At 39.7% G+C, this 121,228-nt stretch overlaps 3 protein-coding genes across 6 annotated transcripts; 2 read left to right on the top strand and 1 right to left on the bottom strand.

Annotated features, from left to right (window-relative positions):
- Positions 1-7,152: 7,152 nt before the first annotated feature.
- On the top strand, positions 7,153-45,511 carry IRAG2 (inositol 1,4,5-triphosphate receptor associated 2; the record flags this gene model as incomplete). Of its 2 annotated transcripts, XM_080344194.1 has the most annotated exons (39): positions 7,153-7,747; positions 8,635-8,745; positions 9,492-9,672; positions 9,893-9,969; positions 10,050-10,128; positions 11,104-11,262; positions 12,394-12,511; positions 14,150-14,200; positions 15,302-15,379; positions 15,913-15,969; positions 18,029-18,088; positions 18,199-18,263; positions 18,352-18,451; positions 20,039-20,152; positions 20,480-20,581; positions 23,854-24,017; positions 25,604-25,718; positions 26,155-26,317; positions 27,496-27,557; positions 28,415-28,480; positions 29,670-29,778; positions 30,950-31,097; positions 31,877-31,958; positions 35,397-35,443; positions 35,532-35,596; positions 35,726-35,842; positions 37,984-38,066; positions 38,209-38,278; positions 39,072-39,126; positions 39,213-39,240; positions 39,805-39,945; positions 40,376-40,510; positions 41,277-41,424; positions 42,142-42,185; positions 42,846-42,923; positions 43,029-43,093; positions 43,525-43,626; positions 43,797-43,901; positions 44,899-45,511. In XM_080344194.1, the coding sequence occupies 39 exons, from the start codon at positions 7,153-7,155 to the stop codon at positions 45,140-45,142; spliced, it is 4,383 nt and encodes a 1,460-aa protein (XP_080200320.1). In that variant the 3' UTR covers positions 45,143-45,511. The 2 variants fall into 2 exon arrangements, with proteins under 2 accessions (XP_080200320.1, XP_080200321.1); XM_080344195.1 differs by lacking the exons at positions 7,153-7,747; positions 8,635-8,745; positions 9,492-9,672; ... (13 more) ...; positions 25,604-25,718; positions 27,496-27,557 and having other exon boundaries at positions 26,279-26,317; positions 38,206-38,278.
- Positions 45,512-45,604: 93 nt separating this feature from the next.
- On the bottom strand, positions 45,605-98,855 carry DNAI7 (dynein axonemal intermediate chain 7). Of its 2 annotated transcripts, XM_080356064.1 has the most exons (18): positions 98,092-98,855; positions 97,724-97,846; positions 91,392-91,570; positions 89,173-89,332; positions 66,141-66,222; positions 64,812-64,903; positions 63,459-63,560; positions 60,176-60,313; positions 58,160-58,306; positions 56,083-56,186; positions 54,404-54,683; positions 52,744-52,849; positions 50,203-50,405; positions 49,121-49,265; positions 48,087-48,301; positions 47,209-47,376; positions 46,798-46,911; positions 45,605-45,885 (listed from the first exon to the last, which is right to left on the bottom strand). In XM_080356064.1, exons 2-18 carry the CDS (start codon positions 97,832-97,834, stop codon positions 45,610-45,612), a joined length of 2,622 nt encoding a protein of 873 aa, XP_080212190.1. In that variant the 5' UTR covers positions 97,835-97,846; positions 98,092-98,855; the 3' UTR covers positions 45,605-45,609. The 2 variants fall into 2 exon arrangements, with proteins under 2 accessions (XP_080212190.1, XP_080212189.1); XM_080356063.1 differs by having other exon boundaries at positions 97,724-98,855.
- On the top strand, positions 69,649-76,570 carry ETFRF1 (electron transfer flavoprotein regulatory factor 1). Of its 2 annotated transcripts, XR_013923032.1 has the most exons (4): positions 69,649-69,709; positions 71,060-71,155; positions 71,269-71,567; positions 76,406-76,570. XR_013923032.1 is itself a non-coding variant. In XM_080356088.1 (3 exons), exons 2-3 carry the CDS (start codon positions 71,111-71,113, stop codon positions 71,482-71,484), a joined length of 261 nt encoding a protein of 86 aa, XP_080212214.1. In that variant the 5' UTR covers positions 69,649-69,709; positions 71,060-71,110; the 3' UTR covers positions 71,485-76,570. The 2 variants fall into 2 exon arrangements, 1 of the variants encoding a protein (XP_080212214.1); XM_080356088.1 differs by having other exon boundaries at positions 71,269-76,570.
- Positions 98,856-121,228: the final 22,373 nt, after the last annotated feature.

The raw sequence follows: 121,228 nt of genomic DNA, 5'->3' as shown, positions 1-121,228 counted from the left end.
CAAAGAACTCCAGGTTTGTCAATTCCACTTTACTAATTTAAATTTAAAGTCTTTTCTTCTCCCCTCATAGGTCTTTTTTGTAATGACCCTATGAGAAGGTGGTCATCTCACTCTTCCCAGAAATCTAATCACTTCCAAGATGTCATATGGGACATGATTTATTTGCAAACAGCAACAGGAGGCAATACTTTGGGAAGGAAATGCATGTACTGAAAGTGTTTGCATTCACAACCTGCCCCCCCATGTAAATGTACATGGCCACATGTAAGCTTGTACTCTTGAAAAATGAAGTAGCCTATAATTGGGTTATGGATCATAACACACTAAAAAACTATAGCACTTCAGGATGATGAGTTGTAGGTGAAACAGTCATCGTCAATCCTGCCATTTCTCAGCTGATTCACATAAATGAGGAAGTGGCTTTGGCATCTAATCAATACCCCAAATGAGGGAAGTACAGTGAAGCCTGCTGTAGCAGCAGGACCCCTTATTAGAAAGAACATAACCTATTCTTATCCTTAACGATGATCTAAAGGGCAGAGGCTGCTTATCCTGACACTGTAAATGATAACAAGCCAATTCCTGGGCTTGAAGTTCAGTGCTGAGGTGGGTGAAAAAGTTTCTTGTGTGGTAGAGTTTTATTAATAACTAGTAGGGACAAACATACATCACTGACTTGCGTCACAATCATGTACTTTCCCAAATATTGCCCTAAAAATATAGGCTATGGTATTGTGCCTGTCTATTTTTAAAGTTATGGTAAGGACATCAGTGGTCCATTCCTTGCTCCGGAGAAAAAGGTGTAGGTGTTGTGTGTACGTGGCCAGTAGGTACATCAGCAAATATGGTATTCTGATAGTGTCAGGTTATAAATCTCCCAAGATGTATGACCTTTGTCTCTTGTGCTTATTCTTATTTCCTTTTTGCTGCCCTGCTTGTTTGTTAACTATTTGAGAAATACATCTCACTTCTGTCTGGCATCTGAACAGCCCCTAGCACAGTCTAGTTCTGACTCATACATGCTAACCACAGCATCTTAAAAGGCTGTGAACTATCATGGCAGACTCTCCAAAGTAGGAAATTTCAAACAAAGAATTTTGTGTTTAATTTGCAGTAAGGGGATTTGAGTTAGATAATTAGGTAAGCTTTTTAACAGTAGCACAGTAAAATACAAATAGATTGCTTGGGAGGTTGTGGATATATTATCACTCAGAAGGTAATAGAATAGCCAGCACCTTCTTAGAACTCATTGGTAAACTGATCCTGCCCAGAAACATAGTGATGAACTCTATGACCTCTTAACATCTCCTTTTGGGCCTGTTTTTTGTGTTTCTGTGATCTTTCAAACATGACTCTGGACTTTAACCCCATAGATGCCACTTGAACTAGGGGCAACTATGTGTTCAAGTTCCGTATTCACCTTGTAAAACCTACTGCCTGAGCAAACCTTATCTGCAATCCCTCAATACATTTTATGTCACACAAACATGTCTTTCAGTATTATTTTTTCAGAATAGGCCTTAATTTACAGAATCATAGAATAGTTTGGGTTATAAAGTCATCTAGTTAAAAGTCATCTAGTCCAACTCAATCTGCAATGAGCAGGGACATCTCCAACTTCTCTTGGAAGCTGTGTTTTCATGGTGCAGCTCTGAAGGGAAGAGATATTCTCTGACATAAACCAGGTGCATGATTACAGAGGCCATTAGTTGCTGGCCCCAAATTTATCTAACTGTTGCACATTCAGCACCATCATGTCTGGTGACCCGATTCCAGTGGTACTACAGAGTTCCTAGAGTTGCTTTTCTTCTTTTCTCTAGACTGTATGAGAAGAACTGTACTAAAAACTACTGGAGGTACAGAACATGCTGTAGAAAATCATGTAAATGCCTCATACAACAGAGGTAACAGAGCCTTTGTTGAGCAAAGTGTGATCAATACTGCATCCGGGTTCAGGCACTACTGTTCTCAGAAGTGTATTGGTGAAAGAGAAGAAACTTCAAGGGATAATTATGAGTAAAAGTAAAAGTTAAATATGTTAGGTGGATCAAGGCATGTTTAATAGTATCAGGAAAGAGTGGACATCCATAAATATTTGAAAGGTGTAAACATCACAGAAAGAGGTATTACTTTTGAAGTTCACTGAGCCGTAGGATGGCACAATATGTTTTTCAGTAATGGACAAGTCTGTGGCAAACACCAGGGAAAAACAAAAAACAACAACAACAACAAAAAACCCACCAACAAACAACAAAAAAACCCAACCAAACCAACAAAAAAATGCACAACCAACCAACCAAAAAAACCCCAAAGAAACAAAAAAAACAACCAAACAGAACAGAAAAGCAGTTTTCTCCAGTTTGCAAACTGGAAAAGAGACCTGACCATTTAAGCATAGGCATTTACAAAGTACATCAGCAGAACCTGTACAGCTCTTCAGACAGGCAGATACTACTAAAGGCATCTTGCAGAACATACCTTTCTGTAATGACAGGAGTACCAAAGGCCAAGGAGTCATATGACCTTTTCTTCCACCCCCATGAACATGGCAAAGAGGATTTTTGTCTTTGTCAAGAAGCTACCTAGCAAGATACAAACTATGCTGAGTCTTAGGCATGCAGTCCTCTCCTCTTGGCTGAGTGGTATATTTGTCACAGAGTCTTACCCGCGGAGCTGGGCAAGAAATACGTGCTGCTTCTCCTGAGCCAATATTTTGTTGTCAACAGTGGACAGAATGGAGGAAACAGGGGACAGAGAGAGGAAAAAAGGCACGTTACACTGAGAGACAGCATGATAACCAGACAGTCAGGTGTCAGAGACTGGAACAGCCTGCTCCATGCTCCTGACAAAGCACCCAACTTCTGCAAGCACAGTCCATAAAATGTGTGGCCTTTAGGTTGGTTTTCCTTGCTCATGCATACCGTAAGTGATGGGGAGAGGTTGATACATTTATCTAGAACTACACATATTTATATGCAAAATACATAAAGTAAAGGAAAATGTCGTTAAATGCTGAACAGGAAACCCCAGGCAGTATTCTCAAGACAAACCAAGTAACTTAGCAACTCTGCTGTGTTAATGTTTGATAAACTTTGAAAACATTTGTCCTCAATATTTGCCCTTGCATACATAAGAAACTTCTTCTGAATGAGAGTAACAGAGCACTGGAACAGGCTGCCCAGGGGGGTTGTGGAGTCTCCTTCTCTGGAGACATTCAAACCTGCCTGGACACATTCCTGTGTAGCCTCATCTAAGTGTTCCTGCTCCAGCAGGGTGATTGGACTAGATGATCTGATTGCATCAACTCCATGGTTTTTGGTAATACTGCTGGATGACAGTGCCAAGTTTTCACTTTTATTTAACAGTTTTCCAACAAAACAGGGAACAATGATGTCAGCTCACTTCCACATTTTGGGTTTTAATCACAAAGTACCTGTGAGAGCACTTCTGTTTTGTGTGTTTGGGTTTTTTTGTTGTTTGTTCGCCCCCCTCTATGAGTGCTGAAATAGCCTGTGGTAATGTTTGGAGAAATCTGATGGGCTGTGCAGCTAGTAGGTACAGGACAGGCACTAGTATCCCCTCAACAACATTATTCTATTTTCAGTTATTTGTACAGCATATACCTAAAGATCAGCAATGTTAAAATGCAAATCTTGTTTAAGAATTTAACAATAAAAAGAGGATTTTGTTAACAGTCTCAAAGGCAAAACTCTTTTTTTTTGGCTCACAGAACCAAGTGCAGAGCAGAGAGTAACATGGGCACTCTTTAGTATACCATCAGACCAAGACATTTCACCTTTTGCTTTCCTTTAAAAGGTGGGAACAGCTATGAAATTTATACAGTTTCTGGATTCTCTGCTCAAACTGTCACAGCAGAAGCTAGGGGAGATCTGCTCCTGCCTGAAAGTTTGCAGTAGGTGGGAAAAATGACAGTTCTTCTGCTACTGGAAGCAAGAAATATCCCAGGCACCTGAGTTCAAACACGGTAGTGAGCTATACCATTATTTTCCTCATAAGGGTAGGATAGCAGGGAGACTTCAGGATGCCTTGAAATTCCAGGCAATTCATTCCACAGCTGCAGGAGCGACATGGGAAAAACTAATAGAAGGGCTAGAAAGCTGGAGACTGATGACTGATCTGCACCTCATTGCAGCTCGTTGCCCCTGGAGTGATGGGCAGAAACAGGTGCACCTTGTAAAAGTGATTTTCCAGCAAATGAGTCCTCTGCTAGTTTGAGTGTTAAAGTTCAGTCAAACACTCCTCCTTAGAGGAACAGCTAAAACAGCTCTGGTCACCCTGTGCCATCCCTACTGGAAAGGAATAGAAGTCATTTTTCTGCATGCTCTTGTATGTATAAGGTCTCGGGCTGTTGTTTTTTGGTTTTGTTTGTTTGTGGATTTTGGTTGGTTTTTGTTGTTGCTCTTGTGTGCTTAGAGAACATACTTAAATCTAACTGCAATTTTTTAAGCTTTTCTTTTAAAAGACATCCTGTATCTCTAATATAGGAGACTGTTTCAACTTCCTAGCATATAGTTTTGAGGAATAAATCTTTTAAATCGACTATGGTAATAAGAAGCAGTGTCTTCTCTAAAATGATTCTGAGATTCTTGCTGTTGCTATTTAAGTACTCTTGTGGCTAAGGACATGTTCATTAAGGTAAACGTTAGTACTTACAGAGACAATGGTAGAAAAATGAACATGGAGATCTTGACTATGCATATATAAAGCCAAGCTGCTGGCATGCAGGAAGTTTGTAACAAACCAATTGAAGTAAAATGTTGGCTATTTATGTCTGATGCAATCTAGATTAATAATACTTTACAAGATTATACAGGGGGCAACTCTTGTGTTAAATGCTAGTGAAGCAAGTTGTTTTTGAGGAAAGAACTGGATTTTATGTCCTAAAAGAAAAGCTGGGAGCTAACTTCTTGAGGAGGGGAAGGTTGCTTCATTTTGCTTCTTGATGCACAGCTTAAGGAAAAAGACACAGTTCAGTGAAGTCTACATCCTTCTGAGGGCAAGCTGGTATTTGTACTATGCAGGGGAAATCCCTTCAGGTTCAAGGAGCTTGGTGTTCTGTCCCTGTGGGCAACCATGTCAGTCCCTCTCGCATACACACACCACCTTGTGGGCTCTAGTTATAAAGCTGGTTGATTTGGATGGGGGTTTTGGGGAGTTTTTTTTGTTTGATTTGTTTGGTTTTGTTTGTTTCTTGTTTGGTTGTTAGTGCTGGTTGTTGTTGTTGTTTTTTCTTTTTATTCCTTGGCCCCTAACACAAGTCTGGTCTGTGATTGTACTATTCTGATGGATATTACTCACAGCCAGCCTAATCTTGGAGGATCTGAGGACTGTTGTTTCTGATTGTACATGTTATGTAGGTAACCTACACTGGACTCTTGACTGCTTCCCTGCTTCTTAATTCAAAGCAAGTATTGGGTTTTTTGTGTGTTTTGTTTGGTGTTTTTTTGTTTTGGTTTGTTGTGGTGTGTGAGTTGTTTTTGTTGTTGTTTCATTTTTTAAGACTGCATACAGTCTTCTGGAGAGAAGAAATACCATGTAGTTTTAGAGCTGAGGGGTTGAAAGTGATAAAGTGGTGGAAGGCATGTATACAGCTGCAATATTGGGTGCAAAATTTCACTTAAAATCTGATTCTTGGGAGGTTCAGCTAGCTTTATCTGGTGATTTCACTTATTTAAAGAATATGTCTCTTACAGTGATCTAAATGCCACAGCTAACTTCCAGTACTATTGCTTGTTACCCTCTTTTTTTTTTTTTTTCCCAATGACAAAGATTCAGTCAAGCTGCTCATGGCTGTCACAGCTCGGTTCAATTCTGATCCCATTCATTGGGTTACACTGGCTGGTGGATCTTGTTTCTCAGTGCTGATGTTCCAGCAGATGCTCTTTTTCGGGGTGAGGAGCTGTGAGCAGAGTCCACAGTGGGGTGGAGTCAGATGAAAGCTCCCAGCTACTCAGTTGAGAGGAGAAGGCTGCAAGTTGCAAGGTAGAGACAGATATCCCATTTGAAATATGGCTTTGTGCCTCCAAAATGCGTCTTCTATGCCTTGGCCACATGCATGCTTGTCTTTTCGGAAATAACTTCTAAAATATTGTCTGTGAGAATAGATGATAAAAATAAAAATAGAACTTGAAGTGCCTCTATTGGTGATGTTTCTTGGGTAATTCCATGTGTGGAGGTGTGACAGCTGCAGCTGTGGCTAATTGGCATGAGAAACAACTGCAGTTTTGGTTTTTGTTCTTGTAGGCTCCCTGAAATGCTGAAACTCTTGTTGCACTCACTTTTCTCACCTCCCCACAAAGAAAAAGATGGCCTAATAATTTCCTGAAAGTAAACTTCATTTAAATCTTGGCTTCTGAAACCTGTCATGAGATGGTTTCAAGAAAGATGCAGGCTCAGAATAGTTCAACCAACTTATGTAGCTGTGGCTGTGGGGTTTGACTGGGAGGTCACAGAAAAAGATCAGAAACTGATAATGTCTGTAGCTGTAGGAAATACTTACAGTAAATATCTGGATAGTTGTTGCTGTTAGACCTGAGCAAAAAGCTGTGGAACCAGAGAAGGAAGTACATGCCACAAATGTAATTGGAAATGGTAATTACAAAATTACAAAAGTTATGTGAGATTTGTTCCTCTTTAATGAACACTTACACACACACACACACACACACACACACACAAAAACCAACCAAAAACAAACAAAAAAAACCCCAACAATTTGGGATAAATTGGTCTGAGTAGTATTGTTTAGCGCTTCCTTTAATCTGAAAAGATAGTCAGCTGCTAGGTTGCAGGGAGTTCTTCAGTTCTTGTTTTTGTCCCTTCTCCACCCCCTGACATGGTTATTGCATTTAAGAATAAGCAGTGAGATTTCAGAAAGTACTTCTTTCTTTCTTCCCTACCTTTTCTAAATCCATGTCACTTCTAGTTCCCCAGAGAACTGAACATCATGACTGGAGGTTTCTATCACAGCTGGTACGTGGACCAAGGATTTTCAAAACACTTGACACCAAAGCTCCAAGTTCTCAACTGAATGGAAAAACTAGCACAAAGAATATGTGTATGCTGATCATCCTGACTCTCCTGTCTTGTCTCTATTCTTTCCAGATACTTTGCAAGAGAGGGGAATTCATAATGTCTTCAGAACATGGAGCTATCAAGCGACATCATAACCCAGTAGACAGTATATGCAGAAAGATCAAATCTATCCAAATGATGGACCAGGTCTCTAACCCTACTTTGCAGATACCAAAACTTCAGTCCCGGAACTTTGACAGCCCACAGTGCAATACCAAAAAAAATCTAGAAGAGATACTGAAGAAAAGAACTGTTAGAAGTCATTATAGTACTGGTCCACACTTGACCAGTCCCAGCAGTGACAGTGGTTCTTCTGCAGACTTGCAGTTGCTGTCACCTTGTCTCGGGCGTATCTCTGAGTCCTGTTCTGCAAATGCTACCTATACAACCATTAAAAGTGAAGAGAGATCCAGCAACTCATGGATGCTAGTATGCCCCATGGAGACCTGTTCTTCATCCTACTTCAGAACTGGAGAGGCTACTACCCAGAACAAGCTGTGTGCCTTATCAAGTATTGAATCTAAAGATGTACCTCATGAACAGAATTATCTTACGTCAAGTCCAAATTTGTATTTCTTCACATCTGATAAAAAGTCAGAAAGTGCTGTGATCCAATCTCCTGTGCTAAAGAGAGTGCCTTTGAGTGAAAGAGGTAAAAATCCTGGAAAAAACACTCCCAGCCTAAAATCCTAGACATCTGAACATTCAGCCTACACAGATGACACTTATCCACTACTTAAACTGGAAACAATAGATTTTTAGAATCACTCAAATCTAATAAGACTGTAACAAGAGCTGAATAAAATGTAAAGTCTTTTTTTTTTTTCCTAGAAAATATTAATGTGAATGTAAAAAAGTAAGGAAATAATGAGTCAAGTCAAACTTTCAAATTTATTAGTTCCTTTTTGTGGACAGGAGATTTGGCTATTCATTTAGTCTGCCTTTAATACAGAAAGATATTTAATTTTGGGTGTGTGGGGTTTTTGTTGTTGTTGTTGTTTTTCCTGGGAGGTGTGTGTGGTTTTTGTTTGGTTTTGGGTGGGGGTTTTGTTTTGGTGGGTTTTTGTGTGTGTGTTGTGGGCTTTGTTGGTGGTTTGTTTGTTTGGGGGTAGGGGGGATTGTTTTCCTGACTTAATCTGCCCATGATGATTACTCTACAATATGTAACTGGGGGAGGGTGAGGAAAGAAACAACTGGCCTCTAAAAATGTTGTTTTGTGTACTTACTACTTGCAAAAGAATAGCCAGAGTTGCCAAACATGTATGGGTAGAAATAGATGCATAAACCAGTTCCCAACTCAAAGGCTCCAGCTATGATAGTTCTTGCTGTTATTTGGTGGTAAAAGCTCTGCTTTTATTTGGGTGGGGGGAAGGGAGGTTTGGTTAGGTTTAAGTTTTTTAATCACCTTTAAAAAAATATATCAATCAAGCTGGGGTATGCTATGTGTGCTTGTGCTATTGCAAACATGCTATTGCAGTTAGCTGTGGTGCATGAAAGTTACTATGAGCAAATAAAGATGGGCAAAAACATTCTTCCTAGGGTGGAAGCAGTCACTGGGCTGCAAAGTTGGCAACATGTATGATGGGAGCTTGATCCATGAAGAAGACTTACTGACCTCCATCTTCTTTGCATGTGATTTGGAGCGCACAGGTTTGCCAGTGGCTTTTCATTGCTCTGCTTTATTCTCCTCTCAACACATTTTCTAGGCTGAGGTTGTGTTATGATTCCCGAGACACAGCAATCTGTGATGATGTGTGGACTGAATGGCTACCTTAGCTAGGTGGCTCTGTGTGGCAGATGCAAATAAATGTCTGTGCCTCTTGCACGGTGCCTGTTTCTTACCTTCCACCTTTGCCCACCAGCTGTATTAGTGCAGACAAAGTAGAGGATAAACATGCTTCTAGCAATCAACCTTACTGGAAATGCCTGTTTATTTCCTTTAGGTTTTTTTTTTCCCTGTTTAGAAAAGAGAACTTTGGGGAAACTTCAGAGGAAGAGAGAATTCCTCTGAGTTCCACCTCAAATATGACTAAAAGTGGTAGAGAAAGGAGTTGTGTAGCAGAGTAAGATAATGTCAGTCAGAGGGTTTGGCTGACTTGATAAGAGACATGAAAGTAGTAGCATAGCGAATGTGTCAAGCTTGTTCTTTCTTAAACTGAAGTCTATGAAACTAGTAAACCAGGCTTTCACGCTTCTGTATTAGAAAAGCCAAGCAAAAGCTCTAAACCCTTTCTTTCCAGGTCACACTAGAACTCCAGGATCAGTTATTTGCCTACAGCTCTCAAGGCCAATTGAATACAAACTAGTACAGATCAGTAGCCTGCCTCTCCACAGCTTTTTACAACAGCCTACTGGACTTTGGAGTCTGGTGCATGGAAACCTTTTATCTCTTTTAGGAAAAGTCGCAGTTTCCCAGATAGTTGATTATTTGAGACATACAACTAGTCGGGGATCAGAAGACAGTGGTCTTGAAGAGCTGTGCAACATGCTTGACCCAGATCACAAAGACATCTCCATTGACCTGGAAACATATCATGCCATCATGAAAGAGTGGATTGAAGACTGTAAGAGAAAATGGTAATAGATTTTTATCAACTGATCTAGTAAAAGCTTCTGTGAAAATAGGAGAGTAGAAAGTTCTTCTGTGACTTTTGCCTCCCATACTCTGAAACAGAGATAGTATAAGGACACCATGAACACAGTGTGGGTTTTGGCTAAAAGATTTTAAATGTAACCAAGTTGGTAAGCAACACAACGTCAAACTGATTTTGTGACTCTTGATATTTCCTTGTTTCAGGGAAGATGGTGCCACCGAGGAACCAACAGCAAGCATGGAAGACCTGGAATTTAAAGTGCATAAAAACACCTCAGAAGGTGCATACAGTTTTATTTTATTTTGATTCAAGAAAACTCCACTTCCTTACTCTATAACCAAAATTTCCCACCTCTTTCAGCAAAAAAGATGCATTTCCGGATGAATGTTACATCAGGAAGCTTGGAGGCCTTTGGAGGCGATGTGTCTAAAGGAGACATGTAAGTCCGTTTAAGCAATTCTTTTTGAAATTTAGTACTACTGCTTTGAGTTACTTGAGAGCAGTTCTCAGAACCACTGTTTCAGAAAACTAGCTTGACAGAGTTTCTAATGCTGACCTCAGTCCGCACCAGCTCTTGATGCTATCGTGTTCTTCCTCACAGCTGCTGCTCAGACTTAAACACACTAATAACTTTTCCTACTGATATCTTGGTCCTTCTGTGTCAATTTGCCTTTTTAACTCCCTGTGGTCAGTTTTACCATGTGTTTCTCTTCCTATTTAAACTGGTTCCTTCCTTTCCCCCAAGTTTTCAGGTGTATGACAATAGAACATGAATGTTATCTCCTGAAAAATCTGGTCCTTGTGTTTCTGGGTGGTGTGTTTGTGGTTTTGTGGTGTGGTGGGCTTGGTTTTCTTGTAGTCGTGAGTCTGGTTTGGATTCTGTTAATAGCAAAGCACTTAACAATGCCGGAAATTTCAAAGATAATGTTTGCATTTTATGTACAGTCAAAAATCTTAAGATCTTCCTTCTGACGCTGCCCTATTGTTTCTCAAAATCTCAAAAGGGTGATTCTTGTTCTAAGTTTCAGTTGAAAGCATAAGTGGGGGATGGCTTAGGGAAAAGAAAGCATCTAGAAATTGTGGGGTTAATGCTAAAGTATTACTGGTGGCTGAAGAGGTGATTAAAAAAGGCTTAAGATACTTTCATGGTGATATAGTTTAATTGCAGGGAGCATTTAAAAAAAAGTGCTTAAAGACAAAGCAGTTTACAGTGTCCACAGAATTAGAGAACTGATGTGAAGATGATCTGATATATCTTTGCAGAGCAAGTAACTGTACGATTCAGTGCCTCAAGTGCTCTTTGGACTCTTCTTTCACCTCTCTTACCAGTGCAGCACAGCATCAGGATTTTCAAAAAGTCTGAATTAGATCAAATCACCTTTCTCAATCTTTTCTGCTTTTCTCACTGGAACAGGGAGACTTCTGACTTGATAACCTGTGTTGCGGATCTGCAGTACAACAACCAGAAGCTTCAGGAAGAGAACAACAAGCTGAAGCTCACACTGGAAGCTGTGGATGAGACCAACAATAAGCTATTGGCAGATAACGAGGATTTGCAGCAACAAATAAAAAGGTCAGAGACCGTCATGGCACATGGTCTACAGTGTAATGGCCATGGGCAGATGTGTCTTCCAAGTGGTCCAGATTTCTTTATGCTTTTAGCCTCACTGGTGCTTCATGATGGCAAATTTCTTGACTTAATGTAGTATCTGTAATGTTTAACCCTCCTGCCTGATTGTTCTGCTTTGTACCTTCTGGTTCTTATAAAAATCAGTCATTCATCTCATAACCTGGCTTTTGCAGTGTGAGGTGCTGAATGTGCACACAGCCAAAATCTTGGAGTAAAGCACAAGCAAAACGAAATTTTAAAAATAATAATAATTTTAAGAAAGCTTAATATTAACAGAACAGCCAGGCCCTGAAAGTCTTCCAGTCCCAGACCACGCACTTGTTCCCAAGCAGGACAGAGATGAGCACATTGAGTTATTTTGCTCCTTGAGGAGCTAAAGAGGGTTGTCTTGCCAGCTTAACAGTGCTGCAGCTGGGGGACCCATCAATGCCAAGAGTATAAACCTAGTGAGTTCACAATGCTCATCTGACCCAATTGACTCCAATGTGATACAGTTATGCCAACCATTCCTCATATCTTCCGGAGAGATTAAGGCAGGAGCCCTGGAGCACAGCTGGCATGAGATGTGTGTCCTCAGCTTGGACTGTGTGCCCTGCAGCCTAGAGCTAGCCAAGGAAAGGGCCTTGGCCTGTTGGTTAAATATATGATATTTGTGATATCATATCGGGATAAGAAAATGATACAGAGCTTACCCTTGAAATTGTTTCTGTAACTTCTAACAACGAAGTATTGTAAAGATGAGTTTATCTGCTTAGATAACCTGATATATTTGACGGTAACAAGCTAGATTGTTAGGTGGATGGAAACAAACGCATGCTGTCTTAGATGCTATGTCTGCCTGGGGTTTCATCCCTTATTGTGAGAGTAGGAGAGGGTGATAAATAGAGCATAAGTCCATGAGCCTTTACTTACTGGACAAAAACGATGGGCTTAAACTTCATTGTGGCTCTTCTGTTAAGTATCTGTGCCAAAGAATAGGTGGCTTCTAAAAATCCTATTCCTGGTATTTCAAGCTTATCTAATGACCAGCAGTAACTCACTAAAGTTTCTCTGGATTTACTTCCTCCCATGCAGCATCCAGCATTCTGTTCTGAAAGCCAAAGCACTGGAAGAAGAACTAGAAGAAGCAAAAAACAACTTGAATCTGTTAGAAGAGAAGAGGCAGCAGATTCTCTGCCAGAATAAACAGCTAGTAGGTGTCTTATTTCTTAGCTTATATTGTACAGTATCTCATACCTTACTGTAACAATGATGTGACAGCTCAGCCTGTAAAAATCAGCAGTATGGTCTTCTCTGAGCTACTGAGGCTCTTTAGAGATGTTTGAAATGTAATTTCTTAGTGCTACAAAAACACTGAAGTTTTTTGCATGGAAGTTTCTTTAACCTATTGTCAGTTACAATGAAGAAAACAATATAAAGGGCTAGTGTTGCATATAATTACACTTAAAGACAACAGCTCTCATGCTTACATCATTGAGCCCTGCATGTTTTGAAGTTAGTGATGTTTTACCAGAAATTCACATAGCTTTTCTAGAAGCAGTGGGGACAGTAGACTGTTCAGATATTGACATGAGTCATTTTCTAAAACATCCCTAGGTCGCTGTCAATGTCCACGTGGGCTGGCAGATATGACAAGGGCTTCTCAGAAACCTGTCCATTCTGGACTTCATAAGATGGGAGTAAACGGCCTCAAGTTACAGCAGGGAAGGTTCAGATTGGATATTAGGAAACATTTATTCACGGAAAGGGTTGTGAAACACTGGAACAGGCTGCCAAGGGAAGTGGTGGAGTCACCATCCCTGGAGGTATTAGAAGGCATATAGATGAGATTCTTAGGGACATGGTTTAGTGCTAGATTTAAGTTATGGTTCGACTTGATGATCTAAATGGTGTCTTTCCACCAAAATAATTCTATGACTGACAGCTGGAAGCCAAGCTGTACACTTTGGTGTGCCTCAGAGGGCATGAGGTCCCTACATGACAGCATCTGAATGGTATGTGAGTAGCGAAGCCTGCGTGGCTGTTGTAGGAGGTGTTCAGCAGCCTGATAATGATGCTGATGTGGCTACAGCTTTAGCAGGTGTTACCAGACACCAGAGCGTAGGCTCTCTGGAGAACATATGTTTGCGTTGTTGCCATGCGTGTTGTTCACGCTACAGTGGCATCTCTGTGTCTTGCTGTGTGGGCATAGCTGTGAATTGGTGCTCCATAGCTGTGTGTGCTGCTGATGGTGGGTATTTAGAAATCAAAAAAAGTCTACTATGCACTTTTTTTTTTTGGTACTGTCCTGCTGCAGTGTGCGTATGTTTTTGTTTTGCTTTAAGTTGAGATTCCATGCATAATTTACCTTGTGAGAAGGAGGTAGGGTGGGAGAGAGAAATATTACTGGAAGTTTTGTAGCAGTGCTTGTTCCTTAATTGCTGTTGCCTGTGCAGTGGATGCATTGAGTGGGGTACTAAACCTTTCTTCATGTCTGATAAGAAAATAGTGCAGTATGGCACCTAGGCTTCCCAGATTTATCTTAAGTATGAGAACAACTAGCCTGGCTCACTCTGGCCTTGAATATCTCCTTCCTATTATTGAGTGGTCTGAGTTTTACACTGATTTGAAATACCTGTCTCAAACCCGCAGTGAGTCCTCATGAGGCACTGCTTTCTGCAGCAAAGGAATGGACCACAGCTTCACATTGGGCTCTGGATGCGTTTGTGATCTGTTGCTTTTTGGCTTAGTTTGGCTTTGAATGTTGAACTTGACATGCTAAAAGCAATTATTTTGGCTTTTTTCTCTCCTGGTACGCCTTTCATTTTGTTTTGTTTTTTAATCTGCTCAGGAAAAAGAAAACCAGTCTCTCATCATCAAAATTACTTCTCTTCAGGAAGAGGTAAAATAAATCATGACTCTGCAAGTGCATGTTCTTGTCTAGCTGAAAGCTCACCATTAAGAAATAAAATGCTTGTCAGACTTTGGAGCCTGACTTGCTAATTGAGTTATTGAAATATCTTGTATTTTACAAGGATGACTTATCATAAAACTTTATCTTGAAGCTGTACTGTGCTTCGGACTTTCTGTTTGCTGGGTAAGTCAGTCTATGAAGTTGGGGAAGTATGAGCAACAGGGATGGACAGCTTTTCCTCCCTCTTTTTCAGAGTCTTATAGACAAATTCAAAGTATTTCTAGTTAATACAGCTATAAATATACTAACTCTATGTTGAAACAATCTCTATCTAACTTTTTATTTCATATTCACTTCTGTTTCCCTCCTTCAAGATCCAAAAGATGAGCCCTGTATAGATCTGTAACTCAAAAAAAATGCAGTAGCAGGAAGTTCCACTCACAGAGGAATCCACAGACTGCTAATCAAGCCATATCTCTAGGCTCACTTTTCTTTCTGTTTTGTTCAGAGGAGAGCTACCCGTTCTTAATTTATTTTATTTCATTAAAATAAAGTTTTTGTCAGGTGATAAAACATTTTACTACTTGCTTACAGCCTGTATTTTAGACTATCTAGGATTAAATGGAGAAATGGGTTAAATCATAAATCATAATGAGAAGGAGCACTTAATGATTCAGGAATATATTCTCTATTGTAACAACATGGTAGTCGTTGTTCTGTGCATGTTAATCTTTGCTCAAGATCAGTCTTTCCAAAGAGGTTGTAAGTGCAAATAGCTATTAAACTGCATCTTCCCAAAAATACTTCCCATGCTGCAGGTCTGAAAGCTTTTCTCTAGCTTTCTGTGTCTGGTAGTCCTTATAAAACATGTTCTGAGTTTTTTCTCTTTTGAGAGTGCTCTGGAAAAATGGGGGAAATTTAGTGGAAATAGTCTCAGTGGGGCAAGCAAATACAATATATGTGCACAAATACTGGTGGTGCTTCAGAGTAGGCAGTAGCTTGGGGGTGGAAATGTCATTTTGCCTAGTTTCTTTAAGGAGAAGCTGTCAATACATTCAGCTCTGCCTAAACACTCTGTGTCTTGTTCAGAATATTAGGAATAGCGTGGACACTGACGAACTTCGAAAGAAGATTTTGGAGCTGTCTAAAAATGCAGCAGAGCTTCAAGTAAGGATTTAAACTCTAGGAGGAACAAAACAACAGCCTGTAGTTTGCTGAGGTCTAGTGGGGGGAATTTCTGCCTCTGAACCTGTCTCTATTAAAGAGCTGTGTTGCAATCACAACTTGGACAGTACAACAGCTTTGACTAAGGAAGCTGCTGTCTGGAGGCCAAACATGGGACTAATAGAAACAATCCACAGTTTTATTCTTTCATCTCAGTTAAACTTCTAGGAATTCTTTCCCCTCTTTAAGCAAAGTATGCCTTTCTAATGTATTTTATCAATGTTGCTGAAGCTATTAGCCTGAACAGACAAGTGGAAACAAAGGTGGCTACAAAAGCTGAGAATGCTTTTGCGTTTAATTGGGTGCAAGATTTGAGCTTTGAAATACATCATACAAGGTATTCAAAGAAGCATTTGATTTTGTTGTAAGCAAGGAATTTTGATACCATTTTCCCCTTACAAGTAGAAGATAGGAACAGAGTCATATTATAGTGTGTACTGATGATTGGAACTATTTTTGATCTTTTCACTCTTTAGATCCAAGCACATATCTATGAGAGCACTGTGGTGAATAAAGAGGCAAGCTTGATCCAGGTTGGTTGCTTTTACTTCATTATGTCTTTGACTGAAAACGCTGACTCTGGGATGATTTGTAAAAAGGCAAGGCAATAATCTTCACTGTGGCACTTTCATTTCTACTGTTCCCACACTACAGAACCTGATCCTATAAATGGCTTCAAAGTAGGCGAGATCTGCTGTAGGACCTGATTATGAGTCAGCATAATTAAAGGTTTTGGGATTTTGCTTTTATTAAAAATCTCAACCTATTAAAACAAAACAAACTTCAGAAAAATGTACAGAAGCTTCTAAAGGCCACTTCTTTCAACAGCTGTTAGAAGAACATACCTGCAGAAGATCCTTCCCTTCATGTCATTTACATAATTTTTGTGTAAAACTAGAAATAGTGATTCAGAGCCCAATGGAAAAGCAAATTTGTCCTTTCTTATTACAGAGATGTGATTGTCTAGGTTTGGCTGAAGAGTGAACGTTTCTGATGTTGTCTTTAAACTTGTATTTTGTGTTAGAAAACAAAGGTGTAAGACTACATAAGGGTGTTGGCATTCTCTGGATTAATGAATGATGCAAATAGCCTTCTAGGCTAATGGAGTTTTGTTTAGCAGAACATGTTCTAAATCAGCTGATGAAATATTTGACTAATAGGTGATCTACAAAAGTGAGTGTAGCTGAAGTTAAATAGTCACTAGAGAGAACCTAGCTTCAATGTGATCCAGCTGATGATTTTGTAGCTAAATGTTTAACAGCTTTTTGTTTTCTTTTTCAAGAAGCAGCTTAAGAACGCAAGTGAATTAGCTTCTTTAAAAATAGTTTTCACTTCGTCCTCCTTGAATGACTCTAAGTTTTTTGTGGCTTCTGTAGTAACCTTTCATTTTTAAAAGGCTTTTTTAGTCCAATGACTAAATGGAAGTTTTGAAAGCAGACTGCTAGATTGCATGTTCTTGTAGATAAAGGTGACTGGTTTGTTTAAGCTTGAAGAAGTTGGTGTGGAAAACTGATGCTGCTTGTTGGTATTAGGATCTGTGGGATAAGGTTGTCACTGTAAACTAAAAACAAACAAAAAAACACAACCAAACAAAAAAAAGCCTGTCATAGCTCTTTGTCCAAAGGTAGATTGGATAGGATTGACAGTTACTGAAAATTACTATGGCAACCTTTCTTTTCCAGACCTGTTTCCAACCTGTGAAGGTTGAAAACACGTTATTTTTTCTTTAATATTTTTTTAGCCTTCAGGACCACACATCAGTTGTCTCTGCCAAGAGACCTTGCTCTATAACCTTTTCCTGTTTAGCTTACTGTGTTTTTCATGTCTGTCAAAAACCTCAACTATTTTTAAAGAGGAAGATTAGGAAGAAATCATTAAAGGGGTGAGAGGACCAGACCTCCTACTGGAAGTTCATTTATTCTCTAAGAAATGCTCTGCTTGTCTGTGTGATGTCTTCTGTTGTAATACCAGAACATGACTGAGGCCCATTGCTTGTTTGTGACACTAAGAAAGCTACTACTTCTGCTAACTCTTCAGTCATACCATGAGGGTTGATACATTCCCTATCAGCCCTTCCATTAGGTGGTGTTTAATGTACAGAGCCCTACGCTCCATGCATTTAATCATGAAAACCGATGAGAGTAAACGTTACAACTTGTTTTAAGGCTCAGCTGGGATGAAAACTCATGCCAGGTATAATATAGGCCAGGTTTTCAGCTAAAACTAGAGTGCTTCTGTCTAGTTAATCTGCTACTGCTGGTACAGAAACCAAGTAAGTAATAAATGAAAACACAGCATCTGGAAATAAGTTTTTCAGTCTCCTTAATTTCAGGAGTTACATAGAAAAGGTTTTCAGACTGCTTTCTGTTAGCAAATATGCAAGGTATTCTTCTAAATTTGCACCTATTTTTATGTTACATAATTAGGCTGCTGCTCAAACCTAAATTGTATAGCTTACTGCTGTTATGTAGAATTGAGTAAAGTGTCATTTTGGTTACAAGCCATCATAGCTATAAGTATTACAAATGCACTTCAATGTCCTAGTCGTCAGGCTGTGTGCTTTAAAGGGTCTTTTCTCCACAATCTCTGCAGAAGGAGCAGAACATCAAAGAACTGAAGTTAACCATTGTGGAGTATTCCTCAATAATAGAGGTATGGGACTGACTTTTAGTTTTTGACTGTGTCAGGGGAAAACATGCAGATCCTATGCTTATTCTGCACGACAAACTAACATTCTAACCAGGTCTCATGTATGTTTCTAGACTTTGCGGGCAGAAAAAAGTAAGCTACTGGAAGACATGCAACTCATGCAGCAAGACCTGATCTCGTGAGTATAGTGAACTCCTCCCAGGAAACACAGTTCATCAGAAGTTTAAAAGGGCTGAGACTTATTTTTTTTTTTCGGCTTCTTCTAGAAATGGCTTGAGTTTCCCATTGCTGTGTAAATTTAACAGCGATATTCCTGAAGGGATGAATTCACTGCACTGTGAACTGGAACTTGCTCAGTCTTCTGAGGTATGAATCAAATCTTTATTGTGTCTCATCCCAGTTGTCTTGCATCAATAAAGGAAGAACAAAGCTCATTCCCTGTAGATTGTTAGATAACCCTGGAATTTTAAGCCATTAATCCTAGCACACAAGCACAGAATGTGAAGTTTATAGTATCGCCCCAAGTACATTGGAGAAAGTCCAAAGAAAATGCTTGACATTCTAAAAAAATGAGACCTACAAAGTAAATCTGGAAGAGCTAGGGTCATTCTTTTAGTTGGCAGAAGAACAGACTGTTAAGAGAAGATATGAGTGTTCAAATAAATAAAAGCTATTATGCTGAAGAAAGTAGGTCTGTTTCTTCTTGTACTGCCTACACTAGACACAATGATTTCCAGTTGGAGAAGGTGAGACTTCTTTTTCCTTGAAGTCTAATGTAGTGAAAAATAAAAGCATTAGAGTAAGCATCTTAACAAGGCTGTAGAGTCTTCATGTAACTTATTCTATAGAAACTCTGATAAGCATATGTCTGTAGGTACCATTTTCTTGCTCCTCAGCAGGTAAGATGGCGACTGACCTTTACAAGTCCTGTCTGGCTCTTTTTTCTGAGGTCTTTGGGCAGTGATTTGGGGAAGAACAGGACAGGCATCCTTCTTATGAATCTGGAACAGGCTGACAAAATCTTAGTACTGCAGTTGAGCCTGTCTGTTTGAAGTTGTAGTGTCCTCTGTATAAGACCCAGCAGGTGGCTTGGTGATTTTTTTGGGAACTACTGTTTAGATCAGACACACTTCACAAATGCTGGAAGTTTGGTCTCTAATTTACTGTTAAAATAGGTTTCCAGCACTCCAGTGAAGAACTACCTGGCAGGGGGATGGGAGGGTGGAATATGGTTTTGGTTCAGATTTTTATCTAAGCCTGTTTCCCTAAAGACATTCTATGGAGTCCCATCCTTCCTTACAGTGCTGTCTTCCCTTCAGGTGCTATCTGTGTGGCAGATCTGATAAATCACTGCAAATAGTATATGCCTGTTTTCTTGTAAGATTTTGCTGTGCTTCTACTCACTTTTGTATGTGGTGCATTTGCAAAGAGTTAGCACTTGCAACAGAAAGTCTGCTAGTGGACTAAACCTGTAGGCCTAGAAATGAGAGGGATACTTGGCTGGGCATCCCAGTTTCAAAAGTAATGTATTGTCCCCAGTTGCAGCTCCCCATGGCCACAGTGAATCACTATGTTCACCTCTCAAATGCTGTAATGAGACACACTTCCACCAACTCACCTGTAAAGCAAGTAAGGGCCCTGCTTATTCATCACTTGCTGAAGCCTCTTCTGAATAAAAATAACTAATTGTTGGCTTCCTCTTGTGCCTACTCCTGATGTGAATATTTACATTGGATCACTCAGAAGCTTGACTGGCCTGCTGCTTGCTTTTTTTTTTTTAATCCCCATGATGTGATGGTTTTGAAAAGCTTTTACAGGCTTCAAGTTTCGGTAGCTTTGACCTTCTGATAAATACAATGCAGGGATACTTCAGAAAACTCTAAATGTCACTGATGCTAGTTTGTAATAAGGAGATGTCAAAATAAGCCAGCTGGCTCTTCCCTCTCTTCAAAGATTACCAAGACTGAATGGACATGCCTGGATGAAACGCTGGACCGTGAAGTGCTGTTTTTACTTCAAGGACCTGAATATGTGGGAGAAAAATTTAAGACTGTCATGCAGAACCTGGTCAGTGGCAGAGCTTAATGTGAATGAGGATGTGGTCTGCTATCAGCCTTTTAATTAGGATTTCTCCAAACACTGACAATCAGTATTTACTCCTATTGTAAAAATAAGAATAGCTTCTTTGGGGGTGAAGGTGGGTTCATACTTGCTCTAACGATATCACTTGGCACCTACTATAACTTATAAGGCCAAGGTGGGGTTTTTCTGGTTGTTTTTGGCATTTTTGTTGTTTTGTGTTTGTGTGGGGTATTTTTTTTGTTTTTTTGTTTTTTTTTTAATGTTTTGTTTGTTGTGTGTTTTGTTTGGGGTTGCTGTTGTTTTTTTTCCCAGCAAGAGGAAGTCTCTGAAGCAGAGGAGCTTGTAATGAATTCTTTACAATGGGTAAATGATCCTGAAGAGAATGTGCAACAGTCTTGGGAAAGAAAACTTGTGGTAAGTAACTTTCTTAGAAGATATTTTATGAAATAGTGGGGCTGTGTGAAAACTTAAGGTAGGTATCTTATTCCTGCATACTATATATGTTAATGACTTGAGATTGTAGCAGCCCATTTGGGGGTCAGAAATGGCTGTATAGAGAGAAATATCTTTAACTTTTTTTTTTTGAGGATGAGGGGATCATTGTTTTTCACTTAAATGCTGTGCTTTTCCTTATATGTCTTGTGCAAGGTCTCATTTGTTAAGAGTAGATGAAGCAACTCTATTTGAAGATGAAAATGAGGTCAGATGACAACTCTGTCTGAGCTATGAAGCTTTTCTGCCCGCTGTACGTTTGTGTGCACTGAGCACCCATTTTCCCCTGTGCTCTGAATCTGACTATGGTAATGGATGGTTTCACCATCAAGAGGAGGAGGAAGAGGTGGCTTTATAACCAGGTTTCCAAATAAAAACTTTCATAGAGTTTGCTTTCTTTTGAAAGGCATAGTGTTGTTGTTTTGCTGGATACAGTCCACAGAAAAAGTTTTTAGAAAAACATATTTTACAACTTAATCTTGCATAATGTGTTTTTACCACTCTTTGTACCCCTTGCGAGGCCTGAAAGTAAAGACTTTTGTGCAAGGTAACTGCCGCTGCCACACGGGGAAGTTATTTTAGCCAGTCTGTGGACACAGCTCAACTCTCTTGCTCTTGTTCCCTCTTCCCATGTAACAGTACAGTTTCTAAAATTTTCATCTTGCTGAGTATAGCTTTTTGCTAACCTGCTCCTTCCCGCTAATCTATTGTTAGGAGCATTGCTGCAGAAAACTCCACTGAACTGTATGCTAATACTGTCTTTCTGCTCCTTAATAGATGCAAAAGCCTCAATTTGTCCCACTTGAGTAGTAGCAGGGGACATGACAGTGCATGGTGCTTTAACCTGTTTGTTTTTAAGCAGAAAGCTACTGTTCTCCTCTAGTGTTGCAAAATGTTGTATCTGGTCCTCTTCACCTTTCCTGGGAGGATTGGGGCAATCGTTGGAGCCAACTAGTTCTGCAGCCAGCCTTTTAAAGTTTTTTCTTTTTTATGTAAATCCTGAAAACTTTCCCTTGGAGAAGGTGCAAGTGTCTCAGTGTCTTGACCCCAGTGTGACTCTGGGTAGACTCTAGGAAACTGCTGGCTCATGCATGGCTGTAACTTCTTGATCTTGACCAAAAACTTCCTCCTTCAAAGCTGCCACAGCTGAGAAATGCTTGTTAACTTACTATTCTTGTTGGGATCGTATACATGTGAAGCTAAAAGCTTTTGGTGTGGGTGTTGAAGTTGACTGTGGTAAATAAATCCAAAGCTGGCTGCTAGAGAACAATACACTTTGGAAACTAAACTAACAGAGGGTCAAGCAAGAATGAGATTTTTAAAATATGAAAGGTCCTGTCCTTCTGGGACCCAGGGGTTCAGGAAGTGACTTCATGTCAAACATATTGTCTTCACCTAGCTAGAATAATACAGGTGTGTAGGAAAAAAAGATTCCAAGTAGCTTCCTCGACCCTTAGAGAAAGCTTTCGTGAAAAATCAATTAAATTTTGGACTATACAGGACCACTTGAAGCCTGAACACTTCCCCACCATTTCCTGTGAAATATATTATGGATGTGTTTTGCTGGGTTCTAACATTTTAAAATATGTTTTATAAGTATATTATACATAAAGTAAATTATAAGTGTGCCGATGTTTTTGTGTGTACATGTGTGTTTTTACTGTCACCATCTATATATGTTTAACTATGTTTTTCACCCCTCTGCTTCAAGATAAGACTGTGGCACATGTGCCATGATAAGCCTGTATCACTTGTGTCAAACCCATACTGTTTCCAAGAGGAAATGCTGCCTGTTCCTTGGCTAAAAAACTGATCTTCAGGATGTGGGCATTTGCCTGTGGTCACATCCCATGTCATCCCAGTAACCCTATCTAGCAAAACTGCTCAGGCTCCTTTTATTATTTTGGTTTTTAGTATGATCCTTGATGTGCTACACTTCTTTTTGTTTGAAGCTCATGAACATTAGACTCTTACAGTGGGTAACGTGGCCCATATTTGTAGGATTGGTGTTTTCCCCTTGGAACTACTGTAAAACCCCAGAAATACGGACCTTATTCTCACCTGACCTCTGTTTGACTCTCATTAAGCTTTCTTTAAAAGCTAAGGACTTTTTTTGTTATGTTCATTTGAAAAAAGGTCAGGGAAAAAGGACTGGATTCTTCTTTCTCAGTGCTTTATACTGCAAGTCACTGTGCAGAGAAATACAGAGGATACAATGTTAACATGTAATTCTTCTCTCTTCCCATTATTCTTCCTACAAATCTGAGGTAAAATGGAAAGCCTTTCTACAGGAGTCATTCCTTGGATGGACTTCATCTGCTAGGCATGTATGACAAACTGAAATACAGACTTATTAGTCCAGCTTTTTTTTACATTTCTGTAATAACAAACTCAACCTGGTGCCAATGGACTTGGTTGTACTTTGGGGAAAGCATCACAGAAGTCTAAGTTATCAATTTTACGACTTCCTAAATGCATGGGGGTTTGTTGCTCTGTCTGGGCATTTTGTGATGAAGGCTTTCTGGGGTAAATTGTAGAGATTCCCTCATGTACCATGTAATCTCTTGCCACACCATAAATGCTTTCTAACATTATATTTGTTTTACAAGGAATGAAGAGGAAGAGGACTACCTGTATACCCTAGATCTGCACACAAATAAAGGCTGAGAGTGGCTTTTGACTTAGAAGTAACCTTTTGAAGAAGCTGGAGCCATCTGTCAAATTGTATTAGCATACGAAAGGCTTATGTTTTCTTGTACAAACTTATGTGTTGCTTCGTCTTAAAGTACTAACACTTGGCCGGAGTGCAGCCTGTCTGTCTCCACATCCTATCAGATTCAGGAGTTAGAGGCACAGGTCTGAAGTTTACGTAGCTTTGTTAACCTGTTAGATGGCACAAAACAGTGTTTTGTAGAAAACAAATAACCCATTTATCCTTTATGATCTCTTCCTTATTAATTTATTTTTTTCTCTCTCTCCCCCTTCTTTCCCAACTAGATGTTGTATAAGTACATTACAGAATATTGTCAATCATCCATCATCTTTATTACTGATAGTGTCATGTAGATGACAATTTCCCTGCTCTATCATTTAGTATCAGTTCTCATCATGTATAATAAATCTGGGGCTGTCACTTACCCTCTGGCTCTGCTCTTCATTGAACCACATGGCAACTCAGTTTCAAACTGCCACAGGTTCTCAAGCAAGAACTAGAAGAAAAAAGACACCTTTGGGTCCAGAAGCTTTGCCTCTTAGAAAAATACAAGGAATCCATCGATAATGATTTTATTCAAATGGCGAGCAACCTGAGAAGAAGCAAGACAGAGCAACTTCACCTAAGGAGAGAGCTCTCTGCCAGGTACCCCTTCAAACCATGTGTCACTTTTTTTTTTGCTTTTGTGGGTGATGATGTTGTTGTTTGTAGTGGTTTTGTTTTGGTGTTGTGTTTTTATTGTGCTGTTTTTGCTTTAGGTGTTTGGTTTTTGTTTGGGTTTTTTTGATTGCTTAGCTGTTTGGTAGGGGGGTTGTTTTGGGTTGTGTTTTTTGTCTTGTGGAACAAAGTTTACTGGATTCTGAAGGCTTTTTTCACAGGGGAATTTATGTGCTGTTTTGGAGAGTGGAACTGGTTTTAGCATAACATCACACTATGTGGGAGTTAAAGTTCATGTATGAAGTAACATATGATCCTGGAGATGTCTTTGAAAACACCAGGAAGACCACAGACTGAGCAGTTAAAGCAAGAGGGCACTGCCTATATAGCAGGTGCAACCATTAAATAAACTGCTAGTTTTGAGTGAAGCAGATGATCTGTAAAATATATGCCTGTGGGTATTATTGCTTTGGAAGACAATTTCTAGCCCCAGACAATACAATGTTTTAATGTGTCAAGCGTCAATGAGTTATCTCATTAAATATGAAAACATAACATTAAATTATTGTTTATTGGCATTTTTTTTCTCCTCTGCTAGAACAATTAATCTGAATTTGTTGTCTTTGTGGAATCCAGGCTTACTCACAGTGTCAGCCTTCTGCTATCATATACTAAACATAAATTTTGCATGCATGTCTTTGCTTGCATTTGGGATATAAGCTGCTTTGCATCCCTGAGAGCTAATGTGGAGCAGTCATATTGCACTTTTGCCTGACTTATCTTCCACTTAACATTGTTAATGTAGACCTCCCACATGCTCTCCCTTAACTTGGAAAATAACTGATTAAAATACTGGTGCCTTGGTTTCTTAAAGCTGGCTCTCTGTATCAAAATTGTTTGTGATGGCAGCAACAAGAAAAAAATGTACGAAGGTGAGTTAGAGAAGAAATAGGCAAAGGGTTTCTGCAGTGGAAAATAAAGCATTCCTTGAAAGCCGTCATCTTTAGCACTGGTTCTGATGGCATCTGCTTGCTGCCAAGTGAATACCCTCTAAAACACTGGGAAATTAACCTGATGAAGCTGTGTATCTGCAGTAGTAGCTCCAGGGTATCTTTACCAGGATGATTGACTCTATATCTGGTTGCCATTTCTTCCAAACTATGAAACAATGTGTTGTATTTTGTTTCATTCTGTTTTTTAATAAAAATGCAGAAGTTTGCCCTGCTAAGCTCTTGATCTTTCGGTTCTCTGGATGTTCTACAAGCTTCCACCATGGTACCCGGCTGGCTAGGGCTGGCACAGCTCTTGGTCTGTTCAGCTGGGGAGAAACCAGGGTAAAACCTCAATTTCTTTTCTAATTCTGGGCCTGCTATAGAAAATCCTTGTCTGCCTGCAGGGCTGAATTTTTCTTAGCAAGAATGAAGTCCCTGGTGCTGGATCCTGGGGAACTGCAGAATGTAACAGTTGAACGTGGTTCTTGATGCACATCTCAACAACCAGAGCGTGTCATCTCCCAGGCATGCCCGTTCTGAAATGTCATAACGGATTGTGGTTTGTGCTCTCTCGCCCCACAGGCAACGTGAGATAGAAACTGTCAAACAGTCACAAGAAGAAATGGCTGGCCGGGCAGAAGCCCTTGGTTTAGAGCTGCAAAAAGCCACAAAGCAGCTTGAGGATGCCAGCAAACAGGTAAGGGACAGTCGTAGCTCCTCCTTCTGTGCAGAAAACAAGTGAGCAGATGCAAAAGGCTGTGTATGATGCATTACTGCTCTTAGGAAAGGAAATCGCATGTTCAGCATGGAGCGTCTCCATTGCAAAAGTGGAACTAGCAGAGGAAGTAAAAGTTGAGGGGGTGGTGACAACAGTTTGCTGATGAAAGAGGCAGCATTGCATATTTGTGGTGGCTTTAAAGAAAAAAAAAAAGAGAAAAAAACCCAAAAATAGCTCCCAAACACAGTCCACCCCAATGTAAAAATGCAGAAGTTCAGAGGGAGCTTTATCACTTCCTGAGAAAGAACAGATGCAGTTTGGTTTCACTTACATGAACTGTAGAGGCTCCTTGTGTTAGCCCGGCTGCTTTATTTTTCTTTTCCTTCTTTTTTCTTCAATACTGTTTTGTGCTTAGGCAGAAGATAAAGTTGAAGCCTTTCACTCTGCTTGTGAGGAAGCTGCATCCTTGAAATGCAAGCTGGAGGAAGCCATTTCTGAGCAGCAAAAACTCAAGGATGTGAATGCAGCTTTAACAAGCACTTGCCAGTTGCTTCAGGAGAAGGTGGAAGACCAGAAAAGTGAGTAACTACTGGTACTGTGCCAGCATTTACTCTTGCATGGGCAAATGCTTTATGGCAAGGGGGAATAGGACTGATGTGCAGGTGATCCGGTAAAATGCTCTGTGGGGGCTTTTTCTTTCTTTCTATTTTTCCTCGTCCTTTAAGAGATCTGCAAACTTGACATCTGGGCTGAGGATCAGGTGGGATCCTAATGAGTGGGTGTTGAGCTGGACCAAACCTGCAGAACTCCCTAACAAAATCTGCAGTCCTAGAAGGAAGGGCTAGTAACTCCATGGTTGGCATGGGTGCTCCTTTACCAGAGGTGATGTTCCTGTATCTGGATAGCCCACCTTATACCTAAGAAAGCCATCCTGTACCAATGAGACCTATTCTTTATATTTTGCATTCTACTAGCTGCTTGTATTTTCTTTGTGGGTGTTTTGATTGTTTATTTAATAGCTGTGTGGTAGTAGGCTTTCTCTTTAGTAGAAAGTGATTGTGTCATTGCATTGTACACATGCAACTTTTGCTACAGAGCCATGGAAACTTTGTGCTAGCTCTTGCTCACTTGCTAATATCAAGACCTAAAAGCTTGGGCAATTAAAGAGTGAATTGGTTTGATTCCAACATTCCAGCACATGTGGCTTTTTCTTTCCGGATTCTGGAGTGTGAATCACTCTTACAGGAAAAAAAAAAATAATTTAAATTACTTAAGCCCACTGAATGTTTGGCCTTAAGCATGCACTTCCCTGGGGCAATGTGACTGATGGTCAACATACATGTGTGTTGTAGACAACTTTATGTGACATTACATTTTTTTTTTTTTTTATTGTAGGCAAAATTACATGAGACCCTATGTCTTAACTGTTAGGCACAACTGTTATGCACTGATATGTCAGAAACAGCCCCAGACTGGGCTTGCTGACTTCTGATCACTATTTTGGCATTGCTCATGCATTTGCGCTCGTGTTGCTTTCATGCTTGCTACTTCCTTCAAACTTTGATGTTAAATTTTTACCAAGAGATGTAAGGATGGAAATAGTTTGTCATTTTCCAGCTCTGAATAGACAAACCTCTTCTGCAAAGTGAACTAGAGTAAATGAAAAGAGAGAGAACCCCAGATATGTATGATTCCAGGTAGTTTGCAGAAACCTCTTTCTCTCTGTGGATAAATAGAAGTAAATGTCTCTTTGTAGCAACTGTTAACACACTAAGATGGGAACTGCTTCAAAGGCGATTCTGTGAATTGCTGTGTCAGGTATGATGCTTGTGTGGTGGGAGAAGGAAAGGTAGGCTTGCACAGGAGGTGCTCTGGTGGAAGGACACCTACAGCTGAGATGAACTTGCAAGTAACCTGGCAGCATCTGATTTTTTTGTTTGTTTGTTTTTTCTAATATGTACATAACTGTGGAGGCACTCAACTCTGTGTACTGATCTGTAGGTTATTTTCCTTTTTCAGCCTGCTTGGAAAAAATAGGCTAGAACTTACAGGTGTGGTGATGGTCTTCACTGCAAACAACTATTGGTGATCAGCCCTCTCTTCTGCAGACAGTCTTGAAAACAAATGTTTAAAATCTTGTAATAAAATATTTCTCAGCATGCAGGCACTGGAATAGTCAGTGAAATATGTGGAAATATGTTAGAAATTATATAATTCTGGAGTACTTTGCCTTGAATAAAAATACTTTCTTCAAGTTTGGAAGGGGGTGGAGGGGGAGACAATTGTGGGAGGACGTTTTTCCTCAAGCAGCTCTAGGAAGAATGCTGTAGCTCAGGGTCTGAACGGCCTGGATTTAACATAGAATAACACAGTATTTATGAAGTCATACAGAAGGTCCTAAAATGTATCCCAGGCTGTACAAGGGGCATCAGAGGTGCAGAATCAAAACTGTGGACTAGCTGCATGTGAATAAAACTTGTGTTTGTGAAGAAAGGTCTGCAGAATGAAGGGCTGAAAGTAGCAAGGGGAAACAACTGCACAGTTTTCTTGATAGCTGAAAATTCAATTAGAGTTCCATTTTGTTCATAATCAGTAGTAGTGTTCCATCTGTTTTTTGACTTTTAAAAAATTTCTTCTATGTCTGTTTACCTTAAACTATTTCTCTGTTGTAACAGTGCTGTGCAGAGTTAGAATCTGACTACAGCCTGCTGCCCACATCAGCTGAGCTGGTAGAAGGGAAGGTAAGTGTGTTTGCTATGATCATTGCTGAGCCTATTAGAATGTGATGCTACTTTTGTCCCTATTTTTTTTTTTTTGTTCATGAACTGAAGAAAATAAATAACTTTCCTTGTGAGAAACTTTGCCAAGATAAACATATACCTCAAATTATTTTTATCAAATGTTTATGTCTATTTGTACACATACAAAAGTATATTCAGAACCTAATTGCAAAACCAGTCTCCTATTGCTTCTGAACAGTTACTGTTTTTGATAAATTGGATTTTGAGAAGGATAAGAGACTGAACATGAGGCTATATCTTCCTATTTCTTTTCAATTTTTTTGTCGCTTAAGCAACGTTAAGTCAAATGCAGCTGCGTAAGTGTTGTTTCAGATGTTTCCCCTACCCATCTTCAGATGGAACCTCTTCAGCAGTAACAGCAAGAAGAGGTGGTGGGTTTTTTTGTGGTTTTGTGAACTGTGGACAATTCTCCTGTCCAGCTCATCTTGCCTGGTTTGGTAGTATCTAGTTCCAGGCCTAGCTTGAATCAACATGTCTGTTGCAAATGTATAGCTGAATTATTCTACCTCTTCATATATCTGTTCTGCCCATTAAGGATGAGAGCTTTTCTAGGCAAAAAAAAAGCAACAGATACGATGTATTAGTATAACTGTTAGTATTAAATTATGCAGATGCAACTGTATATATGTGGGAGGAGTTGGTAGCATTAATAGGGCTATGAGGTTGGTGAAGGGTTTAGAGGGGAAGCTGTATGAGACAGCTAAAGTCACTTGGTTTATTCATTCTGGAGGAGACTGAGGGGAGACCTCATGGTGGCTGCAGCATCCTCACAAGGGGAGGAGGAGGTGCTGATCTCTTCTCTCTGGTGACCAGTGACAGAACTGAGGGAATGTCAGGAAGATGTGCCGGGGAGGTTTAGGTTGGACATTAGGAAAAGGTTCTTCACACAGAGGGTGTTGGAGCACTGGAACAGGCTCCCCAGGGAGGTGTCACGGCCCCAAGCCTGACAGTGTTCAAGAAGAGACTGGACAAGGCCCTCAGACACATGGTGTGAACTGTGGGGTTGTCCTGTGCAGGGACAGGAGTTGGACTCCATGATCCTTGTGGGTCCCTTCCAACTAGGCTCATTCTATGATTCTATGTATTCAGCGTGACTGAACAACAACAGTGCTTTCTGTTTTTCAATTAGCAGTTCCATTGCTCTAAACGACTGTGGAGTGAAGGACTGACCTTGTGCACTGAACTTCCCAGGACTCTGCCCTCGGATATTTTGTACTGGCATAGCACGCCTCTGCTGGGTAAGAGCTGGTTGTGTTGCCTGGTTTTCTGTCTCTTTCCTGAAATATGGGAAGAGTTGATTAATGGTATTAATCATAATTATCAACTGTATTAATGGTGTTAAACGTGTTGGTAGAGTGTGGAAAATCTATTGCTAGCTTTAGCCTATTTCTGCATGTAATTTAAGAGGCTGAACCATGTTTGCAATGAAAGCCCTGAAAAGGGAGCTGTCAGCCTAACAGGACTCTCCAAAACTATTGGTATACATCATAATTCCGAGTATATTCCTGACAAGATGCTTGCCAGTCTGGATCAAGAGGGGCTTTAGTTGCGTTCTTCCCATTTGTCCTATTAACTGGCACACACTGAGACAGCACAGCAATGTCCTGCTACTTTGCTACTTGAGCTGAGGTTAGTCCTGGTTTGAAAGCTCGAACAAGTAAGATAGCTACTGAGAATCAGATAATTTTATTTGTTGATTTCTCCTGCATTAATAAGATATATGTACTTCCTTGCGACTCTTAAGCCTCACAAGCGTTAAAAGCAACTACTGGCACATATACATTGCAGGGCCACAGAACTGCAGGGTGCATTTGGGATTTTATAGACAAAGTGTTTCTTCCAGCAGTAAGCTGGTACAAGGCAGAGTCTCTTCTTATACAAACTACTGAATGTTCAAATCTAATTCTACATCATACTGGGGGAAATGGAAGAAGATATTGCTTGACTGCACAATACTCCTTATAAGAGCACTCTGCTGCTCTGAAAGGGCTGTTTCAACAGGCTAACTCAGTGTTCTTGCAACTTGCTGTAATATCAAGATCCAGCCACAAATAAGGCAGGTATTCTCAGCTTGCACCAATCAAGTATTGATACAAAAAAGATTATCTATTTCCCAGCCCTCACTGCCACACAAAACAATTCACTACAACAAAACTGACCTACGTGGAAGCTTCTATAACCTGGCTGATGAAAGATACCCATCCCCAGGTGCTGCAAACTCTCCATCTACAAAGTATGTTAAGGCCACATAACCAAACTCTTTCATACCAGGGTGGAAGCTGCATTATTATAAGTCTGTATTTGGTTGGTCTGCTGCTTTGTTACTTTAGACTTAAGTAAAAAATTGATGTGTGACTAAATCCAACTTTGCTAAGGAACACCATGTTTCATACATCTCTCTCTTAACAGATGCTCTGACCTTGGAAACCTCATGCCTAAATAACTTTCCTGTGCACAGCTGGCCCTGGCACAGTAGACAGAGCTCCTACAGCTGCATGTTTGAAAGCTGCAATCTGGGACATGCATCTGCTTCAGATGTGACGTCCGTGGGGTACAAGTAAGCTGGCAAAATAACCTCTCAGGGGTGAAGGGTGGAAAACTCTGTGGCATCTAGCAGGTTCCAAGGGAAATCTGTATCCCCAGCACATGCAGAGTTCAATAGCAGAGTAACTCTCATAGGAAATACTGGACCCTCAGTAGATAGCTAATGTTTTTATGGGGTAACACTTTGTTCACAAAAGCAGTATTAAAGGTTTTTACTGAAACTCTTGGTTGACAGTGGTGATGCTTCCATTTTGTGCTGGAGAACTGAGGCATGATGTAGGTGTTCTTGTGTGTATTTTCAGTATTTAACTCAGAACTAACATCATTTTGTCTCTGAGGAGTCACTTTTTATTTTGCAGAGTTTAGTGCATGAGTTCTGAGGTCTTTGCTTATTAAGCTGCCTCCCTAGATCTTTAAAATAGAGATTGAACTGTCTAAGATTATGGAAGCTAGCTAACTGTTGTCAGTGAATATTTTACAAGATAAGGATGTTCCTGAAGAGGCAGAGGCAGGCAGTCTGCAGAAAAAGACTCAGCCACTTTCAAAGCTTTTGCCACTGGTTTTCTGCAGAGCTGTGCAGTGTGGAGGAGGTTGGGAGAAGGACTGGTGGTGGTTCTTGCTGTTCGGGGGAGGAGGGAGGGATTTATGTTGGTGATGAATTTGTCTTTCTCTGAGAGACCAGCTGTCTGACTATACAGATAGTGGTGACTTCAGTTGTTATGTGCTTAAGGAAAATGGGCAATGTATCTCACTGTTGTTTGGGCAACATGCAAATAAAATGTGTATTGCCAGATGGAAAATATGCTCTGCTGGTAGCTATACTGATGCAGACCTTCCTGTTTCCATTACAATGATGGACTCTTCACTTACTGAGGTGAGTGCTGTTTCTGATGCCTGAGATGTGGTTTTGAATGGGCTCAAGCATTTAGTGGCTTACTTAAAGCCAGAGAGCCAGGCTGAGCAGCTATAAATCAGTGCTGCTGCAAGGTGGACAGAGCTGGCACCAGTCAGAAGGACGCTGTGACATCTTGTTCTGTGTGGGGTAGTCCCTTCAATTTGGCTACACTTCTGGAATGCTATAGTTATAGACCCAAATGTCTTGATGTTCACGTGCATCTGAGTCATGCTTTTAGCTAGGGAGCATTTTTAAATGTGGTTTTGAGGCTTGAGACAGTGCTGTTTCTGCAGTAATACTCAGTTCTGCCAGTGAGGTCAGAGTGATTTGGCTCTTTTTATCCACCTGCAATAAGCCACATGATGCTTTAGTAGTGAATGCTGCCTTTCTCTGTGCTTTCTCCCATGGCTACCATGTAACAGCTGCAAAATGACATCTTCATTGTATGGAAACTTCCCTTCAGCTGATGTGCTCAGATGTGCCTCACTGCTGTATTGAATCCTGCATGTACAGCTTGAGCTGTCAGTCAGCTTTCTCATGGTAACAGCAAGACGAGCTGCACTCAGCACACTTGCCTGTGCTCCAATAGTCACTATGAAATCTAGACCTCAGCCCTGCCACGCGAGGCTTCTTAACTTTACTAATTGGTGTTGGTGGTGACAATGAGTGAATATTGGTCAGTGTTTTTCATGAACCTGAATATAACCTTTGCAAGACTAATAAGCAGGCAACCTCAGGCGTGCCCTGGCTGGTGTGCAGTACCTGCAAGTGCAGCAGGGGTCTGCTTGTAGCGGCAAATCGGGGCAGAAAGTGCACTGAGGCTAAAAAAAGTAAGAGTGATGGGCACTGCCTATGGTTTGAGCACGCTGCTTGAGGTAGCGCAGGTGAGGAACTCCCTGCTTGTGCTGCTACTACTTAAGCCACCTTCAAGAGGATAATCTCAAGGGGTCTTGCTTTATCCAGTCCTTCTGAAAAGTCACAGCCCTGCAAAGTCTTTTGAAATGCCCATGCTTTGTTGCTCCGAAGCTCTCTGTAAGTATAGCTGGGCTCAGAAATGCCATTTTCCACTTTTGCCTTTATAGATAAACATCCCATGTGAATATTCTAGAGGGGTGAAATTAAAATGTCAAAGCTTGCCCCAGAGAAAAAGCAAATGGGCTGTGTCCAGTTCTAAAAACTGTGATGTGCAGCAAAATTTGAATATCCTTGTTTAACAGAAAAAGTCTCCCTAGATGTGTGGAGTTTTTTTTATTATTATTATTACACTGTGGTTGCAGATGTGTTTGAGCAGATTGAGACCTTCAGCATATAACTCACTCAAATTATTTTGTCAAATCATTGTCACTGTAGGAGTTGAGAGGCTAATGAAGAAGCTCTTGTGAGAGCTGGATGAAACTTGGGCATTTTATACCTGTTTTGATTTATAAATGTGAAAGTCTTATCATAGTCTAAAAACCAGATGATAGGCCCTCCACATATTAGTGCTTGTTTGGGAATTTATATAAGACTGTGGCCAGAACTTGTCTGCTGTGATAGAACCTTGGATGATTATGCTAATCAAAGGGATGAAGGGCAGAAAAAGTATGATTGGAGTTGTGCTACAGGATCTTCTTTAACACAATCCTTTTATTAGGAAGAATGACTCTCTAATGCCCTGTACAAATATATTATGTTAAGAAATCTAGAATGTGTGGGTTTCTTGTTGTTGCTTTTTTTTTTCCTAAGTGTACCCTGTGCAATCCATTTGAACTCATAATCCTAACAGTCAGTATGTGGTTTAAAAAACTGAATTGAGGGGTTTCCTTCATTGCAAACAGAAACCATTGACCCTGTGATTACCTGGGGAGGGAGAGCACACATAGAATAATGAAATGCTTTATTCAGTTCCAGGTGATGCAAGGGTGGGTTGGTTGGTTTAGGTGGGGGGTGTGTGTGTGTATTTGTTTTGAAAGCTCTTTCAATTTCTTTTGTTTCCACTTAAACATGCTGCTCATTTTCACCTTCTCCATCCCAAATACTCCTGTAGACCTGTGCAGTGCTGTACTTCCTTCAGCTTAATAGAGAATTCAAATAAGAATAAAAATAGCCTCGATTTGCATTAGGGGAAACATCCAGCTGGCTGAGGCCGGGCTCTGTGAATGCAGTAATGCAACTGTGGAGGATGGAGAGGACAGAGAGGCACTTGCTGATGGTGGGACCAGTCAGTTGCTGTCACAAGTGACCAGGGGCACCTTGGTCACCTATTTTTCAACTTCACTAGGTTTTCTTGGTCCTCTGAGGATGTTTGAGTGGGAAGGGGAGACACCAGAACATAGATAATCACTTGCTGATATGGTTTTTCTGTTGCATGTCACCACCACCAGCCCCAGCCTGCCCCCAGCCCTGACTTCAATAGTGCTCTTGGACACTTGATATGTAAGGAGCTGCCCAAAGCTGGCTGGCCTCGCGTCTTTTCTGCCTGGGGAGAGTTTTAGGGTTGTCTGTGTCTGTTTTTCTCCCTGTTCAGCACTTCTCTTCAGTGGTGGTGGAGTTCATCACAAGTCATTACTGCCCTAACTCCTTAAACCCTTGTTTCACCCTGGATTTTCACCCATAAATAGAGACCTATCTATAAATTGGATAAGCAAGCTGGAGTTTTCCAGGGTGAAAGGAGGAAGAGGGTCATTTCCCATTCAGTATCTCCCTTACCATACTAGAAGGCTTAAGAGGATGTTGTTTTTGTGTGTGATGTTGATAAGAGTTGGGTCCAGAACCACACTATAGTGGTTAAAGGAACATGAGCAAAACTACGTAGTAGCCCTTAACTGCTCAATTCCTCTCTGCTGTTTGCATACAAAGGAGGAGGCCTGAAGCTTTCTGAGGCAGCTAGGCAAATGTTACATGTAATATTGAAAACTGACATCATTCAAAGCCAGACACTACAATATGCAACACTACAAGTTTTTTGCATTCTGAATCATCTGCTCGGTTGAGCTGTTAATAGTAACGTTTTTATTTACCTAAACGACTCTACCATCTATAGCTGGGTGAAGCTCTGTGCACCTCACTTGTGGGGTCTGAAAATGGATATATTTTGATGCACAGCACTAAGATAGAACAGTGGTGTGGTAACACGTATGTCGGTCATTTGAAAACATGAGTTAGAAGCAAAACATGAAGTTGGAAACCAAAATAAATCTCTAAGTATGATATTCCTGAGAAGATTTCTGTGGAAACATAGTTATTGCTCCTTATGATGATAATATACTGTATGTGGCTTTAGACTAGCAGATCAATTTGCATACTTACCATCTAGTTCTTCACTGCTGAAATAATTTAGGTACAGTTGGGTGAATTATTAAAACTTTTGACATACAAATTTACTACTTGCATGGCAACCCTTTCCCTGACACTTAACTCTTCTCTCTTTCCATTAAGATTGGCTGCGCAGAGACAACACTACCAGACAGTCTGATCCCATCCAGGTCAGGTTTTGTGCAAGCTTTTAAAAGCCCTTATCAAAATAGTATACTATGGATGAATGAGTATCTGAAAGAATTGTTGTTTTGGCAGTGATCACTTAACTTCACCCCAAGAAGGCCTTCAATCCTCTTTGGAAAGCACTGCGCCACTAACGGGTAAGCCTTTAATTTGGGGCACAGATGGGTGAATCTTTTTTGTGCTGAAAGCCTTGCGAATAGGTATGATCTAATCAGTTGCATTTACTGAACAGTAAGAGCTCTGTCTTTTGTTGCCTGACATTATAGGCTGCCTTGTTATGGAGGAAAAATCACCCAAGTGCCCACGTGAAAAAGAGGAAGATGTGGCCACTTCTGTAACAATGGAGAAAAACAATGATAAGGATCCGGCTGGTCCTGTGTCAGGTACAGTAACCGCTGCAGCACTCTGGCACTCACGCAGCGAGGAAACGGCTTGTTTCCAGCACAGCTTTGAAGTGAGGAAGCTGAGTAAGAAAAATAACTTGTGAATTTATGTTTTTGCAAATATTTTCACCTGCAAGTGCTCATAGCCCTCCCTGAAGCTGGGAGCAGGAATAAGGCTTTATCTGCTTACAGGTGGCCAGTGACTTACAGCACTCCAAGAAGTAAACATGAAGTGACTTAGTGAAATCTTGACACTTGCTCAGCTGGCAGAACATTGTGTGGGCACTAAATCCCAGGCAATTGTGGGAGGAGAGAGAATGTTTTCACGTTTTTTAAAAAGTTTGGGGACACATGGTTAGACTAAATAACGCTTGCTTCTCTTTCAAAACTGATGGCTGGTACACAAGATGCTGGAATGGGTCAAAAAGAGATGAGGATAGAGGCCTTTGTGCATGGTTCTGTCTTTCACTATGGTCATTAACATCCAGAAGAATTATTCTTACCAGATCTGATGGTGTACTTTCGCTTAAAAAACTAAAAGCAAAACAAAACGGGAGTACATGTGCCCAGTGTATTTAAGCTATTAAAAAAAAGTTATCTGAATAAGCAGCACAGGATGTGGTGCTTCTTTGTAACTGTTTTTAACCTTTACCTAAACATAAGACTTTGTCGTCACTTCTTGATTGGTTTTGTTTCTTTCTTTAGCACGATCTTCCTGACACCTAATTCAGTCCCCTCGCTTAAATATATTTTCTTTCTACTAATTTGCCTCAGTTAGTTTTCATATGTGGTCTAGGTGCCTTTGGCAAGGAGGAAACAGACATGCAAAACAGATATGCAAAACAGATGAAGTCCAAACAGCTTTAAAATCTGAGATCCTCCTGCCTGTTGTACATCTCTGAATAGAAAGTGCTTCTAGTATTAGAATGGAGACATTAATGAGTCTCCACTTCTGGTCTTTGCTAGTACCACACAATGGCCTCCAAGGGTGCTTGGGAGCCAGGTTAGATATGTAGCACCCCTGCAAAAATCAGCAGGGACAAAAGGGAGAGCTAAGCAGAAGTTGTTGTTAATGTGAAGGATGAAGAGAGAAGGCGCTTCAGTTCTGAAGCTCATTTTTCCGTTTCTTTGGTTTGCCTCTTTGTGGGGGTGTGTGACTGTATAAACAGCCAAAAAAAAAAAAGGTACCAGTTCTGAAAAGGTATAAATAGCTGCCAGAGTCATTGCTACACAAGAAACTAGTACGACGGACTTTCTTCAGTTTCTTAAATATTTTCCTTTCTAAATCTTTTTAATAGCTGTCTTTCTGGAGGTTATTTTTGTCAGCTTTAAAGCATTTCTAAATTGCAGCGTTTGGAAGTTTGCATGGCATTTGAGCTGGCATCATCAGTTCCCAAACTTACCAGTCCATTATCACTTATCTTGTGGTAAAGTGAGTTCTTTTGTTGGCTCTAGCACACCCTGGTAGTTTATTTCTTGGGTGCAAAGGACAGTCCAAGTGTCAGACTATGACTGAAGCTTGTGGATACCTGAAATACCACAACCGTATGCATTTCCACAACCTGGTTATGATCAAGCTCTTCTGTAAGAGCAGTTGAAGTAGCATCTATTCCTTCATCTTGTATTCTGTAACATGAAAGAAGATAATTATTAATGCTCACATCATTTCACCTGTTTGTGCCTGGTAGGTTTTTGGTTGGGTTGTTTTGTTGGTTTTTGGTTTTGTTTGTATCTAACATATTCCTATGCTTATAGAATTCCAAACAAAAAATAATTGTAAACTGTCTCCTTAAATAGCAAACAACCAATCCCATGGTGGTAGTAAAATAATGAAATTCATTTATTGAAGGGAATATTACTGCAACTCTTTCAGCTTTAACTAGAGCAACTACAATCACGAGTAATAATCTTGCTTGTTGACATGTAACACTTAGTGGTTTTTTTTTCAAGCCAAATGTAATCATCATACCACTTTTTACATCTTTGTTGTGTTGTTTGCTTCTGCCTCTCCTTCTTAGTGCCCTCTCCTGGCACTTATTGCAATTTCTTTTAACCCTGTTGGTCCATGGCTAATATGCTGGGTGTTGGAGGCTTCCTCTGTTTTTATACTTATATTTGTTTTCTGGAATGTTTCTCCCCAGAGGCAGATCCAGCTGAGAAGAAAGTCTGCCCCGGGATGGAAGAACACAAAACTGCATTTCAAAACATTTTAAAGCAAGACCTGGTAAGAGTCTTAATGACAGGGGAACAGAATTGGTTTGGCTGAGAAGCTACAAAGAAAAACTGCAGGAGGGAGGGGATGGGCCCTTCCAGTGGTGTTGTGGCTGCTCCTTTGCTATAACTACTCTCTGATATGCCTTTAGCAGGTGGGCCAGGAAAAGAAAAATAATAAAGAGCAGAGTGAGGAAGCACCAGCTGTTGTTCCCAGTAGGAAAGGTAAGAGGTTTTTGCTGAACACATACATGTAACTCACTGGAGCCTTGGTCATTTGTGTAAGAACTGTGTGAAGAGGTGCAGAGCTGCCTGCCCCACATCAAATTCTGAGGGCTTCTTGTTTTTAAGGAGTAGTAGCTCCATTTAGAGATCAAAATGGATTAGCACTGGAGAGAGGGAAGATGTTACCATGCAAAACCTGCTTCTCTGCTTTCTATAGATACTGAACTAACCAGCTCTACCTTCCTCTAGACAGGAGGTAAAATTTCTTGGGAGTTGCAAAGGAGCTGGTATATTTGAAACAAGTTCTGGCACGCCTGCCCACTCCAAAGATTTCTGAAGCAGCATCCTCTATGCTCGGGGGTTTGGGTAAACATGATATAGATAAGCAGGGTGATGTTTCTACTGAACTGTGCTGAGCCGTCTCGGATCTTCTAATCACCTCACCTTTTGCCTTTGGAGTTCACTAAAGTTAATGATGGGTAGTAACTCACGTAACATCCTGAACCTACAGGCTAGGAAGTTAAACCAAAAGCTATAATTAAGCATTGTTACATTAATTAAATGCCACTTGAAGCCAACTAAACAACTAAATTTTGGGGCTTTGTACAAGTGACAGTGCTGTGCTATCTCACCGACGCTAATACTCTGAGGCAGACAAATTGTTCTTATTGGCAAAAGCTTAACACTGGAAAGCTTTAATCGTGGCTTCTGTTGGTGCTTCAAAGACTTCCACAAGCTGTTTTTGGGAGGCTGTTTTTCACTTTTGTTTGAGAACGTTTTTCTCACTTCACAGGGAGTTCACCCACTGCAGGTGGCATTAAAGGAGATAAATCAAAGCCAAATGAACCGTAAGTGTGTTGACTTTCAATGATCACCTGCAGGTATGAATTTAAATCTGCAGTCTGTTACATGGTTGCTTCTTCTTGTCCTACAGTGACTCTCCAAGTGAGAAAGAAGTGGAGGTAAGCATTGACTGCTTGTGGTATCCTTAAGTATCTCAGACAACAGAAAGATCTTGTAGATAAGCCCTGATTGTTATCTAGTCCTATACAAAAGAATGATGCTGGGTAGCTTAAACTGGGTATATTTCTATAAGTTGCCTTCTGAAATCTGTCTTTCCTATCCCAGTGGAAATTTTTGAATGGATGGGATGGGGAAAGGTGGCGGTCTGTAAAACTGAACAGAAGATTTATCATTACTAAAACATTTGTTTGCAAGCATGAAAGAGCATAGCTGTGACCTCCTCCCAGGCAGAATGTGCTGCTTTAAGACGATCTTGTCAAAAGGCACAGATGGCACGCTGTGTGCTTCCAAGATAACACCTATTCTGGTTACAGATTATTTTCCTCATTGCTACAGATGGGAAAATTGGCTTTGAGGAAGTGGGCTGTGTTTGCTTTCTCTTCTGTATCTCGCCTGTAACTGTGTTCATGGAGTATAGTCCCAAATGTCATGTTAGCATCTAAATCTTTAAAAACTTCTGCATCACTTGGGTTATTCTGAAATCTTTTCCTCTTCCACAACAGGCTGAATTTCTGAGGTTGTCTTTAGGTTTTAAATGTGACTTGTTTACCTTGGACAAGAGAGTGAGGCTTGAAGAAAGGTCTCGAGACTTGGCTGAAGAAAATCTGAAAAAGGAGATCACAAATGCTCTAAAGATGTTAGAGGTTGGTGCTGGCCAAGGCTGGTAGGGTGGATGGGATGAGCTGTTGTGAAAGCATCTCTCTTAATATGGATTTTCTTAGGTTTTGTGTAAGAGAAATACATTTTAACTAAATCTGAACAAAATTCTTACTTAAGGGACTTCATATTTGAGGGATAGCCTTCATCTGGGTGTGTTGTGTGCTCAGACAATGGGTAGTTTTTCTGCTGCACAGGTGTTGGGCAAGAAGGCTTTTGTCCCGCTGACTTTGCTCAGTAAGCTGCGGTCTCTGCCCACTAGAGGTCTGCACCAAGTTATGCTGATCTAGGATGTTGGATGCTGATCTTGTGACTGTGTGGGCCTGGACACAAACTGCTCAGGGTCATCAGATGGGTTATTTCTTCTTTTGCCACTAACAGCTCACACTGGTTTTTTTTTGCCAATATGCCTTTTAGGCTTTAGTTCCTTTGTGTGAAGAAGATAACCAAGCGCAGGAGATCATTAAGAAGCTGCAGAAAAGCTTGCAGTTCCTTGGCCAGTATGCAGCCCGAGTTGCCAGTAGAGCAGAGATGTTGGGAGCTATTAATCAGGTAACAGTTTCCATATAAATGTGTTTTGTACCAAGTTAAAAGCTTCTAAATTTAAAAAGGATGTCCATGTCTCTTTGCTGGCCTTCTGATTTCAGAGTTAGATTTGGGAATCTTCTGTATGTAATGCAGACTGACCAGTACAGCCTAGTCCTGGCTTTCTCTTCTCTGTTTGTGGTGTTATAAGAGATCCCAGGCACTGTGAGAGTAGCTACATTGCCCTAACATTGCAGAAAAACACAGAACATATTAAAAAAGGGGACTGAATTAAAATGCATCAGAGAGATGTGTACAGTGGAGACCACAAGGATGTAATATGGTAACAATAGTCTTGATGCTTTAATGGTAATTATGTGCCTTATGGAAAGTGCTGCTAATAAGCTGAATCTATGGAAATATAAAAATACCCGCTCAAATGTTATGCGTCATTGTGTATAATGCCAAAGAACAGCATGAAAATATGACCTGGCAATATGAGCAAATGTCTGGTGGCAGCTGAGACTGTAGAGCAGAGGAGATGAAGACTCTGAAATGAAGGCTGTTTGAAGATAAGCATAATCATTGGAGAAACGAGACCTGTGTAACTGGGCATGTGTTGGGAGATGGGTTGCACTGAAACTCTGAAAGGGTGGAGAAAAAATGAGAGGATGTTGCATCACAGTGACACAAGATGAGAGTAGATGATTAAGTCTTAAATTCTAAATAAACATGATGGGATTCCTCAAAGAGCTGCTGCTTTTCTCTTATGCTGTTGCACTTGCCCTGTTAGGAGAGTCGTGTCAGCAAGGCTGTGGAAGTAATGATTCAGCACGTGGAAAACCTGAAGCGTATGTATGCAAAAGAACACGCAGAACTTGAGGAGCTGAAACAGGTCCTGCTCCAAAATGAGAGATCTTTTAGTTCTCTTGGAGATCGAGGTAAAACTGCTTTGTCTGTCTTCTTTTTAGCACCTGTCAGATAAACTCTTATCTAATTGAAGCTTAACATATTAGGTAGAGAGGTTATATGACTGTCTTATCTACTTTCCTAAAAAAGAGGGGAAAATACCAATTTAACAACAATATTAGAAACAACTCTCTGAAACTAAATTTGTATGTACATTGTGATCAATCAACAGAGACTTCCTGCTCTTTTCTAAATATGAATTATAGACTCCTGAAGCACAGGTGCTCTGAATATCCCCCTCTAAGCAGATGGTACAGAGGTCAGGTTTTTCAGACGATGCTGTGCACTTGTGGCTTTGCCAAAAAAGGATTAAATTCTGCTGGAAAAAAGTGTGTTTTAAAACCAGAAAGGGCAGTCTTGCACATTAGTAAAACCCTCACAGGAGCCTTCTGAATCACAGGCCGTTCCTTCCTGGCTGTAAAAGATTGTCCTGTAAGAGGACACTGCCTCGATAATAGAAGAGCACGTCTAGTGATAGCAATAGAAATTGATGCTTGTAGAGAGTGTATAATGCACAAATATTATGAACTTACCTAATGAAATGGAAAGCTTTTTCCTGAAATATCTTCTGCTGAGGATACTCCAACACGCTCTTTGCTTAAACAGGTAGTGCAAAAAGTCAGACCTTTAGTTGCAAATGAAGCTCACTGCATTCCTGTAAGCATTTCTGATGTTTGATCTCTTTACAGATGAATCTACAAATAAAAAGCTATCAAATTCTTTTAACTTCAAGGTAATGGCATTCACAGCTTAACATTAAATTTCAAGTGTGTGTGTCTGTTTTCTTTGCCTTGTCATGCACTGATGACCTGCTACATGCTTGGCTTGACTTTGGTGGTTTTCTGTCTCAAAGATGGGCCAATGTCATCAAACACGAGGATATATATTTCCAGTCACCCGCACCAACCCAAGGGAACTGCATGTGGTTTCACTTAAAAGATGAAGCATTCACAGAAGCTAAAATATCTGTGCTGTCATGCAGTGGTTAAGAAATATTGTTCATGTAAGGTTCTGTTGTTGAGGCTACAGAAGACAGGTTTAGCACAGAGATGAAAAAAATAGATGGGAACAATTCACATTGACTGTAGGAATTCCTGTGAACACCACTAGAATTTAGATGTCTTCAATTTTGTTGTTGTTTTCTCTTTTCAGAAGTTGTGTAGCCAGCCTCACTTTAGATGTTTGGGTGGGGGGGAAGCAGTTAATATGGAAAGCTGTTGCTTGTAAGGACATGGTTTGGGCTGTGCTTATGGCTTGACTCTTCTTTGTGTGTCCCTTCAGCTGAAGTATCATTTATTTATACAGTTCGTATAAAAACAGGTTGTATTTTATGCAATCAGTGAGTAGTCCAGTCATTCCTTGGTAGAGTCAGTAATGCCTTTTATTTGCATAGCCATCATCATCCCTTCGAAGAGTTAGCATTGCAACGCTGCCCAGGAGCACTGGAAATGCAGGCACTGGGTTGCCACTGGTAAGTGGGGGTTCCCAGGTGGTGAGGGCTTCACCTTCTCAAAACTGGCCTGGGATGAAGTGAGGAAAATGCTGGTGCATTAAGCATGTCAAACTTTTTCTCTAGGCCCAGCTCCATGAACCTGATGGTGATGAACGTGGTGATAAATTCAACAGGAGATCAAGCAGTTGGTAAAGTTACTTGGGCTTGTCTTTGCATAGGGTCAAATATTTTGCAGCTCTAACTGTGCCTGCATTAAGCAGGTTGTGGAGCATCTTGAGGTCTAATAATGTCTAGGAAAGAACTTTCATATTAGTTTTACATGCTCCAATAGATAAACAAGCCTTCATGACTATTACTGCTCTTTTTTTAACTAAAGATTGAATGTTTTTAAAAAATTACCTCTCTTCTTGCTTTAGAACTAAAAGATGAAATTTAGGCAGCTGCCATTGATGGATCTGTGTTTTGTTTATTTTGTTTTCTTAATAATCCTAATTTCAGGCAACTGATTTTGAAACTTGTTTGTCTGAGGCCTACCCAAATGAGTAGCCTGCTGCTGAATTTCTAGTTTCCTGTTATAAATCTGATGGGGAAATTAAGACATGTCTTTAAAACATGACAGGGGGCGACTGGGAGCAAAGCAAAATGAGAAGCGTCCTTCACTACAGCGGTTCGTTAGCACGTATGCCTGGGCAGACTATGAAGATAAACATGCTGAAGCAAAGTAAGTTCCACAGCAATCTCAGAATTCTGAGGTGTGTGTGCAGGATTGACTGGTTTGTTTTTTAATGAACTTTTAATTGGGCACCACCTGATCAGGGCTATTAAGTCAAGCTACTGTGAGCTCTGTCAAACTGATGGAAAAGCTTTGGAACTCTTGATGCTTGCTTACAGAAATGAGCAGTCAGAATCACCCGCTGAAGTACAAGAAGAACCATCAAGGAAGGAAAGTATCTCTGAAAAAGGAAAATATTCATCAAAATGGAACCTAAAGTCAGCGTAAGTTTTCTCACGTTGTGGGGTAAAGCAACGTTTAGGGGGTGAACATGGGAAAGGCAAAGCTGTAGCTTTGGTTTGGTAGTTAATGGTGACTTCTTACACAAAGCAATTGGGAATGGATAATCTTGGGGGCTGAAGACTCATGCCACCAGGAATTCATTACTAATACTAAAAAAGTTATGTATGATCCCACCTCTACTGGTTAACCTGTGACAGCTGTTACAGCTGGGCTACTAGGTCATGCCAACCTTTGCCTCTGTAAACATGATCAAGGATTTGAGGCCTGTGCAAAACTTAGCAGCAGCTTTGGCACATGCTGGGATGTGTAGTTGTTGAGAGTAACTCCAGAGTATTTGAGCTAATTTCTCTGGATAACTCAAGCCAAGGAAGAGCGAGTGCTGTCATTTCCAAACATGTATCCCTTGGAAAGCTCTGCTGTGTCTCTGTAGAGAAACTGCTTATTCCAAATGGGTCTCCTACGCTAAGCCTCCATCGTGAGCAATCCCAATCAAGGGGAGACAAGACAGTTAAGCGAGTGTGTAAAACTAGGAAGACTGCAAGGAATAAAAGTTTATTTCTATAGTTTGATAAAGGATAGAGGTACCCAATGACATGAGAGGTCTAGGATTTCTATAGTGAGTGACAGTAAGACTTTTCCTTAACCTCAAGGAAGGCACCAAAGCCTTAAAAAACAAGAAAAACAAGGTCAGTACTTCTCAGTGCTTTCAGAAACAAGGTGGGCTTATGGGTCAGGTCACTCACCTAAACAGCTTATATGAGAACTTGCTTACTGAAGCTTGCATTTTAAACCCAGAACATAACTTACCACTCTACAGAGCTCCCAGTGCAGTAACAACCTTGTCACTTTCGATAGTTGAGGATCTAAGTTTGTGGAGTCTAGTTTGCTTTAGGAGTTTTGGGAGTTGGGGAGTGGGGTGAGAGGAGGGCTTCCAAGTTTTGAAGAAAAACTGAACTGATCCATAACTCCTCTGTGCAGGTGCAATTTGATGTCATCGTGGGCATCCCATTTCAAGGCTTCCTTTTCCAACGCTAACAAAACTCTCTGGGTTTCTGTTTCCATCCTGGTCCTGCTTGCTGCTCTGACAAGCTTCCTCACTGGGCTATCTCTTCAGAGACCAGCAGATGCCGCACCTGTAGGAACTGGGGACTCCTGGACTTCACTACAGCAGCTGTTGTGGCCATATACAGGACTTCAACACAATGGGCCACCCCCAGTATAACAAAGGTTCTGACTCCTGTAGTTGTACTTCTGAGTTCTGGATGACAGTATGAGAAGCTGAGATAGTATATATTTAAGGTTACATGTCTGGGTTTGTTTTGTTGGGTTGTGGGTGTTTTTTGGGGAGATGACTTTTTTCAAGCATGACTTGAAATTTAAAAATATTTTGTGTGGTGGTTTGTGTGTGTGTGTTTGTTTGTTTTTTTCCCCATTCTGAGAAAAGTAATCTTTAAGTACCTAAGAGAGTCCCAGTTCCATTCAGGTTTACAAGAAAAGAGCAATTTTGAACATAGCTAATAATAAATGTAACTTAAATGGTTTAGTCATGAGAGAATAAAGAACTTACTTTGCTTTAACAAAAATAAAATGTTTCCCTTTTAGTCATTGAAGCTGTTCCCATTCAGCACTTGAAATGTAACTTTATTGAATGCCTTTGATAATAAAGTTTTAAAGGAAAGCATGCAGTGTTTAAGAGTATGTTAAAACCCTTGTAGCAAGTAGTAGCTGATACACAACATCAATAAACAAGAAGTTAGCTGTTTCCACTTTATCAATTGCTTCTTGGCTGGCAAAGTCCTTAAGCATATGGAGGAGTGTGGAATGAAATTCTGAATCTTCTTCTAACTCTTCTGAAAAAGCTTCACTGGTTTCAGTGATCTTGAGCTTTTGTGCTTTTTGACCATTAAACAGGTAAAGAGACCAGTCATTGTCACTGACAGAATCTGCTTTAAGGTGCTCACTTACCTATTGCAGAAAAAAATGGTGCTGTAAGATGAAGCTCATGACACTGACAGTGGATAAACTCTTAGTATGAAATTCTAAATTCTATGATAATCAGAAACAAAATGGAGGTCCTGTTTTGAACTCCCAATACAGCATTGGCTCTCTGTGCCTAAGAGACTGTGTACTGGGTACTGTACCAACATTAAAATCTTCCTTCTTGTTTGCCTCTGTAAAATGCAAGGTTTGACCACTCCAACTTTCTTGCTGCTCTTGATTCACAAGAAAAGAGTAGCTAACTGCAACAGGCATAATTTGTCCTGGGAATAAGTATGTCATGTGCAATTAACTCAAAAGGGTGGGAGAACATCTCAAGACTTAAACATGTTCTGTATCTACAATCCTAACTTGGGAGTATTTTTCTCTCCACCTGGGAGCAGCTTTAGCCCCATGTGCTTTGGTTCACAGACAGAACCAAATCAATGCTGAAGTTGCTTGTTCCCTCCTTCATAGTAGGGAACAAATGAAATGACATATAGACAAGAAGAAATTCCCAACATTAATTATGAAACTTGCAGATCAGATTGCTATTCAGAGGACCCCTACAGCAGGATACTTACATAAAATTGGCATGATCCCAGCTTTGGCTAAAGGCCTGATAGCTGACCTGTCAGTTACCCATCCTTGCACATTAGTGTCCCATCACAGACCTCACAAATGCATGAGCAAAGAAGCTGGCTCTCAACTCTTACTGACACACACCAAACAATAAGTAGTCAACCCTAAATCTTAAAACTACTGCACTAAAAGCATAGGCAGGGGTTGAACACAATGTTTGAGATAACCCCAACTTATAGAAGTTAATTGTTTCTGTGTATTAACTGTGCCAGAGTTCTGTGCTGTGTTCGTGTAGAAGTTTAGTCTAAATCCACAAACCTTGAAGACTACTTGCTCTTGACCAGCTTCTAGATTCCATTTGCTCCAGGCAAAAGCAAAAGCAGATGCAACCAGTGCCATCTGTTGATAGGCCCTAACTTCTGCTAGGGGAGCCTGTAATGCAAAAGTGCATGTTAAAAAAAAAAAAAAAAAATATATATATATATATAAATATATATATATATATATATATAAAATTCAGTCTAATTCCTTGTGATATACAAACGTAAGACAAAGTTTGCATTAACCAACATCCTCTGGTTAAGTTGGCAGCACACTTGTATATGTGCCACCTGATTCTGCACAACAGGTCTTCATACAAGAAGATGATACTCAAGTGAAAAACAGGTGGAGGAAGAAAACAAACAAACAAACAAACCCACACACACAACAGGAAAAACATCCACTCACCTTCTGGCTCACAGAGACATACTTGTGAGAATACTCTCCTGGGAAAATATTCACACCAGCTTTTTTCAAAACTGCTCTTAGGTCAACTGGACTTATCCATTTTCCTGTGATGTGGGAAAGCACATTCTTCTTTTCCACCACTACTGAAGACAACATACACTGATTACCCTGTTGTACAAACCAGTGACAGCAACTTACTAGTCACGAAAGCTGTTTTCTGTTTTAGGCATCAAATATTAATATCTTTGCTCCTCTGGATATTGCATACGTTATCCACAATGCTGGGCTGTAAACTTCCATTCACATATCCTGGAGTAAGACACTTTTCTGTAGGTTTTCAGAAATGACACTGCTCTACTGGCCCATGCTTATGCTTATACAAACTCTTTTAAAATCATGTCTGTTACTGATTTATCCAGCAATGACCACATGGATAATCATGTGTAATGTGAACCTTTAGAAGGAACAAGTATCAGTAGTCATAGGCTGCTTGAAATGCTTTTATTTCTCTTGGTATAGCCAGGGGGAGAGAGGAACAATTTGTGAGTCTCTAGCTGGTGCAAGTCTTGAATTCAGCAAGGTAGTGCCAATATCAAAGCACTTACTGGAACTTTGCAGAACAATCATATAGATGCTTTCTTCTGACCAGATCAGAGAAAATAACTCTAATTAAATCACCAGTACTGTTCCCTACCATGCTTGGAAAGGAAGAGATCCTCCCTCATTTTCACTGGTGCAGAGAGAGACTCAAATTGCTCTTGTGGAAGCATCATAAACTCTTAACAAAGGATACTGTAAAATTCTCTATATATAACTATTTTCTTAAATCTGCAAATGTTTTATAAAAATAAAAACAAACAAAAAAATATTTACAGTACCTTAATGTGTATCTGAATTGTCGCAAAGACTGCAGCAACTACAAGTATTGCTTCATCCACACCAGTAGGTCGCAGTTCCCATGCCTGGTAGGGCATGTTGAGATGAGCATCCTGGAGAAGTGCTACTGTATAAAAGGCACTCATCGCAAAGGTGACACTCCTTTCTTGGGTTTCATACGTTATATTGCTGATGCCATCAGTTCTCCACTGCTGGCCTTTACAAAAGAGATGCAAAAATACCACGATGTATATGTAAAGCTTCTGCTTGTGATATATGCTGGGGAAGAATTAGTTAGTGAAGACATCCTAGGTTAACCAATATTCACAGTTAAGATAAAATATTAGGCATAAAATAAAGATAATTCATTAAAAGCAAATATTTTCCTCATTTTAATTAAGTACAAGATTGGGTTAATTTTGACAGAAAAGCTTCTCAATCTCAAAAGAAATATAAATACTAATGTAACTCATGTCTTATTTGCTACATAGCAGTCCACAAGCTCATTTTCAAGAGTAACTTCAAATATCGAACTGTTTTAATAGGTTCTATGCTCTTTGACGAAAGTAAAGTTAGAGGTACCTTGTAATTATCTAATTATAATATCCCATTTGGTTTCTAAGATTTAATTTTCATATTTTACTACTACTACATGTAGGTAGGCGCTAATTTGGTTCAAAATGGACTTCACATGGCTTCACCCTAGCAAAATTTGATTTGTGTGATACAGGTGTACCTATTCAATGGCATGTATTGTTTTTCCATTCACAATAAAAAGCTACAGTAAAAAGCCTAAACAAGCAATCATCTACTCTTAGATATGATGCAGAAGCAAAATAAGAAAAAAAAAAAAAACCAACACAAAAAAACCCAAAAACAAACTGCTAAATCCTAAATCAATTAAGTCTGAAGCCCCCAAATTATTTCTGGGCTCTGAATTGTGTCTTATCTTTACAGCTCGATTCTGGAAATAGTCAAACTCGGGTATAAATTCCATTATTCAAACTTAAAATAAATTTCTGTCCTAAGTTCATACCTGTAGGATCCCACCGGGCTATCACAGGATCTTCGAAATACATCACACTGTCAGAAAGCCCAAGGGTTATCTTTACCAGTGGCTGTGCAGCATCTTCAGCCTCTTCTGGGGGATATGGGTATGCCTCCAATCCAACATCAAGTAACTTTGACAAGGTGGGACAAGCACAGATAACAGTTTTATTAGAAAATGTAGTAGCCTACTTTTTTGTTGTTGTTTTCAAGTCCTGTTTTCAATCACCTGCGGAGTTTGCTGACACTCTGTTTAAAATGTATTAGTGTTAGTGGTTTGCTAGTACTGCACATTTCCTTGAAGACAGCAGAAGGGTGGCTACCAACAGGCCTCTGAACCTTGCACGTGTTGTTGATGGCACCCCAAAGGCAGCACCGCACAGCAGGTAGAGGCATTTTTTAATAGATCCACTGTCTCCAAAACAACCAAGTGTACCTGAGAGGCAAAAGCACTTTGTCCACACAGTGTCAAAGGGAGCGAAAGAAGTCACACAACTGGTAACACAGGTTTTGGCTGGGAATGGAGATCCCATGCCTCTTGATTTGCCCACAGTCCCACTTCCTTTGTATGGGAATTCCACTTATTAAAGGTTTTCAGCTTCACAGCAAAAACTCTGATGTAGGTTAGTGCTGCAGCAGGTTCCACTAGTGGTAAAACTAGAACACATTGGCTATAGTCCTCAAATACCCTGCAGAGCCTGGAACTGAATTGGCGGTAATTCTGCTACCATCCTTCTTTAAGTGTTCCTTTCACACACGAAAAACTAAGAACTTCTCTCTTTGCTTTTCCTTTGACCAAGAGCATTTTCCAGCACAAAAATCTGTGCCAGCCACACCGAGGAGCACTGACAGAGCACACACCTCTCTACCTGCAGGCTGATCTCTTCCCTCTAGCTGCTCCAAAAGTTGGCCAAGCATAACTAAAGAACGATTAGAAAACTTGGTTTTCTAGTTTGCTGCTCAAGAAATCATGTCCACAGCTTCTGTACAGTGGTGACACATCTCAGGAACAGCTCTTCAAGGATGAGAGGGAAGAGGACTGCATGGGGTGGAAGCTGCCGCCTCACTTACCTCCACCATGCTCCAGTCATTGATTTGTTTGACCTGAGGTGGAAGCCGCAGCACATCAATGTGGTACACACCACCCACCGGTACAAACTGCTGCAAATCAACAATGTTTTCATCGGTTATTGTATCTTCTTTTCCATTAGTCTCTTCTTTTTCATTCATCTCTTCTTTTTCATTCGTCTCTTCCTGTAGCAGTGGATCCTGAACTAAAATAATAAGCAAAGAACCTGAGTTAACCTGGTGCTTAAATTAAGACACTGAGATTTCCCACTCCTGTTATTTTTCACTTTTGCACAAAAAAAACCAGCCCATGTGCTTGAAGTGCTTCACACTCTGCAGCATTTCAGCACCATCTACTGGTGTTCTCCAAAAGTTTTAACAATTAATTGAAATGTACAGAAAGACAGTTGCACAACAAAAAGCACTTCTTGTTTTGGTACTGAGCTTTTTAACAGATTAATCTCTGCTCTAACTTTGTAGTCAATTCAAAATGCTTTATACAGGAAAAAGGTTTTACTGACAATATGAGTCACTTCATCAATCACAGAAAAATTTGACAAGTACAAAATACAGAAGATTCTGGACAGATTTAATAAGATTATATTTGTATGAAAAGAAATGAGGCAAATAAAAAGATCTGATGTTCTACAGGTCATGTGCTGAAGGTGAAAGACAGAAGATACTTACGAAGAGCAAGAGGGATTTAACATGAAACAATTTTCAGATAACAAAGATAATTCCTATTTTTCCATACGTAGTTATGTATATATTGCATATATGCATGCATTTAAGTTTTAATTAATTGGAAAATGTTATTAGAAGGCATCAATATCACAGACAAAAATGCCTAGAAATATTTTCTTAAAAATAAACAAAAAAACCCCAAAAACCCACAGGACCACATAAAACATTGCACTGGATATTACAGAAGGAGAACAGAAGTTACCACTGGTGGAGATAAAGAAAAAGTGTTCAATACTGTTTAAATAGCCACCACGTTATGATATTTGCTTTTAGAGAGTGAGATAATCTCAAAAAATGACAAATATCTATAAATTGTCTTCAATTTTTTTAAAAACAAGTGGAAAGAGTGTTAATTTTATAATGTCAGATTTAGTTGCATTGTGCAGAAGTTTTATTCTACTGTATTCACACAGCAACAACATGTCCTTTTGCAGTTATTCCAATCAGCACATTTACAGGAAGTAAATCTATTTTACTACCAGCCACAGTGGTAGGTTGCACTTTAACTGGCTTTTTAAATATAATACAAAAATACTTAAGTATCTTCTAAGCCAAACTATTCATTCTCCCAAGCTAAATTAACTTCTTAAGGCTGGTACAATGAAGTTAAATTTAGAGAACTGCAGTAGTTCTTCCTCTTTTCCCTGTTGTTGCATTCCTGATCTTTTCCTCTCGTTCACCTGGCTGCCTGTTTTTACTGCATTTGTGGTAACTGAGTGTCCTTTCAAATTCTACTCTGAAGAGTGGTTGAATGGTTTTGCAAATCATTAGCATGCCAGCAAAAGCGTAGTTTCATAAGCCTTCTCTCCTTATTAAAGCAGATAAGCTTGAAGACACTCAGGTATAATTAGTACACTTCTGTGAACACACATTTCACCTAATACTATGTCAGGAATTTTCAAAGTCTTACTGAAATAAAATAGCAAATTCCTCCTAATGAAGCCTAAGTTCTTTATATTCTCTTGAAAATCACCTTGTCTGGGCTGTCTTCAGGGTCTAGTCTGACAGCTGCTTGCTTGGACTGTGCTCAGCAGACAGTGTTGTGGGGTGGAGATTTTTGGGTTTAGTGGGTTGGGGTTTTGTTTGTTTGTTTGTTTGTTTGTTTGTTCATTTTTTGGTTTGTTTTTAGAACAAGGAAAAGGCTGTCCAGCTTAGCTAAACTATGTTGAATAGGGTGCAGTTGTTCTATTTAAGACAGTGCTACAAGAAAACTCACTCATTAAACCAAAGGACATGAAAACAGAGAAGAAATTTGTAACTTATGTGGTACAGATGAGCAGTTTTCGTTCCTAGAATTAGGCCCTTTCTTAGCAAAGTGTATCTGCATGTATCTCATTTAAAGCACACATTTAAGTAATACTCAGCAATATCTACACTATCCGAGTGTCTACCGTTACATGCATTTGAATCATTTTTTCCTGGGGAAGTCAAGTCTCACCATACAGCCTGGAGGATTCATAAAGATTCTGTGTCTCACCCATAAACATACATAAACATATGCATAAAAATACGCAAGTGTACATAAACGTAATAAAGATCTACATTAATATAAACATAAATAACAAATGAATTGAAATAAGTGCGGGGACAAAATCTGTTTTCCTACCTGTCCTTTTTTTCTACCTGCATTTAACAATCATTGAAAGTAATGTCAACAAAACTCAAGTGTTATCAAAACATGAATATTTTTATAAACTTTGTTACATTCACAGAGATCTGTATCACAATGTTTCCATATTTAAAACAAAATATTTAGCATAAGTACTTTTGTAATGCTACACATAAAAACTAACCAAATACCTTGTGATGGTATGTCCAAGGTTTCTGATTTCCTCCTAATTTCCCCCTCTGTTGTCTCATTTATACCAGCTTGGCTATCGCTGTTTTCTTTGAATGAGATAGCAGACTATACAAAAAGCAAAAGACATTTTTCCATTAGTCAGAGACAGACACAATAAAGAAGAGGGTAGCACCTCTAAAGAGAAGGAGTACAGTCCCATTCCTCCAGTAACATCTGCACTGATCCTGCTAGAGGGTCAAGGTTTTAGGAAAAATCATTTCTACCTAGCTAGCAAAAAGAGTTTTGGTTAAAGACACATAGAGATGAACATAAAATAATTACTTCTTTTCCACAGCAAATTCCATCTCAAGCTCTGCAAGTACCATACAAGCACTTAACCTTCTTAGCAGTGTATGCACTCAAAAATTATGTTTATGCTGACTTTACAGCTAAAAGTGTGACACAAAGAAAATTTAAGCTGACGCTGAATCCAAAGCCGTACTGAAACTCTGCCAGAACCCCCACTTGCAGTGATAGCCTGTGCCTTGCCCATGGTATTTGTTCCCTTTCTCATAATCTTCTCTATTTCCAAAACACTACCCTTGATTTCCAGCCAAATTTCCAACCCAGATACTAAATCCTCCACGTCCCAGCAGACTGCACAGCACAGACAAACCACAGCTCGGTGTATGAGTCATCCATGTGGAGACATCTCCTGTGCCCTGTGCTGTGCCTGCCAGTGCACAGGGAGAACATTCATCTCCTGAAATAGGACAGAAGGTGAAGCGAACAAAGTGTTTATGCACATAAATGTGGGAGAACTCAAGGCAGAGCCAAACAGGAGGAGAGAATGCAGCAGCTGAAAGACATGGACTCTTCAGAGGGAACAGGAAAATTCACAAAACTGGATAAGGAGAGTAAGACCCAGGAAAGAAAAAGAGAAGGAATGAAGTGAGGAGCTTGAGGAAAGCCTGAAAAAATGAGGTGAAAATTGCCAAAAGATGAGATTTGTCATATACAAAAGGAAAAATGAAAAAAAAAGGGGGGTGGAAGATTTCAGGCACTGATTCACTACAAAGGTGTCAGGGACTGAAAAGGAAAAAGGCAAAGAATGTTGCTTCAAATGTATTAAGAAGGCATAAAAATATGGTGTTTTACAGTTATTTGTGCAGAAATTGCAGATAGAGAACCTGAGCCCTTTATCTGCAGGTCACAGATGTTGCGAGACTCTGAATTCGATTCTGCACACTGCTCATCTTCCTCATATTGGACTCCTGCAGTGATTCTACAGGGCTACCAATTTCTCAGGAGCAGAATCCATTCATTTGGACATCTGTCACAGATTTATGGGAATATCTTACAACAGTATCTGACATTCGTCATGGCTTGTTCCTCCTCTTAAACTGCCAATCAAATGCCAACTCATGCATACCAGCTGCACAGCAATTATCATACCCTGGCCAAACTTCCCTTTCTACCTTCTGTACCACAATCTGTGGTCATCCATCTTTCCGTTCCCTTGAGAAGATCTATGACACGCTATTAACACAAGTTGCCTTCTTGTATAAAACGTTTAAGAACGTGGCACTCTCAGGACACGTTTAGAAGCTGCTACACTGCGAGTGAGCCCTGAGTAACAACAGCAATGTGGAACATCCTTTGGTGAGGTTTCTTACCTACCTTTCTCCTATCAGAACACATTTCTCCTTCAGCAGGCAGGTTGGGCTCTTCTTTGTCTTTCTTTTCCTCTTCTTCTGGTTCTTCGACATTGTCTTTTGAATGCTGAGTTAACTCTTGGCTATCTAAGACTTCCAATTTGGGCACACTCTGACACTGCAGCCAAAGTGGAGATACATGATCATAGTGAGTATGCAATATACGAACAGCAACACTGTTCACAGCCAGTGACTTTGAAAGATCAAATCCATGCTTTGCATCATAAAACACGTGATTTTTGAACCTGTAAACAACAGTTGAAAAAATAATATTCCTTAGTAAGACTTGCAGCACTTATTTTATATTTCTTCATAAGCATTCAAATCAAAAAGTCACCTAAATTCTCTTTTGTTGCATGGCACAGACTAGGAAACAGAGTGGGATATCAAAATATGCCTCCTGTCCTGTACTGACAGCTGTCTGTAAGCTCCTCCAGAAAAGCTGTAACTGCATTAAGGGGATCGGGAGCTACAAAAATAACAGTCCTGATAGGATGACAATGAGGCAGAACCAGACAGCAGCTCTTCTACACAGTACATTCCTGGTAAAACAGACTAATTTCATGGACAAATCCTACATATGTGAAGTCACTGGCTGCCTGTGTTACATCAGTCTCAGCATCTTCCACACGAAACCCAAAGCGATACACAGATGTGAAGGTAATTTTTATAAACAACGGTATTACACAGCCACTGATCCTTGTGACAGTGCAGGAAACAGGCTAACAGCAGCACACCAACTTGCATCAAATCAGGTATCTAACTTGTGAACTTGCATTCTCTTATCAGATACAGAAGTTTCTCGATCATTGCAATTCCTGTTCAGCCCAGACCAGAACAATTCATATAATACTTATTTCTGGATAAGATCAGCTGGTCACAAGTTCTAAAAATCTTCTAGGAAAACATAATTTATTTTTTTTAATCTTGGTTGAAAACTTTAAGTGCATCTCTAAGCTGACCAAAAGGCTTTAACACTAACCCAAATGGCTCTTCCTGCAGGTCAGTCTGACACTGCTCAGGACCCAGCCTTCTACTGATCTTTGCAGAGCCCACAGCAACAGGTCCTTAGACAAGGCAAAGTCCTTTTACCTATTTATTCCTCATATTCATAAAACAGGAGAAGGAAGTCTGCTCATAAATCTTGTTTTGAAAAATATATCAGTTAAATGGTAATCTAATTAAAAAACCCTTAGATTCAGAACCAACACTGGAGGATATTTCCATCTCAGGCTCTAGATTCTTCTGCGTAACAAAGAACTGAGCCCAAAGCATCATTCACCACTTTGCAAGCAACTGTAACAGCTTAGAAACTATTTAACGTGTATCAGCAAGAAATATTGCTTTCCTTTAAAAATTGCTCTCACAGTAACAGAGTTCTATACTAGCATTTTAAGAAACAAATTAGAAATATATATTTATATGTATATACATATGTAAACCACTTCCATTTCTTTAACAAAACTCTGATGTAACCAGTACCTTCCTTAGAAACAGGGTGGTATGAATCCATCACTTGGGAGTCTGTAGAACAAATGCTATTCAACATGAAAGAGATTACAAGAAACTGGTCCTTGGTGTTTACTTGACTTGGGTAGACAAGGCCAGGCCTCATGCCAAGTTAAGAATTTCAGTATGCTGTACCTTACTTTCTTCTTCAGATTGGCCCAAATACATAAAGTAACATTTTTATCCTTTATGACTGCCTGCATATTTCCGGAGTCAGCATCTTCGTGCATATTACCTGACTACAAAGGAAAAAGCATAGATTATAGATTCAATCATGCTTTCTTCTTATTGATATAACTTTGATGTACTTACATTTATGCTTGAATAAATTAAAAAAAATAGACATATGGGAATAAAAATGCAAGCTCAGATATGTAGTATTTATATACTAAAACATTACAGTCATAAACTCTAATCTCTCTGTTAAAATTTGAACTATGCTCTTTTTCTTCCTCTGACTTCATCAATTCTGTCAGTCAAATACTGACAGATATGGAACCTTACATTATCCCCTTCAGTGGTACTGCCTGTATCTCCCTTCATCATTGCCTTCAAAAATACTTCTCAGGACAAGCAAAAAAACCAACCAACCAACCAAACATTTAATGAGCAACAATGCACTCCTATCCCACAGTCACTGCACGAATTGTTTTATATTTTTGTCAATATAAAACTTGTGATATTATAATTACATTAGGAGAGTTTAATCCTAAACTCAGTAAAGACAATAAAGAATTTAACTTTTTTTAATTTGCAGAGGGTTTTGATTATGAACATAAAACCAGTTCACAACCTGGACAGGCTGGAGGACTGGGTGGAGAAGAACCTAATGAAGTTCAACAAGAGCAAGTGTAGGGTCCCTTACCTGGGGAGGAATAACCCCAGGTACCAGTACAGGTTAGGGGCTGACCTGCTGGAAAGCAGCTCTGCAGAGAAGAACATGGTGGACAACAAGTTGACCATGAGCCAGCAATGTGCCCTTGTGGCCAAGAAGGCCAGTGGTGTTCTGAGGTGCATTAGGAAGAGTGTGACCAGCAGGTCAAGGGAGGTTATCGTCCCCCTCTACTCTGCCCTGGTGAGGCCCCATGTGAAGTACTGGGTCCAGTTCTGGGCTCCCCAGTTTAGGAAGGGCAAGGAATTACTGGAGGGAGTCAGCGGCAGGCCACGAAGATGATTAGGGGTCTGGATCATCTTTCTTATGAGGAAAGACTGAGAGAGGTGGGTCTGTTCAGTCTGGAGAAGAGAAGGCTGAGAGGAGACCTTACAAATATCTCAAGGGCAGATGTCAAGAGGATGGGACTGGACTCCTTTCAGAGGTGCCCAATGACAGGATGAGGGGCAATGGGCACAGACTGACGCACAGGAGGTTCTGTCTGAATATGAGAAAAAACTTCTCTACTTTGAGGGTGCCAAAGCACTGGAACAGGCTGCCCAGAGAGGTTGTGGAGTCTCCTTCTCTGGAGACATTCCAAACCCACCTGGACACATTCCTGTGCCATCTGCTCTACGTGAACCTGCTTTAGCGGGTGGGTTGGACTGGATGACCTCCAGAGGTCCCTTCCAACCCCTACCATTCTGTGATTTCCTTTACTCTTTTCCCTTTTTTTTTCCTCCTTTTTCTAGCAATATTATTTTGGTACACATACTTCCTATATGATTAATATACCTAAAAGAGCAAACAAGATCACTACCTATACATGCACCCCAGAAAATGGATTCCCAAGCACATTTTCATTTTTGTTTTTAAATACTCTTTACTCTTCCAAGATCTTAGTTTGAAAAATATTTTAGTCATATGAACTTATATTAAAAAATGTGTACAATCTAACCTTATTACCTGCTTTTCACATTTGCAACCTTTTGTACAGTCAAATAGCTTTAATTTAAATCACTAAGACAAAATAGGAAACAAATTTCATCCAGCACCCCTTGTATTCAACATGTCCAAATCTCACAAAGTTTCACAATAATTTAATCTTAAATGACTTAATGATAGGAATTTCCACTGTAAAGCTAAGATTTTCAAGGATTTTGAAGAATTACAAGTCTGGTATCTATTATGCACATTATGTGGAAACTCAAATGCTAAATCTGGAAGCTCCAATACTAAACTGTGACAATTTAACAACAAACAAAAACAACCACCACAACAAGAAACTTGTAGTTAATCTTATGTGCATTGTGCATATTACCATTTCAAAGTAAATCTTACTTTAAGCAGGTGGTCTGTAGCTCCATTGTACTTCTGATGCAGCAGATTCTGCAATTCCAGAATAGATTCCTGGTACTGGACTGTTTCTTTCTCTGTTATCTCATTTGGTGGTGTGTCCAATAAAAGAAACTGCAACTTCTCTATTAACTAGAAGACATTACATGTGGGAAAAGTATATCTGTTTTAATACCAGTCTTAATATGCTGTGTGTTCTATTATAAAAAATTAGGCCAACTTGCTTCCTTTGTACCTAAACATATCTTAGTTGTGAAAACAATATTTTTCATTCTATCTCTAGAAATTGTGCTAAGATGGCATTATCAGATAGACAGTCAACCATGCAAAGTGCTGGAAATGCCAGGGCCAAGTCTGCCTTCCTTCATTCCTCTAGTCCAACTCCTTCATTCCTTAACTTGTGGGTTGTGAAATCTTAGCTTACAGAATAGATAATTTATTGAACCAGACTGGTCATATGAGGAAACTTTTTGGTCAAAAATTAGTTTTAATGAAAAGTTTTGAGTTTCCTTTTGGAACCATATTTTCTATAGCAATAATCTCAACTATAAAACCTTTAAAAAAACAGAAAGACATACAGCAATTACATTTTAATTCTCAGAACAAACCTCAGCATGAAGTTTGGAACTCTGTCATAACATTGTTGTCTTCCACTACCTGCTAATATCTTAACATCTAAATGCTTGTATAGAACACAAAAGATTCCTAGCTGGCGAAAGTGACCTGTAACACTGAAATGAAGGGAAGACCAGATTATATTTATGCCTCCCTTCCAGACTTGCCAGACCCTCCTTCCTCTTAATCTTTTGGAATTGCAGTGCTACTGCTCATTAAAGATGCAGCAAAGCCGCAGCAGAACCATCACTATGACTGAACACAGCCTGCCTTGACAGTCAGCCCCAAACTGCTGAGCTACATGATCTCACCGTTCAGAGTGTTTCACAGTTTCCTCTAAAAATGTGTAGAACGGGAAAGAAACGCTCAAGTGTTTTAGAACCAGAGAAGACAGACAATCTGGCATCACCTTGCGTTTCCAGTAGGGTGGAAACAAAAATGCTTCTCTTCTAGTACTATGTAATACCCTTCTGAAAGTACAGTGCAAGGCAGTAGAAGTTTGCAGGACCTGCAGGAGCTGTAACTGCATCAGTGTTGGATGGGAAACACAGTGGGGTGGAGGAAAAGACGTGACAGCGGGGAGAAGAGTGGCGAGAAGGAGCAGAAGTGGGCTTTTTGCTCGGGTTGTGGCACAGAAGATCAAGGGAGGAGATATCTGTTGAAACTCTTGGTAAGGGCTAGCATGGTCCCTGCTGGCTCAGAAAAAGGCAGCGTGTGGAAGGTGAAAATTGCAGCACCCAGCAAGCGTTGCAAGATAGGAAATGTAACACTCAGAACCAAAGCAGCCCAATGACATTTGTATTACACGTGTGACTTTCACCTCCAGTTTCTGAAAGACCCCAACTTAACTTCCTGAAAAACACTATAAAGTTAGCAAAAGTGAAAATGCTAAATTTACAGAGCAGCCACAAGTTGCTTAAAATTGCTTAACAATCATTACCATCAATGATTGGTAGATTGCATTTTGGGAACTCCTGCTCTTATGTGACCTTTTACTGGCTGCAAGTGTTCCACCATAAAGCTGTTGTCCACTGGAGCATCTATATATGACAAGAGCTCATATGTTCTGGCTCAAGACTCTTTAAAATGTACATATCAGGGATGATGGATGTTGGAATACTATTAATAGAGCTCAGTGCAGAATCATTACCCACAAATCCCTTAAACGCACTGCATATTTAAAGTCAATAGTAATCTTCTTTAGAGTTAACAATAAATCCCTAATTTAAAAAAAAAAAAAAAATAAAGTAAAAACTGAAGAAAAACTTCTGTGTTTTGAAGGTTATGGCAAATTTCAGTCACTTGGCCACAAAAAAAAAGGGGGGGGAAGGCATTAAGGATACATTTTGGTAAGCTTAAATTGAAAAATACCATTTTAACACTTACATGTAGTACCTGTTCCCCCTTCTTCATCACAAGTTGAATGTCCTCATTTTGATCATCACGCCATAAGCTCATGAAAGTATTTATTTCCTGCAGTACAGTTGGGTCAGGATTTCCATCACAACTGAGGTAATGCTCCCACTACAGAAAATGTTCAAAGAAAAGCAGATACAGGTATATGGCACAAATGACCATCATTATTACAAGAAAAATGTGGATTTGGAAAGACAAATACATGGATACATTCACACCTACATCTAAACAGGACTGTAATACCACCTGGCTTATCATTATGCCTGAAAAAAAAATGGTTTACTTTGATATTAATGTGTTAAGATACTTCTGCTGAACCTAACATTTGCTGTTTATACGTATTCATTTATCAGAGGTTTCTGTTCTGCAAGGTAGAGCTTACATGTCTACAAAAGCAATGAATTCAGTACCTGCCACAAATGTAGAGCTGAAGGAGTAAATGACTGAGACCATAAATGAGGAACCAGTGCAGATGGAAGAGGCAGATGGTTTTCAAACCAGATACTGCCAACAAAACTGAAAATTTCTACACTGGCAATAAAGCTGCCTAAGAGCCTTCTACTCCAACACGTTTATTCCTCCTTTCTCTGCCTCTGAAGGAGATTTCCTTCTCCTCACTGGCACAATTCAACTGTTACAGAAACCTCTGGTGGGAATGTGAAATCTTATATATCCTTTTATTTAATAATTTCATTTTCATATAGGTTATTGGTCATTCCTATAGGTGGGGAAAGAAAAAAAAATCAGCGACAGGCTAAACACACAACACTGAACTTGAGTCTAGCATTGGTTTATGGGATCAATTTATCATATAAAATGTTATTTTTTTCATCCCTCTAGTAGGATATTAAGGAAACATTGCTTCCCTGTTTACTGTGAAGATTAATAACACAATGTTACTAAGGATTGCATTACAATGTAAACCAGATCTTTTAAAGCAAAAAAGCAAAGTGCTTGTATAATTGCATTCCCAACCACTTCCATAACCATCTACACTGATTTCAAAAAACGCAGTAATAGGTGAGCACTCAGGTCACTGGAAATTCCTGTATAAAAGATTGATCAATCTTCAATAGCTAACACATCTGTTTTCCTTTTTTAACATCTTTGCATTTAAAAGAGAGCTTCAGTTTCACCTTTCTTAAAAACAACAGCACCTGTTCTTTGAGAAAAAGGATCAATTTCAGGATAATTTGTAAATGTATATGTTAATCTGAACTGAATTTGTTCAGAAATGAACATGGAAACTCAGCATTTGGTATCATATATTTCTTTTGCCCTAAATCTTCCTAACAACAGACTAATACAAACTCTGGTATTTCCCATAATCTACCTGTATTTTATTTGAAGATTTATTTTAAAAATAATAGTTCTATTTTGTCATTAGTCTTGAAAACAAAAAAAATATTCTGTTCCTCCTTCCAAGAAATACTCTTCTGAAACATCCATAAACAACAACTGTCCCCTTTCAAAATGAGCAAGTGATTCTCTTGTTCACAACAACAATATAATAAAATCAGAGTTCGTCATCAACTGAAAAGGTAATAAAAATCACCCAAGGGTGTCAAGATGCGACTGTGAAATAACCACGCTGCACCCCTGTGACAAGGGAGGCTAAGGGCACACCGGGCTGCACCAGGGAGACAATGACCTGCCAGCCCAGGGCTGCTCCCTCTGTGGGGCTCCTGAGGCCACGTCTGAATTGTAGCACCTGGTTTTGTGCCCCTCAGCACAAGAGTGGTGCACTGGAGCATCCAGAGGAGGGACGTTAAGATGGTTAGAATCACAGAGTAATAGAATCATTTTGGTTGGAAGAGTCCAACCATAACCTAACCTAACTCTAGCACTAAACCATGTCCCTAAGAGCCTCATCTAAATGTCTTTTAAACACCTCCAGGGATGGTGACTTCACCACTTCCCTGGGCAGCCTGTTCCAGTGCTTCACAACCCCTTCCATGAATAAATGTTTCCTAATATCCAATCTGAACCTCCCCTGGCACAACTTGAGGCCATTTACTCTCATCCTATCACTTGCTACTTGGGAGAAGAGACCAAAACCCTCCGTGCTACAATCTCCTTTCAGGGACTTGTAGACAGTGATAAGGTCTCCCCTCAGCCTCCTGTTCTCCAGGGTACTGGGGAAAATGACACATGAGAAAAGGCTGAGCTCTGTTAGTCTGGAGAGGACTAATAAATGCAATCTACCAGTACTTAGAGAGGAGTTATAGAGAAAAAGAAGAGGCAAATGTTTCTCAGAGGTGCACAAAGATGGTGTGTCATGGCAGTTAGGCAATGATCACAAGCTGTAACAAGGGAAATGCCAACTGCTTTTAAAGAAAAAATGTTAAAGTGAGAGCAGTAAAGCACTCGAAAAGGTTGCTTGGAGATACTGTGGTATCCTCACCCTTAGAAATTTTCAAAACCCAACTGAGCACTTTCATCTAACTACAGAGCTTGCCCTGCTTTGTGCATGAGGTTAAAGTACATAAATTTCAGAAGTCCCTTCTAATGTGATTTATCCTATGATTCTAAATTTGCTCTGCAGAGGCTTTATAAATGATGAAGCAATATACAAGATAAAGATAAACTCCTTGTGTCGTCAAGTCTCTTTCACCTTACCTGGAACCAAACTGACCCAATCTCATATCAGACTGTTGCTGAATGTTTCTGCAAGATGGATTTACGAGACTGAAATGTTCTACTAGTGGACTTCCATACCTTACTATTTAAAATTTAACTTTACAGGTACATAGTACTATCGGGTGATGATTCAGCCACCATGTAGGTCACTTTGAACTGCAGTTTTGAACTCTTGGTCGCATTTTCATATATCTCCAATCCTGGTATCTGACCTAGATTTGTGCCATGTCCTTCAAAGTTTTGGCCAGCGTCTCTACAAATGATGACCTGTGATACCCAGGAACCACTGGAACAAATGTTGTCAATTGTCTCCAATTCTACAGAACTATTTTTAAGCCCTGGCAGAGCTTTTTTTGTGGAATGTTAAAAAGCAGAATGAACAAAACAGGCTCTTGTTTGCCCACGTTTCTTTTCTGAGTACACCAAAGTATAGAAGACAGAAGAGAGCAAGCATGGCCAGTCACTACCTTGAGATGGAACTTGAAATGCAGTCCTAGCACACACCTAAATTCAACAAATGGAAACTTCTGGATCCTGTAATGGAGACATAGCCTAAACTCTGTCCATTGTCAAACCTCTATGACAGTGGGCAGGTTTTTGAAAGAAAGCTTACCTTTGCGTATGCTCTGTAATCTCTTTTCCACTGCTGTGCAGACAAAAATTTCTGTTCCAGTGAATGCAGTTCTGCTAGTTCAGACTCCCTTCGTTCCTGATCCTATTAAAATTTATATATCAAACAGAGGAGTTAAATATTTGGTTTACGTCTTACAATTATATTACATGAAAGAAAAAAAACCAAAAGAATTGGGATATTTGAACAAGTTGTCGTTTAAACAAATCCAAACACTGATAATGTTGGGTTTTTATGAAACATTTAATTGAGAAGACTGCAGTAGTTTGCAGTATGCTATTGTCATCACATTAGCTGCTGAGTCATATGATAAACTTATCATGTCATATGATTGTTACCTCTCACTTGAATAGTTTCCATATCATAATCCTGGAATTAGATCTAATGAGAGCTGCTAAAAAATGCAGGAATATGTTGGGAAAATGTTTGCAAGATTATTATTTTTTTTCCTTATAATTTCCATATTTTAAATTCCTCTCCTCTCCTTGGGGCGGGGGAGGGGGGGAGGGTGTGAAGGGGGAGAATACTCTGGGAAGAACAAGAGGCACAGGCAAGATGGATTTTTTGTGAAAACAACCAACCAAATTTTTTTTTGGTAGTAAATCTCCTTCTTTTTTTCTTTTTTCTTTTTTTTTTTTTTGAAAACACACAAAAAATTAGATATTACCAATCAGTTTTTGTTCTGAATGCCAGTCTTCTCAGAAAAATAAATATATATATATTCTAATTCACACACATATACACACACACACAAATCAATGTATCTGCCCTAACATGTCACCACTTATAGAATCCATACCAAAATTTTCTTGCCACAGCTGTACCAAATGGAGTTATGGGGGACACAAAAAATACATCCAATCAAAAGTGTAGTAGAAATGGAAGAGGCATTTATTCAAACTAGAGTATGACGTATTACAAAAGCTAATGTATCTAACTGCAGCATCTTTATGTATCAAAACTAGGCAAGACTATCTCAAGGAATTTTTCTGAATCAAAACAACACTACGCCAAACATTTGCTTAGTGAAATAATACTATAGAAAAAGAAATCTGGACCATTTCCCTTGGCTTTACATGCATTATGCTTTATTATTAATCCAGCTCATGACCTTCTCAATTTGTGGGATCTTATATGAGTATCTTTCAGTGGCTTGGCTAGATTTTTCATTATTAATTTTAATCTAGTGATGACAGAAAATTTCCTCTACATTGTTCCCAACACCAAGGACATAAGGGAATTAATTTCTATTCTCACACTAAATTATTAACATTTTGCAGACCTTGTGACAAGTTTAGAAATACGATTAGATTTTTTCAGTGAGTACAAACTAACTTTTGCCTCAAGCTTTTTCATCAGCTCTTGTTCAATTCTCTCCTTTTCAAGTCTTGCTGCTTCTTCTTGTTGTGCTTGAATTTGAGCTTCCTCTGAAGATTGGGAAATATATCAAGAGCACAGTTATATTTTGCTTAATAAAACCAGACAAACCTTTTTTTAATTAGATGTAATGACAAGACAACCACAATAATGAACAGCATGGATGTGTGTATTATATTGTGCAGAAATCTTCCAAATGAGCTGAATTAATTTAAATCATAGTACTAAAACACACTGTGGTGCTACCACATCAGTCTCTGACAACACAAGTGGAGACAAGGAGCAGAAAGCCCTCTTCTTCCCCTCAGAAATGGCAGCAGGAACACACTCTTATCTACAGCTTCAATGGACCCAGTTTCTTAATCCGGACTCAAGGGTAAAACTATCTGAATGGTTCAGCTCAAAGTGACTCTTCTCCTTTCCTACAGCCTTTGGTTTCCTACAACTTCAATCTTACTGCTATTTGTTGAAATCCTCTTCAGGATCAGCGACTTCTGATCCCGGTTTTAGTTTTTCTTTGCTGCCATAGGGACTAGAAAATTAGAGATGGTGTGAAAACTAAAATAGATTCCAACCTCTAAGCCTAAACTAGTACAGCCTATGCATCAATCCTGATGTTCTCAAACAGTGGCATGAATGTCACTGCCTATGTGCAAATCACTTCAAATTTATCTGTGTTGCACAGAGGCAGGAGCAACGGCAGCTCCCAAATCTGCCTGTACCCCCCTGAGCCGTGACTCCCCGCCACCGAGATTACTAGTGATTAGCAGTCGCTTACTATAACTAGCAGTCATAGCAAACCCAAGCCCCCACCAGGCTGGATTAAGGGTAGAAAGGGAAGCAGGAGTGATGGATCTGTTGTTCAGACAGGGGTATGGATTGTGACACTAAAACTCCAAAGCAGACACGTTCAGATGGGGCGGACAGGTCAAATCACACAACTGGGATTTCACTTTAAGGGCTACAGGGATCTACAATAGAAAGACCTTGAAGAAGTGAGTGGAGAATCAGTCAGTCAGTAGAGGCAGAAGACGTCATCCTCCTTCCCAAGTTCCTAATCACAGTAGAAATAACTGGAGAAAAGAGTATGGTTCCGATAGGAAAGTGACTTCCAGTAACAAGTAACACAGAATTTGGCCCACACAAGAAAAGAAGGAGGAATCACCTGTGTTCGTGAGATAGAGATAGATATTGATCCACATACAGTTTAGGAAATTGCTTTCTGTCCATTTATTTAAAATAAGTGATTTTTGCCGTCATAATCTCTATAAATGAAGTACACAGTACCTTCCTCTTTCAGCCTCCTTTCTTCTTCTTCTTTCTGTAATCTCAGTTGTTCGGCTTTACTAACTTTATTTTTGCCACCAGACTTAATGTTTGCAATAAAAAGAAAAAGAGTGTCAATATTATTTGAACATATTTTGGGAGGTATTTGTCCTCTATAACTCTGCCCTTCTAACGTGATCCCTGAATTAAAATGTTAGACAATGAAGCCTCCAGAACAGCAACCCACATCTTGGGCTCAACTTTTTTTTCTCTTTTTCATGATGCAATATATGCTCTCACAATTAATACATTATTCTATGGTAGACATTCCTGAACACTGCCACAACAGAACAATATTAAAATGTCTTGTTTTAATGTAGAAATTGAATAAAAGGTGGACCTGATAAGTAAGTAGATGTTAGAACTTCAAACATTTTAGGAAATACTGGGAAATGTATTTTGGGATATAGGCAAGTCTGGCGTTTAGAAGCATCTAATACGCAAGACAACTAAAAGAGAGTTCTCTTTTTTGTTGTAAAATTCTAACCACAACTCAAGACAGTTAACTGTTCAACCTCTAGGCTAATTCTAGAATAACTGTATTTTAAATTTGGGTTTCTCAGAAATTATCTTCGTTTTCAGTTCTCTGCCATCTGGATATACATTTAAAAAAAAAAATAATAAAAACAAATTTAAAAATGCGGCCATTAAAACACAAAATCTACTGCCATATAACAGATTAACCAAAATAGAACACTGTATTTTGTCCTGTAATTCATAGCATTCATAGATTCCTCACTGATGATACACATAGATATTTTATAATTGGATCTGTGCATGAGGCCACATTGTTTTCAAGAGACTTGAACAGCATAATTCCTGTTGGATTTGATGATGTTTGCTAATGACCCCCTCACTTCTTTCCTCACCAGCAAAAAGAAAGTCTCTTGGATGGGTTTTTAGTTTTTATTACCATTTTGTTTGATTTTGTGTTTGTTTGCTTTCTGCATTGACCAGGGATGGTTTAATCAAATGTGTAGGATCAGCACTATCACTACAAAATGCCATTTAAAATAAAGATGGAAAATCTGCTTGTTTCAGTTACTTGCAGTCACTTTTCAGTCAACTTGTTTTCACATGCTTATGACTTAACATAGAAATGACAAAGCTGAGATGCACGGTTCTCCAAGGAATACATTTGAACATGCTCTTTTCTGGGGGAGGGGTGGATAATTTCATTCTCGCTGTATTAATAATAATACATGGGCATAAATTCATGCAAGCCAGTTTCCCATGGTCTTCTGTCTGTTGTGCTCCCTGCCCATCACGTTCTGTGCGCAGCCTGCAGCCCAAAGCCAAGGCACTGGCTCTGTGCCTGGGCACCCCCTGCCAAGCAAAACTCACAGCGGCTGCACTTGCCGCCTTCTCTTTGGCTGCTCCGCAGAAACACGACTCAACCTCCTTGCAAAAGGGACACAAGCTCAGTGTCCTGGAGACGCCTGTTACTCTTTCAAATTTGATTCAGCCTGACCAGCTGGCTCAGAAGAGACACATATTAAAAACCAAAAAAAAAACAAACTCTCCAACTTTTTCCTTTTAAAAAACACATTTGCATGCAATTATGGTGTCACAGCACCTTTGTTATAACAGAACCTCTTAAAAATAATGTTTTGTAGACATTAAGTCCAGAAGTAATTGATGTTTACTTTAATTTCAGTATGAAATGCTTTGTAATGCTTTGTAATGCTTTGTAATTTTACTCATTTAATTTCCAAAATAACAGAATTGTGTTGACACACTATATAAATGAACACTGCAAGGGCCAAAATGCTGTATGTGAACTAGAGCGTATTTCTGTCTACCTACCTTTTTTTTCTTTTTTGGACCCTAGAAGTTCAGGGCGGGGAAAAAGAAGAAAGTGAGCATCAGAGAACAAGGCATTGAGCATTAAGGAATAATTAGAAAATATAACTACTCGACAAAATTAGATGAGATTAACTGTTGAAAAAATAATAATGACAATCACTTCAATACTGGAGAAAATTAGCCACTAACACATGACTCCAGACCGTCATAATCTAACAGGTTAGACTATGTTTATGGTTATAGAAGTGGATCTACTTATTCCCACAAATAAAAACTTAATGTACAATAAATATATAATTTAGTCCAATATACAATTTACTCAAAAAACATTTTCTGAACTGATCAACTGATGCTGTGTGCTACTCCTGTTAACACTAAATTACATCACGCGATGACCTAGGACGGCACAGAAACACCACCAGAGTCTTGTCTTGTTCATGGGGAGGCTGCACACAAAGTGAAAAAGTGTAATTAGGGGAATTCTCCAAACAACTACAGTAAACAAAAACTGGTTCTAGGAAGTCAAACACCTATCAGTGAATCAGTTATTTGATTTACCAAACCATTTCCTTTTCTGTGCAATATCTAAATATCGCTGTGTGAGTTCAGAGAGCGTAACTGATGAGAACATCTCTGCAGGGTGGGGAGGGAGCAGACGGGCTGCACCAGGGAACGCGGAGCCTTTTGTTACCGTGGGGCGATTCTGACAGCAGAGTTTTAGTTCCCTCGGAGCAGCTACAGCAACAAACTGCAGCACGAGAAACGAGACTGGGGGATTTCAGAAAAGCCAACGTGCCCTTCAGCCACGAAGATAATGAAGGGAGTGGAGCATGTCCCTTACGAGGAAAGGCTGAGGGAGCTGGGGCTCTTTAGCTTGGAGAAGGCTGAGGGGTGACCTCAATGTTTATAAATATATAAAGGGTGAGTGTCACGAGGATGGAGCCAGGCTCTTCTCGGTGGCAACCAATGATAGGACAAGGGGTAATGGGTTCAAACTGGAACACAAGAGGTTCCATTTAAATATGAGAAGAAAATTCTTCACTGTGAGGGTGCCAGAGCACTGGAACAGGCTGCCCAGGGGGGTTGCAGAGTCTCCTTCTCTGGAGATATTCAAAACCCACCTGGACACATTCCTGTGTAACCTCATCTGGGTGTTCCTGCTCTGGCAGGGGGATTGGACTGGATGATCTTTCGGGTCCCTTCCAATCCCTGACATTCTGTGATTTTTCGAAGCCTTAAATCCCCTTTTCCAAACACCAGTCCTTCAGCAGCCTGCGGGGAACACTTCAGCCCAGCCCTTACCACTGCCCCACTGAACCAGCGCCTCAAGCCGCCCGTTACCGCCACTCTTGCCGTCCCTTCTTCCCCGCAGCAGCTCAAAGCCCCGCGGCTACAGCGGCGCCAGGAACACAGCCCGCCGCCGCCACCGCCCGCCCGCAGCTGCTGAGGGCGCAGGGGCAGCCCCGTGGCCTGGCCCCAGCAGGCCGCACCCGGAGCCCCGGGAACAAAGCGCCGTACGGAGGAGAGACCCCAACCCACCCCGGCCGCCCCCGGCCCGCTCTCACCATGGCGCCGCCGCGTTGCCTAGGCGACCAGCCCCTCCTCCCACATGCACGCCGCTGGCCAATGGCGTGCGTCCGTCCTTCCCCCGCCCCAGGCCGGGCGAGAGGAGGGCGGTGTCTCCTGTTGCGGCTTTGCCGTAAAGCGGCGCCGGCGCGTAGCTGGTGAGATATTGACCTTCTCCCTCTGCCCCCGCCGGGGAGGGTCGGGACGGGGGTTTGGGGGTCGTGTGGGGGTGAGCCCCATGGGGACAGGGCAGGGCGGCAGGCGCCGGTCCTCGCAGGCAGAGCAGGGGGAGGCGGCAGCCCGGGGGGAACGGGCCGCGGCCCGGCCCCCGCTGTTGCCGTCTGGGGCGGGCGGGCTGCAGCACGGTGGCTTTTGTTTACCAAAATAAAAGTGGGTTGAAGTCGCTACTAACGCGTGATATATTTTTCACGTTACGTTTTGCCAGTACTGGCAAATACTGCCAGCACTGGACTCAATTCGTAATGCACTTAAACAACTTAAAATAAAAACCCAAACAAAATTTATGAACGCAAAAATTGCAGGAATACCTACAGTCTTGTTTTTTTGGGGGGCTTGGTTTATTTTTTGTTGATTTTTCTTTGTTTTGGGGGGTTTTGTTTGTTTCGTAGTTGTTTTTTTAATATATATACACATATATATGTGTATATATATATACACACACACATATATATGTGTATATATATACATATATATGTATATATATATGTGTGTGTGTGTATATATATATACATATATACATATGTGTGTATATATATATACACATATATATGTGTATATATATGTGTGTGTGTATATATATGCACATATATACATATGTGTGTGTATATATATATATACATATGTATGTGTGTGTGTGTATATATATATATACCTTGTTTCCCCAAAAATAAGGCTTATGCTGAAAATAAGCCCTAGCATGATTTTTCAGGATTTCTGAGGATGCTTGAAATATTATCCCTACTCCAAAAATGAGCCCTATATACAGTACATTAAAAAAATCAATTTAAATGGTGTCCAGGCAGCTATTAAGAGTAAGCATGTTTGGAGCAAAAATTGTATTAGACCCTGTCTTATTTCTGGAGAAACGGGGTGTGTTACCACTGTAGATATATATGTACACACATATGTATATAGATATAGGTGTTTGTGTAGCAGAGCACAGTGAGAAGCTGCTGGGCCAGCAGCTGAGATGAAAGCAGCTGATGAACAGCACAGAGATAAACGGGTGTTATGGTAGTTCAGGGGTTTTGGAGGTTTCTTGTGTTGAGGACAGGTGGAAGGGTAGACAAGAAACTAGACAATCAAAAATGAAAGAAGCCAAAAGCAGACAAGACACTGGGTAGAATGATAAAGTAACAGAGTTAGAGCGAACAGGGCTCGGTAGGATAAAGGAGTCTGGTTAGAAACTGTGCGGTTCCTGTGGAGGATGAGGCTGGGGTTTACTGACTCCCATATGGAAGGCTAACGTCAAACTGATTATTCTTCAGGTTAAAAAAAAAATAGCAGACAAGATTAAAAGAGTTCACTGCAATGTGAGAATGGCCAGTTCTTTAAGACGGGAAGTGTTGAATCTATACAAAAATGTAAGTGTCTGAAATGCCACAAGCACTTTCCTCAACCAGACAAAACCCTTTTACTGTACACTGGATCTATTAAAACAAAACAAAACTCTTTTTTTTTTTTTTTTTTCTTCAAGCTGCTGTACCTTGGAAGGGAATATCCCAAAGGAGCAGACTACTTTAGAAGCCGTTTGAAAGCAGCTTTTCTAAAAAACAAAGATGTGAAAGATCCCGAAAAAATTAAGCAACTAATTGCACGAGGAGAATTTGTTATAAAAGAGTTGGAAGCTCTGTACTTTCTCAGAAAATACAGAGCTATGAAACAGCGCTACTACAGTGACGACAATCAATAACTGGTATTAATGACCTGGCATGTAATGATATAAATCCATAAAAACAAACAATAAAAGAACTGCAACCTGAGAAGAAATGAAATGTAAATCCTTCCAACCCATCTAAAGTATAAATTAAGACTTTGCGTCCCCTTATGTAGTCACTTGAAGGATTTCTATTATATGGGTATTAGGTTTTTCCTCAACTACTTTTGACCTCCTTGAACTAAAACTCCATGTATGAAAACCATTTTGCAGGAAGTAGTGGCAACATGACTTGTTTCCCCAAAAATAAGACTTAGGCTGAAACTCCAGACTCCATTCTGTTTCACTTCGATATCACTGTTGAACAGCTGTGCTTTTGTTAGCTGTTAGCTGCGTGTTTGAGTACTGATTCAAGGTGCTACACTTCTCCTGTAACTTCAAAGATTCCTCTGATTTTGAAAGTCTTCCACATTTAATGATTCATTTCCACTGTAAATGAGCACCTTCCAAAAAGTAAAGTAAATTATTAAAGACTTTAACTACATCTGCTTTACTGTGCAAGAGCCACGTTGGCAGGCTAGCAGGACTGCTGTCTTACTCTGTTAGAAAGAAGACTACAGGGTCAGGAAAGGGTGAATATGAACAATATTGGTTTAAGCACCAAAGACAATTCCTGCTGCTGCTGATTTCTGATGTTGTGTAATCACCGTAGCAGGAAAGCAGAACTTTATCCTTTTCTCCTGGAAGAAAAGTTTTACTGTGGCTGTTTGCTCCATGGCAAAGTCTGTGGACAAGACAAACTTGTGCCAGAACTGATACTCTGCACATACTATGGTTTGGGGATTTTTTTTCCCCTCACATAACTGATACTGGAGATAGGACAGGAATAATCTTTGAAATATATAGAGGTACTCACTGCAGAAGAACTGTTGGCAATTGCAACAGTCTTTACACATGTAAATTCCAGAACAGAATAAAAAAAAAGTGATGGCAAATTAGACAGCGTGCTACCTTGTGGTGAATTGTATGTGCTTCAGTTTCTAGCACATTTATGTGAAAAATGGTCTTTCCACTTCAGCTTAACTCTTCTACAATATGTTGCAGTAAAACCTATTCTGAACTAATACTTCTATATACAAAATTTAACCTACCCTCCTCAGTAACTGATAAAAGATTATCCAGACATGGTAACAAAGGGCCAAAGCGTAAGTTTATAGAGCAGTAGCAGTTTCATGTTTCCCCCCGCACTGGATGCCATCATTACTAAAAAATGCCTTTTATATTTTCTGTAAGTCTATGGAAGGCATTTAATAGAAGAAAACAAACATGCACCTGGGAATTATGACGGAATAGCAATTCGGAGTCTTTTAAACTTGTGGACTAATTCACATCAGGTCTGCTGTGAGACTAACGAGAACAAGGTCTCTTGGGCACAACTGGAGATGGTGCAGCCAAGCAGTGATTACCAGTGAGCGAGGCTCTGCCCGGCACAGAACACTAAACCAGCACGGACCAGAGGGGATGGATCAGGACAATAAAGTGTTTTGTCAAAGCGCGGCAGCCCCCCTCTCACAGGAAGGGAACACCAGTGGGCAAAGACAACTGCTTTGTGACAGGCAACGAGAAGTACAAGAAATAAATGGAGAATAACTGCCAAACTGGTGCAATTCACAGGATATTCCATTACAGAGATGAGACGCTGAAATTCTTGGAGACAAAGCAAACTGAGAGAGAAACTCACAATAGCTATTTTTTATTACATTACAATAAATAGGAGCAGTACAGTTTGACAAAAAAAAATTTCAAATTCCAGATCACCTCACAGCACATACTCCTAAAAACATTAAAAACTTTAAAACAAACAGTGGTCTTTTTTTTTCTTTTTTTAACTTAATGTCTAGTATGACCAACATTCCTAGGTCACGCAACCAAATGATGGAAAAAAACTGGATCACACTGCATATATGTTCCACATCAAATAAAGCACACTGTACAAAATGTGCATGTTTCAGTTTACACTATACAAAAATAGTTAAAATACATTCCAGGTAAACATATTACATTAAGAAGTCATTCTAGTAAGAAGTTGGCACTCAAGAGGAAAAAGCAGAAGTATTTTCAACATGAAAACACAAGACAGTGGAATAAAGAAATGTTAGGAAAGATTTACCATCTATGTAGCTTTATGTAAACTTCAGACAAAATGATTTCTTTACAGTTTGACGGTCTTTGAGCGTAATAATTGTATTGCTTCGTAGTACAGACAAGAGCAGAAGACTGTGTCAGTATTTACCCATTACAGAGATCCTGCTACTGTAACAAAATCTATACAGTGAAACTTTATGTTAGCAAAAATTCCAGGGCAGTGAGACTTGTCAAAAGAGTTAAATTTCAGTTTTGCGAAAACCAATTATAAAGTTGTTTACCAGAGTTACATAAAGCTACTGTAAGAAGGTGTTACTCCCTGACACATGGCAATTTAATGTATTAATGTGGTAAGTGATTCACATGTTCATTTAGTTGTTGCTATCAGAACAGACAGCATCCAGGGATGTTCTTTGAAAGCATTTCAAATAGGGAAAGACAGAATAATTACAAGATCAACTTGTGCAAGCTGCAATCCAACATGCTTCACCAAATCTCAACAAATATTAAGACAAAACGGCACAACAGTGGCAAGGATGTGTATTTAAAAAAAAAAAAAGGTAAATAAGGGCTAATCTAAATAAACTTTATACTCAATTAGATTGGTAGCTACAGATCACATTGACCAAAACAACCCAAATTTATATATAGCTTTATATTGGAGCTATAGAAATCCACATTTCATGATTAAAACATTTCAGCTAAAATTTCTCCTAACACTTTTTAGTTAAATTAACATCAGAATTTTAGACCAGCCCTAATTTTACATGCAGTGTGACTCAGTTACCAAAAATCTTCAGGTAATCTTAGGATTACTTCCATTTGCTCAAGGTATACTCGCCACTTTTGCTACATTCTTCATATATAATCAAGACTGTCTACAATGTGCAAATAACTGTCTCCAAAATGTTTTAACCTTGGAAGCTATAAAATGTTTTGCAACATTAAGAAATCTGTTCTTACTCCTTATTGGTCCTTACGAGATAATGTTAGGTTCCCCTATTACTGTTTTTCAGAATATTTCATCATCTAAAGTATATTTCACATCGAAGCTGAAAGGAGGGCAGGGCGTTATTTCTCGCAGCCACATTGAAATTAAAGACCACCCAGCAATGCAGACAGTATCGGGCCCTTGCCAGCTTTGCACCTCTCCACCTATGAGAGTCACTGTGGGGTTTTTTGGTAAAAGCAAAAGAATGCTTTTCTCATGCAGCTGCACCTTTGACATCATATAAATGGTCCAGGTTGGGTATGGAAAATTTCTACATCCTCGTTTAGGTATACCTTAGGTTAGAGCAAAGCTGCTAATCCCTGTCCCAAACTTTCCAGTGTCCTGAACTATCCTACTTCAATGTCTAGTGTTTTATTTTTTCAGGTACACCAGAGTCACATTTTCAAGTTTTACTCTGCAGCCAAGTTCGGTACTATGAAGAAGTGTACCTTTAGGGATCCAGGCCCTAACGAAAAATCAAACAACACAACATTTACAGTAAGACAACAGGAACTAGCAACACTGGAATTACTGGCTCTTACTTTAGTGCAGAATAGCTAGACTACTGCAGTACCAAAAATGAAAGCTTCTGCAAAAATTCTGCATTAATGCCAATCAGAAAAGGAGCAGGGGAGGAAAAAAAAATAATCACAAGAGAACTTAATCACAAAGAAAGACAACATTAAAATCTTGGTCTAGTTTCATGACAGTCTAGACACTAGATTGCCACTCACCAACCATTTAGTTTGTGCAACAAAACTAGCACTTCACGAACATCACACAAAAAACACTGACTCTGGAAACCATGTTCTATGCTGATGGTTTGTGCAAATTCCACACTACTTCTGTGGCACAGTCGATTTCCAAATTATTTGCATGAAGCAGCTAAATTCAACTCATTCATTCACTCATTTGATGTCCCTAGAATTTAAAATTCCTCCCCTATTTTGCACAAAACGGGCATCTAGAAATATTTAATGCCACTCTTGGGGAAAAGAGAATGGTTTTACTTCACTATGTAGTTTAGGATTCACTCCAATTTAATTCTTATGGTAAATTCTGGATCCATGTATGAATTAACCTAAGAACTTGAATCAACTTATCTGTTAAGGCTTTCTAGCATTTCCTAGAGACACTGAGGGCAAAATCCTGTACCTACCGAACAAAGCTACTGAAAGATTTGCCACTGGGGGTCAGGAGAGCTAGGATTTCACCTTGGTCTTCAGATACAAAAAGTTAGTGAAAGTCTTAAAGCAACGCATTAACAATAGCAAATTAACCTAATTAGAGCTCTTACTTTTCCCATTGCCAGATGTGCATTATTGTCTTTTTTAAATTTTTCTTTTTTTTTTATTTTTATAGAAAAAATAGAATATTTAAAGAGTGACCGTGACAAATTGCGTCGAAAAAATTTTTTGTGAAAGCTTATTCTTTACATTCATTAAAGTTGATCTGAAATGCTACAAGACTAGATGCCTAGAAGCAAAATCAACAGGAAGACTATAAAGGCTTCTGGTCTCTCTGTATTGCAGTCAGTCTAAAAAGAAAAGGAAGGCTGAAATGAAAGTCTCTTTTGCTAACTAGTCCTTTTTCCCAACCAGATTTAAAAACTGAAAGACTGAAGGGCATGTTAGAATCTATAGAGCATCATTTCATTGTTTGCATTGCACACGGAACAGAAGTTCACAATCAGTAAGAAAAACAGGAAGTTAGCAACTGTGCATGCACCAAAGAGTCCTAAGACAGCTCTCGGGTTTTTGTGTGTGTGTGTGTTGGGTTCTTTTAATTTTTTTTCTTTTTTCTTTTTTTTTTCTCTCACAGGCATTGCTAGTTCAAGAACCAACAGTCAAAGAATACTGGCACTTTAAGAGGAATGAAGTTTCCACTGTCATTTAAAACAAGCATTCAGGTAAAGCTAACAGGATCATGAAGCAGAAAGTAAAGTAATGCTAAAACAAATGCTAATAATTTAGTGTAATGTACAAAAATTACTTAAGTACTTCTTAAGAATAAGGATAGATTGTATTTACATAATTATACACTTTGTCTTTGTCTTCTTTTTCTTCTTTTTACCATCTTTGCTCATCTTCTCTTTGTGTTTTCTGATTTCTCGAACTAATGTATAGAAGGCATCATCAACACCCTGAAAAGAGACATACATGCACACATTTAGATCACACTAAAAGACTTAAACGCTAGCTTAGGTACAGCCGGTTTTCATCTGCCCTTGTTCGCAGCTGCTCCCCAACCTGGGTTTCCAGCAGCCTGCAAGTGACGGCTCAGGGGTTCACCACAGACACCCCACAGATCCAATTCCATCACTAATGTACTAAGGAAAGTAATGTAGTGTGCTGCCCTCTTCTCCAACAGGGCACGTTGTCCCATCTTGAGCTGGAAAAGTACAGGTACCACACACTTAGATTCTAAATATGTATAAAGTTCTGAAGCATTAATTTTGTTTATGCCTTAATCTATATGCAGCTTTAAAAAGTAAATTCAAACATTTGTAGCAAAAATTTTACACCGAAGAGATAGTTATGATTATTCTACATCTTCAGATCATTTCTCAGGCACACTGATGCAGTAATCACACCACAGTTTTATAAATATTTACATATGCAAATCAATCAATCCCATATTCCAATGATAAATTATTATTTGATAAATCATTTTATTTGAATTACATAGTTAAAGACACGTGGAACACATTATCTCTGATGCTGTATGATGACCAGTAATTTACAATCCCCACAGCTCCAACAGGAACAGACACAAAAGCTAATGTTTCTTCACATGGAGTAGTTTTTAATTTTGGGAGGGTAATTATAGCTGACAAAAATTAACTCTGGTAAAGAGAATAGCATATCTAAAAGCCTGATACGAAGACTATCAAGTACAAAGTTATACAGTATGCTTTGTAACAACCTGTTTATGTGAAACAGTTTATTCTATTGCCTGGCTTTCAGGTGTCTCCAAATTCTAATCAAGTACCCACGTTCTCAGTCAGCCTTTACATTTAATAGTTTGAGTACTGGCAGTTATAAAATCATTAAGATGAAAAATGATCTTGATTCTTCACTGCCTTACTCTGTATATATTATCTTTTAGATAGATCACAAATACTTGTATAATATTAATGTATCACAGCAGCCAACTGCACCACTGTAGAACTAGGTCTAGAAATTTAGCCCTGTGACTAGCAGGTAGCTTCCTACCTCTTGGCAGTTCCTGAGTTTGCCTTCAAGCTGCCAATAAAAATTATCCATCTGTTTACTCCTGGATGCCTATTTCAGTAAAACAATTGAACCTGAACTCTGAAAAATGCACGAGAACAAAAAGCCAAAAATCATCTAATTCATTACTGTTTCAGTCAAAAACCAAATGGTGATGAAACTTAATATGGCAAGCCCAAGCAATACTGAGGTGTTAAATAGTTTCACTTCTATGCTCCCAGTATAACCTAAATTTATTTAAAACCTTCACGTTCAAGTTAATAAAACATTTACAAATAACTGATTTTCGATCAAAGCCTGCCTCCCAATACTAATAGCACACTTTTGCAAGTTCTTGTAATACACAAAATACACTTGCAAATAACTTATTAACATTCTAAAATATTATTGATCAACAAAATGGATGTAGCATGCCTAAGGGAAGAGTAACCTTGGTTCTGGAAAAGGTCATGTCCCCCATGAATCTTCTGAGAATTAGAAATGCTTGGTATTATTTTATAGGAAGCTAATGGATTTTCATTGTAACTTCAGTATTAATGTACAAAGTGAACATTTAGCAACATTCATATAGGGTAACAACCTAGAAGCAGTGATGTGTCAAAGTGTATCTACTGCAGTTCTCACCTCAGACACCCAGCTGGGAGGAAGGGATGAAAAATCAATCACAAGAGAGAGAAGAATGGTTTCATTCTTAGAACACAGGAATGGTACAAGAAAAACCTCTGCACAATATTCTTCTACAAGCAACCCTCCCTCATTAAACTGCTTTTAAAGTAAATACAGAGAAAATACCTTGTATAAAGTAATATCCAAAGACTATTATGGGCCTTTAAACACGACTGCACAATAAAAGTTGATATCTTTATTCTACCTAGGAAGTTGATAATCTTTTAAATATAGTGCATGTTGCAAAATACTATGGAATTGACTTAGCTTTTGTCCTTGAATTTACACCTTTGTAGATCAAGCCTTCAAAATTACTATTTATGTAGTAGTTTGATCATGCCACAATTCCTCTTGACTTCAGGTAGTGAAATGCAATATAACATACAAAACTCCAGTTACAATGCTTGTGAATTAGAACTACAGAACTTAAGATAAACTGAGGTCTTCTGCTTTTCAGTGGATTAAATTTTAAATGCAAGTAGCGGATACTCTGTTTACAGGAAAGTCCCTAAAGGCATCAGTGCTGTAAGATCAAAGGCGATCAACCTTTCTCGTTACTTCTCTCAGTGAGAAGGGCCTGCACACAGCTGACCTTCCTCCAACAATGGAGTTATTGTGTGTGGGCTTTTTGGAAAGCGTCAGATGTACTGAATGAGTGCTTTAAACCCAGTCTCAGGATTCAAACCTCCAAATTCACTGTGCATGCTCAGAACTACACCACACTGCCTCAAGAAAGGTGCACTGACAGAGCTCGCTCCTGGCACCCGATTTTCTAAAGGGCAACTATGAAAGGCAAAGGGAATGGAAAAGTCAGAATTGTTCCCCCAGAGGGAGCCTGCTCCTCACTGTAACTTTTATTTGGAGCACCACCCACAACCATACACAAGACTAGGCAACTAACCTGCCTATCAATAAGAAGCCTTAAATTAATCAGAAACTGGGAATTCCTTAATTCCCCAGCCCCAAAAATAGACCCTTAAACAAGTTTTAAATTGTAGAAAAAAGTCTTTTTATATTTTTTAAAATACATAATACATATATACATACACACATGTATCAGTTATGAGGAAGAGAAACTATTTGTACACCTATGTACTACTATGGAAAAATCATTAAATTAGTTTTAATCAGGAATCTAGAATTCCTAAAATTCAAATCTAGACCTTTTGTAATTCAAACATTTTACTATTAACCCCACTCAATCTGAACTGCATTATCTAGATGTCTAATTTATGCCCCAGATAAACTTTTTGTTATAGTATGTTTTTTATGTAAAAACTTTAATGCTTTCCAAAAAGAGATCTTTTGAAGATTTCACACTGAGTTTTACAAATTCCTTCTTGCTAGTTGGAAACCACAGACAAAGCGTAAGATGTTATGTACTTTATGCCTTACTGCATAACAGCCAAAGGAATGAACCTCTTGGAAAGCATCAGCAGTTAATGGTGATCTGGGTAGTCAAAGTTGCCAGTTACCTTGTAGATGATTAATGTAACTAAGAAGGCATTCCGCAAGCAGCAAGAAGTTCCAAGAGGTACCAAAACACACTGAACTATCACATTTGATTATCCACAGACAAAACCCAGAAAATAAATACTGCCTATCAGTGTAAACTGTGTTATCATAAATATTCTTGAAGTCTCAAATCCCAGCTGAAAGACTCACATTATTCGGTGCTGCTCTCCTTAGCTCTCTACTATGCATCAGACTGAAATAATATGTATCTTCTTGCTCAATGGAAAGCGATAAAAGCAAGACTGCTTTAAATGCCAGATTTCTTATTCTACTAGAATCACAATAATTTTGGAATACTCTTTCTCCAGCCTAACCTCCTAAATAAAAGGTTTTGAAATGACTATCAATACTATGTAGAATTTCCTGAAGTATAAAGACGAATGTTTCCTTCCCTGAGCAGATATTCTTGAAGTTCTGGAGGTTTCTATCCAAGACTGTTTGCTAAGTAGGGAATAAAAATAAAATAAAATACAAAACACACAAAAGACAGAAAGAAAGTAGGAAGCTGGTAGAAAGGAAGCATATGTTTGGTGAGCTATAAAAAGAACCTTAAAATCTGAAGATGCTTCCACCGAAAAAATAATGAAAACCACAACTCCCATCACCATGTTCTCCTTCTCCCAAGGAAGTCCATGGAAAGGAAAAGGAGACAGAATTCAGGATCGTTGAAGTCCCAGTATACAAAAAGAACTACTTTGAGCTATGGCAGCAAGAAACAGAAATGTTGGTTTTCAGAAGGCTAAAGGCTTAAGCAATTTGCTGTCATCAAAAGTACTCTTGCTGAGCTGCTGTTTGTTAGTTTTGGTAACTAGGAAAGAAGAAAACAAGGTGTCTTGATGGTATCAATTTTATTAAGATATTTGGATGCAAGACTGGGGAGCTTCATAACTGATGTTTCCAGTTTCCTGCAAGGAAACCTTTGATACTAATTGTATTTTTTTTTAAGCAAACATCTGAAGAATTATCTCAGAGCACTCATTCATTGCTTAAAAGCTGAGAATATAGTAAGCCTAAGCAGGTCTAGTTAAAACTGATACGAAAGAAATTTCCTCCTCCCTCCCCCTGGAAAAAGGAATAAAATTCCCTTATTGAAGGGAATATTCCTACAGTTGTGACAGTCTCTTTAGGATTCAAGTCAAATTCCACTACCTCTCCGCAAGATGTTCTCAAGCGTGAAAAAAGCTCTTTGAAAAGCAAACAGTTTTTCTTTTACACAAACGGGAAATTCCAGGTCATCCTCCTGTTGAGCAAGTATTTAAGGAGTAACAGCCCACTCTCTGCAATGGTGCAGTAAGTGGTAAAGAATTAATGGAATAACACTATATGCAAGGAGCTATTCTGATAGCTCGTTCAAAAAGCTAGTTTAGACTAGCACTTCTTCCGTATCACAGGTGCTTCTTCCCTTTCCTCCTGCCTTTTTTTCCTTAAAGTGGAGTATGTGGATAAAAAATTACTTTATGAGAATCTGGGTATTGGGTTTTTGGTGTGGGGTTTTTTTTTTTTTGGTTGTGGTTTTTGGGTTTTATCCACCATCCTCCTCCAGTTTTACATCACTGTTGCTTCCCCACCCCTGACCCTTGTCAAGGCTCTCAAAAAAGTGAAACACTTCTATTTTGTCCAAATCTGGATCGCTCACTAGTGTGTTTCTAGAAAGAATTTTTTAAGCTGAGGGAGAACAAGAAGAAAATGGCACGGCATAAGGACGGGCCTGCGAATTAAGAAATCCTGTGCTTCAGCCACTAGCCAGCTACTGTTTTGCTTGATTAGGAACCTCCTGTTTCTGCATCTGAGAAGGACTCTAAGTATTATGATCCTCTCCCCTCGGTTCATCAGCTTGAAGGTCCAATCAATATTCACTTCAACAGTATCTGCAATATATCTGTAATAAGACTTTTTCCTCTTGACTTCTTCACACACAAAACCAGGTCTCCGTTTCACAGATGGAGAACTTGATATGCAGTGAAGACTCACTGTTAATCTATTTATCAAAAACCCTGAAACAAAGCAAATCCATAGTACTTGAGTGTTTGCTAGGAATATTATTCAGAACTACTATACTGAAATCTGATTGGTTTTCCATATTAAATTATGTCATCAATTAACCATAAAATGTCTGATTTGCAAGACACTGTCAATCATTTTCATTTGGCAAGTGATTTGTAAAACTTACCCTGTTATATTACAAAACTTACCCTGTTACATTATAAGGCATTTTTTTATTTTCACGCACCCTGGAGTCTTTTCTTCTTTGCTGATTTTTTTCTCTCTGTACTGTCGAATCTCTCGCACCAATGTATAAAAAGCATCCTCCACTCTCTGCATTGTAAAACACAACTCCTTAAGAAACTGCTTTATTAATAATTGTGACATATTGGGACACCCATGGCAGGGGGAAAAGAAAACCAACCAAACAAAAAAACCTCACAACAAAACCACTGAAATTATGAGCTTTACTTGAGAGAAGTATATGGATCTCTGTTTATATATTTAAAATGCTGGGCTTGCACATTTGCTGCTTGATAAATAGTTTTTAATACAAACAAGAGATGCTCAATTTATTGATTAACAATTATTGTGGATATCTATACTTCAAGCTCTCCTTTTTTATTATGTAAGATAACACTTGGACAAAAAAGAATAGGGATGGTTTTCTTCCGTTGCATACTGTGTTGAAAATAATACCAGTTGCGTTATTGAAACTTTTCATACATTTTTGTGGGCATGGATATCTTTAGCAGGCACAAAACCTTATTAGATTCTTAACTGGGGCGTACTTATAGATACATAGAGTTAACCACCTATTTTTACTTCTTAACCAAAGTTAGAAACTCTAACTGTTTGGGCAGAAAAAGAAAAGTAAGCTCATTTATGTTATTTATGTGGAACACACTAACAAAGTATAGATGAAGTCTAAACTGGTAATTTCCTAAGGGGTTAGAAAACAAAAAAATCTCCTAAAAATACTAAGTTTGGGGCAATATTTTAAAGCTACTCACTTTACAGAGCAAGCTACTAGATTTAGGAAAAGGAATATTTCAGTCACAGTAAAGTATTTCTACGAAGCACCCTCACTGTATTTATTATATTTCAGAGTAACTTTCAAAAGTGCAAATACAAGATAAGGAGGTGCAGCACCAGCTTTAAGTTGTATCTGTTATTTTAAACGGATTATAGTTGTGTATAAACTTAAAAACGTAGATAAATCTGTGAGGATGTTCTTGTTATAACAAGATGCAAAATGTTTTGCTGCAGCTTTTAAAGGGGAGAGCACGTATCTCCTTTGCCTCACTGTCAATCTCATTACTTCTCTACTTGGTCAGATCAACAGGGTTAATTTAATAAAAATTCATTATTTGAAAATAAAACCAGAACAGACTGACAATCATGGAAAAGAGAACAACTATTTAAGCCCCGAAATTTTATTACTACCTAAACGCACAATTTGGACTTTTACTTGGCAGGTTTTCCATAAATTGTCTCTCCAATCCATCTTCATATTATGCACCTAATAATAAAATACCTAACATTTACGGCCACAGTTACTGGGTCATTTTGCAAGAACTGTTCCATAGGTTATCACATTTAAGACTCATTCTTAAAACACTGCTGCTTATCTGAGGGTTCCTCTGAACTACAGCCACTTGCATTTAAAGATTAAACGAACTTTATTTCTTTTTGGATTGTATTTCTCTGGTACATACAATATGTCCTGTTAGCATACAGTGAAGTATTGGCGAGGTGTCAAGTCTTACTCTGCAGGCCAGAGTTTGCAAAATGTAAAGGAAGCCATTAGAACCCAGCAAAAACCAAGTAAAGCTCATATTTTCATGTTTTCCTGGAAGGAATAGAAGTTTATTCCTGAAGAGGAAGCAGTAAACATTGATCAGCTGATATGTGCCAAAGCACAGGCTGTACAGGAATCAACATTTTTGCAAATCTACTGTTTTGCAGTAGAAATACAGAATTTGATTATGGAGCTTTCACATGAATAATTAGATAACGAATTCTTCAGTCAACATTTATTGCCAACTTTCCCATCACCAACAGGAGCTGTAATTTGCTTTAGCAATGCAGAGAGAGGGAGAGACACAGACAGAGTGAAAAAAGAAATTACTACTACTGCCATCACCAAGGACAGTCTAATGAATCCTGTTGAAAGAAATTGTTCTTAAAGAAAATATGTACAGAGACATTTGCTAATTTCATTAGCACAAGGTGACATTTTAAAGAGCCAGGTGCCAGCCTTATCAGCTTACAAAGTCTTTTTAATACCAATTTCTTTTAAGATTCTTCAGTATTTTTTCCTTAAATGAACAAAGACCATATATCTAAAATAAAATTAACCAGGTTTTTTAGCTGTCAGAACAGAAAGCAAAAATATGATTTGGCAGATATTAAAATCTTTGAAGTCTAAACTGCTATTTAGTCCAAAGAACCCATGACTCTGAGGCAATGTTTTCAAGATGCTTTTGACTCCTTGGAGACAGACAAACATTCAATTTAAAATATGACTATGTAAAAAGAAAAACTATTTCAAATACAGACCAAAGTACAAATTGAAATTTTCACAGGTTCTGCATCAACAGCACTTAAAGGAAACTAATGACAATTAGCCTTGACCTCTCAAAAATGTCCTGCGTCCACCTTTATACATTTTATGAGAGCTGATCTCCTAAAACCAACTGTTAGACAAATAAAGTCAAAACTATTCATGAGGACACCAGTAAAAAGAATGCTACTCACTTGCATAAAAGCACTTTCAACATAAAACTTTGTAGCAGTAAGGTCAGTTGAGTCAATACTGGAAAACACACAAACCTGCAAAATACCTACTAGTTCGTGTAACATTTAATGTAGAAGTTAAGGCTAATTTTTTGCTGTCTCTCAAACAGACGTAATACTTCAAAAGACTGCTTGGAAACAGTTACTACAACTCAGCCACATGCAGAACCTCCACTAGTTTAGAGACAGAAGGGCTGTTAAGCTCATCATGTTATATTATGATGGTTAAATACTACACACACATCAGTAAATACTGCACAAAATCACAACTAAAGCCACAAAGTTAATCACTCCAAAGTTATGAAGTGCCAGAATTACAGCTCTGTCCCACCTGAATTTCATCCATTATGCACATCCTTCTTTTTTTATTTCTGCACCTATTTATCTTTATATTAGGTAGATAACAAACCTGTTCCTCAGCATCCTGTCATCATTCAGCACACAAGCTGGATGCTAAAATACATTTCAAAATCATCACACTTTTTTTTTCCTCTTGGAACCTTATTCTTGGGAAGGGCTAAACTTTTTTGGCAAAGTTTTACCTTACAACAAACAAGCGACATGAAAAACTCAGCCCACGTTGTGAAGTCTGAAAAGTTACAAGTGATTGAAAAACAAGTTTTAAAATTAAACATGTACACGTGAACTACATTAAAAATTGTGTGGAGTGAAACACATACAATAATGTTAAATAGTTATGACAAAGCCCTAAAACAATGGCAGATTGATTAAAACAAATTGTCTAAATTATCAGTTATTCATTAATCTTAATTGAGATTAAGGAATGAAGTTCTGTAAATACTGTATAAACTAATTCATTGGACCAGGCACCGGTTCCCAACTTATTTTCTTCACAAGTTCAGGACCTAAACCTACTGTACATCAGACAGCTAAAATAACTATAGCACCTTTTTAACAGCATCCTTGTGATTTAGGTCCCCTTCTTCATTAAACACTTCAGAAGTATGTTTAAGTACATATTCTCAAAGATAAGACCTGACGCTTTGGTGAATCCTCTACTATTCTTACAATAATGCTCATACAGCAGCTTTTCCGTTGAATTCAACACTAGCAGGACTGTTGAAATGCTCCAAGGAAAACAAAATCCTACAGTAAAACCACATTTGGGGTACAGCCTGACAACTTTTCCTTGTGTAACTCACAGGCAAATGGAATCTCAGTAAAGAACACAGGATGCAGCCTTGGTGGGGATAAGTCAAGTTTGCTTCTCGTCAATACTATTGATAATACTGGGTGCTATACACTCATGTGGATAGGGAAAAATTTGAATTTAAAGCTTATGTCAAACAGAGAAAAGCCAAAACAGCTACCAAAATAAAGCTAAGAAATTTACACCCTTCTGCATAAAGATTGTGAAAGGATGAGTACAAGTGATGCAACCTGCCTTACAAAACTACCAGTATTTACACGTTTACATTTAAAAATAGGATTATTTTCATAAATTATATTATATTCATTTCAGTCAGCAGTCTAATTAAAAAAAAAAACCTGTAGCCTTATACCCAAATTGTAGGGCCCACTAACCTAATGTTTCATGATGAACTCAAGGATTTGTTTGAAAATCTACACCCAGATTTGGCTTAAAACACAACCTTTTTTGAAGTTAAAGCTTACATCTCTATTGCCAGTCAGAACCAAATAAACCCAAATGTACTAACTTTTAGAACCACTCATTTCTGCACTTCATTTCGGCGTTTCTCTCTTTCCTCTTTTTGACCTTTTCTATGAATTTTAGAAAAATCTCAAAAATGGAATAATTTGGACCTGAGGTATCATTTTGCATGAGCACGCAATGCCATCATTTAAAAATAGTGCCTTGGCAATCAAAACAGACTGCATGGCCAAGCCCCTTCCACTGCCATCTCCCCTGCTGCCTCTCTGAGCTCCAGTAGAAGCGGGACATGGGGAAGGAAGCAGGACGGGACATGGGGAAGGAAGCAGGACGATGGGGAGGGCCCCTTCCACAGGGCCTTAGTGCTGACATTTCCGTGTGGTGGTGCGGCACATGCAGGAAAGGAAAGGAAGGTTCTTGCTTCTAAATATTCATGTCAGACTTCCTACAGACTCCAGAAGTTACCAGAGCACCAGCTACATCTGTTGATACTTGGGCATGTAACCAAAGAGGACCAGATTTTTTTATTTATTTCTTTTTAGCCGAAGAATGAATTCTGCCCAATAAAAGTACAGTCGATGGGCCACATGCAGCTTGCAAAATGGTTTGGATCCCCCAATTCAAAAAGTTACTTTGAAAGAACGTGTGTGTATATATATATGTGTATATTTTCTATATACAAAAGTGACTGAAAAATCGTAATACGTTCATGTATAAGTATACATATATATACATACACAAATGTTTAGATGATCTTGCTGTAATCAAAGATCAGGTTCTTCCTCCAGTTCCATTTCGTCTTCTCAAAAATATTTTATTAATACAGCAACTTATGAAGCAGTTTCATAACATAACACATTAGGAACAGCACTGTGAAAGAACCACCAACGGTACCTAGAGGTTCCAACTTTTAGAAGCCAGTATTTTCAGAAGAGTATACTGGGTATCTGTATTTTAAAAATCCACGAGACACCTTTAGGGACTCCTTATCTGTAGAGGGTGTAAAGCTCAGCTTTGAAAAACAACAGCCAACAGTCAGATTCCTTCTGTAACATTTCAGTTGGCACCTTCAGAAATAAAAGTCACAGATAAAAGCAGTCAAATTATAGAACGACAGTTCATATATGACTGATCTATTGTTCTCTGAAACAAGTACAAACCTCTGGCAGACTTCTTAAAAGTCTGAAAGATAAAAAAGCAGATACTACTTTGTTTAAACAAGGATTATAAAACTGAACAGGAGTGGTGACTTTTGTGCATGTACTGGCTAGGCATGGTGGGGCTGCTTGTAGGAGTAAACTGCAGGTGGGAATGGAGAAGAAATCTTTGAAAATACATCATTGTATCCACATACTTTTATTAAAAGTGGCTATGCAAAATAAATATTTCCTCAAAGCCTGATGCTCTATAAAACCGGCTAAACAAAGTAAAATGTAGATGTTATTGCAGAACAACTATTATTCTAAACCTCAAATGTAATTTCAGAGTTCTTCCTTTTTTATCCTAACATCTCAATGACAGCCACTGATGCAGGACCTTGCAAACAGGAACACTTAATTTTCCAGTTCATTTGTGTGATACATTCTTCAGAACACTCTTGTTGCCTTATTTATTCTCAGCCATTAAAGTTGTGCAGTTCTGGTTTTTTAATCCTACCTAACAGAGACTTTGTCTATTGCCAAAAGTTAACAGTCCTCTGATTCCTCTGTAAAGTTTCACTAATTAGTCCAGGTTTCAACTTGTCAGAAACTTAGGTGGGTGTAACAAATTTGCACTTGTATTTATTTCTTCTATCCAAAAATAACTTATGTACTGTCTATGAGGAAATTCTGCCAAGTGATGCAGCTGAATCTATTTAGCAGTTACACTGAGCAGTTACTCGAATTGCAGTACTCTGCTCTTATTTGCCCCCTTTTGCTACACCTCACTCCCAATTCATACGTTGCATGTGATTATGCAGAGAGTATGAGTTACCTGGCCACTCAGGCCTGATCTAATTTGTACTGATAGTGAGTATTTACTCTTAAAAGAAAGACCACAAATCAGCATTTTTCAAAAGGAATATTTTCTTCAAGTACAGACGCAGTTTCGTCTGTATCTGCATAGCTTATCTTCTGAATAGGCAGTTGTAGGACTACGTGCACCTTTATCCTTGGAAACTCTGACAGAAGCACTAAAAGGACACCAGTGCCTGCCTCTTTCACCTGTACCAGTGGGGTACAATAAAACAACAGTGAGCTCTAAAGTCTTAGAGGAGTATCAGTTTACACAAGGAATTAATCCAGTAATTTCAAAAAAGAGTTATGGTCAATTGCTTAGCTATAGAAAGGTCTATCAAGCACGTCCCACTAACGCTGAATCAATGCTTCAAAGAAAATTGTTATTAATGAAAATACAGAATGAGCTAATTAGCTGTTTGTCTGCTTAATCCTATTGCTGAGAATAAAAGCATTTTCTAAGTAAAAGTGCTTTTAATTTTATTAAAACCTATCACAACCTTCAGAAGGCTAAAATTGTCTGCAGTGGAGAGTACTAACAGGCCAGGTCTCATTCTTTTGAGTTTGCGCAACTGAAGCAAATCACTCATTAATAAACAATTACCAGTTGTTGGTGTGTTGACAGAGACATCGCTAGACTTTCTACTCTGGAGAAACCTATCTATTGGTATGACCAAGCAGCTGTCAATGCCCTGAATAACTAACATTATGAGAATTCACATAACAGTTCTACAATTATATCTGGTAAGTTTTGAGCTTTACCTGTCTTGTTTTTGCTGATGTTTCTATGAAAGGAATTCCATAACTTCTTGCTAAATCCTGAGCTTGTTTTGTATCTACTGTTCTGGAAGGCAAATCACATTTGTTTCCTACTAGCACCATTGGGACATCTTCAGAGTCTTTAACTCTCTTTATTTGTTCCCTAAAAAGACAGAAAAAAAAAAAAAAAAAGCATTTTATTTAACAGGTATTGACAGTTTATACAGTAAATTTTAAAACAATTAAACAAAATTAAATTATCAGATTCCAACATCATTCTTTATGGTAATTTACTGCACATACACTATTAAAAGCCATGAAAAATAAATGGACTAATCCTGTCACCATCAGGTTTCTCACCTTATTTAAAGAAAAAAAAGTTGATATTTTCCCAATTACTATAGATTCTGATGCCATTACAGAATGTTTACAGAACAAGCCTAAGAAGCTCTGATATAAATCTTACTGCTTATCTCTCATACTCAGCACTCGTCATACTCAATTAATTTGCTAAGATAAAATACTGTCTTGATTTTGGTTTGGTGGGGTTGGGATTTTTTTTTTTTTTTAAATTAAAAACAGCATTACAGACCCTGCATTTAGACAGGGGTTTTTAAACTTTGAAGACCACTGGTCTGGTTCTCTACAAAGATAAATTTGTTAAAGGAGTCCTTTGAAACACTAATTAGAAAGCATCTTAAAATACTAGTTAGATGTACTAGTCAAGAATCCCAAGTAACAATCATTAATTTCACTACTTTTGCCTTCCCCAATAATCGAGCAGTATGTTCCGTAGTTAATATAGTCGCTGTTTTCACTTATTTATTTATGAGCCTTCAGCTTCAGTCTGCAAGGCCACCCACAGGTGTGTGAATGCACAGTAAAAACTCCAGCACTCAACTTACAACATTCTTTGCCAAACTGAGAAGGCCTTCCTCTGCAACTCTCTCTTTAAAAACACAGATGCCACATAAAAACTGCCACGTTCCTTCTTCCCCTTACACTGACATCTTACCTTTGTCCCCTTTTCCTCTACAACCAGAGGAAACCCATTTATAATGATCTGGTTAGATAATGAAGAGAAGTTCAAGTTTTTCTTGGCCCTCAATTTGCAGCAGTACTCCTCTGACCCCATAGCTGCTGCAGGGAGATATATCATAAGCAGGAAACTATTTCTGTAGTGAAGCATCTCTACCCGTTTAGCTACTCACACAAGCACACCGCACAATTAAATGAAAAATGAAAAAAATGCAACTCTGTGATCAGGGCGGTTGCACCTCCTGACTTCAACTACAGTGAACTGTGACAGTTTCCCACCTTAAATGAAGAACTGTAACTTGCTGTTCACAACAAAAATGATGCAACTTCAGCTTATAAGTACATGTTGGGTTTGTGGGTAATACTGATACCAAAACACTCCTCCGCCCTACAGCAACAGAGATCTGACAGCATTATAAATGCCTAAGTATGAAGAGCTTAGCATTATGTGTTTGGGACTAATCTTTAACTGATGCTGCTACATTCAGTGATCTTTGGTGGGATTTGCATTGCTTTCTAACAGAATACCCCAGGAGAATTCAGTATAAAAGTAATCTAAGTTAGAAATGATTTGGTATGGTAATCACCAGAGACTGCTTCTATTTCTGTATTCGTGTAGCTGACAAAGAAAGTAAGTTGAAACTTTTAACTAATTATTTTAAAAGAGAGAATAGGAAGAAACTAAGACGTTGGTTTTTAGCAGTCATCCTGGAGCTCCGGTTTTGTCTGTCTGCCCTTCTTAGGTGTCAGGATTCACACATGCTACACTTCCAGTAACACTTCACAGGTATTTCCACCCCTAGAACAAAAACTAATAACGGACATTATTGTCTATACAATTTCAATTGCATAAGTTTTTCCGTCTTAGCACAAAATTTTATCTATGGAACGGGAAGAGGTGACCTTTAGATAAGTCTTTTCTACGAATAGGCAGAAATACTAAGTGACATTAGTTTATACCAGAAGAGCTTTCATATTTTGTCTGCCTAATGTGTGAACAAGGCAGATTTTCAGATTACCCAAAATCCAAGACCTTCAGGTGCACAAATAAGTTGTAATATTGCTAACTTGCAAATTTCCCCTTAGATGGTATTTCAGAAGAAAACATTTTATTACCTAGTGGAAGAGCAAGCAATCTATCCACCTAATAAAAGAGTTAGTCAATTTTCTTTCAAGGTACAAACCTATAATGGTGAATATCTTCAAAAGACTTTGTATTGTTTATAGCAAATACACACAGGAAGCCTTCCCCTGTTCTCATATATTGGTCCCTCATTGCACTGTACTCTTCTTGACCTGCTGTATCAAGAATATCCAAGAGACAGGTTTCTCCATCAATTACTACTTGCTTCCTGTAGGAATCCTAAGAAAAGAAAAAAACCACCAAATCTTGGTTAGACACAAACAAGTAAGATTTCAAGTACCTATAACTCAGGAGATAACGTTTTTTTATAGCAATCGAGCATAACTGAAAAAAGAGTTAAAATCCAGCTTTACAGATTGACAAATGACAGTAGGAAAAGTGTCCTGTATTACATGTATACAGCAATCCAGAAGTGGAAAGAGCACTGGAAGGACCGGTTATTATCCGTATTCTGAATCTTCAGTGAGTAACAGTACCTGTGCACACACACAGCCAGAAAAAGACTGTTCTTATTTTGCACAAGAGGACAAAAAGTACAAATTTGATTTAGATCAAAACCATCTCCCCTTTGTATCTGTTAACAGAAGAACTAAACAAACTTGTAATCCTCGTTTTAGAAGGTTTGACATTGCTTAAGATCACTCAATTTACCTTTTTTTTTAAGTAAGATTTGACCTTCATTCTATTGATGTTTACAAAAGTGTTGTGCCACAACAATATACAAAATAATGACACAGAAAGAGTTCACAAGTATGACAACTCAAAAAAAAAAAAAAAAATCTAAGCCACTGAAAAGGAAATTAAGTATAAAATGTCTTCAGCGTTTGGGACATAAAAATCTATTTTGTATGCCTAAGCAGGTGCATGATATTTGTTATTGAAATTGAGTTATTTGAAGTTTAAGCTTTTTAGCCACAACAGACCAACACAAAGTCACATAAAAGCCCTGACAAGTTGGTTCATAGAGCTGTTGGAACAAATTATTTCAACACTATCAATTCAAAGTTTGCAGGTCACTGATTCAAGTGGCTAAAATCTGTACAAAGTCCCAAGCAACAAGATATTAATATTTATTTACAACTCTTTTTGGTGCTAGGCTTTTATGAGTATACAGTTTTAGTGGTAACAACATATGCATTACTTTCCCAATAACTATTTTCTATAAACATCTGTATATTCAAAATAAAACCATATCAATAAGCTTTAAAAATAGGTCATTGAGCAGTGCCATGAAGCTATCCTCAGCAAACAGTACTTGTAACGAAAAAAAGGTATAAACACAAACCTCTGGTATTACCTTTCAGATCCTTTAGCTAGAGATTAACACAATATTGCTATTGTTCTTTTTAACACTATACAGAAGTGAACCTAAGGTCCTAGGAACAGAATTAAAGAATTAAAGTTGCAATTCTATTCAACTTCAAGATTAATTCAGAATGACCTTCGTTCCTTTGTACCCATTTTAAGGCACAGTATACCTACTCCTGTGCACTCTCTATCTCTTCCTACTTTTACAAAAGGCTCGCTTCTTTCCTGTTGCTCGAGCTAAAACCCCAGAAGTAGATAGCTGTATGGAATCAGTATCTTAAACTACCCAAACCCTGCAATCTCACATTTATCTTGAACATGGATGAATTTAACAGTATTAGGTAAAACAATATTGACTGTTTACATTAAAGATAAAAGTTTACTTCCAACATGATTTTGGAAATATTCATTTCACAGAAGTGCCAATTCCGTGTTCAAATAAGAAGTGGGTGACTTCATAAATATATAAGCCATGTTTAAATATTGATACAGCTGAGACAAATACACAAGCTCCAGTGTGTTTTAAAATAATGTTAATATTCCATTTCATTGCTTAAAAAAAAAAGAAACACAACGCACACCCCCCCCTCCAAATCTTAATTCCCATTCATTTCAGTTCAATAGCAGGACCCCCATGTCCTATGATACCTTTATCACAGTTCACAGTGAAGTACTAGTAGAACTTCTAGCATTATACTAGGCATATTTACAAGCTTTCATTTTTTTTTTCTTCTTGCAATTTGACTGCTACTATAAAAATATAAAAAACAGTTCTTGAAAAGCCTGTGTTATTCCTTTACATCTTAGCACTTCAAAAGAAAAGAAATTCCCCTCTACTGAGCTCTGAACAAAAGCTTTAAGTAATTTTCATTAAAGAAAATAATTTTAAAGAGGCAAAAACCCCATCACTTTCAAGAACTGCTGGCTTTAGCATGCCTACCATATTAGCAGTAGTAGCAAAGATGCAACAGCGTAAAGCACAGCACAGGTACAAGAAGGAATGCTTTGAGATATTTGTTTTGCCCACTTCTAGAAAGAAGTAACTAGAAAGGAGATTTGAGGCAGAAGGAAGAGGTGGAAAAGAAAATTCAAGCTTATGATTTCCTTCCAAGCTACTGAAATAATAAACACTTTGCTTTTATGCCTCCCCCTGCCCCAAAAATATCAAACCTGCAATCACATTTGTCACTGTAGGAAAGAAAACTGAAGAACCACATTAAAAGCTCAGGCTCCTGGGACCCTCGTGCCACCATGGTAGAAAAGCAGTGTAAACATACCCAAGATAATACTTCCTTATTTATGTGTGTTACCATACTGTAAAAATTATCAAGTCCTGCAAAACAGAATGTAGGATCTACCAAAAATAAAAGTTATGCCACTATTGTACTTGGGGCACTTCTGCTTCAAAATACAGTTGCAGAACCCAAATGGCCAGGGTCCCCTTCAACAAGGAAAAAAAAACCAACATTCTAATCCATAAATGTAATAATTTATAAAAATCCACTAGCTTTATTGCACATTGGAAGACTTGCAGTAATTAACGCAATGAAGAAATTTCCAGTGTAACACTATTAAGTACAAACCAAATGCAAACTAGAATTCAATTTGGAAGTAGTACCCAACTCCAAATATGAATTTGCAATTTTTCCCCAGTATACAGACTCAGCATATCCATATAATTTTTTTTTTTATTTCATTAATCACTTAACCTGCTTTTATTGGCCTTTCACAGGCCATAAAAATCAGCATTATGCTAAAGCAGTAATAATTCCATCTGTTCACACGCACTGATAAGAAAATGTGGTAGAAAATCTGAGCTATACACTATATATGAAATTTATCTTAAAAAAACAAACAAAACCACTGCTTAATAAATCCCAACTAAGCAAGTAACTATTATTTTGTAATAATCCAGTATACGAGTGATTTAATAAAAAAATATCACAGCTACTAGGACTATGCTATTGCTAAATAGTGGTGGAAGTTTCACAGGTGTGTAGGTCATTTCAGAACACAGACTTAAATATCAGTATTCCTAAATCAGTCAAGGGATTTTGCTAATCCAATTAAAAAACCTCTGACGGGCAACAAAGGTGGCTGCTCTTTCTCTAAGACATTTAAAAGATGACATATATTTAGCACTAGGGCATGCTGAAGCTTAAAATATAAAATAAAATTTTAAAATTAGGTTCTCACACAAGGTATTGTAAATAAAGACTTAACAAACCTCGACCAGTAGAGGGCACTAGTCCAACTGTTCTGTCTATTAGGCCAGATTTACAAGGGTTACTGTACATACAGTTAAAAAACAAAATAACTTAAAAATGCTTGGCTATAAATCTATGCTTGGATATCTACTTCAAATAAGATACGAAATCGTGAAACACATAGGAAGTATGCATATTTGAATAACAGCAGCCACCCAAACATGCACTCATTTTAATTCCTCCCATCGCCCCTTGTCATCTGCTGTGCTCAGATATAAGTAAATAAAATACTCAAGCAGGCCATGAAATCTGACATTTTCCAAACAAGTTATTTGTTGAACCATTAAGTCTATTCCACTTAAAAGTGCAACAAGATTAACATTGTAAATGCATCTGTGATTAAGTAACATTTTTTTCCCCCTCTTCAACTGCATCATGTCCTCGCAACAGGAGAATTTTAGAAGTGTTGAGTTTAATTTTGTTAATCACAGGAAAGATATAAAACTATTCAATAACGGTGTAGTTATGGAATCCACTACAGAAAACAAACACTGAACTCTTTTCCCTGTCTACCACAAAATATTTAGCCTGATTATTTATCTGCAAGGGAAAATTAGTATTTTGGCAACAGCCATATGGCAACCAAAGAAACAGTAGTAAGTGAGAAACAATAGCAGTGACACTACTGAACCGCCATTATTTACCAGTCAAAGCTACTTTATCCTTATTTGCTCATACTGCACAAAAACCACTCTGCAGCTATTGTTCTTTGATCAGCCCCCACCACCACAATTGCATCTCTCAGGAAGTACAGTCCAGCAACCCCTCTCAACCCAATGGGATTTCGCCCAGGCAAAGACTGAACCATTTAAAACCAATTTCAAGCCCATTCGCTGGAATGTTTGCCACCCCAAATCGCAGACCACCCCTCTTATAACTGGATTATTTCTTCCCTACAAGCTTACCTACACAATTATTCCACAGCATGGTGCGCACAGCAAGGTGATTCACCACACAGTAGGAAGGTACAGTCTCCATCCTCAGAATTTACAAGACAAAAAATGGTAACTAGTGCTCAGACAAGAACTTGTAGGAGTTGCAGAAGATTAAATTTGTTGTATGCAACAAGTTGTTGATGCTGGTAAAGCCCACTAGGTTAAAGGCTTCTTTCTTTCGGGAAAACATTGATTCTGGACCACAACACAATGCTACAGTAACCCTGCACACTACCAAGTAAAAGCCAGAGTTCTGGGATTTTAGGTTCTTCTATAAGGGGCTGTATTTTCAATTTATTATTTTACATTAAAATATATTTGGTATTCCTCAAAGTGCACGGGTTGTTGATCAGCAAAATGCCCCAAGTGATTTAGGAATACAGGCATTCATGTTTTTGTGTTCCTAAATTGCTTACACAGTTCTGGCTTTGTATGACAACTTTAACACAGAAACTCCACAGCACTTTTTGTAACACATAAACATAACTTTAACCTAAGAGAAACACAGATGATTATGAACAAGCGCTACAAAGGCCAACATCCCCCTAGGTTCCTTTTGCAGGAAAAATTAAGATCCCATGTTGCTTGTCCCCCTCAACCAGTTCTGCGTGTGCATTTCCTGTTTTTTAAGCATGTTCTGGGTTGCTGTTGTTTTAAGATTTCACATTGTAGTAGACCTGCTCTCCTAGTGCAAATCAAAACACTCTTCCTTTCTCCATAGGCCCATTGACAAAATCTCCTACAAGCGTACATGAGGGTACTCAGCCAAGCAATGGAGAGACAGGAGGACACACAGGCATAGGAAGGTGAACTCAAGCTGACCCATCTCTCTCTGGGGCACAGTAACTCAGGCCTGAGCTTCAATGAAGTGAGGCACCTTCCTACCACCTCAGGACACTGGCTTGTGCCCCTTTGGTCTACCTAAAAATGACTACACAGCTCTTTTCCAAGTCAACATTTTAAGCCTAAACACTTGTGATTCCTTCAAGTAAGCTTGGAATACAAACATATAAATGAAATCAGAAGATACAGAGGTTCAATGCTGGGAATGTAAAAATCTTGGGTAAACTATAGTGTCAGTTCTCCTTTTATACAGTCTGAGGTTATTAAATCCAAAGATCCACATGAGACTTCAGACAACACTGGTATTTTTCTTGTATTTAAAAAGTAGAGCTTGCTTGCTCATTGAAAACCTTTAAAATATCACAACTTTTATAGCTCAAATACAATTTCAAATTTTGAGGAACTGTGCCTTGTGTTTCAAAGAATCCACTACAGCAGCTCTCTCAACTTTTTTTTTTTTTTTTTCTAGATACAGAAACAGGCACTGGCCTATTTAAAAAGAAATAAAAATAAATCAGGCTCCAAATTTTTGCATTCTGCACCATAACATTCCAGAACACATTTCTCACCATGTGAAACAGATCCGAATGATAGGAGCTGAGAAAGCTTGACGTGTACATTTCAGAACTACAAATTTCCCTTCTTGATATCAAAAGGGAAAGTCGCATTTAAGAGATTGCATGCAAAGCCATGGAGGGCTGTGCCAAACATTCTGAAGTGAGTTTGGCAAATACTTTGTCACCAAGATCCCAAAAATATGCATCCAAAACGTCCAATGAAACGTGCCAAATAACACTACACTTCAACTGATCAAAATTGTTAATTTTTTACAGTAACTGTTGTTCCACAGCCAGATGAAGACACAGAGCAATTTTCTCTCCAACGCTGACCATTACCTTTGCATTCTTTTTAATATGAAGCATTGTTCTATGTTTTTTGTGATAACTGTCCAGAAGCAAACAACTATCATTTTTACTGATCATCTGTAATCACAAGAAGTATAAGATGAAATTGTTTACCTCTATTGTAGGGTCATATTCATCCACAAAGTGATTCTGAATTAACTGTATTGTCAAGGCGCTCTTGCCTACACCACCAGCTCCAACGACAACAAGTTTATATTCTGTCATTTTTTAGCAGACCTGATGACAAAGAAACCAACATTAAGCAGAAAGAGTCAGGTTCCAACTAACGAGGATGCTGCTGGTGCATTTTCATTCAGTATCACGTTCCTTTACTATTACCGGAAAGGAACTCCCTCCCTGAAAGACAAGACAAAAAAGCTATGAGGGAATGCTATTTCTCTAATAAAATTATACATAGGGAATGTAGCTTGGGCACTAAGCTGAAAGGTTCCCATTACAAAGAGAGAAAAAAGCAACTATACGTTAAATTCTGGAAAAAGTCAAAGAGTATTTCTTGCAGAGCGAAGATTTTCTTCTCCGCTGCTTTCTGGCTGTGGGAGACAGCCCGGATTACTCTCTGGGAAACCGGCACCGAACCGAGCGCCCCCCGGCTTCGAACACACACCCGTTCGCTGCAAACGCCCGCGACGGGACAGGCGCGGCTGCGCCCGCCGCTTCACCCCACGGGTTCGCCGACACAATTTATAATTGGTTTTAATTTTGTTTTTTTAATTTTTTTGCCAGGCAGGGCGAGCTCAACGCGACCGCCCCCCAGACCCCTCACCCACCTCCCCAGAGGCGCCGCTGCCCCCCCCACCACCCCGGCTCCCCTCAGCCTGGAGGCAGCGGCGCGGCCGGGCCGCCCAAACTTTCCAGCCCCGCGCACGGCGGTTGTAACCGTTTGGGAATTAAAAATATACATATATTAAAAAAAAAAAAAAGGGGGGGGTGGAAGGGGGGAGGGGTGTGATTCGGCAGACGCTGCCGGGCTCCCGGAGGGCGTTGGCCACCTGTCCCACCGCCCCCTCCCGAGGCCGCCGAGCCACCGCCCGCGCCGCGGGGAAGGACGGCGGCGGGGCCGGCGGAGGCTGCTCCGGGGGATGCCGGCGCAGGGCGCAGCCCCGCGGGCGGCAGCGGGACACGGAGCGGGGCGGCCCACCCTTCCCGCGCAACCGCCGGTGTTCCTTCCACCCTCCGCGGTGGGTGCCCGGCTCCGCTCTACCCCTGCCCCACCTCGAAGGGAAAGGCAGGGAGGGAAGAAAGCAAGCGCGGCGCTTCGCTCACGGTTGAGCGGTTGGGGGTAGGGAGAGGCGGGTACCTGCCAGGCGCTGCAGCGGGCCGCGGGAGCACGCCGGCGCCTCCCTTGCCCGCCCCGCCGCGGCGGCCGCTCCGCGTCCCTTTCCGTCCCGGTCTGAAATGGCGGGGGACGGGAAGGGCTGGAGCTGCCGAGGGAGCCGAGCGCCGAGAGGGCGGATGGATGGATGGACGGGGGTGATCGATGCGCTCCGCGCTCCCCTTTGCGGCAGCCCCGGCCCCGCCCTCCTCCCCCTCCTCCCGCCGCGACGCCTCAACCGCCCGCGGCCGCTGGCGGTTGAGGAGTCGCGGCGGGAGGAGGGGGAGGAGGCGGAGGATTGCGGCCGCCCATTGCGGCCACCGGGGGCTCAGTGGCGGCGTGAGGGGTCGCCTGGCCGAGGAGCGGTGTGCCCGAGGGTTGGCGGAGGGAAACAAGCACAATTCCAGCGCTTCATCGCCATTCCCCCCTCCCCTCAGCCGCCGCGGCTCCGCGGAGCGGGGTGTGAGGGGAACGCGCTGAGCGGCCGCCGTGGGGGGCGCATTACGCGCTAATCGTAACAAAAAGCATCAACAACAACAACAAAACCCCCGAACAAACACAAACAAAGCAAATCAAACAATAAACCCCAACGTGTTTATCCGTAGCTGGTCACAAAGGTGTCAGCAGAGGCCTTGTGGAATTGCTGGGAAACTTTGGGCGCGCCTTAAAGTTTCGCTCGTTTCAAAATGAAGCGCGAGGTTTTGTTGTTATTTTTATAACTACTGGGATGCTCTGTTAATAAACAAAGGTGATTTTTTTCTTAGGAAGCAAGTTAACAATTGCACAGCAAAGCCTTTTTCCTTACTAAAAGGTCAAAAACGTAATTCCCTGTAAACAAAAGGCTCCAATGTGTCAATGAATGTATTCATCATATACTGTGTGAGTTCATCTGCGTTAAACTTCTAAGTATACACATAAAATCACTAGGAGTTCCATACCACTATGGGAAATTTGATAAGGCACAGAAATGAACAGCCCATGAGAACTATAGCCTTTATTTTAATATAAACTCACATATTTAAAATTGTATCTATATAGATAATTATCTATGTATGTAAATATTTATGTAAATGTTTATGTGTTACAAAAAGTGCTGTGGAGTTTCTGTGTTAAAGTTGTCATACAAAGCCAGAACTGTGTAAGCAATTTAGGAACACAAAAACATGAATGCCTGTATTCCTAAATCACTTGGGGCATTTTGCTGATCAACAACCCGTGCACTTTGAGGAATACCAAATATATTTTAATGTCACGTAAGCAGCTTCTTTGACACAGGTCGCCAGGTCTCGGCCAAAGGGAGCGAACCTTATTCCTAATGAAGATTATTCCGAGGGTAACTCCAGTGGTGTCGAGCGGCCGGATTAATTTGGCCAGCTTTGTTTTCTCTCTTTGAATTTGAGTGTCAGAAATAAATATGTCGTGTCTATGCATCTGGTGTGCGAGAATCTTAATTTAAAGAGGCTGGAGCTTTGCTCTATGCAACTGCCTGTGACAACTTGCAGCTCCTTGCCTTTCAGTGTGCATCTAAAGGGCTCTGGTTTTGGGCGGTACTCAGCAGATCATCGAAAGCATTAACCCTCCGGGACTACGCTGTCTCATTTAGGAAGTGTGTTCCCGTGATTAATTCACATAAATAAGCCCAAGCCGCTGTGGTGGTGTTCAGCACTACACCCTTGTGTTAAGATTTGTGTTAAGATTTGGGTGGGCAACAAACACCTCTTAGAGCTGTTGTGTGAAAAACGGTGTTGGTTCAGGCAGAGACTGCAAAAGATCAGAATTCTTGTATTCTTGAAATTAGTAGTTTCTGTCACTGAAATCAGTGACAAAAGTCCCATGGACTCCTGTGGGTGCTTCTGTAAGGATACTTATACACAGTGGGAGGGTATATACCACCATAAACTACAGAGAAAATTAAATCAGGAAACTCTTTGTGACCCCCACTTCTCCCAGGGATTTAGTTGTTACTAACCTGGTCATTTTTGTGAAAAATGTTATTAGGTTATTTCCCAACAGCCTCAACAAGAAAAGACTCACAAAAGTGCGTGTGATGGTGTAACATGAAATCATCTTGCAAATTAGAGTTAAAATTGAGTGATTCAGTTTTCTTATCAAGTAAGCTGCCTCACATGAGCAGATGCAAAAACCAAAAGAAAGACCTGCTTTCAAAGAACAAGTAGCCTGGTGGTAAAACCACAAGCCTGGGATGTGGGAAACCCACATTCCCATCTGTGGTGTGAAAGAGGCAAAGAAAGGATTTGAATGCAGATGTTCGGTAACTGAGGTAAACGCCCTGATCAGCAATTTTAGGATAGCTGGATCTCACTTTTGTGTTTTGCTCCCCCTAGGAAAACTATTCGAGTGTTGTGGTTCTTCCTAATGCAGTGGGAAAATGCCTGCGTAACAGGAAAACTTGCCCAGTTCTGCACATAGTGCTGGTGTTCCACAAACAGCTTGGATGGTTTGTTCTCATCTGCAGGGCTTTATATGGGGAGAAGCTGTTCATCTTTAAACCCACACAGTCACAGCTGGGATCAGAAGAGTATCCAGAGAGCTGCTGCCTTTGGTAGAACCTTCTCTGAAAACTTCAGGTCCTGATGACAGCTTGAATCATCCCATCTCCATATGATCTCAATGAAATGTGCAAACAATCATTTTGCATATCGCTGGGAGGGAAAATGAATTGTTAGGATTCTGGAAAAAGCAGAATGCAAAACTTGATTTTTTGTTTTTATTTTTTGTGTGAACAGATTTGTTTATAAATGTCTATTTTGAAATTGTTGTTTCCTTTAATTAGACTGTGTTTAGAAATGCCTTTTCAGGTTTGTGTGTGAAATGGTTTGAAAACAAGCTGAAATAAATGAGTTGATCAAAAATATTAAGTGCCAATACATACACTGCATTGATATGAAAGCTGTTGAAAAGTTGGGACAAGCAATGCAAAACCTCCTAGATTTTGTGGAAATGCTGTTCTATGAGTTATTGACTTCATTTCAGTAATTTTTTCTTCAGTGCAATTTGCAAAGGGAATTCTGAATGCAGGCAAAACAGATGCACATTCTCAAATCCCAAAACACCTCAGTGTGCTAGAACTAAATAGTTTTCTTAAGTTAAAGCACATTCATCAATTCAAAGGCTTCTGCACATTTGCATTAAAATATTCCAGTCCTGGATCCTCGGTGGATATAGATCTTTGAGGGCAAATCACCAGTCACAGCTCCTAACTCTGACAAGATGCTTCGCTTATGATACCAAGTACTAGGGCAAGTATAATCCCATCAGCCACATATTTACACTACTCAGATTTGCCCAATCCTAAGTCTTATACATTTTAACTTCGAGAATACCTGAGCTTTCACCACCCATCAACAGTTATGAGGGGGGCGCAGGGAGGAAATGTAAAATACAGCTCCAACCTCAAGATAAATAGTAAGTTTTCCCTGTAACAGAGAGTGTCAGACAAGCTGAGACAAGAGTTAATTTTCCCGTGGCTTTTCCTGGCATTGAACTCTATGCAAAGCAGATGCAAAGCCAATGCAGAGTTGCTACAGGAAGATAAGTGGGTTTGTGCAACTTCCAAGTTTGCCTGACGTGTATTAGGAATATTAGTAAAGAGAACTTTTCTATCGCACATACATAGGCCCAGGGTCCCTGGCCAGTATGGCCAGCAGTGATTAATATGTTGTGAGATAACCCGCAATATACATTCAGTCCTGGCCATGCATAAGCACATGATCATACTTCATCTGGTTTAGCCAGGGGCCACGATACTGGCGTTAATGGTGGTTTCATGTTTTTAAGCCACCATTTTGGCACTTTGCACAAGAACAGACGCTACCTGATCAGCCTGCACATGTGAAGTGTTTACATGACAGGGTTTTAGAAGACATTTGACCTGACTGCATGGTCATGGTTATATGAGCTGTGTGTTTTGTTTTATGCAGGTACGGTATTTTGCTTTGGTGTGAGATTCCACGTGCCACCCAGGAGCAGTATTTGAGACATTTCTGTCATTCAGGATGTACTAGCCTTCAGTTTTTAGCTTCTCCCCTTCTCCTCCCAGGAAAATTAAGACCTTTAAGGAAGTCCTGCCAACTTCTTATGCTGTCCTGCCATTGTTCAGACCACCTACAGAAGATTTTTCTTTTTAACTTTTATCTAGAGCAGTATGAATGTCCTTACAAATTTTTGTCTGCTGACACAGCAGGAGACAATTATATTCCCCAAGACTTTTAACTCACTAACTCAAGACAGGATCTACAAGACATATGGGATAGCATACAGCAAACTTAAATATATAAATATTTACATCCATAGATAATTATCTATATAGATGCAATTTTAAATATGTGAGTTTATATTAAAATAAAGGCTATAGTTCTCATGGGCTGTTCATTTCTGTGCCTTATCAAATTTCCCATAGTGGTATGGAACTCCTAGTGATTTTATGTGTATACTTAGAAGTTTAACGCAGATGAACTCACACAGTATATGAACACAGCATATATGTACTCCCACTGAATATGAACATGTTTTGCCTTGTCACTGCAAATCAGTTTCGAATTATCTGAGCGTCCCCAAGAAATCCACAAACCCTAAACAAAAAATTATCTTTCAAATGCTCAGCTTTATAAAGCGCAATTTTAGGTTCTGCTACTTTGGCTTCAGTGGTAGCTAGCTTGTCCAGAAGAACAGCACAAGGTTGTGAAAACTTTTATTCTTTTTTATAGGTAGGCACTAAGGAAACATGGTTAATGTATTTTTCTGCAATAACAGTAGATTTGGCTTAAAAGTAACGTGCTAAGATACACCACATTACTAGTATTTGTAAATGGTTTGACTTTTGGTTTAATTCAGCTGTCTCTGACTTTTTGAACATAGTTCTCTGCTGAAAATGGATGGGGAGAGAGAAACAGTTCAACTGTGAACAGTTCTTCAGAAAACTGGATGCTTTTGCCATCCCACTAATGTGATCTGGCATTAGTTAACATAGCACCTCTCTAATTATATTGTCAGCATACAGCCACTAAATTAAAATACAAAGAGAATAGTTAAAGTTTCCCAATTTAACTTCGGTATTTCTTTTAAAGCATAATTTTGCAAGTTTTGTGTATGTAGGAAATCATCCAAAGCCTACTGAAGTTAATAGGCTTCATTCCGATTAGGCCCAGAAATGTTTGGAAAAATCAGTGGGGTGTCCAAATCGCCTCTCTAAAGCAAGCGATTCAATGCCTCCTTTCTATTATTGGCACCCACAGCTCAGCACCCAAAACGAACTGAGTGTGCAACACTACAGATCTAACGGGTGTCTCAAGGGACTGAAGCCTACCTCATGGGGAGAAAAAGAGAACATTAGGTATGGTGGAAGTTCACCATCCTGCTGCACCCACGCCTTTAGGGTGCCAAAAAGAATCACTAGGAAGAAGGACGTAAGTAAGGAGATCTCTCCTACAAGGCAGCATGGCAGAGCAGTGGAAGGGGCTGCACACCACGCACTTGCAGTTCAGCTGGGTCGGTTGTAGCACAACGTAGTCCTGAGAAACGCCAGGCCATCTGCTCCTCCAGTGGAACCTGCAGGAGGTGAACAGAGGATGCCAGCCCTGGCATGATCCACTCCTCCCAAGCAGCTCCCACCTGTCTCTGGCATGTTTTTCTCTTCTTATCCTCCTGAGTTGGCTCTAAGTTGGTGGTAGAAAGCGGGCAGCTGAGGAAACATGGCAGTGCTTCACGGCAGCATACCTTGCTACTTCCCATGCTTTTAGCGTTGAGCTAGGTTCAGCTGCTCCCTGACGCTCTCCTAATGAATTTTGTGTCTTTCTTTCTTCAGCTGAGAAGAACTGTGGGGAATAACTAGTGTCTTTGCAGAGCTTGTGCTCTCAGTGCAGAACTGAGAGGCCTTGAGCAAAACCTTTCATTCCACCTAAGTCCATCCTACTTAAAAAACACCCTGTCCATGGGCGAGAGGAACCTGCATGTGTGGCTGAGCCAGTCTGGGAGTGATGCCAAAATGAAATGTTGGGTTAACTTTGCCTTTTGGCATGACCTAGAGTTCAGTCCTGCTCTCAGTGAATGGCAGCGCTGCCACTTGAGTTTATGTGTTAGCCTTGTCTGCCCTTCAGCATCACTAGCCTCCACTCATATCCCTTGGTATTATTAAAATCTTTGATATCTAGCTGATTTCTAGCTCACCAAGGGTTTTATTTCTCTGGAGTCTGGTAAAACTATACATCTCTCTGGAATGATCAAAAACACATGGAAAAATATTGAAATGGTGCATAAAGAGAAAAAGAATAAAATATTTTCTTTCCAAGACAGCTACTCTTTTGCTGCAGACTTTTTACTTCAGGAAAAAAAAAAAATATCGAAGTGTTGTCAGCACTTTGGAAACTACATCCCTTTTTCCACCCAACAGTCTTTTGCCTATTTTGCCTAGACTTGTAAGCCAAGCATGTTGCTACAGCTCAGGATAATGCATGAAGACCTAACATTTTTCAAAGAAGTAAAAAGCATTCCAGCAGCAGTAGCAGTTTGCATTTTTCTTGGACAGGATGTGTTTTCCTGCCTCCCTTGGGAAACTGGAAGCAGAATCCCAGGGCAGCCCTCCTCACAAACCACTGTGCTTGGGAGTCAGCTATTTCGGGGTTACGAGCCAGCCCAGGAAACCCAGCCACTGGAGACGTTGGACAACTTGCAGATTTAGGGAAGGCTGGAAGCCCCTGTCAATGACTTTCATTCACCGCTGTCACAAAGGCTAATATATGGCCCATTGAATGCTATTTTTGGTCTACCCAAATGATGCAGGACTGGTCTCCCTCTGCCCTGTGACTTCTGCATTTGTGCACACCAATGGCAAAATCTGTGTGTGCAAGGTGCATTTACAAGACCACTAAATGAAAGTGGTGTGATTTTACGCAAGGAGAAGGCCAAGCAGGCACCCACATTCTCAGTCATGAGGCACTTAAAACACATCTGCTCTCTGTTACTTTGTAAACCAAAACCCAAGCTTGAACATACCAAATACTGTGCTCATCCCTCTTGGTTACATGATACATTAAGTTAGATGGTAAATGGTCTAGGACAGCCCCTGTGGCCAGACCCTACACCAGCAGAAAGGAATACCATGTGTGCAGAGTGATATACTCTGTTGCAGACAGTTCTGGGCTGTCCAAGGCTATAGGTGAAAATGAGTTTTGCAACTCAAAATGATATAGTGGCCAGAGGCAGAGAGGCTCTTGACACTTCTGAGGTAGGAGACAAGGATATGTAACTAGGACAAAACCTCTGACAAGATGAACTGTCCATCCTCGTTGCTGCCAAGGCACAAGGATGCACAGGGAAGTGGTTGCTGCTGCTGGGTATGGCCAACCCCAACCATATCAGTCATCTTCATCTTCGGTGTCACAGGTGTGGGCAAAAAAGACAGTGGGGCCACACTGTTCCTGCCTCTTTCCTTACTGTCCTGGTCTGCTGTCCTTGTTCTACATCTACAGCCAGGTCAAATACATTATTTATGTTACTATATGTATTTTATAGCAGCCTACAAAACAATTCTTTGATCTCAGTTTAGGCCTTTGGGTGTTACTACCATACAAGCGATGACAAATAAATAAACACAGGAAGAAGTAATATGTATCTGCAGCAGCAGCAGTTTGGTTACCTGCTTCCTTGCACATACACACGCTCCAATGCTAGAATTTCATTTTAAGAAAAGGTCACTGTACTCGAGATCACACGTCCTACTTTCGTGTGCTGTAATTCAGTTTTCACTCCATTTCATTTCAGGAGATTCCACTGTACGTTTATCCACTTACACACTCAGAACTATTTGGGAATGGTTGAATTTACTCCAGACTTGAATTAGAACAAGTTATAGCAAAATTTGTCTAATAGTGATTAGTAAGTCCAGTAGCAGTGTGCAGCCCTAGAAAATGGACCTAGAAGCACTGCGAGAATGTGAATATGGTGGGCAGTATTGCTGCAGTATAACCCTTACACTCAGATAGGGTTCTAAAATAAAAGAAACTTCTGTTTAATCACAACAGTGGGATTTTTAGGATGGCTTGCTCTTGCAGAGGCAGTTAAATAGATCCTGACACAGAGTTCCAAGGAAGGAAATGTACATGTTTATTTTGGAGTGTTTGTATCACTGGATAGAAAGCTTATAGGAAAATGGAAAACATGTAGCAGTAATTTATTTCTAAAGGGAAGGGGGAGAAAAGTCAAGGAAATTCCCTCACAGTCTGCTTGGAGCCAGGTTTTCAGTTGGTATAGATCTGCGGACTAGGTTAAAATTATTGGAAACGGCTCATGTGCTGTATCAATAGAAAGCAATACAGCAATGTTGATTTACGTTAGCTGGTGATTAGAGGCCCTAAGGAAAGTCAGCATTATCAGACTCCTGCATCAGGGTAAGACCAGGGCTTTGGCCTAGGAGCAGATCCAGCTCTCATCTGCAGTGGAGCTGTGCAGCCAGGTAGCAGCCCCTGTCCCTTGTTATGTGTCCATAAACGTCAGCCTCTTCCTCTCTTTCCCCCACCCTATTAAGTCCTTTCCTGACCACATGAAAATGAAATTCTAAGCTTTGCAACAATTCCCGTTTGCTCGTCCTTAGGTCCCAACTCTCAACAGCTCTGCAGACCTCAAGTGTATTCTTCGCGACCTCCTCAATATGTTTGCATTATCAACTGTTACATTTTTTATTACACATCATTGAATTTGATGCATCAAGACTTTATGCAGCTTGCCTCTACTCTCTAGAAATTTCACAAATAAATCATTGACCTGCCCTGCAAACTGTCAAAGAGCTGCTGATATACTCTACAGTAGAAAGGCATGGGATAACCTTCTGCACTAGAATGCTTTAATAAAGAGCACTATTGGTTTTGAAAATACATGTCTATGGTGAGAGGAGTTAATGGTTTGCACATGGTGTTTCACACCCATGATAAAATTCTTTACAGTAAAGTTAAAAGTCCCAAGCAGTACCCACGCACACAAAATTGTTAAGGATACTCAGTGGGTTGAAGCTCTCATCTTTGTCTGAACATTTAGGCCTTACTGAGTGTCCTTTGTACAGCAGAGCACAGATACAAAAGCCAGGCTTAGTGATCCAGCCGCTTTTCCACACCACGGGGTCAGAGCTTTGGGGAAAGATTTCCTCCATTCAAAGGTAGGAACAGAGGAGAGAAAGAGGTGCTGGATCTGTCTAAACAGCTGCCTCTAGTTTTTGTGAGCACCCTGAAAAGAAAACATACCACAGCCCCTGTTTCTTGGGACAAAGCCTGGTGTTTCTGCAAATGGGAATTAACTGTCTGCTGTTTATAACCACCCTTGTGGTAATCAGCAAGTGTCCATACATTCTTTAAATAGACACATTACCCTGAGGAAACATCCAAGTCAGCACCTCTGTATCCTGCTCTTAAAAAGGAAACCTGACCTACAAGGCAACAAAATTTGCTGCAACTTGGTGAAGGGGCAGAAATATGTTAGCTAAGGCCCAACTACTGCTTTCTTTTCTTGAAGAGGTAGCTCCATCACGCTTGTTTCAGCTCTCACATGTCAGTTTTACTCCGAGGTGACTCCAGTTACTTAGTGGAGTTGCTCCATAATTACACAAGTGGCAATGAGAAAAGAACCAAGCCTCAAGGAACTGCTTCCTAAGTAAAGCAAGAAGGATATGACCAAGTAATCGATTAGTTTATAGAGTCCTCATTTATTCTCACTAATTGCCGTTAAATATGGAAGTGTATATTTTCAAGTATTTTTCCTAGGAAATAACTGCTCTTTTATCTGATACTCAAGTCTTATGGTATGAATAATTTAGAACTAGGCAAGACAAAGCACCAGAGAGTGTGTTAAGAAAAATTACAATATAGAGTTGCAGTTGATCAGAAGAACAGACAAGCCAGTCTTCCTTCTTTCTCGATATCTACAGAAGAAAGGTTTGTACTGTAGTTTGTTAAACTGACATAGTGCTTGGGACAGTAATTCTAAAAAGAGCTTCACTGAAATATTTGTCTCCAAAGAGGTCTTCATAACCAGGTGGTGTCTGGGAAAATGTGATTTCCAAAATATTGTATATGTACACATTTAGTATAGAGAAGGAAAGAAAAAGCCACTGAAAAGGCATCATGAACTGTAGCATTACACACATCCATTAAACTGTATTTTGCTATTTCAGTCCAGTCAGGAACTTAGCAATTATAAACAAGAAACAGAAGACAGAGATTATATGCTAGATTTTTTACACAGTATTTTGCATCAGAATCTGGTTGTATAACCTGAAGTGAGGATATTGAAGTCAATGAAGCCACTTGGTAATGTCCCTCCTATAAGTGAGAACAGAACTAACTGTAATATATATGTTAAAACTTAAGACCAGAATGAATGGGGGAAGTTAATTTTTTCTAGTATGTTTCCTTCACTACTTGTCAGATTTTGATCAGACTTCCCTGAAAAACCTTCCATTTATAGAAATACATACAGGGTGTTTCAAAAAGATGGACCAAATTTGAAATCACTATATCTCTGCCACCATAAACCACCTAAATGAAACTCTTACCACTTGAAAGGGTGGGGCATGGAGTTTCAAATGATTGCTGCTTGATAACTCATGAAATCGTTTGTAAATTTTTGTGTAATTGTAACATGTTGCCATTGTGAAATATGCTGCTTTGAAACCAGGTCCATCTTTTTGCAACACCCAGTATTTTGGAGGAAATGCAATAAATAAGCCAAGTTAGTTTTGCAGGAGATATACCGAGGATGCACATACAGTTAAAGTTTTAATAAGACTTAACCACTAACAATTCTTTACACTGTTCTCCTGCCATAATTCAAATTTGCTCTTTGAATTGTTGATTCACATTTTTACTTTTCAAAGACATCTAAATAACTCCATGTGAACAGCTGACATCTCAATTTGTGTCAGAGGGAACTTCTGTATCTAGAACAGCTACTTGTCAGTGGGCCTTCCCTGGTAGAGGTAGAAAGATGAGAAGTATTGTGGTTAAGGAAGAAACATGAGTCAATGGGTTTGTCATCCTGTCAACTCTTAAATTGCGGCATTCACACTCACATTCGGCTCGAGATTAAGCATGACCGAGATGTGGCCAAGCCATACTGCTGGTCATGTCTGAAGTCTGTCCAGATGGCAGGCATCCCTGCTTCTCACAGAACTTCAGTGACAGGCCAGGGCTTCTGACTCACACAGCTCCCATCAAGCACAGCGGCCATGAGGAGGTACAGCCAATTGTGGAGATACCAGCATGTTCCAGGAACAGGAGCAGTGGCAGTCAGAGGACAATACCTGATGAAGTAAGCTACTTCAGTCTGTACCTTGCCCCTCCAGGAAGGCTGAACTGAGACCTTGCAGGGAGTGGGGAGCAGCAGGGCACTGTCCTGCAGGAGATTAGCACCAGCACTGGTGCTGATGGGTGACTTGAGTCCTGGCTGTGACCAAAGGGGCAGATACAGGCCGGCTGTGTCTCAGATGTGGGGAGATAAGACAGGGTGACAGGTGTGCTTAGGGAATGCCACTTACATGCAGTTTGGAGCTTTCTTCCATCTGGATGCAAACTATGTTGAAACAACCTGGAGAACTTAGAGTCAGGCTAAACTGTCTGTGTAGACACAGAATGTGTGCTTCTGATGGGGACTTCACTGTGTGAGCTTCTTTTTCGCTTGGCCTGTTTGGAAGATGCAGTCTCTGGTTACTGATGTTAGCTGGTGTTTAAGGGGCAGAGACTACATAGTTCTATAGAAGACATAGACTAAGAGTTAATTAAAGCCTCAGATATTCTTCTTATTGGAAGCACCTCACTCTTGATTGGGATAAGCTACATATCATAGGCACTGTGTGTTTGGAAGCCTTGCTCATGACAGCCACAAAGGCAGATGAAGATGAGTGCTCCTGCGTACACTGGCAGCACAGGACTCTGAGGCTCTGTACGGCCTCATTTAAGTTTTCACATCTATTCAGTAGGGCAAGACCATTTCTATGGCACCCTGCACATGTGAGTCAGCCTGAAGGGACAACCATGATTCATTTACATTCTCTGTTCCCAGTAGGTCCTGTGGTGGGGGGGGTTAGTGGCCCTCTGTAATCAGTAATCCTGTAAGGCATCAACAGACATGAGCATTATAACCATCATGGTTTGAACTCTCTGCATTCGCAGATGGTGGCCAGTCTGACCCCTCACACAACACAGAACCAAGCTCACCCAGGCATTTCTGCAACAAGCTCTGAGCTCGTCCATGAGTTTTTACATGCCTCTAAAGGAGTCACCTACTAGTGCTAGTAAATCTTTCTTCATGCCGTGGACAGATTTAAGCTTTGTGGTAGAAAGGGTTAAAGCTACTGAGGCGAATACATCTCTGTAGGAGCCATATTTCTTGCATTCTTTCCCCCAGTTAGGGAGGGTTCATTCACCTGGCAACACTGCTGCCAATGAGGAGAGCAGTCTGCTTCACCAGGGAGCATGGATGGGGCCAGGGGAAGAGTGAAAGCCTGTTGATGTGAAAGGCAAGGACAGCAGTAGATCAGTAGAAGCATATGAGCTGACGGGTATATTTTCTATCAAAAAACCCAAAGAAACACAGAAGTATAGCTCAGCTTTCTGTGAAGAACAATTCTTCATATACTACAGTCACTTACTGACTTTTGAAGAATTCCTCTAAAGTTCCTGTCAAACATCACAGCTGGTAAAGCTTATAAATCTATTTGAGACCCAGAAAAGGAAGATGATACAGGACTGCAGTATGTCATTGTACAAATAGTGTAGTTCACCAAAAATAAGAACCTGAAGATTTGCCCCTGTCCTCACCCTACAATTATGGGGAGGGAGTGACTGTGGAGCATGGCGCTTAGGACACCATGGAACAAATTTGGCCTTCAGGCAGTTCTTGGAGCACCTTGACATACATAATTAGTAAGGATGCTAGTGTTTATTCTGGGCTTGTGGTTGTGAAAAATAGAACAAAGAGGTTTTTTTGGGGGTGGGCAATAATCAAGGCAATAAAATAATTTCTCTCCCCTCTTTGCTTTTTCTCCCAGATTTTCTATCATAGAAACAAAGTGAACCTCACCCCTATCCATTTGGTTCACTTAACTCTTGCTTTCTTGACAGCTAACACATGCTATGTGAGATTACTTTCCTCTATTCGCTTTTGCCTTCTACCCTTCCATTTCATGCTTGCTGTATCATCTTGTAGCTAGAAGATCTTACTATTTCAAATAGTTTTTGAGAACCTATAGTCAGACTGACAGAAGGCAGCAGGGAATGAGCTTAGCTTGCTATTTTTCTCAATAGCTCTCTTTGAGATGAAAATTCCTCCTTGCCACATGGAGTCCTAAATGAAAGAGCAATTTCTTACTTGCTTTCACAAACCTTTTGCTTTTCTTCTTCTTTAATCTGCACATGTCTCACAGATATTTCTCTAGCCCCTGCTCCTTAGGGACCAGTATCATAGTACATCACTCTTACAATTTTATCAAAGCTTTCCATTTAACAGAGTGATGCTCCTTAGAAGAAGTTCAAATCTCAGTTTCCCTGAGCATTGTGAGAGCAATCAGCTCAAGTCACTGTTCTTCTGGGATATTTTTTCTCTGAAAATTTGGAATAAAACATTGTTGGTTAAAAGTAACATTACTTTTTGAAAAATATAAACTCATATTAGCACCTGAACTTTGTAGCTTATGCCCATCCATTCCTTTAAATGTTCATTAGTAAAACACTTGTTTCCTGGAGGCAGAAAAGTAGTTACTATCATCTGACATTACAATCAGCAATAAAGGTTGTTTATACATATGTGATCAAACAGTACAATCAGAGTGCATTACAGAACTCTAATTCAATGGACTTTATTTTAGCCTATTCTGCTCCACAGTTCCTTTGTTTCAAGGAGAAACAAGATAAAGGCTGGCTAGGTGAGTAATAAACTTATATCACATATGTTAATATAGAGTAATCAGATGTTAAATTTTATTCAAAAGCCCTATTGTGCAAGACACTGTTCAAACAAAGACAAACATAGTTCCTGTCTGGCAAGTCAGTAAAGGCAAAAGGGATAATGAATCCATTTTAATAGAAATAGATCCTGACATGAAGCATAGTAAAGTCAGTGCTGGTCTTTCCATTGACTTCCCTTCATTTTAGATCATATGTGTCCATATGCACATGTGTGCACAGAAATGCACAGAAACTCGTTCCATGTATGTTTATAGATACACACATTTTACTTAGATGTAAGTCTTGGAGTGACGCTACATATGCACAGCAGTGTATGTGATTATACCGAAAAATGAATGCAGGCTTCACTTGGCAATGGAATCAATAGCTAATTCGTTTAATTGCTGCCACTCTCCTGAAACACATTATGTCTTAACAGTTGTACTAGGACAGAAGCAGGTAGTCAGGGAAGATCTATATTGAACAGAAGTAGAGGATTAGATTGTAGAAATAAGATATTTTTGTTGAGAATAACAAGCATGTATTTTCATTCAAACAAGATTTCCTATGAAAAAGAAAAGGAACTTCATTATTTGAATTTTCTGGGTTTTAGTGTGAGCTGAGGTACTCAAATACTTCACTGAATGCATGAGCTACAAAGCAGAGTTTTAGCAATGTGGGGGCAGGGTAAGAATGTATCTTTTCTTTAGCAGCATTTCAAGAACTAGTTCTCACAAATTTTTGAAATACTTTGTGTGGCATTTAATGAAGTCACGTCAAGACTCCCTCCTCAGCCCTTAAGAGATGCTATTGTGTTTTTCAAACATGGTTTTTCAAAGCATACTCCTTCACTGGTAAACTGGTTGTGATAAAAACAAGCATGAAACAGAGAGAAAATTTAAGATAAATTAAACATTCCATTTTTGTGGCAAACAAGTAGCTCAGAAACTTCAGGAAAGAAGCCAGTGTTACAAAGTCTAATGCATGCAGGACAATTTTCAAACTGAGGCTCAACAAAGTTGGGTGTCCTACCCTATACACAAAGATTGACCAAAACCAGTATGAAGTGCTTGTGTCAACGCAAACTTCCAGATACAGACTTACATGCTTAGATTTAGCTTTTGTTTGTGAACGCTTACTCCCCACTTGCCCTTTAGCCCATCATGTAGGAGGGCTGGCTCCTACGTAAAAATCACTGTACCTTTTATCTAAATCCTGCTTCCCAGTCTATCCCTAGCCTTTCCTAGCCTAGCAGGAGTAATATTAGTCTCAAAATTGTGTCCAAACTTCAGCAAATAAATGCACTCTGCCTACCTAGCCTTCCTACTTAGTTTCAGTCAGAAAAAAGCTATGCCGCAGGTTCTATGTTGTAGTGTTTTACAAAGTTTGGACAACATAAATGTACCGAATCTTTGTCAAAATGTGCTCTACTTCAGACACTGCCACAAACGTGGGTGAAAAAATTGCTCAGTGTATATTGTACACGCATGGCTCTGAAATATCTTTGTGTGAAGGAACTTCTACGAATTATGTATAAATCTATTTTTGTTCATTTAAAGGCATTTCTTTTTGTGGTATATTGTCTCAGGCTAATGTAAACAGTTATGCCACTTGTGCATTTGCAAATTGCAGTATGAATAAATAACAATTAAATTGTTTCTACTGTCAATTTCAAATTTTACATTCTGCTGGCACTGAGAATTTATAACTTGAAGGCTGAATTCACAACTGAGGAGCTACTATAAAGGAAGGATGCACATGGCTAAGTACTGGTTTTATAACATCTTGCTTGCAGATATTTCCTTTTGCAAACTCTAATGGGAGATGAGGGAAGATCCATGCTTCAGTTTATCTGAACCACCAAAGTTTACAGAGAGGGAAAAGAGTGGGTGGGAGAAGAGGAAAAGGGAGAGGATGCTGGGGGGGGGTGTGTGGAAGTTTCAGCTGTTGTCTATGTTCTAAATACAGGATCTTCTGATCTACTGATATGTAATTCATACCAGCAATTTGACACCTTGAAAATATTTTGCACAGACCTGATGATGTTATGTATATTTTTCCTCCACCTCCTTTAATAAACAGTGCCATCGGATGATTTTCCTCTCTTAGCCTGAGTCATTTCCTCTTCCGTCGCTTCAAGCTCTTTTAGCCTACAACTGACACTAACTACCTCTCCATCACGGGAGTCCTTCATGTGTGTCCTCTCAGCTGCAGTTAATAGCTTGCAATTTAATAGCTTGCAAGAATTAGGCATTACTGTTTGGGGAAGCTATTGTGACACCTTCCAGGGTGTAAATTTAGTGAATTTATGTGTGGTTTAAGTGCCCACGTGGACACTCTTATCCTGTACTAAAAGTGCCCTTTTTTGTGGTTTAATTTGACACATTTCCAAAGTAGCCTATTCTAAAGCTGTGTGGACACATCTACATGGAAAAAAATAGCTTGTAATAGCTTGTATTCCTCATTGGAGATGGTTATTTCCATCCTAATCACACGTTGGAATTGGTTACTTAAATCTTGCATAGTTTTACATAAAAATCTATTTTGTCTCTATTATTTCTTTTATGTTACCAACTGACAGCAACTTTACCCAGCTGTATAAAATGCGATCTTCCCTGATTTCCCTTTTTCACAAGCATTTCAAAATACCTTCAATGAGTGATATTTTACAGACTTTACAGTAATACCACAGATAAAACACAGCTTATTAGCAAAATTCATCATGCTGATGAGATGTTGCTATAGAAATACTTAAAATGTAAACAGTTTAATCTTCAACTATCGTGATGAGAGGGGGGAAAATGACAAATACTTTCAGCTTTTACGACTCTGAAAAGCTGCTCCAAACCACCAAATAAGACTCTTGAAGGGAGCCACCACAGATCCCGTTTTTTCCTCTGATGTGCCCTTTTTTTTTCTCCCAGCATCCCATCTGGGCACACTTGTAGGAAGTGCAAACTGAGCCAAGGCTTCTGCAGTTCCCACAAGAGCAGGTTCATGGTTTTGGCATTTATTGCTTAGCCTGGCAGGCAGTAGTGTGACAGCAGCAGGTATGAGGCAAGGAGAGCCAACACGTGAAGGCGACAGTGTTTCAGCAGAGCCAAGACAGAGGTGATGCATCATTAGTGAGAGGTTGGAGCTTCTGGGGCATGTTCAGAGGAAGGGGTTTGGGCTGAGGAAGAAGTGGAGCATACCGGAGGGTAAAAGGTTTTGGAGGAAGGACAATCCTGGCAGGAGAGAGGGGGAAGAGGGGAACAGGAAGGGCTGAAGGGCTGTGCAGTGGAAGGGGAGGAGCAGACCTCTTTGTGCCAGGCAATGTTGGGCAACTGAAGAAAAGTACCCGTGGATGGAAGCTCTGGCTGGGAAGTGCAGGAGGGCTCCTGAGACAAGATGGGTAGATAGCTGGATTCCCCAGGGCACAGACAAAGCTGGATCTGCCTGGGACATACTCCTTCACAGGCATTCCCAGTTACACCTGGGATCTAACGCGGTATGACTAAGTTTACTTAATGCTACTTACCCTATCAAGTACCTTTACCTTCCTCCTCCTCATTTTTACTGTTAGAAAAACAGTAGCTCCGTTCAGAACTCTGTGCTTACTGCTGGTGGAGCCTTTTTGAACTTTGGGGACCTCAGCAACGGACTTGAAAGGACTTGCAGGCTCTCTGGAGTGGTTGCAGGGGTGCTGGGCCTCTCCAAGAGCTGTGTGAGCTGCATATCCATGCACAAAGCTACTTGTTAATGACTTTGTTCACTTTTGAATTCAGAGTTGACCAGGAGCTAGACTGGGACACAGAGAATATCAGGTACAGTAAAAATAGCTTAAAGTGCTGGAAAACCACTGTAACACAAGGGGTTTCAGACTGCGATACACAGCCAGGACCCTGCTCTCCCCACTTTCCCCAAAGAGAATATCAGAAGAGCGATGTAGATTTTCTTCACCAGGAGTCCCACAGACCTGGAGAATGAAATCTTCATCCCACGGGGCTGTAATTTCATTTACAGAAATGCAACTAAATGGACTCCTGAGCAACAAATTAAATACTGCTGCTGCTGTGATTACTCAGGAGTTCACTTACCATTGTGTTTGGCAACATCATGAGTTAGTTTTCATTATTTCATTTAGGGCATGGAAGACTTTCGGAGAAAGAAGGGAACGATAAGTTGTGTTGAGTTGTTTTTATGTTAGAGAGCTTGATCTTTTAACAACCTGAGTTTTAGAAAGCATTTCTCTCTTCATCTCTTCTACAACCAGCTTTGCTAGATAGCCTTTGCAAGAGTTGAGAGGGAAAAGGGAGAACAACAGACATTTCTTCCTGAAACATGAAGGAGTCATGCGGACCTGGGCTTAGGGAAGTTCAAGTTAATTTCTACTCAGGTGATAAATCTGTTTTTCATGGATTTCTACCTTGGCTATAAAAGCATAGTGGAATACTTGAATCTTGGCAGTCAAAGCTTTCAGGTCAGGAGAATATTTTTAGCAATGTTTTATTAAAAAAAAAAAAGGGAAACATATAGAAGGTTGTTTTTAAGTTTAGAAAGTTAAAGGGAGATTTTTAAAAAACATGGCTTGAGTCACATTTTGACACGCACTTTGTTGTTGTTGTTGTTTTACCCCTTAAAGAAAAGCAACAAACCCCCTAGCTTGACAGATAATAAAAGATACTTCAGATTTATCCTTTTCAAATTGCCCACAGGCCTCTTTCATATTCAAAAGTAAATAATCTATCTCAGCTAATAATCCTTAAGAACTGGAATCAAGGCACTGTTATTAATTTTAATTATTATATTCAGCTCATACAAGTCATTGTAATTCCAGAAATGGCAACAGAACTACATCAGCTAGCACTTGATGAAGATGTGGATAATACACATACACTACATTACCTCCGTCAAAACACGTGACTAATTCAGTAATACTGAGGCAGTAAAGTAATTGAAGTAACTAATACATTAGAAGAAATGAAGAACCAATGAGAGGACACCAATCAGCTCAGCATGCCACGTACAAAAAAGCATTAGGACAATTTTGGTCAAGCATACTGGGGCAAACACTTTGCCACAAAATCTTTGGTTTTACAATTTTGTTCAACCTCAAAATTACAGAGGGGCTGAGTCAATGCTGCCAGGTTTTGAGTTAGTGGTTCCAGGGAGACTCAGAATTCAGCCACTGGTATAGCTAAGCAGGGAGGCAGAAAAGGTGTGGAACAGGCAGAGCAAACAGGAAGGTCCATTTCTGCTCTTTACCTTACACCCGCTTGTTTGCTTCTGCTGCACAATCTCCCTTCTGTGATTTAGACTCCTTTTAACATCATGGGCCAAATTCAGCTCTGGCTCCTAGTGCTAACCTCTTTTTGTTGGATCAGCAAGGCGAAGGCCTGTCCTAAAAGAGTAGCTGGTGTTTTCTTGATACTATGAGAAATCCAGATTTGATATAAAGGTGGTTTATGCCACTTGCTCCAAACTCAGACCCAGGAGACTCTTTAGGATGCTGACTGTGCCAGACCTAAGGCACTCCCTGAAACAGGATGACCCATATTAAACCATTTTAAAGAAGATATGGGGTTAAATACCCTGGAGCCAAATTGATCCCAGGCCTGCAAAGATTTAAGGGAACAGAGAGATGACTTCGACAGACTTAACGCTCACCACAGGTTCTGCATTTGGTTCAGTTCATTTGGGCCTGAAGCTCTAGCTCTTCTAAGATGATCAAATAATCATTTAAGAGCAATGATCACCCCCTTAGACACCCCAAAGAAGGTCTTTGATGTTATCTTCAGGTGTTTTACATCCAGCAGCGACTTTTGTGGGCCAAATTACTGTCTTGGTCTCTGTCCCTCCACCCTCATCCTCCCTTCCTCTTCCCTCCCAGGCTCCTTCCTCCTGTGGCTGGGTTCCCCACTCTGTGCTGTACACGCCCTACTCATGATTTCTGCACATCAGCCCTTCCAAGCACACATCCTTCGTACAGCGTGTCACATAATGCACCTCCCATTCAGAACAACAGGCCTTTTCTTCAAGCTTCTGTCCAACCAAACAGCTCGGTCTGTACACCTATCCACAGCCCAAAATAGAATAGAGTAAGGAGGGGGATGACTGGGCAAGGTTTGGGCTATGTTTTAATAGGCTGGGTTTCATGTATAACGAAGCTGAGGGACAGCAGTTAGGGCATTTGCAGCCTGTTTGCAATTAGCAAGGTAGCTACACTCAAGGAGGCTGATGTGTGCGTTCACTTAAAGCAGAAGGTACGGTTCTGCTAACATCATTTAGATGAAGAATCTCACTACTCAGCTATTCCAGCGAGCCTTTGAGCTGCTGTTGGAGTTCTTTCAGCTTGAGCCTAGGTATTATTATACAGTCCCCATAGCTGTAGTGTTGGAGCACCTCCCAAGTGTTTAAAAATAGCAGTCACAGTAACAATCTCCCTTTCTTACTTGGCAGCTAGAAGGAGAAATACTTGGCGTAACTTAAACATTTGTTTGCATATTCGTGGGTGGGATCAAGTTATTTGTTGATGTGTGTATGGGAAGAATTAAATTTCTTTCAGTAAGTTGAAAATATTTTAGCACAAAAAAACTATGACCTCAGTGGCAGTTTTCCACGTATGCATCCTGCAGCTCAATGAGCTGCCTTGTGTCCCTTTGGATTCCCTGGGTTTTGCCCAGAGGGTGAAGGTGTGGTCAAGGCCCCATCTGGAGTGTGTCGTTCTTGTTAATTAGCTACTGGGTTCTCCACAACATGAAGAACTTTCTGTCCTCTCGTTTCTGCTTCTGGGCAAAGCACACCACTGCTTCTGAAACACTTCTAAGTTCTGGAAAGCCTTTAAAAATACCCGAGCAGCCCACCCATGTGGCACAAACACCAATTGTTTATTTGTAGAGGTCTCTCTCTAATAGGATGTTCTTCAGCCCACACCCTTTGTCAACCAGAGTGGCTGACTGTTGTGGGATGTGGTTTCTATCAAGAGTTCAATGCATGGATCCCAGATGTGACTGTGCATGAGGTACGGTCATCACTTCACACATCTATACATTTAGGGAGGACACACCTCAAACTGAGGTCAGCACATTGCTGAGAAGGGCAGAGAGCAGTTTAAATCTTCATGGGTTACCAGTTTATCAGGGATAAAGCCCAGAAGGTGACTGAGCCTGGCTAATCAATAGGAAATTATGAAATTGCTATCTGGTCAACATTTGGAGAGGAGGGAAAGGGTAGAAATGGAAAAATTCAGTTCAGCTGCCTGCCTTAGATATAAATTGGTGGTAAATATAGGGTACACAAACAAATATGGGGAGAAATAAGAAAGCTAGAATATCTTCCCAGACTGAGATTTTCCTATCTGAATACAATCTAAAGACACAGGATGTACCCTAGGACTGAATGTCTGAATGTATTTATTAGAAAGTTTCTACAGCTTGTAGGGAAGGCAGAAAGAGCAAGGGGCTTTTGCTTTCATGACATGTTCTTGAAGAGAGTAGATAACCTTAAATTTCTTCCATTTTTGTCCCCTGTTTAAGCAAAATGCATTGTTTCTAACTGCTCTCTTGTTATTAACTAATTTCTTAGCATAGGTATGAAATTTAACATATGCTTCCATGATACTTGTATCCTTTTGCTTCTTGAAGCTTCAGATTTTCTGGTCAAGTGTCCCTACAACAATGCAAAACTTTGGCAAAAGGATCTTCTGTAAGTAATAGTCATTATGGACTTAGAGGCTTGAAAACAGCCAACCCTCCTCCTTCTCACTGTGAGAATTAATGCAGGTAACATGGAGCCATCACTCAGCCTTCTGAAAGATGTAAGATATCACCATGACAAGAGTCTTCCTTGTAACACAGTCCCCTGCGGACAGATGATGAAACAGATGAGCTTCTCCTGAGATGCTGAATGCTAATTTGCTTCTGTTGCAATGTGTCCTACTTGGCCTGTCTGGCTCCTTGTCCCTGTTCCCGCTGTTCCACTTACCTCCCCAAACCTCACTTCTGAGGCTTCCTGGTGGGTATCTGCTTTTCCCACACCTGACTAAGAATAGCTTAAGCCTCCCAAGTTGTTTGCTTTGATTTCAGTCCCTTCTGTCATACAACCAGACAGGTAAGCTAAAGATGCTTTTGTCTATCCCAAATCATGGCTGACCAACCAGGCATAAACCTGACCCAACAGCCTCTATATGGTCACATGCAATTAGCAACACTCTGAGTCCATTATAGCTTTTCCTCACACCATCAATGTCTCCCTGAAGAGCTTTCAAAATTTGTCAGAGTCTGGTTTAGTGACTCTACATGTATTCCAACATGGTACATCATTTGTCTAGCTGGTCTCACACGAAGCTAATCACTTCTC

The sequence above is a fragment of the Nesoenas mayeri genome, assembly GCF_963082525.1.
Source record: "Nesoenas mayeri genome assembly, chromosome: 1".
NCBI classification, from domain to species: domain Eukaryota; kingdom Metazoa; phylum Chordata; class Aves; order Columbiformes; family Columbidae; genus Nesoenas; species Nesoenas mayeri.
The sequence above is the reverse complement of the archived record's forward strand: the minus strand, read 5'-3'. Positions and strand labels throughout refer to the sequence as shown.

What these genes read in the sequence shown, in the direction of transcription:
- ETFRF1 (XM_080356088.1), top strand. Translation starts at nt 71,111, where the DNA reads ATGGCCAGTTCTTTAAGACGGGAAGTGTTGAATCTATACAAAAAT. An exon ending in TGTTGAATCTATACAAAAAT is followed by an intron (nt 71,156 to 71,268) that starts GTAAGTGTCTGA and finishes TTTTTCTTCAAG; the next exon opens with CTGCTGTACCTTGGAAGGGA.
- DNAI7 (XM_080356063.1), bottom strand. Translation starts at nt 97,834, where the DNA reads ATGACAGAATATAAACTTGTTGTCGTTGGAGCTGGTGGTGTAGGCAAG. An exon ending in AATCTGAAGAAGAAAGTAAG is followed by an intron (nt 54,684 to 56,082) that starts GTACAGCATACT and finishes TGTTGTTTACAG; the next exon opens with GTTCAAAAATCACGTGTTTT. An exon ending in AGCCCGGTGGGATCCTACAG is followed by an intron (nt 48,302 to 49,120) that starts GTATGAACTTAG and finishes TCTTTTGTAAAG; the next exon opens with GCCAGCAGTGGAGAACTGAT.